The sequence below is a fragment of the Dipodomys merriami genome, unplaced genomic scaffold (assembly GCF_024711535.1).
Source record: "Dipodomys merriami isolate MVZ:Mamm:240054 unplaced genomic scaffold, mDipMer1.0.p SCAF_30, whole genome shotgun sequence".
NCBI classification, from domain to species: domain Eukaryota; kingdom Metazoa; phylum Chordata; class Mammalia; order Rodentia; family Heteromyidae; genus Dipodomys; species Dipodomys merriami.
Window position 1 is genome coordinate 14,944,853 of NW_027204493.1, and position 144,179 is coordinate 15,089,031.

General features: G+C 40.4%; 1 protein-coding gene and 1 long non-coding RNA gene across 3 annotated transcripts; one reads left to right on the forward strand and one right to left on the reverse strand.

Moving 5' to 3' along the window:
- Positions 1 to 18,435: 18,435 nt before the first annotated feature.
- Positions 18,436 to 103,926, reverse strand: Ankrd55 (ankyrin repeat domain 55). 2 transcript variants are annotated; one of them, XM_070040942.1, is made up of 11 exons: positions 103,777 to 103,926; positions 76,214 to 76,336; positions 71,578 to 71,708; positions 67,200 to 67,309; positions 59,850 to 59,910; positions 49,686 to 49,814; positions 38,465 to 38,649; positions 33,706 to 33,873; positions 30,730 to 31,385; positions 21,469 to 21,561; positions 18,436 to 18,927 (listed from the first exon to the last, which is right to left on the reverse strand). In XM_070040942.1, exons 1-11 carry the CDS (start codon positions 103,832 to 103,834, stop codon positions 18,806 to 18,808), a joined length of 1,836 nt encoding a protein of 611 aa, XP_069897043.1. In that variant the 5' UTR covers positions 103,835 to 103,926; the 3' UTR covers positions 18,436 to 18,805. The 2 variants fall into 2 exon arrangements, with proteins under 2 accessions (XP_069897043.1, XP_069897044.1); XM_070040943.1 differs by having other exon boundaries at positions 18,839 to 18,927; positions 31,151 to 31,385.
- Positions 24,043 to 35,190, forward strand: LOC138840677 (uncharacterized). Its single transcript, XR_011376201.1, has 5 exons — positions 24,043 to 24,217; positions 25,211 to 25,258; positions 27,533 to 27,604; positions 27,735 to 27,825; positions 35,022 to 35,190. It is a non-coding gene; the product is annotated as an uncharacterized lncRNA (long non-coding RNA).
- Positions 103,927 to 144,179: the final 40,253 nt, after the last annotated feature.

Consider the following 144,179-nt stretch of genomic DNA (forward strand, 5'->3'; position numbering starts at 1 on the left):
AAACTCTGGTATAACTGAACACAAATGAGCCTTCAGAAATTTTAATTCCTTTAAGCCTCTAAGCATAGTAGTTGATAAATTTGGTCAAGAACAAAAAGTAAGTGTCAAATGTGCCCTTGCCCCATCCTAAACTTGAAGAGGAAGATGATAAAGGAAGAGTGAAGAAGCCAGTGACACGTATTCTTCCACTTGGAGATGATCAAGTCCCTGGCAGAATGTGCTATGGGCTATGAACTGATTTTGACAGAATCAGCCCATTATCTCTTCTAGATGTCATGTGGACTGCTTGTGAGGCTGGTAAGTTGAGAAGAATTGCTGATGGAGAACATTGGACTTCTCGAGTCTTCTCCCTTATTTTCCATAAAATCATTGGAAAAGGTGCTTTCTCCAACTTCAAGCCACACAAAAAGAATTTCAAAGAAGGACCTGCATCTGAGTAAAACAGGTGTCTTAGGAGCAAGCTACAATAAGAACTGGCATCATATTTGAAATGGATTTTGGCTTACAAGAATTTCCTGAGCTAGAGAAAGGGCCCTAACAGAAGGGCGAAGAGTCAGTAAATAATAAGGTCTGGGCTGGTAGGACACTCAAGCTGCCAGCCAGATCAGAGAAATTTTCCCCATGAAGGGAGATTGAATGAGATGATCTTTAAGAAGGCTTATTGCAAAAAGAGGCATTCTTTTTCCCTTAACCTCTCTTTCTGAGTGACCCTGACAAATCTAACATGTTTATGAGAGATTTGAAGAGGAAGAGGATTAAAAGAGGAGAGAAGAACTCAATGATGCTTCATTCCTCCATTTGGAGATTGCCAAGCCTGAAACTGATCTAAGCTAGAAGTTTAGATGTAAATAAGATTGGAATCTTGATATTAAACTGTAATTGTTCTGATGTTTTTCATGGTGCTGGATATTGAACCTAGGACTTTGCATATGCTAGGCGGCACTATTCCATTGAGCTATATCCTCTGAGATCCAAACTGTTCGGCTTTTATTTTTACAGTGATAGAATATTCTAGAACCTAGACAGGCTATGAGACCTGCTTGAGATTTTGTATGCAGTCTGGAGAAATGGTCCAGAGTGAGTTTATTATAGAGAAAGAACAACATTAAAATTGTTTTCATTTGCACATTCTGCTGAGATTAATTTCCTAAAAAAAATTGTCATGTATACATTTTGGAATATTTATTTAAAAACATGTAAATCAATACTTTCAGCCTCTTTGTATATGTATGGTACTGTGCAAACACATTTTATATTATTTATTATATATCATATATATAACACAGCTAAGACATTTAGAGATAGTCTAACACAATACATTCATTTTATAAATGAGAAATATAAAGTTTTGTAGGATCTCTTTGAGTTCTGAAATTTTATGATTTTATGAGTTGACAGCTACTAATAGAAGATATTGAAATATATTGCATTTTCCTTTGGTATATACATTAGATTATCTTAAAATTGGGTCAAGAAAACTGTGATGCTGGATTGGCACTCAGAACACTAGTTGGCTCATTACTTCTTCAATGTAGCCAAGGATGAATTCTCTTCCCCCTCTTTGTCCTCCTCCTCTTTTTCCTCCTGTTAATTAGAGTAGGGACACACCAACCTAAATAAATACAGTACTTGACCAAGAGCCAAGCCCAAATTGCTCAGTGCAGAGTTTAAAAATTGCCCTTGTTTTAGACAAGATTGTTTCTATTCACCTTCAGGGAACATTTAGGCTTTCAGGCTAAGTTTTAGGAAATGACCATCTTTCTGTAGAGCTGTGACTTTGCATCCCTGGGTTTTACTTCTTGCCCATGGTAGGTGAATCCACAATAGTCTTTTGAGGACGTTATGGTAGTAAAAGTGAAGTAGACAATGGCCACAACTGCTTCTCTCTCTCTCTCTCTCTCTCTCTCTCTCTCTCTCTCTCTCTCTCTCTCTCTCTCTCTCTCTCTCTCTCTCTCTCTCTCTCTCTCTGTGTCTTCTTTATTTGTTGGTCATGGGGCTTGAACTCTGGGCCTGGGCACTGTCTCTGAACTCTTCAGCTCAAGGCAAGCACTCTATTACTTAATCCACAGCACTACTTCTGCTTTTCTGGTGGTTAATTGGAGATAAGAGTCTCACACACTTTCTTGTCCTGGCTGGCTTTGAACCACGATCCTCAGATCTCAGCCTCCTGAGTAGCTAGGATTACAGGCGTGAGCCACCAGTGCCCAGCCATTTATCTCTTTACTGACTCCTCAGTTCTCTATTTAGCACACCAAATTGCTTTTTCTTACCACTTGGAAGCCAATTACTGTGTGTATTATGGTAATAGTTAGAAGGAAAGAGGAAAATCTATCACTGGAGTCTGGCAAGCATTCCATGATTGGTGAGCACTAAAGACCACAGAAGACTTAATCCTACACCTCTTCTGTTCTTACATTCCAGTGGTCCTGGGCTCTAGTAGCAGGAGTGTTTGAGTGGTTCAAAATTCAGAGACAAGGGCTGGGAAGGTAGCTCAGTGGTAGAGTGCTTGCCTTGCATGCATGAAGCCCTGGGTTCAATTCCTCATCACCATTTAAGCAGAAAAAGCCGGAAGTGGCACTGTGGCTCAAGTGGTAGAGCTCTAGCCTTGAGCTGTAGAGCTCAGAGACAGAGCCCAGGCCCAGAGTTCAGGCCCTACAACTGACCCCCCCCCCAAAAAAAAAAAATTAGAGGCAAGTGTCTGGAGCTCTGTGTGTGTGTTGGGGGGGGGGTCGGCTATTTAGACAACTTCGTTTGGAGAAATCTCTTAATGAAATGTGTTACTAGAGCTCAGTGCACACTGACTTCTCTGCCTTGTCTGTAACTAGGAGACAGAAGACTACCAAAGCCCAAACACAAGGATTCAATCTTGGGGATCCCCAGCACAGTTTCAGGCTGATGAAACAGTGTGCAGCTTCCTTATTAGCCCAAGTTTCTTGTCTCCAAGTTTTGAAGAAGTGTGCTTAGAGATAATAGGAGTTTTAAGTTTTTTATTTAAAGATTTTTTGATTAGTTGATATTTGTTGTACAAGGGGGTGTGCATCATGACATTTCCATGCATATGTACAATGTACTCCTAATCCAACTCACCCTCAGAGTCTTCACACTTATTTTCAACATTTTGCTTTTGAAAGAACACTAATTTTTTAAGTCACCTTTTAATAGAATCATTATTACTTCAGCTATTGTATTAATCAGGGAATCAGGATAAGCAAGCAATAAGTATTGTCACAACTCCTAAACCTAAATGGTTTGATGCCAGACATATTATTTCTTAAAAACATTACAGTCTAACTGGATATTTGGCAAATAGGCCAAGCAGCTTCTCTGTAATATTTCTGACATCTTCTAGGTCCTTGGAGCCATTCACTGAACCCTGTGGATATTTGGGAAAGGGCAATGTTGGAGCTTGAAGTCAGGGTCTTACATTTGGTAGGGGGGCTCTTTACTATCTGAGCCATGTCTCACTGAACCCTCTAGCTCTGACTCCTGTTGAAGAACTAGAGAGCAAGTAAACACTGGCCTTAGAAGATCTAAGGGAGATAGTTGCACTACAGCGATTCACATACAGATTTAGCCCATCTTCATTGCCCCACAAACCACTAGGAGAGATACTTTGCTCACATGGCTGGGAAGAAAAGGAGCCCATGGCTGGCCTTCTGGGCAGCCAACTGCTCTGCAGGGACAGGGTATAAAGGAGTTACTAGGCCAGAGTCAGAGCCAGGCCTGTTTGGGCTGGAATTCTGCCCCTATATTTCCCAACTGCATAAACTTCTTCTTTGTAAACTGGATACAATAATGATTGCCTTGGAGAGTTGTGGTGAGGGTTAAACATGAAGATGGGTAGAGGTACTAAATCTAGAATAGTAACTGTACGTTTGAAATACTTGAGAAATAGTAGCTATGTGTAATTCACATGACCTAGGCTACCTCTGACAAAAGAGATCATTAGCTGTGACAAAATCAAATCACTTCAAACTTACCTTCAGGGTCTTAATATGGGGTCTACAATATAGAATGAGTATTTTGATTAGATAAGCAAAAAAAATTGGTTTTTATAGACAGAAAAAGATCCAGGAAAGCAGAAAGAGACAACAAAGAGTTAACTGGTTGCTTCAAAGTTACTTTCCTTGTAAAGATTAGCACAGTCTTATCTTGCCAGTCAAGTCTGGCTTGATATTTGGCCATTAGATTTTTCTCTCCTGATTTCTCAGAAGTCAAATAAACAGCTTCATCTTGGGCTTAGTAGAGTGGAACTAGAGGGTAAGCCACTCCAGTTTGATTCAGTCTGTTGAGCTCAGTCCAAACCAATGGTCTCTTACAAGGTTTATATAACCATTAATGTTGTTAATCTCTTCCCTTATTTATGACTTTCACTAAAACACTGTTTTCTAGTGTTCAGGGCCATCCACTGATCTCCATCTGCCTCTCCTTTGCTTTCCTGCCCTCCTTTTCTTTGCTGCAAATTTGTTTCTGTTCCTAATTTTTATTTCTCTTTCCTCCATCACACACCATAAGAATCTCTTCCATTTACTCCCCTCCCTGTGGCTTCCAGTTCCTTCTCTATGAAATGTCTCCTGAATACTTCCTCTTAATAAAATCTGGTCTTCATTTCACATTTAAAGATTCTCTCTAAATTAAGTGGGTGATCCCTTTTAATTTCAGATTTCTTTCCTAACATTGTATAATTCTCACAGGAAATACAACCCAGGGGAGTCAGGGCCATTAACAGTAACCAGAAATCAGGTTTTACAGTCTCTGGGATTCTGATGGGACAAAATCAGGAAATAGAACCTAAGATAATTTTTTATAATTGCCTCATCTGTATAAATGACATCTGGAGAATTTTAGTTGGTATCCTTGTGGCAAGGAACTTCAGGACAGTGAGCATCTTGTTTAATTTACATCTGTCCCTACCTCACCTGGAGCAGTGCACAGAGCAGGGTACAGATTGTTTTGTTTACTTGATCTTTACTTTGGAGGAAAGAAATAAATAATTGGTAAATAAAGCAAAGAAACAGATTTATTTATTTTTTTTTGGGGGGGGTCCGGTCATGGGGCCTGAACTCTGGGCCTGAGCGCTATCCCTCAGCTCTTCAGCTCAAGGCTAGTGCTCTACCACTTGAGCCATAGCACCACTTCCGGCTTTTTTCTTTTTGCTTATGTGGTGCTGAGGAATCGAACCCAGGGCCTCAGGCGTGCAAGGCAAGCGCTCTACCCCTGAGCCACCTTCACGGCCCTAGGAACAAATTTATTAAAGACTAAACAGTTTCTTCTGATGTTTTCCATCTTTCTTTTTATGATAGTTTAAAATTAAGGGATTAAAGTCATTAACAAGAATTTTTCTTGGTAACGAAAGAACACTAGCAACATTGGAAGGGCATACACACACACACACACACACACACACACACACACATGACTTTCAGGATCTAAATGACCATTGTCCTCTCATTATATTACTTATTATTTATTTATTTTCTTATTGTCAAGACGACACATTCTTCAGATGAAGCTTGACTGAAAATAAGCAGTTACTCATTTGTTCATGTGTGTGAAATTTTGAAGAACCACAAAGAGCCAAATGTTACAATAATAAATGTTATAATAATAAATTCTGATTTTAAAGTAAAGTCAATTTTCAAATGTTGAAGATAAACACACTTGAGAAGCTTTTTTAAAATATGTTTTTCTTTCTAAGCACCATCTTTGCACTGAAATTACAGTAGCAGACCAGGTACTTCCCCCTCTGCTCCCCGTCTTTGGATGTAAACATATTTGGGTGGGTGCTTCACATAGCCCGTTCTCCATCCATTACCAGGGGACTGTGTTGACAGCTGATAGGTCTTCCAGATCTCTTTCCTTCTCCTTACCCCAGAGCTCATGAGGCACCCACAGGATGGATAAGTGGTCAGGAAAAATGGGAACATAAAAAGCCATCTGTTTAGCTTCTTGAAAGCAGTTCTTAAAAGGTTTGAATGAAGAGAGAGAAAGTAATGGGCAATCCATTAAAATGCTGAGCCTTGGGTAACCTTAAGTGCTTTTCTCTGCTTTGCTGGAGTAATTAACCACATAGAACACTTGCTGGATCCTGCCATTCCTACTTTTCCACCCTGAAAGAGCAATCTATGTTGGTTGAGAATGAAGCAAAGGCCCTGGCCAGGTGTGGGACTAGTGGGTGAGAAGACTGGCGCTTGGGCCTCTTTTCTCCTTCCCAATCCTACAATCTTCCCTATGGGTTCTCCTTTCCCATAGTCCTTCTGATGTAGAAACAAGTTCAAGCTAGCAGAAAGTGTCATTCTGAGAAAAGATGGGAATGCTGATACTAACTGGGAGAGCTCTGGAAGCCACTAAGGTTTCTCAAGAAACTTGTCAGAACAGTCCAGATTTTTCTCACATCCAATTATGCAGTCATAAATTGCCAGCTTCATTGCTGAGATTCAGGATCTTGAAGTGGTATAATGTTAACACTTGCAATTATTTCATTTCAACTTTTAGTCACGTGTATTTATATCTAGAGTTTGTTTTATTTATTTAGTTTTGGACTCTGACTGTGATGCTGGACTATAACAGCAGAGAAATTAATATTCAGCTTTATTAAAAGGTACCAAGGGAGATTTAGAAGTGTGTAGGCAGTTTGGGAAAAGATGGCTGCTGAGGATCCACCTACTGATGGTCGCTGGCTGGGGAGGGGCAGGGTTCTACATAGAGAATGAGTGGGGGAGGGTATCTTAGGAGAGACCAGTGAGGCCATCAACCATTAGCCAGCTCCTGGGACCCCTTCTTCTTAAAGAAGCTTTGTTCTTTTCGCTTCTATAATAAACTTTTCTTTGGTTTGTATACTTTTCCTTTTGGACTCTAAGTCTTTACTTTTTCATTTGATCAGACCTCATACCAGATAAGTGGCCCACTATCTCCAGTCAGGGGGTTATGCTGTCCCACCAATTGCTAAAGGGGGACTAGGTTTTCTGTCTGTCTGTCTGTCTGTCTGTCTGTCTCTCTCTGTGTCTCTCTCTCTCCTCTTACTTTCTTTTTCTCCTTCCTACTCAAACTTCCAACCTCTCAGTTCTTTGAGATGATCGAGAGGACAGATCTGAATCCTAGACAGTAACAGAACTTTATTGGTCTCAAACCATAAGAAAATAAAGATTAACAGAATATACAGTTTAGTGATGTTTTCCTCTAATTCATTTTGGAAAATCTGTAATCATTTAATCCCTTCTAGTTGGTGTGTTCTTTTTCCTAAAAACCCACCACACTGTGGTCAACACATATTGGTTGAAAGACTGGCTATCTGATAGTCTACTGCCATCATGAATGACTCAGTAACTATAAGGACAGGAAGTCAATGACTGATCGATGGTCGTTGATGTCCTTCACCAAGGAAAGGGCAATAGTACCTAAGACAGAAATTCAGGAAAATCTAGCTAAAATGTACCAGACTGCACCTGTTGTCTTTGTTGTATTTGAATTCAGAACCCATTTTCGTGGTGGCAAGACAACTGGCTTTGGCATAATTTATGATTCCTTGGATTATGCAAAGAAAAAATGAGCCCAAACACGGACTTATAAGACATGGCCTGTATGAGAAGAAAAGACCTCAAGAAAACAGTGAAAGGAACACAAAAGCAGAACCAAGAAAATCAAGCGAGACTGTGAAGGCCAGTGTTGGAGCTGGCAAAAAAACAAAGAAAGAAAGATCCTGCAATGACTTGATCTGTGGCGATGGTGAATTTTTCACAAAGAGACTTAAAAACTTTCAAAAAAGAAAAAAGACAGAATAAGCCTAAAATGCCTTATATTCGTATGTTGTTTGTCTACACAAGCTAAATCTAGTGACTAGAATAGATGGCAGAATCCTAGCACTTGGGAGGCTGATTCAGGAGGAACGTGAGTGTAAGGCCAGCCTGGACTTCCTAGCTAGGCTCTGTTTCAAAAATTAAAACAAAATTTCCAGATCTGATTTTTTTTTTGCCAGCTTGAACTCAGGGCCTGGGCACAGTCGCCCATCTTCTTTTGCTCAAGGCTAGCACTCTACCTCTTGAGCCACAGTGCTACTTCTGGCCTTTTCTGTTTATGTGGTACTGAGGAATCAAACCCAGGGTTTCATGCATGCTAGGCAAGCACTCTACCACTAAGCCACATTCCTAGCCCAAATTTCCAGATCTTGACATTAGCATCTAATCCCTATAAAGCCCTCCCGACCTACTGAATGAAGTCTGAGTCTGAGCCATGCAGCTTTAACTTTTCTACTTACTAACAAGAGTGGTTGGTTATGCACTTAATATTTCAAACTCATAAATATCCATTTCTGCACACACAAAAGACCTATACTTTGCCTGGTTTATCTAGAACCCTTGTTCATTTCTATATTAAACTATTTTCTGTTGCCTACAACACAACCACAGGCTGGGTAAGCTTTTGTTAAGAGAGGTTTATTTGGGGTCATAGGTCTAGAAGGCTGTGGTAGAGAAGCTATATCCAGTGACGATGATCTTCTCACTGCCAGGGACCTCAGACAGTGCAGGATATAATGTGATAGCAGTTAAGGACCATATGTGCATGTGCATACGTGTGTGTGTGTGTGTGTGTGTGTGTGTGTGCTTGCACGTGCATTCCTCTGCCTGTTCTTATCAAGCCACCATGATTCAACCACAGAAGCTCAACCTGATGACTTTATCTAATCCTAATTACCACCCAAAGGGTCCAGTTCTAAACAGATGGTCTGATTAAGTTTCCTCCTCATGCCTTATGCTGGGGATCAAATTTCCACACAGAGGCCCTTGGGGGACACACTCAACCCACATCCCAACCATAGTGATTTTCTTCATCCTGGAAGAACTGGCTTCAGGCAACTCACTGGCATATCCAATTTCTGTCTGATTTGGAGTCTTTGCCAGGTATGCTGTGTATTTCTTAGCTAGGAGGGAGAAACTAAGGGGGAGGAGAATCACATTCATTTCCTGAGTTTGAATTAGGTATTGGATATTAGGGGTGGTAACAAGATCAGACATGAAGCCACAGAAGTGTTGTCTATATTAAGGCCAAGCTAATTATCTTGAGCAGAAAAAATCTGACTAAACTGCAGCTGTTGCTAGGTTCATGGGGTTCAGGAGTGGCTGGGAGAAGCTGGGCTCATCTGTGAATACTCATTAACGTGCCCTTGGCTCGTGATGAGCTCTTGGGAAATCTCCTTCTGGGTATAGCTCTGAGTCATGCACATAGTATATAGGTTTTCAAACCTCTGAATTAAGTTATGTCCCATAAAAGATCACAATTTAATAAGTAAAACCTAGACATGTCATGATTATCCTCAAAAACAGATTCTTCAGTACAAGTGTTATCAAAGCAATATAATTAACAATATTATTTAAAGTGCCTATAATGGAAAGATTAACAAAAGAGAGAAGTAAGATTCAGAATATGCTGGATCTAAACAAACAGCCAAACAGAAAAGGAGAGAAAGCAGGAATCCTGATTTGCTTTGTTTGCTCATTTCCATGGTATAAATATCTCCATTATGGATGACTTAAAGTTCATAAAATTCCTAAATATTGGAATTAGCAATGAATACTTGCAAGCTGGTCAGAGCTGTCTCCCACATAATAGAGCTGTATACCCTTCTCAAATCTTTATTTCAGAAATACAAATATCTTTATGTAAATTCAAATCAGAGCTGATGGACTGTGGTATGGATGGGGAGATAGGCTTGTAGATACTCATGCACTAAAGCCCTTACTATGTCTCTCTGGGACTCGAAATGCTATGGAGGAGAGATTCCTTATATCTAAGTTTTGCTCTTGTATTTTTCTTTTATTTTCTTCAAAAATCACTTGTTCAGAGATCACTGAGATAGATATCCTCAAGTGAGCCTTTCAGAAATCACGAAAACACCACATTGGCATTTAGTTTTGTTTGAATTCATTTATCATGAGTGTCTGAGGAAATTCTTCTCAGGCCTTCCCTCTAACTATAAAAGAGGCTTCCCCAAGGATTTATTGCTATTTTCTTATGTACTTTCCATCTTTTGAGATAAACTCCAATCAATGTTTTCATATGCAGTTAGTGTTTGGCCCAGTAGTAACATCTCAGGTCCATTTTTAAGGTTTTGATTTCCTTTTTAATCTAATGAAGTTTGTCATTCTTCTTTCCCCATCAGTGAGATCCAATGACAGGTGCCTCTTGGGCCCTCATGAAGCATGGAAGGAAGGTATATTTGGTATTGCTCTGTGAGAGGCGGGATAGTCACTGTGGGAATATGAACGAGCTCTGTCTAAGGCCCTCTTGCTCCTTTTGCTTCCTTGAGAACTCCTGCCTGCGTGATCAGGGCATGTACTAAGCATGCCTAATCTATGACAGAGTGATGAGACTACAAGATCTTGTAGAAAACTCCCTCAGGGCCAGACTGATTTAAGCCAGTTTGACTGCCACCTAGACTGGTATTTGCCTTTAATATCATTTCCATCTCATTGTCATGCATTTCCATAGTAAATTTTCTACCCACTCATGTCACAACAGGTATTAGACAACTCCCAGAACTGATGGAATATGGGTTAATGTATATGTGTGTGTGTGTATGTGTGTGTGTGTGTGTGTGTGTGTGTGTGTGTGTGTGTGTGTGTGTGTGTGTGTAAACAGACTACTTGGAGACAGAGTGGTGACTTTTTGGAAGAATCATGAATATTCCACTTCCTTTATCTGCCTACTGGTTCCTCCCCACCCAGTAGGCAGGAAAAGAAGTTTATTTACCAAACTGCTGCCCACAACATGCACGGTGGAGAGACAAGGCTGTAAAAGGGTGCCAGACTTATCTAGGCCAGGGACGGGAAAAGGTGTGGCCACACTGGATCTGGATGTGACCTCAGGACCTGGGACCTGCCTATGGCCAGCTGGGAGGCATGACCAAGGGCAGCCCAGGATGTGACCTAGTAGGAGGGGAAAGTGACTGCCTCCAGGTGTCCAGTTATCTAGGTAACACAGATACTGCCACCCAGTAGATTTATACAATCTTCTCTTGCTTGCTGAAGCACAGGCAGTGGGTGGCAATGATCTGAGAGCCGAGCCTACCAGTTCTTCCACTCACTGGCCACTAGTCACTCTGAATGGTCTCTGGTGTCATTATGGGCTCTGCTTCAGGGAAAAAGAACCTAAGATTTGGGGAAAGTTCTCAGTAATATGAGGTGTCAGTCATTTGAGGTCCTCCTTCTGAGGTTGAGGGCAGGCTTGGCTTTTCTTTGCCAAGGGCAGTTCTCAGCTCTGACATGTGGCTTTACTTCCCATAGCTTGTCCTTTTATTACAAGGGTCTAATTAGTCAGAATGTGTTACTTGCTTCTCTTTAAAGCCTTTTATATCACATGTATAGAAGCAAAGGAAATAATTTCATCTGTGTGTGTGTGTGTGTGTGTGTGTGTGTGTGTGTGTGTGTGTGTGTGTGTGTGTGTGTGTGTGTGTGTGTGTGTGTGTGTGTGTGTGTGTGTGTGTGTGTGTGTGTGTGTGTGTGTGTGTGTGTGTGTGTGTGTGTGTGTGTGTGTGTGTGTGTGTGTGGTGGGTCCCAGCACTGGGGCTTTAACTCAGGGCCTGAAAATGGATCCTTGGTTTTTTCACTCAAGGCTTAGCTCCACTGTGCTATCCATTTGGGTGGTTAATTGGAGATAGAAGTCTCACAGACTGGGTTGGGAAGGTGGCTCAGTGGTAGAGTGCTTGCCTTGCATGCATGAGGACCTGGGTTCGATTCCCCAGCACCACATAGCAGAAAAAAAAGTCGGAAGTGGCACTGTGGCTCAAGTGGTAGAGTGCTAGCCTTGAGCTGAAGTGACAGCGCCCAGGCCCAGAGTGCAGGCCCCACGACCGGACCAAAAAAAAAAAAAAAAAGAAGAAGAAGAAGTCTCACAGACTTTCTTGCTCAGGCTTGCTTTGAACTTCAATTATCAGAGTTTAGCCTCCTTCTAACTAGCTAGGATTACAGGCATGAGCTATTGGTGCCCAGCTTCTTCATTCTTTTATACTATTCACTATTTTGTCTCTGGTCCAGGTTTCCTTTGAGTGCACAGAGATGTCATGTGTTTGAATCTGGGTCCAATTTGTTCAATTATTGAATTTACTGGTCACGTGGGGCCAGCCAGCCCTGTCCTGCAAACCTCCATTTCCAAACACTTGGGCTTCCTTGCTTTCATGTCAACCAGTTGGTTTCTACCTCCTCTTTCTAGCTGGTTTTTGTTCTTTGTGTTCCTGGTTTGTGGGCTACTAGCAACTGCAAGGTGCTTTCCATTTACCACTAATAAATTTTTACTAGGGATTTAATGATCAACAAGTCATTTCCTGTTTTTCATCTGTCAATGTGAAAACTACTGACAAATGTTCTATTATAACCTGATGACTGGAAACTTTTTTCGGCCAGGGTCTCATGTTCTCAATTGGCTTTTTTTGCTTGATGTTGGTTCTCTACTACTTGAGCCACACTTCTGGTTTTTTAGTCGTTAATTGGAGATTAGAGTCTTTCAGATTTGCCTACCCAGCTGGCTTTGAACCTCAATCCTCAGATCTCAGCCTCCTGAGTAACTAGGATTATAGGTGTGAGGCACCAGCTTCTGGCTTAAATTTTTGGATTTGTTACTACTCACTAACTCCCCAAATTTGGCAAATGGGGATATTTTGAAACACACTTAGCTATTCCAAAACTAGGGCTGGACTAGAATAAAGGACACGATGGAAAGCATTTACTTTTAATGATTACAGGTTTTGTTGGGAGGGGGTGTCTTGGAAACTAAACCCAGGGTTTTGTGCATGATAGGCAAATGCCCTACCACAAATCCGTACATCCTAGTTCAAGGCTGTAGTCTTGATTAAAACATCTAGTCACTGATAGTCTTCTACCAGTATTAACATTTCTTTGTCAAGATGTAGGGAATTTGGGATTCTGATTGAATTTCTTGCTTTGAAATAGTTTTCCCTTTCATAATAAGAGAATCTAGCTTTTATATGTGAGACCTGTTACCATGTTTCTTTAAGTTTGGGGTTGGATATAAAATACTCAGGTATATATATTAAGGGTCAACATACTTACAAGTTATCTCATTTAAACAGTATTTGGGTTCCAAAAGGTGTTTTTGTTTTTTGTTTTTAACTTCCTTAAAGGGCCAGGAGGCATTTTGGGTAGAGGCAAAAGTAGAATTCATGCTTATGCCTGTCTTTCTGGAAGGTATTATCTCTCTAATCAGTTGCTTGGTTTCTGAGGGTTTCTAAAGATCATATTGAATGCCAAGTTACTCTTTAGTAGAGTTGGAAAGGATGATAAACTGGAGTGACAGAAATTTATTCTGGCTTAAGTCCAAGAGGCTGAGAACTTTGGAGTTAATTGTTTACTGGGAGAAATAGCAACTGGCCAAAACCAGGTGCTCACCAAAAGTAAGAAGAAAGAGGAAAAATAAGCAATGCTAACTTTGAAAAACTACAAATGGTGCTGCACAAAATATTAGGTTGGTGGGTACTTTCCAGAAATGGTAAAAGCAGCTCTTTTGATTAAACAGATGTACAAGTTGAACAAACAAAATCAGAAAGGAGGCTTTGCTGAAGGGATGGCTATATATAAAATCAAATGAATTTCCTGGAATAAAACTGATGATTTGGGCATTTTGTATTCAGGCTATGGGACCAGAGAAACTTTGCTTCTAAGCCCTGCTCTGCCATTTGTGAGCAAGATGGTTTGGGGAAAACCATACAGTTAAGTGGGATATAAATGAGAAGAGGAAAATGATACACCTATCTCATAAGTAGATATAATGTTTCAAATGAAATAATCTATACAAAGTTATGATGTTTTACATATGTGAACAAATGATATATGCTTAGTAACGATAGGAAAGCAAGAAAAGAAGGCGATAAACAGTGATAACAATAGATAAAAGTAATTTTAGACAAAAATGTTGTTAGAAAAAAATTTTTTTGGTGAGATTTGAACTCTGGGACTTGCACTGAGATTTGAACTCTGGGACTTGGAGCTCTCCATCACTTGAGCCATGCCTCCGACCCTTTTTGGTTTAGTTTCCAATAGACTCATGCTTTTTGCCAGAGTATGGCCTCAGAACAGGAATCACAGGTATAGACCACCATGTAAAGCTTGCTCGCTGGTATGAAGGTCTCATTAACTTATTGTCTGTGCTCTCTTCAAAGTGTGATCCTTCTGATCTCCACCTCTCAAGTAGTTGAAATCACAACTGTAAGCTGTCATGCCAGGCCCTTTTGTGGGGATAGGGATTAAACCCAGGGCTTCTCATGTACTAGACAAACACTCTACCAGTAAGCTACATCCCAACCCCAGTGTATCAGCCCTTAATGTATTAGCTTCTCATTATTGTCAGGATGTAGCTGAGATATTTACATTGTATAGAGAAAAGGCTTTTTGCCTCATTGTTTTGGAGGTTCCAGTTCAGGCTCAGCTGGCCCCTTATTTGGGGGGTCTGTGGCGAGGTAGCACATCATGATGAGAATAGTGTGGTGAAAATATTTCACCTTTGTGTTTGAGATCAGAAAAATGAGAGGAAGAGGCCAGGGTCCAACAACTTCTAGGCTTTCCACTAAGCTCGATCTCTTAAAACTAGGGGAAAGCCAGGTGCTAGTTACATGCCTGTAATCCTAACTATTTAGGAGGTTGAGATCTGAGGATCTCAGTTCAAAGCCAGCCTGTGTAGGAAAGTCTGTGAGATTCTTATCTTCAATGAATTACAGAAAAAGCCAGAAGTGGAGTGTGGCTTCAGTGATAGAGCACTACTAGCATTGAGCATAAGGAGCTCAGGGACTGCACCGGGGCTTAGAGTTCAAGCACCAGGAGAAAAAAAAAGCAGCTGGGGGAAAATCCTTAATACACAGGCGTTTGGGAGCTATTTAAGACTCAAGTTATAGTATTTAATGTTTCCAGAACTGTGGATTTCAGGGAGGTGGGTCTTCAAAAGAGAAGAGGCCTCTACTAGGCCTTTGGTACTTTTTACCTTACTTTGGCCTTTGGTTTGTACTGTTACACAAACAAATTTTCAGAACACATCAAGGTAGAGATGAATTATGTTTATTAGTGAAGGAAAGATAGCATGTGGCTAAGACACTAGTGTGGGCACATCTGATAACAGGTGCATTGAGCGTTTTAATACCACAGGCATTTATGGTGAAAAAGTGGGTAGCGGCCAAGCGCCGGGACTCACAACTGTAATCCTAGCTACTCAGGAGGCTGAGATCTGAGGATCATGGTTCAAAGCCAGCCCAGGCAAGAAAGTCCATGAGACTCTTATCTCCAATAAACCATTAGAAAAACCAGAAGTGGCACTGTGGCTCAAGTCGTAGAGCAATAGCTTTGTGCTGAAGAGCTGAGGGACAGTGCCCAGGCCATAGTTCAAGCCCCATGACCAAACAAACAAACAAAAAAAAATGGGTAGGGGTTTTGGCTTAAATTTGCCTATAGAGTTTACCTTTGTTCTAGATACCTGGTATATTTAATCACTTTTGCTGTTATATTGTCTTATCAAATGAGTCTAGAAATACTAAGATCCATCTGTTTGTTATCATGATAGAGATAACTGGGTATCTGGGTCATTCTGACAAAGATGCCGGATGCTCTCTTTAAGATGAGTTCATGTTGTGTCCAATGTGGGGGTGAGAGAATGGGGGGGAGGGAAAGTAGGAGAAAAATGAGAGAAAGGGTAACAAGTTTGACAAGAAATGTACTTATTAACCTACTTATGTAACTGTAACCCCACAGTACCTCACCTTGACAATAAAGAAAAGATGGTCCATGCCTCCAGTCCCAGCTTGTTAGGAGGCAGAGATCATGAGGATCACAGTTTGAGGAAAGCATGGGGGAAAAGTTAGCAAGACCCTATCTCAATCAAGACTATGATCCCGGCTATGCAGGAGGCCATGAGTAAGAGGATTGTGATGTGAGGCTCTGGGTGAAAACATGAGGCCTTGCCTGAAAAAATAACTTTAAAAAAAGGCAAAAAAAGATTGGGGACATGTTTTATGTGACAGAGCACCTGTGTAGCAACTGTGAGACCCTGATTTTAAGACTTAATGACACTACAAACAAAACCCCCAAAAAGACGTGACTTACTTAGATAACTTCTTTTCTCCTTTGCAACCACTTCTCTGCTGGCTTTCTTTAAGATATTTTTGCTCATTTCCCAGAGTGTGGTAATCATTTGGGCAAGAGGGCAGGGTTAGAGGTAAAAGTGCCCCACCCCCGCTTTTCTTTCTCTGAGAGCTTAATGAGAGTGTATAGATAGTAGTTATTGTGTGTTTTTATTGAAGCTACTCATTAATACAGTGCTCATTTCTGATTTCCAGCTGCTGTTGCCCATGCATTACTTTCCCTGATCTCTCCTGCTTCACTTAATACCTGATTAGCTACTGCCAAGGGTGAATCTGCCCAATAAGCAACTTTGCCAGATGGCAAAAGACAGCTGCTCTATTTAAAGAAGTGATAGTGAGCAGCTAACAAAAACATTTCCAAAGCTGATTGGGTGGAAAAGTCCAACCCTGGGAGATGGTGTATATGTGTGTATAAATAAATCTAGGTGTTCAGGAACCCTGGCTTTTTTCCATGGATGGCTACATTTACAAATTGCTTTGACCTCTTATCAGCTTAGTGGAAGGGCATGTCATTATCCTTAAATGGCCACTCAGCTTTGGTGAGTGTTTTAATCTTTTTGATATTTCAATAATATTCCAGTTTTCCTCTCTCTAGATACATAGGTGATGTTTTCTCCTTCTTCCACTCCTTGAAGTTAGTCATGTGCGCATGCTTTGATTTGCCAAATGAAACACGAGGGAAATTCTTTCCAAGAAGGCACGTATCAAGATGGAACCCACATCAGCCAACTCTGCCAGCTGGAGTGGGACATGAAGTGTAGATGAGAAACAAACTCTTTTTCGCCAATGAAAGTTTGAGGTTGTTTATTATTGGAGCTGAATCTAGCCTACCCTGACTAACTAGACAATGTAGAACTTGACATATGCACGGGCATGGATTCAGATGTAGCCTGGGGACGTAACAAATAGCTTTAACAGTCTAATGCTTACACACACAAAAATGGCCACCAACAAAACAACAACAAAAAAGAAAACCCTTCAGAAGTCTTTGTCTTCTAATTTGCCCTCACTTTAACCACTGCTCAGCGGGAGGTTGATAGACAGGCTTTTCTCTTTTACAACCTCTGGTTCACAGAACTGTTATTGACAAAATGGGACTGTGACCTCTTCATGATCACTTCCTACATTTCACACCCTTGCCAGCCCCCTTCCTATCTCTCTACTTCCTTCCTTTCTGAAAAAAAAAATCATTTACTTTTTGCAAAGGCACTGTACAAGTTTTTAGATGTACAAAGTCCAAGAATAATAATTTAGCCCCTAAGGAGCTTCTACTTAGTAAAGGAATACTTTTCATATAAAGTAGTAATGTTGCTGGGCACTGGTGTTCATGCCTGTAATTACTCAGGAGGCTGAAATCTGAGGCCTGAGGTTTGAAGCCAACCTGAGCAGGAAAGTTCCTAAGACTCCTGTCTACAATTAAGTACAAAAAAAAAAAAAAAAAAGCCAGAAGTGGAGCTGTGGCTCATGTGGTAGAATGCTAGCCTTGAGTGAAGAAGTGCAGCGATAGTGCTCAGGCTCTGAGTTCAAGCCCTAGGACCAATACACACACACACACACACACACACACACACACACACACACACACACACACACACACACGTGCACACACACACATGCACACACGCACACGCACTCAAAAGTAATAATGATATCATAGAGATATTTACATAACATTCAGCCTCAGAAATAATGTGGAGTGACCATTATCTTATTGGGCAGTAAGTGAGCAGAAAACACTATTTCAAAGTTTTTTTAAAACAATTTTTTTTGGTAGTATTGAGGTTTTAATTAAGGGCCTGTACTTCCTAGATGCACTCCATTTAAGCCTCTGCTTTAGTTATTTTTGAAATAAAGTTTTATATTTTGTTTTCTCAAGATGGTATGGACTGTAAGTCTCCTATTTACACTTCCTGCATAACTAAAATGAGTCTCGTCAACCACTGCACCCAGCTGAAGAATTATTAACTATGTAGGTATTTGAGGAATGTGGGAAATGTCTATTCAATTCTTTTAGGCCAGGATATACACCCTGCCAACTAACATGATCTTCTTATTATTGGAATAATCAGTTATACCTGAAAATAACAGTAGGTGGAAATAATCAAGTCACAGAGAAAGGACATAAATATTGTCAAATGATTTGAGTTATAGTGGGAACTAACAATATTAGAAAATATTTTACAGAAGATAGTGCATTTTTAAAAAGCCATAGATTGTGACTAGTAGTAGGAATTTATTTTACTGAAGCTTTAGCAATCTGAGGTAGAATTACAGAAAATGTGAAGAACAAGTCTGGGATATACTTTTCTTGTTGTTTTTATTCAGCAAAGCATACATCAAAAAAATATAACATCACAAAATCATTCAGCAGACAGACAGATCAGCAAACATGCCACAAAGCAAACCAAACACAGCTAAGATTCCCAGCTAAAAACACAGTTTCCTATGACATGTAGCAGTTACAGAAACTCACAGACTTAATAATATATGCATACTCCAAGATTCTATCCAAATACTTCTTCTGGAATCAAAAATCTTGAATTATAAAACCAAATGGCATGTAGAATGCAGCTTGCTAAATCAGTCTTTGTTCATACAAACTGGAGTAATCTTGCACTTTGACAGCTGAAAATATATGTCATCTGAATTTCCACAGGCAGTGGCCCACAGTTTTTAATTTGTGTCATGGGTGGGATTAGCAGTGTGGTCATCCTCTTCAGCTGCTGGGCCTTGTCCCCGTTGACTTGGAATCGCAGGAAGCACTCGGTTTGTTCTTAGGGGTTCTCCAGATAGAACTGGGGCAGAGGAGGGCGAGGCATTGAACAAGACACTTAAGACATAGAACTGTATTATTTCTTGAGGGGTGGAGATATTTCTAAGAAGTCTTGTTGGCAGGAGTTTGACTCAAGAGGAATAGCTTGAGTCCAACAAGTGCATATCTAGTTAATAGCACATTTCTATTCAGTCTTACCCTATATGGTCAAAGATTTCAAATATTCACAAGTATAAGATTGTACCAAATTGGATTTCATCACCATTGGCTCCTGGCACAGTACTTTCCTTTGGGAAGAATTATGGTGGACAGTCCAGTAAGCCCAAGGTTCTAAAAAGGATCTGAGACATTTGTATTCTAAAGGTCCACAGGTTTCTTTTAGGCAGTACCTAGGATGCCCTTCTGTTTTGATTTCTTTCACCAGGGATCTTGGTCTCATCTCCCAAAATTTAATTCTGCAAAGCATAGCTTCTGCCTTACCAAACAAAAATGCTAGATTCTCCACATTCCACCAGGATTCAAGACACTAGGACTCTTACCTTAACTAGATGTCTTTGTGACTACAGTCCTGATTAAATGTGGATTTAGAGGTCAGATACAATGGATTCTGCCTGTAATCTCAGGTACTAGGGAGGCAGAGAATAGGAAGATCACAGTTTGAGGCCAGCCCAGGCAAAAAGTTAGTGAGAGCTCATCTCAATAAACAAGATGGGGCATGGTGGAGCACATGTATAATCCTAGTGATACAGGAGATGTGGGTAGGAGATCACAGCCTTAGGCTGGCCCTAGGCAAACGTGTGAGACTGTGAGACCTAGCCTAGCCTGAAAGGACTGGGAGGCATGGTTCAAGTGATAGAGTATTTGCTTAACAAGCACAAGGACCTAAGTTCAATGTTCAATACTACACACACACACACACACACACACACACACACACACACACAGATTCAAGCTTGAATATCATGCAGTAATAAAAGTTGCACACCCAGAACTCACTTTCCATATATATATTAAGGGCAAAAGAACTATCTGTCAAGGAAGAAGCCTAGGTTTCTCCTTCTAACTCTGCAAACTTAGACAAATTTTTCTAACTTTATTTACTCGTCTATGAAAAGATGGGATTGTGGTAAGACCCCACGGTTACTGCTTCCACTGAAAGGTTCTAAAAGCTCTTTGTTGGTCCGCTTGGAACTGTAGCTTGGGGAAGAAAAGCATAGTGAAATGTTCTTTGCAAACAATGCACTAAGTGTTTTCCAAATGTAAATATGTCATCCCATTTAATCTTCCCAACAGTCTCCTCAGACAGACACTATAGTTCCAGCCCCAGTGAGAACACTGTTCAGAAGAGTTAAGGAACTTGTCTGAAATAATTAAGACATCACCTAAATAATCTAACTCAGAAGTCAGGTGTGGATGTAGTGGAGATAACTTTCTCTCCCTCCCTCTCTCTCTCCCTTCATCCCTCCCCCCTCTCTCTCAGCATATGTGTAATAAATGTCTGGGCTTAAGTAGGAAAATAGGGAGAAAATTAGAGTTCATTAAATGTTGCTTTTTAGTGATGCAGCTGTCTCAATATCCTGCAGGATGTTTTATTTGTTTTGTTTTGTTTTGGATAATATATCCATATATAATTCTGGCTTGGCCTCCAACTCCCAACCCTCCTGCCTCAGCCTCTTGAGTGTTGAGACTACAGGTATACATGTGTTGCCATACTGGCTTAATATCCTGTAATTTTGAGCTTGGCTCTGCTATTTACTACATAAATAATTTTAGGATAGTCATGTAACCTTTTTGAACTCAGTTTTCCCATCTGCACAATGGGTATATTAATAATAAAGCTTAACTCACAATGCAGGTACCAGGATATATAAATTTAGACTCTCTAGGAGTTTGGCTCCGGAATCTACTTTCAATAGGAAATACCAGTAACACACTTAGGCACACTTAAGTATTAAGATCCTTGGTTTAAGAGAGTATGTTTATCTTTTGTATTTTAATATTTTTAATATGAGATATTATAAAGTAAATGAATAACAACAAATAAATGAATCAGGCAAAGTCATGTATGGTGGTGTATACCTGTAAATTCAGCACTTGGAGAAGCTGAGGGGGGATGATTGTGAATTCAAGGACTGCTAGGCTATAGAATGTGATCCTGTCTCAGAAACAAACAGCCCTCTCTCTGCTTAGGAATCATGGGTCATAAGTACAGAGAGGGCATGCATTTCTATGCATTCAACACAAGATGACTAGTAAGAATTTTTAAACTATCTTCTTCAAGACATCTCAAATAAGATACAGAAAACAATCCTGTTATTTTTTTTATAGCTCAACACAACATTTTCTGAATGGAGCAAATATTCATTTTTCAAGAAATATTTTTTGGAAAAGATTTAGTGTTACCAAACTTTAATGAGCTTCATAGATTGCCTCCATTTTCTTGCATTTATAGGTATTAGCACCTGATGCTATTTTAGAAATGAACATGAGGTGAAATAATGTTGAGCTAGACAATGTGTGCACACTTGCAAAGGAAGCTCAGGCAGCAGCTCCAGATACTTACATTTTTGGTCTGTTAGGGGAGCTAGGTTGTTCCGAATGAAAGGAAGATCCCTGAATTTGGGTCTGTTTGGGGATAGATGCTGAAAATTTTGTCCTGGGAACAAACATATTTATATTAGTCATTTGAGACTCAGTCAAACACAAATTATAACATGCAGCGGATTAGAGAGTCATGAAAGTTGTTACAGATCACTAAATTGAATGTACACAAACAATGAAATAAAGACTAGCCACACTCAACTGCATTACTACTAGTAGATTCCATTGGTTATTTAAGCGTGAAGGAACCAGGAACCATTCTTGGAATGGAGTAGTGTAAATAAAATTTTATAAGCATGCAGTCAGTTACTTTATAATATTTAAAGTTTTGTTTGTTTGTTTGTTTTTGTTAGTCATGGGGCTTGAACTTTGGGCCTGGGCACTCTCCCTCAGCTCTTCAGCTAAGGCCAAAGCTCTACCACTCGAGCCACAGCACCACTTCTGGTTTTCTGGTGGTTCATTGGAGATGAGTCTCATGGACTTTCCTGCTTGGGCTGGCTTTGAACCGAAGTCTTCAGATCTCAGCTTCCTGAGTAGCTAGGATTACAGGTGTGAGCCACCAGTGCCTAGCTAAAATTTAAAGTTTAAAAAATAATCTGAGTCTGGCATATCTTCATTTTTTAAATTTAATTACATTATTTTTGTTGTTGTTGGTTGTGGGGCTTGAACTCAGAGTCTGGATGTTGTCCCTGAGCTCTTTCACTCAAGGCTAGTGTTCTACTCCTTTGAACCACAGTGCCATTTCTGGTTCTGAGTAGTTAGGATTACAGGTATGAGCCACCAGTCACTTGCCTGGCATATCTTTACACATATCTATTCCCCATCTTTGGTGAGTGAGTGATGACTAGGCTTTTCCTAGAGCAAAGTTTCTCAATCCTGGCTGCACATGGAAGCATGTGATTTTAAAGAAACAACTACTACCTTTTCTACCTCCAAGGTCAATTAGACCAGGATTTCTAGAGGTGGAATGGCAGATTTTCTTCAGCTTCCAAGTAATGCAAATGTGCACAGGATTGTAAAACACTGAACCAGAAGACAGCTAGGTGAGGTTCTAAAGAAATAGCCCTTTTTATGACCATAAAATCTGAGCTGGAGGGCTGATGGGTACATTCTTTTGGGAATTGATTGATATCAACCTGGTGTTTGAAATTGGCCATCAAGTGGAGCCTGTTATTTAAAAAATTCAACACACTACTGATTACAAAAGATGGGTGTTCTAGATATCTGAAAATAGAAAGGCATACATGAAAGTTATTTAAGTACATTTTGAAAGCTGGCCAAGTAATATAATAGCTGAGAGCTTCAATCTCCAAGGTTAGCCAGGATTGGGCTGAATTTTCTGCTTCCCTATATTTTAGCTGTGTGATCTTCTATGCCCCAACTTCCAAATCTATACAGTGGGGAAAATAATTGTATCTGAATTTTCTAGCAATTAATAAATTGGAGAGTAAGTATGAAGTGTTTAGCTTAAAAAAAGTAAAGCACTTAGTCAACATTATATATAAAAAAGATTTGATACTTAGTAGTCTAGTAAGAAAGGACTTGAATCATTTTAGCAATACTCATGAAGTTAAAGTTTTCTATTTGGGTAAAGTAGTCCTTGGCAGAAGACAAAAGAAAAAATAACTAGTCAAGATTCCACCTACTTAAATGAACCACTTAAGCAGTATGATTCAATGGAGACTGAACAAAATTTCTTGTTTTATGCTTTTCTTCCCCCTGCTCCTCTTGCTCCTCCTCCTGCTCCTCCTTCTTCTTCTATGTTAGTGGGCATTGAACTCAAGGTCCCCAGCATGCTAGGCAAGGGATCTACCACTTCAACTATGCCTCTAGACTTGATGTTTATATTTTGTTTTTGAGACTGGGTCTCACTAACTCTTCCATGACTGGCCTCAGACTTGCAGACCACTTGAGCCTGCCTCTTGATTAGCTAGGATTACAGGCATGAGCCCACCGCACTTTATTTATATTTTAATCCTTTAACATTGAAGATCAAACAACTTCAGGAGCCATTATTTACTGAAAAAAAAATTCTTGGGTAGAATTATATTAAAACTCAAATTGGCTCGTCTCGAAGGCAAGAGCACATGTTTACAAGACTAAGCAATGACTTTGGTAACTATAAATAGTGTTTTTTTGTTTTTTTTTTTTTTGTTTTTATTTTTGGTCGGTCATGGGGATTGAACTCTGGGCCTGGGCACAGTCCCTCAGCTCTTCATTTCAAGGTGAGCGCTCTACCGTTTGAGCTACAGCACCACTTCCTATAAATAGTGTTTATTGAATACCTTCTATGGTCTGAAGCCGGGATAACTACTGCAGGCATCATCTTGTTTAACCTTAGCTGACACTTTTTCTCCAGAGATAGGTACCATTGTCTTCCTCATTTTACCCTACTCTTGGAGATCACATTCTGGGCTAATTTGGCAGACCAAGTTTGCCTGACCCTAACTCCACCCTATCCTCCATTCCTTGTTGTCAAGTCAACCATCTACTGAGAAGCCACTGCTGCACTGTATTCCAACTGAAGGTACAGAGAAGGGGGCACTTCCCAGTGCTCAGAGGGGCTGTAATTTAAGTGGGAGTGAATACTGGCAAACTCAGTAATTCTGAAGCCACAAAGTAACGCTGGGATACATGTGAAAACATTGCTGTGGAAGGGGAGGTCTGCCATTCACCTAACCACTTCTTCGGTAATCTGTAACCTTGGGCAGGTGAGCGGAGCTCTGTGAGTCTCATTCTCCTCACTTATGTGATGGGGGTAAAAACTTCTCCTCTGCCTTGAAAACTGAAGCCCTCCACAAGGCAGGGATAATTACATTAGGAACAGGAAGGGTCACCCCTCCTACAGGGCTCAGCTGCTCTTCACAGGAAAGGTGACTTTTCAGCTGACTTTGCTCCCCCTGGTTTTGTTTGAGACAGGGTCTTACTAGGTAGCCTGGGTTGCCTTATACTTGAGATCCTTCTGCCTCTGCCTCCCCAGTGCTGGGATGATAGGCGTGTGCCGCCATGCGCGGCTTGAGCTGGGTCTTAGAATATTGGCGGAATTGGTCACGTTTAACAGTGGAGAGAGGCTAAAATGGAAATGTAGGCAAAAGAGTCACAAAGTGCAAAGGTGACTTTCCAGGAATTGAGAAATATTCAAGGAACTGGTGAGGCCCAGGAAGCGGGGACTGGAGAGGAGAGAAATCCAAAGTGGCACACAGGTCAGACAGCAACACTGAGGGCTGTGTTTGTCCAGTTAAGGAATTTAGCTTTTGTCCTGGAAATCGAGAAAGCTGCTGATGTTTTTAAATGGAAAGGTCACAGGATCTGACCTGCTCAGCCAGAAGAGTGCATTGTTGCTGGGATAATCTAGAAACTTCTGGAGAAGGAAGTTCTCCCTAGAGGGAGAAAGGAAGTGAGCACTTTGTTCTTGTGATGCCTTGTAAATAACCAGGCTAGCAGAAAACACCGCAGAGCTTTCTGTTCCATTTTCTCTGAAAGCTGCTCACAATAAATTAAACAGAGGTGCTCCACATTCCAACTCATTAGAATAAGTGCCTCGTCCCCATCTGTCATCTAGCCTGCTGACAGGTCTCAATAAATGTTAAGTAATCATCATTACAGCTAACTGTTCAGAGTTGCTGATGTAAGCACGGGATAGCAGCTGCCCAGAATTCAAATAGTGGCATTTCTAACCTGCATTATTCTTCCACTGAACCTAGGCAGGAAAGGAGAAAAAGGCCAAAGCAAAAGGGACTACCCAAGTTCAAGTAAGTGGCCCAATAGTCTGACTTACGGTATTATATTGCTTTAACACATTAAGGTGAAAATATGGAAGTTCATTGTAGAAATCTGCTCAGTTTCAATGTTCCTGGACTTAGGAACTTAAACCCTTCCAGGGAACCCTTCCATTTTAATGCAGAAGGCTCAGTATTTCTAAAACTAATGGGTCATGTGGGGATAAAAATGATCACACGAATACAGTCCATCAGGCAGAAAAATCTTTTCATTTAGTGGAGAACAATGTAATTGACAAGAAAAATTACATGAGAGATAATTGGTAGGAAAACCAATAAAGATTTAAAGAGAGGAACATATTACTATTCCTAAATAGGACTTCATTTTCCTATTAAGGAAATCTGTGTTCAAGTTCTGAACATATCATTAATTGGCTACAAGATAGAACAAATCATTGAACGTTTGTAGCATGTGCAAATTGTGACCAGAAAGGGTCCCACGAGACAAAAACAGTCCCAGCTCCTATGTCTAGAGGGTCAGAACTCTTGGTCCAGAAATATGACATTTCTTGACATCAATCTGACTTCACCTAGGGAAACAGACACCTATAGTTCTTTCAAGCAGAGGGAAATTCATATAGAAAATCAGTTATATGCATGAGAGAAAAGCTGGGAAGCCAAACAGTGGGACAGTGAAGAATAAGTGAAAGGCTGGCCACAGCTGGAGGGATACAGGAAAGGATGGTGACACTAAGGTCCAAGAAACTAAGCTGGAGCCAGCACCACAAGGACGGGCACACACATAGAGGGAGCTGGATGAGATGAAGCCTGGCGGAGATTCCATGGGAAGCAGGGACACCATGGATAGCTGATGGTTTTCTCCTTTCATTCTTCTGTTCATCATATTGGACTGCCTTCCTTCCTTCCTCCTTCCTTCCTTCCCTCCTTCTCTCCTTCCTTCCTTGCTTCCTTCCTTGCTTCCTTGCTTCCTCCTTTCCTTCCTTCCTTCCTTCCTTCCTTCCTTCCTTCCTTCCTTCCTTCCTTCCTTCCTTCCTTCCTTCCTTCCTCCTTCCTTCTCTCCCTCCCTCCCTTCCTCCTTCTTAAGGAGTGCTCAGCTTAAATTGCATTATCTTTAAAATAAAAGTTATGTAGCTTTGTCACAGTAGATGAGGAAGTCTCCAGGGGTGAGAGAAACTTAGCAGGAGGAACCTTATTGACGGGAGTAGGTCCTTCAAAATGTCTCCTCTAGAATTATATATTACCCTGAACCCTTGTCATCTCTGCCTCTGTGTCCATGAGGTAAGCCACTTTGCTCCACACATCTCCTGTCATGATGTTCAATCTCTACACATGTCCAGAGCCCGGTGGATTGGCTAAAGTCTCTGAAATCATGAGCCAAAATTAATCTTCCCTCCTTTAAACGGAAAGGCTTAAAGAGATGAAATAACAACAAGGAAGTAACAGAGGCAGAGTCTAGACCTAGATGGTAGGGCTTTAAGATCCTTCTTCTTTACCTCTGAGGAAATTGGATGACCAAGGTTCTTTCCACTTAAAAACTTTGTGTCCAAACATGAAAAAAAAACTCACTTTAAAGTCAGTGTGGGCCAGGGCTATAGCTCAGTGGTAAGAGTGGTAAGAGTACATGCTGAGCATATGCAATGGCTTGCATTTGATCCTCAACGACAAAAAAATCAGTTGCATAATCATTTTAGCAAATTCATTTCCTTTAAAGCTTCTTTATAAACTGAAGTCTCAGAAGATTTGGCTTATCATGACTCAGTTTCCTTCAGTATCTATCTCCTAGTTATAATTAGCACTGACTGTTGAAAAAATAAATGCTTTGCTGTAAACACAGCTAATTTCTTAAGAATCCCTTGGAGCCGGGTGCTACCCAGGAGGCTGAGATCTGAGGATCACAATTCAAAGCCAGCCTGGGCAGGAAAGTCTTTGAGACTCTTATCTCCAATAAACCACTCAGAAACCCGGAAGTGGTGCTGTAGCTCAAGTGGTAGAGCAGTGCCTTGAGCTGAAGAGCTAAGGGACAGCGCCCAGGCCCAGAGTTCAAGCCCTACAACCAACCAACCAAAAAAAAAAAAATCCCTTGGAGAGTTTTGCATCTCATTTTTGCTGTTCAGCTGCTCTAGGACTTTCCTGGTTGCTTCAGTGGGGACTAAGCAATGCCCTTAACATATGTATTAAATGTCTAAATTATTTTACTTCAAGTAATACAGAAAATGTTGTATTATACATGAGACAGATTGTACTAGTTTTATATCTAATATCTACTTTGTTCTCCTTTTGAAACAGAAGTCCCATTTTGAAGACAGAGACATATGCCCAGCTATAAGACTACAATTCCCAGTCTACCTTGCAGATAAGGTATGAGCATGTGACAAAAGTCCTGGCCAATGAGATGCAGGCAGAAGTGTGGAACTTGTAGATTTTTAATGGGGTTAATTCAGGTGGGGACATCCACCTCCTCTTTCCCTTCCTTCCTCCTTTCCATCAGCTATTGAATGTGACATGACCTGGAGAAGAAGCCATATGTTAGGCTTTGGATCATACAGAAGGAAGGAGCCTGAGTTACTGGGGATCACAGAGTAAGTACTATTGTTTGATTGCCTGAAACATTTTACTGGGAATTTACTAAAAGAGTTTAGAATTGTAAATATTGTATGTCTTTCACCGTTAGAAGCTCAGAAGCATCTCTCAGGGAACTAGCAAAATATCTATGACCACACTCACTGAGACTGAATGGGAGTACAGAATCCTAACATAATTATCAGCCAGCAAAGACAGCTAGCCTAGTCTCATTTTCCTAACTAGCCTTTTGTACTTATTCCCTGCCTGAGCACCTGTAGCCCCCCTCAGTTATCTGGCTAACATGTTGTAAGTCTCACATTAGCTTTGTTGCAGATAACACCTCTAACACATGGATTGTGGATTGTGGTAATGCTTACTTTGGTTACTCTTCGGGGCTTGATGAATTAGTTTGTTGACCACTGATTCTTCACCCAAGTGTCTGATGGGTGGTCTTTCATTTCAAAAGGTAAATACTCGGGGCTGGGAAGGTGGCTCAGTGGTAGAGTGCTTGCCTTGCATGCATGAGGCCCTGGGTTCAATTACTCAGCACCACATAAGCAAAAAGAAAAAAAAGCTGGAAGTGGTACTGTGGCTCAAGTGCTAGAGCAATAGCCTTGAGCTGAAGAGCTGAGGGACAGCGCCCAGGCCCAGAGTTCAGGCCCCATGACCAGACCCAGAAAAAAAAGGTAAATACTCTATTCTCTGATCATGCTTACATACCACAGGACATGTGTCCCATGAAGTGTGACTTTGTGTGGCATACCACTGACCATTTGACCTCCTATCACCTTTCCCCTATACCTATATCCCCAAAATTCTTTATCCCATAAATGCCCCCAAAAAGCTATACTCAAGGAGATGATTTGAGATTTGAGGATATCTATGCTTGGCCATGTAGGAACTCACTTTTTTTTTTTTTTTTTTGCAAAAATCATTGTATCAGTGATTGGTATACTGAGAAGAAAGCACAACATGCTTGGTTTAGTAACAATTGCTGTAGATTTTCTTTTTGAGCTAGGATTGTGCTATGGGGCCCAGGTTGGCCTTGAACGCTTTGTCTAGGGCTGAGAATACAGTGGTTCATACCACCATCTATGTTCTTTAACTGTGACTTTGGGTTTCTGTTACAGGCAGCTGAACTCCTAACTGATATGAAAAGATATCCCAAGATTGTCTAGGAAACAAAAAAGACTTTCAAAATGCATTTGGAAAGAGAAAGGATTAGCTTGATCAGGAAAGGAATAATTCCCAAAAGCAAGCTAACTAGAGGCCTTGGAGGCCACTAAGGTCTCAAAAGATGGCAGAATCACGTGTTCCCTTCATCTTTCTGCAGCAAAACTATAAAACTCTTGCTCATGGCTTTACGGGGCAGTTTAAACCTTCAGTGTTTACCTCAGATACCAGGACTTCTGTATATTTATCCTAGTTTAAGTATGTGTAAATGTGTGAAAAGGGAGTCATATTCAGATTCAAGGGATTCATGTATCAGGCATATGCCAGTAAAGTAAGAGAGCCCAACTCATTGTGTATTAACATGAAGGAATGTTCTTCCTTCTAAAAGAAACATGGCCCTCAGCTACTTTTCAAGACATGTATTGTCCTCTTCATTTTCAATTTTTCTTCTCTTAGTAGGAATATGGGTTCAAGAAATAGTTTTATCTCTTAATCCTACTACTAGAAAAAATGAGAGCAGAATAGTTGATTAAAAAAAAATAAGTGAGATGGGCCTGGAACTAGTGTTTCACGCCTGTATTCCCAGCTACTCCAGGACACTGAGATCCAGAGGCTCATAGATTGGGGGGCTGCTTTTTCTGAAAAGTCTTTGAGAATCCATCTCCAAAATAACCAGGAAAAAGCCTGGTTGGAGGAACAGCTCAATTGAGAGAGAACCAGCCAATCGAGCAAGCCAGGGAGGTATAAGGCTGATTTCAAATAAGTAGTACCAACTAGGTTGAACCTGGGACAGTGGCAACTGAGATGACAGAGATTTCTCAGCTCTAGCCAGTTACTGCCACAAGGGAATTTGGGAATTCAATGTTGCCAGATTTTTCAATTTCTCAAGGGAAACTACCAGTTTTGTATTTGTTATATAACTTGTCATAAGTCTTAGAAATTGGCAATTAATCCATTCAGACAAGTGAACATGCTCTGTGTGGGAAGTGATTTTAGCTACTTTGTAGCCCCACAGACCTCAGAAGCAGAATCACTTGCCAATGTTTTTAAATTAATAAATTGTTTCATGTGACACATGTATGTATAAGGAGAGGGAATATATACATATACATCCATATGTTATAAAAATATAAATACTGCAGTTATTGAAAAGAGAGATACAGGTATATTTCATATGTATAAATGTAGATACCTGTGTAAGTGAAATATCTTTGGAAGGATAATAAAAAAATTAATAGCATGCATTAGTAACTTTGGGTGAGGAGCCCTGAGTACTTAAAGGAAGAGACAGGAAGGAATATTGCCAGATAATCCTTACATATAGTGAGACTTAAGTAATAAATATGTAAATGTGTGGTCTAACACTGCTATTTCCCTTCCTTTCTCAACAATGTTCAGTCTACCACACAAACAAATCAACTGCTTGTGAGTGATTTTGCCACACACCTCTGGTTAAGAATCCTTTCTAGTGAAAATAACAATTATTCCTGCTCTAGGCTGGGAGACATGACACACATTTGCTGGGAAGATGAGAAGGCACCCAGTTACCTGATCATTTTCAGGGCAGAAAAGCAGAACTGCATAGCCTGGAAAGCCCCAATCCCATGGCAGCCACAATTAAACAACAACAAAGGTCCTACTTGCTCATCTAATGCTTTCCCTGCCATGGAGGCTACTGACCTTTGGAGCCTGAAACTGTGTTTCTGGTAAGAGGCTGCCAGGAATGGGAAAGCAAGCAAGGGCATTACCTGGTGAGGTAAGATGAGGAAGATGTGGTGGCCCAGGTTGCTCTTGGTGACTAGGTCGGGCAGCGAGCAGCCTGTCTAACAGCTTATCAGAAGAAGACACAGTCCAAGCTTTGTAGGAGAAAACCTGATTAGAATCACCTTTCCAGGAGTTATCTAACATCTGGCAGCCAGTCCTGTTATTTAGTAAGTCCTGCTCACTTCGACTTTTCTGCGATCGCTGGGTAGTATGCTGAGCACCTGAGCTCAGGCCGGCCTGGGAAGTGGTCCCCTGGGAGGCTGTCAGGAAGTTATTGCCCAGGGTGATAGGTGGGAGACTCTGTGTTCTGATTGGTGGAAGCCCCTTCCGGGCTAATGATTTCTTGTCTGACAAGTGATACTTTGAATTCTCGGAGGTCCTCTTCTTAAAGTCAACCATAGCTACCTGGTCACTAGGGTGGTCTTGGCAGTTGGTATCCACGATGCTGTCAAAGGTGGTAATGATGTCATCGACTTCCGAGGTGTCCTGCCCCCTGTGTCGGTCCCTGCTGTGATCCTTCTGATGGGCCTTCTGCTCATCTTTCTTATTTTTGCAGAAGATTTGGTTGAGCATGCTGAAACGTCCTTCCTTCTTGGGAGGTCTATTACTCTGAGAAGGAAGGGATCGAGCAGGCTCTGCTCTATGGAAATACAAAGGACCAAGGGTGGTATGTGAGGATAGAAATACTGGCCCTCATTCTACCTGCTTACTGAGCTTGTATGGGATCATTTACGGGGATCCCCTGGTGGAGGTGGCTCTCTCTGATCACTTAGTACAGTACAGTCAGATCCTTCTTGCTCCTTAAGGGCTTTGCTTTGGCAATTTACCTCTAGTTGACCTGTTTTCACCAAGATTAATTCAGGTCAAATAGCCTACAAGTATTGCTGTTCTCTCTTCTCAAGCACACAGGAGTACAAGCTTTATGTAAAGAGGTAAAGAAGAGTGAGTTTAGGCTTTGCTTCATGGGAGGATGGAAGCTGCAGGCTAGGAGAATGTGGCTTTAGGTTTTCTCTAAATGAGATCCCAGAGAACGGATCTTCTCTGAAGCACAGCTGGAATTATCCACCAGGCTACTTGTCTGTTTCTCTCCTTTTATGTTTTCTGACAAATTTGCCAATTAAAAATATTTTTTTAAGTGAGAGAACATTGTTAGGTGCTGGTGGCTCACACCTGTAATCCTAGCTACTCAGGAGGCTGAGATTTGAAGATTGCTATTTGAAGCCAACTTGGATAGGAAAGTATGTGAGACTCTTTTTCTCCAATTAACCACACACACACACACACACACACACACAAGCTGGAAGTGAAGCTGTGTGTGGCTCAAGTGGTAGAAAGCTAGCCTTGTACAGAAAGAGGCCAGGCTCAGAGTTCAAGGCCCAAAACCAGCATCCCCCCCCCCACCCCCAACCACACACACAAAGAGTATACTAAAGGATCCAGGGAGAGAAGCCTTGGACAGATTTCCAGCTGATGTGTGTCTGCCATGTTTGGGTATGGCAGCAGAGGAAAGCAAGCAGCTGGATACCCTGGGGAAAGGCCAGCAGTAAGTGGCTGGCTCTGTTTATGACGAGGTTTTTCCCCTCTTCCCCCACCCCTGGCAGTACTCTATTATTCCTTGGAAACTCTGCGCCATTCTCTTTTGAAGCCACAATGGAGTTAATGCTTCCTGTGGTATGAATTAATGATGAAACCTGACTTACACACGGCCCAGGACTCAGACTGCAGCATCCCTCTTTGGAGTGAAGTATTATAATCTGTAACTTTAAAAACACCACTGCTTTGAATGCAGGGAATATTTTCTTTACAGGTTACACAGTGTGTGATGGTCCTTATTCCCATGATCTGTTTTGATCTTCATTCTTTCACCTTGCATAACATTGTTTTTGAAGTATTGAAAGCAGCCTCTCTATGCTCAGGGCCCCTAGAGAGAACCTCAGGGGACTTCCAACATTCTTTCAAGTTTTCCCATGCAGAATATGGTCCCAGCACTAATGAAAACTATTTCAGTGTTTTCTACAACAGTGCTTTCTTCTGTTTTAGGCTGTGATTTCACCCAATAGATTTCTCCATGCATCACTAAAACTTAGGGGAGGTATTCCCAAGACTCTTTCAGGAGTTTCATGACATGAAAACTATGTTTATAAGTTGTTTGTTGATGCAGTGTAGGTATAGCACCCCCTTAGCACAAATTAGGACAACAGTAGCATCAATACACATGCTGTATAAATAGGCATTTAACTAATTATTGTCCTGTCAAGACACTAAAAGTTATTAATATGGTTAACTATTGCCTCCAGTATACATTGTGTGTGTGTGTGTGTGTGTGTGTGTGTGTGTGTGTGTGTGTGTGTGTGTGTGTGTGTGTGTGTGTGTGTGTGTGTGTGTGTGTGTGTGTGTTGGTCTGGGACTTGAACTCATTTCCTGGGCTCTGTCCCATAGCTTTTTAGCTCAAGACTGATGTTCTACCACTCAAGCCACAGCTGTACTTCCAGATTTTTGGTAGTTAATTTGAGATAAGATTCTCATAGACTTTTCTGCATGGGCTGGCTTCAAATTTTTCAGCCTCAGCCTCCTGAATAGCTAGGATTATAGGCATAAGCTACTGGCACCTGGCATCACAGTGATTTTTGAGAGTGTAAAAGGGTCCTGAGAAGTTTGAGATCTGAAGATTTAAGCAAAAGGGGATTAATAAGACATGGTACCACAGGAAAAAGAAAAGGAGGAAAAGGAAAGCAGAGATTCAAGTCCTGTGAATGAAGGATGGATTCAGTCTTATTACTGTGAAATTTTCCCACAAAAATGAAGAACATTTTACTGTTAGACAATAGCAAGCACATATAATTCGTTGCATAAGTATTATTATTATTTATACGATTGTAAGATGACTCAGTTCTCGCTAGTTTTACACGTTGGTGATTTTGAAACTCTTTCACAATTTCACAAACCTTTGATGCACTCACCTGCTGTCTTGGGAGAGAAGCTTGACACACGCAGTGTGACCACAGTACAGGGCATAAGCTAGAGGCGTGCTCTCATTGATATCCCTCAGATTGCTGTCCATGCCCAGCTCCAGCAGTGACCGGACACATTCTGCCTTCCCTGCAGCTGCAGCCCAGTGCAGGGGGGTCCTGCAGCAAGCACACAGGAAGAACACCAGTCTGAGCGCATGAACTCCTCCTAGACTGCGTATTCTACTCCAAGTGGGGATGAAGCTGGAAAATCACTTTGTATTTACAATATGGAAATACTTTGTGTGAAATGGAGCGTAAAGATGATGGTGTGTGGGCACCTCTAGCTCTAAGTATTCTCTGGCCTGCCTTGGCTTTTCTGAGAAGTTCCTACAAGAGAAAGTATAAAAAAGCTCTTGATACAGAGTGCCAGAAAGACCCACTCAATTTATCCACCTACAACAGCGTCCTTACTCCTTTTCTAATGTCTGGTATGCTGCCAACTTGACAGGCAAAAGTCATACTTTGCTATTGTTTTCTTTTGATTTTCTTTATTTAAGATTAAGCCCAACTCTTGAAATCAATGTTTGACATTGCATTTATTTATTGAAAATTTCTTCATTTATTGGTAATGTCTTCTGTCTGTCTGTCTGTCATGTCTTTCATAACAGACCTTTGTATAAAGGTCTCACTATGTAGCCCAAACTGTTCTTGAACTCACAACCATGCTGCTTTAGTTTATGTGTGTGTGACAATACCCAGCTTTGTCTAATTTTCTAATAAAGTTGTTTTTCACTACTCCGTATGGGCTCTGTATGTATTGAAAGTATTGATCTTTCCTGTTATATGTATGTAAACATTTTCTCTAATTGCTTTAAAATATTTGTATCATTATTAAGGTGTTGTATAGAGGTGTTAACCATTTCACAGCTCAGGTGATGCACGCATTTCTCTTTTGGACAATGCCACCACTTCTTTCTTGCCCACAGTTTCCCCCTCCCATCCCTGCCCACAAGTTGTATAGTTACATATCTAATTACTTTTATCTATAATAGAAGTTTGAGAAGGGTGGTTTAAATAATGCATATAGAATTAACCCACTGGGGGGTAAGAGGGAGGAGTTGGGGAGGTGAGGAGGTAAGAGATGGTAGGGGAAAAACAAAGGAAGAGGTAACAACGCTCCATAGGAAATGTACTCATTACCTTACTCATGTAACTGTAAACCCTCTGTACACTATTTTTACAACAACAAAAAAACATTAAAAAATCAACCAACTGAGATAGAATTGCCTTTCTTCAGATTGTATTATTTTTTTTCTTATGTGTAGATTCATGCTGCTCTGTGCCTATATGTTACGATGTTTGGAAACAGTGGACTTGTAAATTGCTCAGACATTGCTGCCAGCTCAGTGAAGATGATTGAGAATGGATGGCATTGGTCATCAGATCATTATGGAAAGTACTGAACAGTGGATGCCATGTAATTCATTTTTAATTCAAGACTGAATAAATAAACCGCATTTTTGAATGGTGTAGTGATGTAACCATATTGTATATGGACTTTTTCCCTTAGGGGATGGGGTAAGGAAGTCAAATAGCAAGATAGATATTCCTATGAATGAAGAGAAAGGCTACTCTCCTGTCAGTCATTCTGGAAATGGGCCAATCTTAGGGCAGGAAAGGAGGGTATATCAGGTCATTTGTGGAGGCCTGGGCAGAAGGGTGCTCTTAAGAGAAGGGTGCTCTCAGGCATGGAGGCAGCCTGGGTCTGTGCAGAGAAGACTCAGTTGCAGCTACTTGGACATAAGGATATGTTTGTAGAATGTAAATATCATATTCATCTACAGTGTGTATGTTTGCAATGTAGTCTCATAGTCCTCCCACATAAATTATGTTCTCTGTCAATTAAACACCCTCCTCCTCAGTTTATGCTAGACAAGCATTTTCATGATACCTAATAGTGTGATATATTCATTTCAATACAGTGAACCATCACTGAATAGTTGAACATGACAGATATGATTTGCTCCATTCCCTGTGAGAGAGGTCGTCAGGCAATATTTATTCTGAAACAAAATGAGCCATCAGCAGATTATACCCTCCAATTTGAAGAATATATGGCCAATAAATTCTGTAGATGGACAGTTGGACATTAATCTATCTAGTCAGGCTTACCAACATCCAACAATTCACTTTAAATACTCTGTTGCCATTGGTTTTAATTCCTTATCACTGTGGAAGAGATCTAAAAATAGGAAAGAAAACTGAGAAATGAGGGCATCATACAGATAACCTCTGATTAATATCCTGGGGTATTTGTGGCATCGAATTGCATGTTGTCGCTGAGTACTGGTGGCTCATGCCTGTAATCTTAGCTACTCAGGAGGCTGAGATCTGAGGGTCCTGGTTCAAAGCCAGCCCTGGCAAGAAAGTCCATGAGACTGCTTCTATCTCCACTTAACCACCAGAAAACTTGAAGTGGCACTATGGCTCAAGTGGTAGAGCACTAGCTTTAAGCTGAAGAGCTGAGGGAGAGTGCCCAGGCCCAGAGTTCAAGCCCCATGACCAACAAAAAATAAAAATAAATGAAAATAAATAAATAAAAATAAATTTCATGTTGTTTAAACTATAGCTCCTTTTGATATCTAAGCTTCAGGACAGTCCTTCAATAGCAAACAAGTTTCTGTGATCACAGTGGGAAGCTTGGAAATCAGGACCCATGATTCAGAAAGAATTTGGCAGACCCAAGCAGTGGATAGATGTGGATATGGCAGTCTCCAGATGGAGAGATGATGGGTGTAAGGATTGGTCAAACTCTCAGTAGCTATGGAATGGTTTGTGAAACAAGTAAACATTCCCCTGAGAATTTCCAGAAATATGTAGGGAGGAGAACTTGGTAAAAGACAGTTCCTCCCTGAAGATAAATGAGTTGCTTATTAATGTGAATTGTGACCTCATTGACTGATGAAATTTAAAAAGCATACACTACGTTAATTATATATTTTGTATGTTTTTTCTTTATAATTGGGAGGACTAGTTGTCCAAGCTCTTCTTCTAGCTCTCTTTTATCAAAGTACTATTTAATTTTTTCTTCACTTGCCACAAAAATTTTCTTTGGGAAAACCTTTCATCAGAAAAGAGAAGGAAAGAAATTTACAATGATTATAAATGCTTAGTACACGAACGTCTATGAAAAAATTGAACAATTCAATTACTAACAGAAGGTTATAGTTTCATCTTAATGAAGGCAGAATTGCACATTAGGCATCAGAAAAGCCATGAAAAAAGATGGGAGCAGCAAAGTGATTAACTCAGTATGTGAGACGCGGCAAGGACTGGGCGTTGGAGCTGGGAGTGAGCTCTCTTGGAGAGGGGACTTCCATCCTTTGTACTTTCTCCCCTAGCATCCGGGGGACTAGCTTTTCTTTGCTCAGTTCATGGTACTAAGCAAATGGGTAATATTGTGTTCAGGGATGCTTCTAGGCGTATTTTGAAGAAGGTAGTGTTCCTGTCCTCTTTTCTGAAGTTTGTTCTTCCTTTTTTCAACGATTCAACTTTTCCAGGTTACTAATGTAACATGAAATCTGCTCAGGGTCAACACCTGCTCTTAGGAAAAAGTTTAGTTTCAATAACTTATATATAGTTTAAATGAAAATCATCATGTTAATCACTTCCAGCTTCTGAGACCTATGTGGAACCCAAGAATTGTCTCTCCTGTCTTAAAAAAACAGAACAAAACAAACAAATATAACATATAAAATATAAAACAACAGCAACAAAAATCATGAGGTATCATAAAGAGTGTTTGTGAATCATTTCAAATCATAGTCTGAAGGTGGCTAGCTTCACTTTAATAGGAAAGGGTACAGACATACCCAAATGATATATAAGCTTTATATATTTCCAGTAGCCATGCTCATATTTTTCTTCCACTTCTTTGTTTTTCTTTTTTGTCAGTTATGAGCTTGAACTAAGGGCCTGAGAGCTGTCCTTGAGCTTTTTTGCTCAAGGCGAGTGCTCTACCACTTTGACCCATGTTCCACTTCTGGGTTTTTGGTAATTAGGTGGAGATGAGTCTCATGAACTTTCCTGCTCAGGCTGGCTTTGAACTGTGATCCTCAGATCTCAGCCTCCTGAGTAGTTAGGATTATAGGTGTGACCCTGTTGGTTCATTGCCTAGCCAAAATAAAAGTCAAGTGAACAGGTCCTTGTAGATGAAAACCTCTCCATTTGAAAGGCAGAAGTGCAAACCTTCACTGAGTGGCTAACTATCCTGAGATAAGTCTTTTTACCTTTTTGGACTCAGTTTCCTCTGCCAGCCAATACACTTTCAATGATTAAAAGAAACTAAAAGAAATGTCTAGCAGCCCATTTGTATCCAATACAAAATCTCTCTATGTTCTCTTCTGGGTAAAACCTTGTTGACATTAGAACATAATTTGGGAATAAAGAAGAAAATAAAGTCTCCTATTATGAACAAAAAGGATACACAGCAGGAAGTTGCTCTATAGAAAGCCTTCTGAGAAACCTGAACACATTTAGCAAAAAGTGGAAAATCTGACAACACTGTAGTCACAACATTTCTCTCCATAACAATGAATTTTCCTCCTCTTACTAAAATAGAGCAATTTTTATTGCCTCAAACCCATGGGCATTACCAGTAATAAGGACAGAATACGGTAGGATAACTCCTTAGATAGCCTTAGTTTAAGATTAACACTATGGGAAGATGACTGCTGGTTCCCAGCACTTCCTGAATTGCCATGGATACCTGTCATCCACATCTAGAGCCTGCAGGTTACACTCAGGGACTTTTGCCAGGTCATTAATAATGTCACCGAAACCTGCAGCTGCTGCAATGTGTACACACGTCTTCCCACTCTCATCGTCATAGTTGATTATGGACGGGCCCCGGTGATGGCTCAGAATGATGGAACATAGAATTCGATTTCCACTCTGAAAAAGGGTCAGAGAAAGCCTATTATGAACAATACAGTGATTTTTATTTTTATTTTTTGTCAGACACAGGGCTTGAACTCAGGGTCTGAGTGCTGTCCCTGAGCTCTTTTATTCAAGGTTAGTGCTCTACCAGTTTGAGCCACTTTCAGTTTTCTGGGTGGTTAATTGGAGATAAGATTCTCACAGGAACTTTCCTGCTCAGGCTGGCTTTGAACCATGATCCTCAAATCTCAGCCTTCTGAGTAGCTAGGAAAACAGGCATGAGTCACCAGTGCTTGGCTTAACCCAGTGTTTATTTAAGTTAAAATTTCAGAGTAAATCCTAGCTACTCAGGAGGATGAGATCTGAGTATCATGGTTCAAAGCCAACCTAGGCAGGAAAGTCCACGAGACCCTCATCTCCAATAAACCACTAGAAAACCAGAAATGGAGCTGTGACTCAAGCGGTAGAGCGCTCACCTTGAGCTGAAGAGCACAGGGACAACGCCCAAGCCCAGAGTTCAAGGCCCACAACTGACAAAAAAAAAAAAAAAAATTCAAAGTGAAAGACAGAAGAGAGAGAAGAGAGAGAAGAAAAGGAACAGGTACACACACACACACACACACACACACACACACACACACACACACACACACACACAAACACACATGGTACTCAGATACTAGAGTCTTGCTCCATTCCTTTTCAGATAGAATCTTATGTTTTTTCCTAGGCCAATTTTATACTTTGGTTCCCATTCCTCCATTTCCTGAGTAGCTGAAACCACAAATGTGTGATATCATGTTCAGTTTGCTTTTTGAGATAGTAGCTCATTAACTTTGTCCAGGCTGTCCTTAAACAGCACTCCTCCTGTGTCTGCCTCCTGGGTAGTTGCAACTATAGAAGACTGCCACCATGCCTGACCTAGATAATATATTCTTTATAAATAATCTGTCAAAGGACAAAAATTACAATAATTGAAAGATTACTCCTTTTTTTCTTCCAATACTGAGGACCAAATCCAGGGGTTCATGCATGGTAGGCAAGCACTCATGGTAAGCTACTTACCCAGCTCAGTTTAAAGTTTTAATTGGCTTTATTTTTCATGCTAAGATCAGCCAACCCTTAATTTCATGTCAATGGACTGAGCAAAGGACACCGTTTTCATAGACAAAAAATAGCAATAAAAGCAGAAACAAAGACTAAATGACCACTGCAAAATTATTTTCCTTATTAGGCTAAACAAAGAGCAGCATCAGAGCATGTTGGTGCTGTTTGTAACGGTAAAAGGATGTAGGATTAAAAGAGAAAGAATTTGCTGTCCTAAGTATCAGCCTGTTGAGAAATTTGGCGATCATCATCTTTCTTTGGTTTCTTAGAAGGTCAGACAACCATTTAGTCTGGGACTTGTGACATGGAACTTCAGTGTGGTGATTCCATTGAGTTTTTAGTCTGTTCTGTTAGGACTTGGTGCAGAAATCTAGTTCAAAACAATAATTTTTGCCATAATTTTTACTTTATACCTTCAACAAATTTCAATTTGTCACAACTCTCTGTAAGGAGTCTACCTCTCATTAGAGACAAATTGTCTTCTATAATTAATGAATTAAGGATGGACTTGATTGCAGGTATTAAACTGCCATCAGAGTTAGCCCCATGGACCACTGGATAACAACTTGCTCATTAGCCCTGTTCATTCAGCATCCTTGCTTCACTAAGGGGATGACCATGAAGAACATGGTACTGCTAATTCTAATGCTAACCAAATGCCTATGAGGAACACCAACTAGTGACACAATAATAGAAGAACAAAGCTTGGTCCTTTCATTCATTGGTATCTCTCTCTACCTGCCATGGTGATCTTTTTAAACAATTTTTAGAGATTGAGTGATTGCATAAATTTCACAACTTTCACAGTAATGTGGGATAGTGATACTTAATTAATGTCACAAACACAAACACATTTTAACCTTCACAAGGCAAATTGTCATTATCGTGGCCTATAAAGTTTGTGAGTTCTATGAGGTTTATTTCTTCCACATTGGGTGATATGTACATTTCTTTCCTTTTGCTTATTGTAAACTGTTCCCTCTTTCCCTCTCATTCTGTCCCTCCCATCACTGCCCTGGAGTTGTTTACTTCATTTTCATCAATGTCCAGTGCAGCTGATGGGCCGCTCTCTTGTATATTTTCGCATTTCCTCTGATTCTGTGCCCTTCTCCTATCTTCCCTCAGATGTGCATATATAGATAGATATATAGATATATGTATACCATATATGAGTTCGAGAACATGGAGTCATTTAGAAATTAGATGACAAATTAAATGTCCTTTGTTTCTTGAGTCCTGTTTATTTTGTCGTATCTCCTTGCATTTTTAATTTAACATCCACATGTCAGGGAGACCATGTGCCATTTGTCTCTGTGCCCTTGGCTTACCTCACTCAAAATGATTTGTTCTAGCTCCATCCATTTCCCTGTGAATGCCATTATTTAGTCCTTTCCAATGGCTGCATAATATTCCATTGTATATAGGAAAGTTTGGATCCATTCATCTGTAGTGGGGCATCTGGCTTGTTTCCATATCTTGGCTACTGTGACCAGTGCAGCAATGAGCATGGAGGTAGGTGCGTGTGTTCTTGTATCCTGCTTGCCATGGCGGTTTTTATGTGCTGTTTAGTGTGCTGCTCCCTTGTGCAGTTGATTTCTACCATTGATGTGAATTCCGGTACTCTCACAGATGCCTAGGACCATTCTGTAATAGGGTGAATGCTTGATCTTGGCCTTCTCAGAATCTGTGCCAGGGCCTCCACTGGGAAAGGCCAAAGAATAGGCAGCCAAGAATCTGGCTCAAGGAGTCCCAAATGTGTGATTGGAGGGCCTACAGTTTTATCAGATTGCATTTGTTTACAAAACAAATTGAGAACTTCCTGATGATAAATGCAAGCGCTGTCCCTTCCTCCCCCATCTCTACCTGCAAGCATAGGGCCTCCTTCTAGCACTGGTCTCTCAATGGCTACCTGGTCATATAGCAGGACACTCCCCTCATATACTCTCTTATGTGCCCTTCCTCTCTTCTTCCCTCCCTTGTCTAACAAGAACTCGTAAGCCACTTTGATTGACTGCTCGGCTTTATGGCATGCCTGTCTTTAGAAGTTTGCTTCACTCAAGAGGTCATTTATCAAGCCTTCTTCAGGTTCTTACACCTGATGTTTCTACATATGTTTTGAAGGGATTCGAAATACATTTCAAACAGTCAAGATACTTTGCTTGGAAAGCATTAGCCACTGGAGAAGGGAAACAGAAAAGAATGCCAGCTCAGTGAATTATTTTGTTCACAGCTTCTTGGAAGAGTAAAGGAATTCAGGTTGCCAAGGTGATCTGAAGGGCAAAACACCCTGTTACAATTTCCCCTCTTTGTGGCAGAGGGAGTATTGGGACAGATGGAGAAACCAAATCACACCCCTCCCCCCATCCTCCTCCTCCTCTCCTGACCCTTGGGAGTCACTTGGAAGTGGTAAACTGGAAGTGGCAGTCACTTGGAATAGGGGCTTCTGCCTACATCCTCTGCATCCATCTGTTTTGGAAGTCTGAGCAGCCAGTAACGGCTTCTTGGGAGCTAACACATCACACATTGCCCCTCTGAATAGATTGAAACAACTTACCCCCCACTTCCTTCCCACTTTTTCTCCAAAATGCCTTCTGTCTTGAATTTCCCAGACAATTTCTTTGCCTATATCTTCATCTTAACTTGCACCATTATCATTTGAATTTTCTTTTTTTCTTGTAGTTGTAGAGCTTGAACTCTGGGTCTGGGTGCTGTCCCTGAGCTCTTCAGCCCAAGGCGAGTGCTCTACCACTTGAGCCACAGCGCCACTTCTGGTTTTCTGGTGATTAACTGGAGATAAGAGTCTCAAGGACTTTTCTGCCTGGGCTGGCTTTGAACTGAGATCCTCAGATCTCAGTCTTCTGAGTATCTAGGATTACAAGAGTGAGTCACCAGCTCTAGGCATCTGGTTCTTTTTTTCAGTGCTGGGATAGAAGCTTAAGAGCTTCACCCATGCTAGATAAATCCTCTACCACTAAGCTTCATTCCAGACTCCTTTTCCTTTTAACAAGATCTTTGAAGGACTTACAGTGGTTGATGCATCTACTGAGAAATGTAAATGCACCTGTGCATCCATGTATGGCACCTATCTAAACCATTCCATGCAGTAATTATTTAATCCTGATAAGGCATGTAAAAGTCATCATTACTCTCATATTGTAGAGGCTAGAGAATAAGGTCCCAGAGGGATTAAGTAAGTAACTTTCCCAAGGTCCCAACTAAGGAATGGCCAAGCCAGAATGGATTCAGCAGGATCCCTGGGCTTCACCCTGTTCTTCTGTGTCTGATGACAGGAGTAGTCTTGCATGCTGACAGTTGAGAAACAGAAGGAAAAACTGTTGCTGAGCTCCACACATCAGTAGCAGTGAAGTGTACCATACCAGCTGAGCCTTCTTTATAGAACTAAGCACTACACATTTCAATCCTTTCCCAGGAATGTTGCTATGGTGCTCCTCCCCAAAATTTGAGGACTGGTTTGAGCCAAAGCCCTGGGTGGCCATTGCTTAATGAGCACATTATCTTTTAAATACTCTGGCAGAGGAGGTCCAAACCTAGAGGTAAGGGAGTGTTGTAGAGGTCAGAAAGTGCCAGAAGAGAAGAAATGAGGATGCTGCAAAGATGGAAGAAAAGAAGAGGGAGCTTACATTTGGTGGCAATGTGAACTTGGAAAACTATAAGTCAGAATAAATCTCTCCTTCTGTTAGAATTGGGTATTTTAATACTCTTCTTCCAGATTCAGCAAATAGAAAAACAATAAGGACATATTTGAACTACAATACCATCAATCAACTGTGTATAATTGACATATTTTGACCATTTCACCCAATTAATACAAACTATATATATAAATGACAATATTTTTATGTTATATACAGTACCACCATAAAAGAAAAACCCTAAAAGTCTCTTGATCATAAAATATCACAGAACCCTGAATATACGATTATCACTCAATCTGCCACCAAGAGAGGCCGAGTTTGTAGGTATTGCATTACCATAACATAACCATATCCTCAAAGACACATTCTTAACAAGCTCATACAGAACATTCTAGTCCATAAGATAGGAGAGTTTACATTCAGTAAGACAGTAATAATAGTTATTGTACATATCATGTTGTCCTAAATCCTGGGTTGGGCAGCCAGAGCAGGATTATACATTTGTTTATTTGCTTTTGCTTCTCCCGCCCTCTGTGTTTTGTTCACAGGAAGTCCACAAAGTTGCCTTTATGTACTCTGAAAAGTTTGAGAACTGAGTCATATTTGTTTGACCTGTTATGAAGCAGGAGAGTTTATGAAGCCTGATTCAGAAAAAGCCTTCCCAAGGACAAAAGTGAATTAATATGCAATGATTTCGCTACCGGTGGATTAGTTAAAAAAAAAAAAAAAAGCAAGAACCTAATATTGGGACTGTGAATACTACTTATTCTATTCAATTTTTGAAGGGTGTCTAGCATGAGGCCTATTTCTGTTGTTGTTACAAAATATTTGAGACAAACAATTTGAAAGTAGGAAAGATTTTTTTCAGCTTATACCTTTTCAAGTTTCAGGCCATGATTGGCTGGCTTCTTTGACTTGGAGCCTATGGTAAGGCAGGATGCCAGGGCAGGGAGCACATAGTAGAGCAAAACTGTTCTGTTTCATGGAGGCCGGGAGGCAAAGAGAAACAGGAAGGGCCTGAGATTTCAGTATCTTCTTCAAGGGCATGCACTTAAGAATCTAACTTCCTTCCCCTAGTTCCTGCCTTCCCAGAGATTCCAACCTCCCCCCTCCCCCATAATGCCACAGGCTGATGACCAAGCCTTTATTTAACATATATTTAACATATAGAGGGAACATATCAGGTCCAAACCTTAACTTCCATTCAGGAGGCAGAAGCCTTAAAAGGCAAGCTAAGCTAAAGCAGATTTCATGGAGCTATCGGCTCCTGGCATACAGTTGTAGAGAAGCTGATGATGAGCAAGTATGAAGGAAAACAGAGACAGTCCAAGAGTAGGTACAAGAGAAGAAAGGGGTAGCAATAGTGAAGAACAGAAGGGGAACCAAAAAGTGATGGGTACAATTCAGTTGTTTGGCTTTGCGCATAGTTCATGAGGCTCATTACTCAAGTGTTTATTTATCATGCAGAAAATATTTATTCAGAGTTTACTCTTGCTTTACTTCAGCAGAACATTTCCCGTCATGGGTTTAGCAAGGAATACACAACTGGACTACATGGAGATCCTATCTTGTCAGACAGTAAGCACCAAACTCCAGACTTCTTCACACTAACACAGCCAGGGAGGAGTTTGTTTTTCCCACAGGAAGCATTAGCAACCTTGAGAGATGAAGTAGCTCAGTTGTGGGCCTCACCTTCTCACCATTTCTGTCTTCTGACTCCAGGACAGTCAGACCCAAGCTTTTGTGTTCTGCCACTGCTGGAATCCAGGCTAGGCCAAAAAACCTTGACCCAAAGAGGATAACTGTGAGGGTGGTTGAGACTCCAAACCCTCTAAAGGATATTATTCCTTTCCCCCCCTGCCTAGCCTCAAACCTTCGCTTCTCACATGTTCACACTTCACAGATTTGCACATCTTCATTCTACTATGTCTACTATGCCTGGCTCTTGGTAAATTTGGGGGCCCGTGGTTTAGACATATGACTAAATCACATAGGCTAACACACTGGTACCTCTAAGCATACTCACCATCATGAAACAAGCAATAACAGCATATTCTGTATTGGAACTTCCTCCAAAAGAAGCGACCTCCAAAAGAAGCATGAGAAATTCTATGGTCTAAATGGTATTTGTATGCCCTTGGAGCAAGATATGAGTGCTCTGTGCACTTGTGTCTTACTTGGGACCTGAAATACTAGAATAAATGACCTATGTGGCCCCTTCCAGCTCAAAAATTCTTTGTTGTTCTATTTCTTTTCTTTCCTTAAAATTTTTTGACAGCATGCTGCTATGTAGTCCAGACTAGCTTAGCATTCATTATGTAGCCCAGGCTGGTCTAGAACTCACAATCCTATTTCAGCCTTCTGAGTACTGAGATTATAGGTATGTACTTTCTGGTTCAAAGGTTGTTTTCTTTCTTTCTCTCTTATGAGCTGTAGCCACTGGCAACTGTCATTTATACTTACCTTTTTGCATTTTGATTTTATTTGGAATTAAAATATAATTACAGAATTTTGATCCAGGTCAAATGGTTGATATAATTAACTCTCTCTGTATGTTTAATTTCTTTAATGATACACTAAATGAACAAATGCAAAATAATTATCTCATTTTAGTGCAGTATTTTCTTTCTAGCTCCCATTGAAGGTGTATGGAAATAAAAGTGATTCTGAGGAATAGCCCAAGTGAAGTCATTTTCTACTGAGTTAAGACAGGGCCCTAGTGGTGAATTATGAGTGAATCTATACCCCACTTACTGCCCTGCCATGATGCCCAGAATTCTTATGATCAAAGAAACTAATTCTAACGAAAGCACTGGTACTCTTAGGAGCCTGGTGTGAAGTGAAGTTATAGGATAAAGGACTGACGCCAACATTTTAGAGAAAGGGGGATTTAGAGAATCCATGGCATCACAGAATAGAAACCTTGGTAGGAAGCAGCTCTGGAATCATAAAGCAATCTGCAGCTGATATATTGATGAAAGCTTTTTGTGGATAAGTCAGGATTTATAAACTTTAGAGGGACCTATCTAAAGAGTGAGGGACCCATACTTTTGTGAGTTTTACCTCTCCAGTCATGACCAGGTTCTCATAATTAATATCAATCACCTTCCTCAGATCTCAGCCTCCTAAGTAGTGAGGATTACAGGCTTGAGTCACTGGCTTCTGGTGACAATGGAATAACATTCAGCAATAAAGAGAAATGAGCTATCAAGCCATGAAAACACATAGAGGAAACCAAATGACATAGAGGAAATCTAAACAACTGTCACAGGGAGAATGTAACATTACTCAACATAGAGTCAAACTCCTTGTTCTGACAGGAGTGCATGAATAATGACAATGATCTGTTATAGGAGATGACCAGTTACTAAGGGACTTGGATCATGGAAACAGAACTAGAACTTCGTTTATTTTGGGGCCCAGTGTTTAGAATCCTCATTGCTTTGGTCATCTGGGTCAAATACAAATCACTGTAGCTTTAAATGGGATCTTACTGTATGGTTCAAGAGAAATGAAGGAAGTTGAGCAAAAGGAAGAAACAACAATGGGAAACAGACGCATGTGGAAAAACTTTAAAAGGAGCACAATGTGGGTCCCATGTTATAAAAGAATAAGAAGGGGAAAGAAGCCAAGTAAAACTAGAACTTCAACTGTCATTCAGAGTTACCCGTAGTCTTTACCATGTAAAGGACAAAATATCCACCTTCTGATTTTTAACTGCAAGCCACACGGGAGGAAAAGGGAGTGCCAGTCATTCAGAGTAGTCACTGAAGTAGCCAACCATGTTCACTAATTAAAGAAGGCAGTGGAGTCCTTCCTTAGCAGAATGAATACAAACATACTCATTCACCCATGCATACAATACTGAATTGTGGGGAGGATTAATAGAACTTTAGTATGAATACCTCTTGTATGAAACACACAGTAGATCCTGAAGGAATACTTATGAAGTAATAGAATAAATAAATGAGGATGGCGTTACACTTTTACAATCACAATCAAAATGTAAGCACCATAGACATGAATAGGCAAGGTATTGGCTTGTGTTTGGACAAATTCATTTCTCCTAGTGTCCCCAATCCTAGTGGTATATTATACCTCCTGGAAGAAGAAATCTTGAAAAGTTATTGATGCCTGGGGCCCTCTCCAGGGAACTGGAATGAGAGTTGGAACCTGACCATTAGTGTTGTTTAAGAGTTCTTCAGGTGGGGCTGGGAAGGTGGCTCAGTGGTAGAGTGCTTGCCTTGCATGCATGAGGCCCTCGGCACCACATAAGCAGAAAAAGCTGGAAGTGGTGCTGTGGTTCAAGTGGTAGAGCACTAGCTTTGTGCTGAAGAGCTGAGGGACAGTGCCCAGGCCCAGAATTCAGACCCCACCACCAGCAAAAAAAAAAAAAAAAAAAAAAAAAAAAGAGTTCTTCAGGTGATTCTAAAAAAGTGTGGTAAGTTGAAAGCGGTATTAGAGAGATGGAAAGATGGAATATCAAGCTATGGGTATGATAAACCAAGTCTTCAAAGAGGCAGTAAGAATAAAACGATCATCTGGTCCAATTCCATAGCACTTTATGTATCACCGCCAGAGGCATGTCACATGCATGCATTCCAAAGATCCTTAGAGAGTTAAGGCACATAGGTGTTAGTGAGATGCCTCTGGACAAACTCAAGTGTGTTACACACACTAGGTCTTCTAAGTTGAACGTGTTGTTCTTCTGGTTATGCCAAACTGCCGCTTAGAGGATAAAGAACAGAAGGTCTGGAGTCAAACTAGGAATGATATTTTACAAGCTCTGCTGCTGGTTCCATTGCAAAGGTAAGTCTATGGCAGCCATTCTAAATCTGTATTGAGGTGGGGATTGGGGAAGCCAAGGCAGCATGCCAGGTGGAATTATGTGGGGGAATCATCTGAGATTTTCCCAAATGCACATACCTACCACAACTAGGGAACTGAGGGCAGGGTACAGAGAGTGAATATACAGCAAGTGCCTGACTCTGTCTCATTTTCCCTTAGCTGAGAACCATTGTGCATGGGGCATTCCTTGGGGGAGCAGAGACATACAGTTCCGCTATGTGAACCCTTGACTAGCCAGAGGCCAGCTCTGGGACTCCTGGGAAGAGACTGGCATGGAAGGGTAGGACAGTTGATTAGATATTGAAAATATGTAGGAAGGGACCAAGGGCAGGTGGAGATGACAAAAACAAGTTTTGCTCACTTTTCTGGCGCTCAGCAACTGAAGCCAATTTAGAAGGACAAAAACCAGAGCAGTTTCCGAATCACTTCTGTTTTCCCCTTACCTCAAGCACATGTGGCAGTTCTGAAAGTGCCAGGTGTCTACCTCTGCTGTGCTTGGCACAAGAAAACACTGAGTGAAACCACATTTGGGTGGCAGAAACTACTCTCATGAGAATGCTGGCAATGGTTCCAAGAAGGTACCTGACTGGATTGATAAAAACAGACAGTGGGTGTAGGTAAGATCAAAGACTAGAGTGGGCTAGGAAGTATGCTGAAGGAAATTCAGTTCTACTCTCCTTGAAGGAGGTAGTACAAGATTGCATTGTAAATGTGGGACTAGTGAATCATTCCCTGTGAAAACAGAAAGCACAGCAGGACCTGGTAGCATCATCTTTCTTCTACCTCATTCTCAGTTTACCCTGTTGGACTCGAGATTTTTGCAGGCCTATTGAGATGTATGTGGCCTTATGGACTGACAGAGACTCCCTCCTGGTATGATAATGCAGGGTATGGACCACTGTTATCATTGTTTAGTACAAAATACAGAATCACCTGCAATGATGCCCAGTGGAGGGTTGGGACAGAAGAAAGAGTGCTTCATTGATTTTGAAAGGGTTTTCCCAGTAATCCTTTGAAGATTGCCATGAGCTAGTAGAAAACATTGGGATGGAGAGTAAGAATGAAGTGTGTATGTGAGAGAGGGGAAAGGGAGAAGGGAGAAGGAGGGAGGGAGGGAGAGGGAAAGAGATTGAAGTGGAGGGGAAGAGAGATCAAAGTGTAGGGGGAGAGAAACAAGGTAATGCCTCCATTGTAATAGATTTGTTGTTGCGCCTTACCCCCCCCCCCCCCAGTATGGAAAGAGGTGAGTAACTTTCTTGCTCTATCATATATATATATATATATATATATATGATATATATATATATCATATATATATATTACTAATACTAAGGTTATTACCTCTTTGAATATTCCATCTTTCATATTTGACTTAAGAAAATTGCCGACCCCACTTTACACCAGTTAATCCTGAGACAAGCCCATTGGCCAGCTTCTCACCTGGACTGCCCAGTGCAGAGCCGTTTTAAAGTCCTTATCCACAAGGGTAGGGTCTGCCCCTTTCTTCAACAGCATTTGGGTGTGTTGAGGCCGGTTGTGGAAAGCTGCCCAGTGGAGAGGTGTCATTCCCTGTGAAACAACCATCAGAGGGGCAGAGATGAGCACAGGCTCCCAGGAAGGAGCCAGGAGTTTACACTTTCTCTCCAGACTCAAGACAAGGACGTCACCAAATTGGTTTGGTTGCTGCGTATAAGTTTACTCATTCATGAAGGCAATCTAGGCACCATGGATGTTGGTTGAGCTTCTGCTTTTTGTGAGGCAATGAGCTGTTGAGGATACAAAAGTGAATACAAGAAACAAGACCCTTGCCCTCCTCAGAGGTTCATTGTAGTAAAGGGATAGAAAACAAATTTATACAAATTTATATAGTAATAAAAATTACATAATAAAATTATACAATGATTACCCAGACTGCTAAATGCCAGGAAGTGTGCACACAGGGACCTGGGTTGGAATGTAACCAGGAGGATGGACCTGATATGAGTAGGACACTATGAAAAGATTTGGGAGACTAGAGCATCCAGCACCAAGTCACAGAGGTAGAGAACATGCTTAAGAATATGTTGCTAGCATGTAAAGTCTTCCCACAGGGTAAGGGCATTGTCTGACTATTGTGGTGTGTGTGTGTGTGTGTGTGTGTGTGTGTGTGTGTGTGTGTGTGTGTGTGTGTGTGTGTGTGTGTGTGTGTGCCTAGAACAGAGACCATGTGAGTAGCTATTGAATGAATGAATGAATGAATGAAGTAGCAGAGGGGGAAAGGAACACCAGATAAGGTTGGAGAGGCAAGCACAGGCTGATCCTGGGTGGGAGTATGGGTTTAAGATGCCTTACAGTAAGATGTAAAAGGTGCAAAGGGAATTTGCAAATGACATGGAGATAAAGTAACACTGCGTTGGTCTTGTCTGTCTCACAGGATGAGCTGAGTTGGAGAAGATGGCCTCTGCCTAGTCATAAATGCAGTAATTAACAACCAAGAGCTAATATTTATTGATTCAGAGAATTACATGTATAATATATATTATATAATATCTTAATACTCTAAACCATCTGCTAGAGTGAGTAGACAGGACTACTCTTTACCAAACTGTATTTCCTCTTCCTCTGCTGTATATAGTCAGACTCCATTTCAAGCCGACAATGACATGTGACTGAGTCCTGATCATTGGATACAATGGGTTGAGAATTCCTTCAAGGGTTGGCCTATAAAACAAAGCCCATTTGATCCTCCCCACTTTTTCTCCTTACTTATCCAACAACAGAGGGTGACAAGATTCTAGAAGATCAGGGTTCCATTAGATTGTAATGTCTGGGGCCTTGATTGATTAGGGAGGACAAATCAATCCTTTCAACCATCATTGGACCATGATGTAAGCCAGGAAGATATTGTCTGGTCACTAAGGTCACTAAGATTTTGAGTTGCTACAGCAGTTAGCTGACTCTGACAGGTGTACTTGTTTTTCTCATTTCATAGAAGAGGAAACAGACCTCTAGAGAAGTTCTCAGATCTGAGTAAATGCAGAACTAAATCTGTGGATTGAGATCTGTGGGACACTAGGATTAAGCATGAAATCCCCTCAACCAGTTTCATATTTTAACTCTGTCAATTATGATGTGCTTTCAAGTTTCAGGTGTCATTTCACACTGAGCATCCAGAGGTATTCTTGAGGCTATTTCAAAGAAATTGGTTCCATGTGGAAAAGAAGACTGTTTTGAAAATGGAGAACTTTGTGCTCCTGTTCTGATAGATAAGCTTTTACTTGGAAGGCAGATGAGCTCACTGTATCCAATGGAGTCACTTCATTTGAGGTAATGAGGCCCCTTGGGGTTAGAAAATTGAACTCAAAGGAATCCGGTTCTTTTTTTAATTTTTTCACTCCATTCCTCATCCTAACTCCCATTTGTTTCGGTCACTAACTTCATCATGAAGTGCCAACAGCTCTGCCTATCTAAATCTCTAGAGCTAAGGGCCAAGTGCATTGCAGCTGCTAGGGAAATGCTAGTTATTAAATGAACAAATGGCTTATCACTGGGTTTTGTTTTTATTGGGGTGAACCCAGAGCTTCTAAATGCAGGGCAAACTCTCTATCATTGGACCCATGTTCCCAGTCCTTTTATTTAATACTTTATTTTTGAGATAGAGTCTTTCTAACTTTGCCCTTGAACCCTCCATCCTCTTTCCTTTGCCTACTGAGTAGCTGAGATTATATGCATGCACCACTGCATCTGGATGACCCTCTTCTTACTAGCCCCAAATCAAGACTTGACTTACTCCATATTTTCTCTAAAAACGATTACAATAGAAACAAATGGTGAACATTTGGTCAAGTCAAGGGAAATTTCCTGTTGCTTTTACTTATTTTTTTTTTTCAGTCAATGGAAATAAAAGTAACTAGTCTCAGAAGTAATAATATTAACTCCCCCCAAAAGTGTTCCACATCAGTCTCAAAGGTAGCAGTTGGTATTGCCTAAACCCTGTTGAGGAGCATTTTCCCATAGTCCCCTTCTCCCTCCAGGTTCTATGAGGCAGCAGCATTGTAGATTCTGGTGACCAATTACCCAGCATGCTTCCAGCCTCGTCAGCAGTGTCTGCATTGAGTAATGAGAGAAATTACAGTTGAGCTTTGACACATGAAAAGGCGGGTCTTATGGCTTAGCCATTATGGTATGCACACGGCAACCAAGCAATAGGTGTTCAAGAAATGTTTAATACAGGGAGTGAATCGCAGGTTATTGAAGATAATCCCCTGGACACAACAGGAGTATAAAGTCTGTTAGCTGGGTGCTGGTGGCTTGCACCTTTAATCATAACTACTCAGGAGGCTGAGATCTAAGGATCATGGTTTAAAGCCAGCCCTGAGAAGGAAAGTCCATGAGAATCTTATCTCCAATTAACCACACACAAAAAGCTGAAAGTGGACCTATGAGAAAAAGAGCTCAGAGACAGTACCCAGACCCCGAGTTCAAGCCTCAGGGTTAGCACACACACACACACACACACACACACACACACACACACACATAGTGCATGTGTGTATAAACCGTCCCCCCCCACCAATCTGTTGAATATGGGACAGCTACATGAATCCAAATATGGAGAGCTTTCTTACCAGTGACTCCCTGTATTCTCACTGAGGACTCGGTTGGGCCTGGGGGGGTATCTAGTGGTTAAAAACCCAGAAATTCCCTGAATAGATATCATGACAAATGCACAGATGGTCTTAGTGACAGTACAGTGCCATTCTTTTAAGGGGAAAAAAAACAACTCCAAGAACACTGGTTCCAAGAGTAAGGAGTAACTTACATTCAGTTAGTAAAATAAACTTTCCAGAATATTTTGGAGGAAAATGCCAAGTTTTAGTTGGTTGATGTCATATGGTGGGCACATAGTAAAGCTGCTTTGGAACAGTGCTCTGGTGCAGATGAATGATTCTGTGCTCTGAGCCTGTGTACTGCAATTCTAGTTGTACTTACAGGTTCTAGGCTTCTCAGAACTCCACATCCCATCCATAACAAAACAAAATAAAATTGTAGTTTCTGTGTTTTCTGAACTAGAAATCTGACTTAGTGTTTGGCAGTTTTCGTGTTTCAGAACAGCTCTGGGTGACACTGAGAAGCACAGAGAGGAATGCTGATGTGGCTGGATGGGTGCTTGATGCACAGATTTTCTTGAAGCACCAGGGACAGAATTATAGCAGGTGCCTGAAAGATCAGCAAAACAGCTCTACAAGCCAGGCCTGGTAGAGCATGCCTCAACAATAATTGAGTCTTTGTTTTGGAGTTTTCACATGTAGATCAATAAAACATTTAATAATAGCAAAAGATTTTAATTAAAGACCACAATAGATTTTAGGACACTAGGATGTCTACTAATAAAGCTATGCTCCAGAATTTTCATTTCTACCTATTGTGATTACAAATAATAATTGCCTTCATGAGACATGGTGGTCCTTCACATTTCCTTTTCTTTTTCTACAGTGCTGGGGTTCAAACCCAGGGCCTTATACAGTTGGCAAGTGCTGGGCCATGTAGCTACATCAAGCTATTCATTCAAATTTATTGAATGAATAAAATAACTATTTTTCTATCCCAAATGAATCACCTGGAGAAGGTATTCAATTATTCCACTCATTGCTTAAAATGTTTCTGGAATGGTTTTTTGTTTGTTTTTTAAGTCTTGTTAGAGAAAAGATTCTACTCGTTGATAGAAATAAGGATTGAGTGAGCTTCAATTAGAGAAACACACTACATCTTTATTTTCACTAATTTCTAATTGAGATTGAGCATCTTCTCAATTACAAGTATAGTTAACAACCCACATGAGTGTTAACAGTATCTGTAACTTGCCTCCTGTGAAAGTTACAGATACTTTTCTATCCCAGTGATCACTGCGGATACCTCAACACATTACTTACAAAAATCACTTACTCAAGTCACAGGAGTTTTTGGCACCAGTATCAAATTTTAATGTATTAATAAAAAGTTTGTATGTTATTATTAAAATTTTGTTCTTTAAAATATTGTAATAGCTATAGTTTTGGATTATTTCTATTACCCTCTATTCATTGTACAAAGGGGTCTCGTGATAGTTCCATATGTGCATGTATTGTACTTTGGTCAAATTCATCCCCTCTGTTAACCTCCCTTTATCCTTCCTCTCACCTCTCTTATTCTTAGAGTTCTTATTATAGAGTAACTATTAGAGTAATTCTTATTATTAGGATAATGATATCAGTTTCTATATATAGGATTTCAATCATGTTAGGGGTACAAAGATAAAGAGATGAGGTCTGCCTCTAGAAACGTATGGAGTTAGGTGGATCGGAGAGAGTGGTGACTCCACTCCATTTTTCAAAAGGGGCCAGTTTTAGTGGCTCACTGAAACAACTTTGCTTTATTATTTTACCTTTTGCTCATTATAAAGCGAAATGACTTCTAGAGCCAGGGACAGTTTCCTTGGAAGTGCCCAACATCTGGTGATGTTTGTGTCTTAGGAATGTGGTTAAGTAGATTTGATGTAAAGAATCTTGTCCAAAACTTTACATCTGGTTTTGCAATTTCAATTTATTTTCTCAGAGTGCCATTAAAACTGAAGTTAGATTGTCTGACTGCTCATAAAAATCAACTACCATAAGAATGTGCATAGGAACAACAATATCTCCTAAATACCACGTGTACTAGCAATCCCTGAGTAAGTGCACTCGAAGCTCTGACCTGGAGGCCAGCAGCTCATAAGCCCTCTTCATGGCCACTTTCTTGTCAAAGCAAAAATGAGAGCAGCAGAAGTTAGATTCCAGATGTTTAGTTCCTTTCTAACTCCCTGTGGATAGAGATGAATTTCTTTCCTTTGGCAAGAATTTCTCTAAGGTCCTGATTCTTTTTTTTTTTAACTGCATTTTTTTTGGTCTTTTTTGGTACTGGGGATCGAACCCAGGAAGTTGAACTTGCTAGGCAAGCATTTTGACACTGAGCTACATCCCGGCCCTCCTGATTCTTTATATATATATATATATATATATATATATATATATATATAGTAAAGATACTGTACAGAGGGGTTACAGCTGCATTTCCTATTGAGCATTGTTACCTCCTCCTTCGTTTTTCCCCTACCAACCCTTCCCTCCCCACCTCCCCAACTCCTCCCTACCTCCATCCCAAAGTTGTAAAGTTTGTTTTCAACAGTGTTTTGTACAACGCATTGTTACAATGAGTCAACTTGTATTCTTGTTTCAGCATTCTGTTATTTCCTTTCCCCTCTCTGAATTAGATAAATGTATATACAAGATGCAGCGCACAGGAATCAAATACAGTGAAAACAAGGATTATACCATGGGGGAAGAACATGCAAAAGAAACAAAAAAATCACACAGCACATTATAAGTACATTAAAAACAACAGCAACAAAGATAAAAACCTCTTGTGTCCCTATCTTGGGGTTCATTTCACTTAGCATCATCTTATATGGTCATATGTGCATAGATTTTTGTAAGGTCCTGATTTTTGAAGAATAAAAATGCAGAGGACATCTGCCCCACCTCACTTTCCCATAGCTTTAAACTCTGCTGAGTGGATGGCCTCTGTAGGGATGTGCAGAATAAAGCAGTGTGGTTAATGAGCAGGAAAATAAACAGATCACTGGAACTGGACAAAAGAGTTCACAAATGAAATCACAACTAAAAAAATCTTATAACAAACTAAGTTTAGCACCGTATGTATAAGTCCTTGAGGGTAGAGAAGACGATCTTTAAAAAAAAGACACCAAGAGGGCACTGGTGGCTCATACCTGTAATCATAGCTACTTGGAGGCTGAGATCTGAAGATCATGGTTCAAACCCAGCCCAGGTAGGAAAGGCTGTGAGACTCTTATCTCCAATAAACCACCAGAAAACTGGAAGTGGCATTATAGCTCAAGTGATAGAGTGCTTGCCTTGAGCTGAAGAGCTGAGAGACAGCTGCTAGGCCAGAGTTCAAACCCCACAACCAACAAAAATAAATAAATAAATAAATAAAATTTAAATTAAAAAAGACACCAAAAGCAAAAGTAGTAGCAAAAAAGGATGACCACTTTGGTTAAGTCATATTTAAATATTTCTGTATAAGAAAAAAAACTATATGAACAGGTCTAAAATAAGTAAAAGACTGTAAAAAAAGATTTAAAACTCAACAGCAGATAATAGATTAATGTTCAGAATACAAAATAAACTCCCATGAAGCAATAAGAGGCTAGCAAGTAACACTTAGATCAATGGCAAAGGATATAAATAGATAAGTTACAAAAAAGACAAAAATACCATGGCACTGGTGCAGATATACAACCTCATGCCTGGAGGATGCACATGAGAAAATCTGGCAAGAACAAGAAAAAGTATGATGGTTAGACTTCTAACAGTATAAATTGGGGAGCTGTAAATGGACATTTTAGGGAACAACTAGGCAGTGTGTATTAAAATTAAAACACACTGTCTATTATCTAGTTATTCTTTTATATGTGTTGACTCAAGGTGTGTGACCAAGGTGGCTTGTACAAAAGTACTCTGTAGATCATTGTCACCTACATTTTTGGCTAAGATCACATTTAGGGAAGAAAATTTGGACACTTTCTGAATATCCATCCATGACTAAAGGAATGGACATATCTTCATAGTATGGAATACTATGGGGTAACTAAAAGGAATTAGCTATATCTGTGTCTATCAACATGGATATAGTGGAATGATTTTGTTTTTTGATGATACTGAGTTTGAACTCGAGGTCTCATACTTGCATGACAGGCACTCTACCACTTGAGGCACATCTCTAGCACATGTGTAGCTTTTTTTTGTACAGGTTACTTTTTAGATAAGGGTCTCACCTTCTCCTTTCCCCCTCCCTCCCTTCCTCCCTCCCTCCCCTTTTACTTCTCCTTCCCCTTTCCCTTTCCCTTTCCCTTTCCTTTCCCCTTTCCCTTCCCTTCCCTTCCCTTCCCTTCCCTTCCCTTCCCTAGACCAGCCTGAGCTCTGATTCTCCTGTTTACACTTCCTGCTGTATCTAGGATGATAGGAGTATACCACTATGCCAAGTTTTTTCTGTTGATATTGAGTCCCACAAACTTTTTGCCTTAGCTGGACTGAGTCATGGTCCTCCCAATCTTTGCCTCTTGAGTAGTTATGGTTGCACTGGTGCCTAGAACCATACTCTTCCCCCCCCCTTTTTTTTATTGTCAAGGTGATGTATAGAGGGGTTACAGTTACATATGTAAGGTAAAAGTGCATTTCTTGTTAACCTTGTTATTCCTTCCCTCATTTTCTCCTATTTTCCCTCCCTCAACCCTCCCAAGTTGTACAGATCATTTCCAACATAATGTCTCTTGTATGTCACTTTTGCATCAGTTCCCCCTTTGTCCTTTGTCTCACCATTCTGTTGTTCCCCTTTTCTTCCCTAATTCAGTAATGTATATACAATACCAGGGTAACAAAATCAAATACAGTCACAACTGAGGATATACCACAGGGGGAAAAACATACAAAAGAAACAAAAAATCATATAGTACATTAAAAACAAAAACAACAAAGTAAGATCTCTTGTGTCCATGTCTTGGAGTTCATTTCGCTTAGCATCATCTTATATGGTCATATGTACATAGCTATTGAGCTATTCTGCTCATCTGATAAGATTATCCTAGATGTATAATAATTATTGCAAATAAGGGAAACCACGGTAACTATGTTTCTTTGGGTCTGGCTTACTTCACTTAATATGATTTTTTTTCCAAGTCTTTCCATTTCCTAACAAATGGGGGGGGAGGGTCATTTTTTCCGATGGAAGCATAGAATTTACACACACACACACACACACACACACACACACACACACACACACACATGTATATCACATTTTCTTGATCCATTCATTTACTGAGGGGCATCTGGGTTGGTTCCATGTCTTAGCTATGTGAATAATGCTGCAATAAACATAGTTATGCCTAACACTGTATTCTTGAGTTAAAAAAATAATCTATCATGTATGCCTACTTTCATTGTTTTCACTATTCAGAGACCTTTCAGGTTGGGGAAAAATTGGGTGTATGACTTTATTGGGAAGACATTAGTTCAACTGAGAGGCAGCTAGAGTTACAGAGATGTAAGTAGAATATTTAGTGTTAGGGTGTGAATGACAGAATTACCCACTTCCTAAATGAAACCTACTTGAGGGGAAGATGGTAAAGCAAGGGTTAGACATGGAGGAAGTAGCTGCTCACTTACTGAAGTGCTAGAGTGCCCAGTGTACCGACATACATTTCGACAGCTCAAGCTCCCTGCTTTCATACAAGGGAAGAATGAGCAGGTGCCAATCTCAACCCTGGTTCTCACTTTTAAGGACGTTTAACACAGTAGATTCCTTTGTCCTCTCAGGTTTGGCTTGAAATAACCACAGATTTGGGCAGTTTGTACTCCCAGCTTCAGACTTGGGCTACAAGCGGGCCTTTTTGGTGTGGTCCTAATGCAGATCAAGAGCAGCCCTTGAGCCCAAAGGCTCAGGAAAAATGGGAGGGGGCTGGCTCAGATGGAAGCTATCAGAGGAGTGGCTTCCCCTCAACTTTGTGTCCAGCCAGAGTCCTTGAAACAGTGTGGTACCTTGTGTGTATGCATTTTTAGTGTTATTAAACTTTTCTCAATAGTATCGGTTCTTAGTGAAGTTCAGCCAAACCAAGCATATATTTATAAAGAAATTTTATTAAAAAACCAGGTAGTTAAATTGGTTTTAAGAGACTTGTTAAAGAAACCAGCTGGCTAGTGAAAATTAATCCTGCTTTTAAAAACAGCCACAGAGAAATGAGACCCTAAACTACTCCAGGACAGATCTGTAGTGTCTGGCCTATTCTCATTGAAGAACTTTGAGCAATAATCCCAGCTCTTTGAGAGGAGGAGGACCACAGAGATAGGACAACCACAGTTTGAGGCCAGCACGGATCAAATGTTAGTAAGATCTTCTCAAAGTACAAACCCAACAGTTATAGTTCATAGCTGTAATCTCAGCTATGCAGGAGGCAAGGTTAGGGAGATCACAGACTCAGGTAAGCAAAAAACAGAAGGCTCTATGTGAAACCTAATGAAAGCAAAGGCACTGGGAGTATAGCTCGAATGGCAGTGTTATAAAGAACCCAGAAGAATCAAAACAGAAGCCTTGCACAATTGCCTTTGTCACATGAAGGAGCACCCCCTGTGATTACTGGGAATAATACTGTGGCCTCTAGATCAGGGCGCCTGGAAAGATTCTTTCTGCCTTCTTAGCTCAGAGAGAACACATCCAGAGCCATCACTTTCCATCTAAGTTTCAGGGGCTCGGGAAGACAAGAGAAAGCAGTATTTCTTTCTCCGTGCCCAGTGAGAAGTTACAAAATTTCAGTCATATGATTAATGCGTATTTAATGCAATAAAGCCCTTTCCTGTTAGAAGCTACCCACACCCAACACAGGATGCATTTCTGCCTATGGATTACTAATGGAGACACGGGTTTCCTTTCTAGGGTCACGGCCCCAAAATGTGCTCCTTTTTCTTCTTGAGGAGGAAGCAGAGGGGTACAGAAACGCCCCCACTTCTACCCTCACCAGCAGGCCCGACTCACCTCACTGTCCTGGTGATTGACCTCGCTGAGGTTTGACTGCTGCAGTAGGACGGTGAGGAGCCTGCGAAGAAGAACAGAGCAGCTCAAAAGAGAAAATGGGCACCAGGAAAACCACATTAGAAACACTGCCAGTTGAAGGCCTTTGAATGAATAGGAAAGCCCTGTCCATTTAGCTGAGAGAAAGATCTGCAGAGAAGCCAAGGTGCTAAGTGTGAAGATGTCAGTGGGAACACAGTGACCTTGAAGCTTATCCATGCCATCTGTTGTGCACTTCAAAAACAAAAATCATCTCATTTTACTCATTAAACCTATGTCGCTTCGCTCCTAATTCCCATGCCAAGGCCTTTACATGTATCAGGAGATGGTCAATGTTTACTTACATCAGGAGATAGTCGGCATTTCTAACTCTGCTCAACCTCTGTAAAATATATGACTATCTGAGCATGAGATGACAGTAGTCAGAGTGAAACCGTGATCAATGATTCTCAAGTTCACCCCAAGGGGCCCCTCACTGGGGTGACTGAGGTTAACACTTCCTCTGATAGCAGGAGAGAGTTGGTACAGTGTTAGGGCAGACCCTGGGGCCATAGTGCCTGGGTTTGCTTTCCAGACTTTCCACTGACAAGTTACTTACTCACCTGGGGCCTAAGTTTCCTTATCTGTGATGGGAACACTATAAGCAATCATCTTGAGGGTCTTTTGTTATTGTTGTTGTTTGTCTGTTGTTTTGGTTTGGTTGGTGCTGGGATTTGAACTCACAGACTTGTTCCTCCTTCTTTTGTGATTCTGGAGACTGAACCTAGGGCTTTGCACTTGCTAGGTACATTCTGTCCCTTTGAGTTATGTCTCCAGCCTCACTGCTAGGACGCTTAATCCTGGAAGTTTGTGAGCTCTGGCCTCACTCGAGGTGGGGGACATTTTTTTAAGCTGCAAATACGTGGACTCTATTTAGGGTTTCTAACTCTGCAGGTTTGGAAAAAGCCCATCTCCTATGGTTTTATAACGTTGTCAAGAAATTCTGGTGCACTTGGGGTTAAAAAGCATGGAGAAAGGCACTGAAGGAGGTAATATGCTCACACACATCAAGAGATGACGAATAGTGTATGGACAGACAGAGGAAAGAAGTTCAGCTTTACATTTGGAAGTATTTCTTTGAAATTAGATTGTGAAATTGCTTTGTCTCTTCATTTGTTTTTAGGTTTAAAACTTAAAGTTTGCTAGGAGTTTTGTAGGATGTTTTCTTTTTTTAGGATTAGTATTAAATTGCTACTAATCATAGAAGAAAAGAAGGATGGACTAATCATACTGCCTTAGTATTATGTGATACCAGAGAGCTTGAATAAGAAGGGAATTCCAGTTATTTGCTGAGAGTATGAAATAGCCAGGAAGCCTGGTTTATGTTGCTGGTGTGTGTGTGTGTGTGTGTGTGTGTGTGTGTGTGTGTGTGTGTGTGTGTATGTGTGTGTGTGTGTGTTGCTGCTGGGGCTTGAACTCAGGGCTTTGAACTCTCACTCATCTCTTTGGTTCAAGGCTGATGCTCACCACTTGAGTGCTTTCCCCTGTCTTTTGGGGAGCCAGCCTGCCACTGAGGTTTAATCCTTGTCTCCTGCTTTGTGACCTCAGAGCTACATTGTCTCTTGTGTATAAGGGAGATGACAGCAGCCCTGTGTAAGGTGTTGGGGCTGAGTTTCTGGTATTCAGACGTTCAAGGAACAGGGTTATGACTAAGAGCAGTATGCAGTACTCAATCTCTCTCTCTCCCTCTCTCTCACCTTGTATATCTCTTACCCTCTCTGTCCCTATCCTCCCCATTTTGTGAGAACTGAGAATGTGAGGCCCATACAGCTTGCTCTCATAATCAATATCTGGGTGATCCAGCCAGAATTATATACTAGGTGTCTGGGTTGAACTGTGCTTTCTTGCTATTGGGCAGAATGGAGGCGATCTGCAACAGACAACTCCCAGCTCTCTTTGTCTTGTTCTCCCAGAACTCCAGTGTGTGCTATGGTAGCCGGGAGCATATCCTTTTTAACCCACAGTAAAATCAGTTCAAACTCCTTCCTGCCCTCACATTCCCGAGACAGCAACAAATGCCACAGGCAGCAGGACGTTAGTCCTGGATCCTCCAGAAGATTCATTGTGGGGTGGGGGTGGTAAGAACCCAGACACTGGCTTGTTAGAATCTCCACTTCCCAGGTAGCTCGGAGATAGTGAGCGTCAGTGCCCATTTAGCATGTACCAGGCTCAGGGTCCAATCCCCAGCCCCACCAGAAAGAAACAATTAAAACCCAAAACAGAATCTCCACTCCCAATCAATCAGCCAGAGACTTTGGGCAGGTTCTGACTTCTCAAGGCCTCCCTTTTCTTATCTGCAAAGTGGAGAGAATAATAATGCCTAATTCCCAAAGATATGCTGTGATTTTAAAGTAAGTCATTGAGCATAAGCACTTAGAACAACTGTATGTGCACTCTTCCTCAAGTCATCAGTTTCTTAAAGGCTCCTATTTTCTGTTTTCTGGGTCTTCCTCCTTGGTCACAATTAGGCTGTTTAGGAAAGAGAGAGAGAGACAGAGACAGAGACACAGAGACACACAGAGACAGAGAGACAGAGACAGAGACAGAGAGACAGGGGGAGACAGAGACAGAGAAACAGAGACAGAGACAGGGACAGAGACCAAGACAAAGATAGAGACAGAGACACAGAGACACACAGAGACAGAGAGACAGAGACAGAGACAGAGAGACAGAGGGAGACAGAGACAGAGAAACAGAGACAGAGAGACAGAGACAGGGACAGGGACCAAGACAGAGACAGAGACAGAGACAGAGACAGAGACAGAGACAGACAGGAAGAACTCATTACCTGCTAAAACCTTCCTGAGAGTCACTTACATCTCTAAGCTTTTCTACTTTACTAGTACCTCAGGCTCCCAGCCTGTGAACTCAGTGACTTGTGGGAAAAGGAGTACCCCTCAAGCCGCCATCTCACCATTCTGTCCGTGAGCTGTGTAGACTGAGAGTTTGCTATAATGAAATATTAGCCTTAGGAGAGAGCATTTTACCTGGTAACTGGAGAATAACACCCCAAGGAAATGAGCCAGGAAACCCTCCCACCGTAGCTCAGAGAGATGAAAAGAATGAGAGCCTCTGGTGCTGTGGAAGGGGGAAAAAGTGTAGGTAACCATGGAGACCATGAGAAAGGCTTTTGGAGAGTCCTGTGGTTGCCTTCAGAGGAAATTGCTGCTTGCCTTCCAACACTCACATGCACAACATTATAGAAACACAACTCTGTTCTCATTGGAGCTGTCTTAATGATTTGTCCCCCTCTTTCACATGGGGACCCTCTGAATGTCCCAGCTATGGAAACAAATAAAAAACACTGGGGTACTGAAAGGTAGAAAGCTTGGACCTGATGAGAAGCTGAGGGCTCAGAGCAGAAATGGACTTGAAATGTCAACCCAGCATGCCTTCATGTTTATATTCATAAACCCCATGCCTGCATCTGCCTCCGTCTCTATTACACTAGGCTTTAGTAGAGAATGTACATTGGAAGTGACAGGTTTGCTAGGGAGTTGTTTCTTTCCATCAAAAAGCCAAAATCCCTCCACAGGTAAAGCACAGCAGAGCTATTACCTTGGCTTGTTTATAAGCAGCTTCAGTTTGAGGCTTCTCTCTGAATAACCTCTAATGAATACCAAGTAGAAGGAGCTTACTGTTTAGAAACCTGAAGGTCAGCAGATATTAAAACCAGTATAAACATCTTTGCACAAGGCCACCATCTGGCCTGTGCCTTCTGCTTATTAGTAGGAGAAAAATACAGATGTATATGCACTAAGGAAGGTAGCAAAAGCTGTTTGGGTGGGGCTGAATGGTAGAATCTAATGTTCAGTGGGTTTTGAAGCTTGCAAACAGTTCATGTTTCTTAGCGAATGCAAGCAGGAGTGCTGTTCATAATTGCAGTAAATGTCCATGTACGCTGTTGGGCTTGGCACTGCATGTGCATAGACCTGCAGATGTATATAGATGTTTGTGGACCTGTGTGTGTCAAGGTGAAGGCAGGGTGGAAGCTAGGGGATGTCATCAACAGGGTGACATCTTATAATACTAATCCAGTATTCATTTCTATCTATCATTCAGAATCATCATCATCATCATCATCATCATCGTCATCAGTGTCATCATCACTAACATTCACTGATAATGGACAAAGTACTAACTACATTTTTTCATATCTATACTTCCTCATTTACTTGTGTCTACTTTCCTGTAAAGTGAGTAACTGCCTTCTTATTATTATCTAAAAATGAAAACTAGCCAAATTTTTGCATATTAACTTGCCCCAGATACAACAGTTGATAAGAAACAGAGATTCAGATTCAGTGTGGCTCCTAGCCACCCTTGACCTCAACTCAACAAACATTTTCGATGATTCGGTTACACAGGGTAAAACAGGATAACTGAAGAAACTCGACAAAGAGAAAACAAGAGCAGAATAAAGAAGATGTGATCTAGAGTCCCACATGTGTGGCAGAGGTAAGACACACACACACACACTGTTCCAAACAAATACCTTCTAAGCAAATAAAAGGATGAACATGATCATCAAAGTCAAGGTGTATGATATCTCAAGAAAAGGACAACAATTCTTTCTTTGGTAGAAATTTTTCCTGTGGTTTCTTAGATAGGAATTTTGAGATGTTGTAATGACTAGCACACATTGTGATAATGAGATAATAAGCTTTGGAAAGCTGTTTCTTACAAGACCTCTCTATGTAGGTCAAGGGCTTATTGACAAAATATAACTATTAAAATAAAGACCCTAAAGTCCACAACAGCAAATCTTAGGTGCCCAGCAGAACCTTCTGGGCTGGTTGTCCTCAGATAGGCAGAAGACAACTGATTAGTTTCCTTGTGCCTAAGTTTTCTCATCTGTGAAGTGAGTTTAGGATTATTACCTGCTGCACAGAGCAGCAATAAAGACTAAATAAAGCTGCATATAGAAAGCACTTAGAGTTGTGTTTAGGACATGGTGATAGCCACTGCCATCGCCATTGTCATCATGGCTGTACGTTAAGCACAGTCCTCTATGCTTTAGTGGACAGCCAGTTACCTAGGTTGTACCAATTAGGGGAAATCAAATGATCAGATAGACTCATGACAGAAACCTTCTGCATCCCAAGTTATGATGGTGGGATTGAGAAGGTTTCTAAGTTAGAGCAGTTCTTTTTTTTTTTTTCCTCAGAAAAACAGTTCTTGAGCTGGGAAGGTGGCTCAGTGGTAGAGTGTTTGCCTCCTCATACATGAGGCCCTGGGTTCGATTCCTCAACACCACATCAACAGAAAAGGCTGGAGGTGGCGCTGTGGCTAAGTGGTAGAACACTAGCCTTGAGCTGAAGAGCTGAGGGGACAGCGCCCAGGAGCCATGACCGACAAAAATAAATAAATCTCAAGTTTATGCAGCCCAACTCTGTGACAGAACATGGCTTGGCTGGTTTCTGCTTTAAACATTTAATGCAGATGTTATTAAAGTCTCCAATGACCACAACTTTTCTCAGCAAAATGACTACAAGATATCTAACTTTTAGCAGTTGTGAAGTCCACAGGGAATACCATCTGGTAAGGGAATAAACAAAAACTCTGTAAGTAATTAATCTAATTGGCTTGCTATATGGGTTAACAGTGAACCCAATTACTATTTGGAGAACATTTACTAGAAACACTACTTTTGGTTTTAGATTAGTTTTATTAGTTAAAGAAGTGTCTATAGCTATAGGAGGACTTTATCTTTCAGAATCAAGTCTCATTTCAGACAATAAAACTGTGCCATTAGTATACAGAAGGAAGTTTTTCAATTTATCCAAGAGTAGTGGATGGGTCATTAGGAAGAATTTTAATAGAAGAGGAAGCCACAATTCTCTTATCTCTCAGTTGTAGTAATATAAGGTAGAGCTTTGAGTGTTCCGGGAGCACTTTGGGTAAACTAAGAAATAGCAACCCAAGTCCACAAGAGCAGAAGTATACTTGGATTGCTTTCAATCTATTATTGCTCTGATTTCAGATGATAAACCTACTTGACCGAACTAGTTGACCTTGTAGGTAATTTTGATGGACAAAGTTTAATTTAATCTCTCACTAAGAGGTGCAATAGGTTAAGGGCAGAGACAGCTAAGTTTTCATCAAAATCTATGCCCCTTCCTCTTCACAGATCAGACTCACTGGTAGTATGTAGATTTCTGTTTAGTTCTGGGTCTGGGTTACCTGGAGCTCATTCTACTCAGATGTGTTCAAATGACTAGGCCTAATGAAGAGAGCTGCTAATTTCCTTGTTGTGTAGGCTTTTTCAGAAGTGAATGAGGCTTCTCCATACTCCTCCTTGCCTATCTGCAGGCCGAATGAAGGGTGTCTTGTGACCTGAGAGATGATGGAGCAGCAAGATGGAAGAAGCTAGGACTCCCAAATCACCAACGAGAGAGGAACCATCCACCAGCCAGGGACACCTACACCAGACCCTGGCATGTCTGAGAAGTTTTATTGGGCAAAACACTGAATCTTTGGGTTTTGTTACAGTAACTATAATTACCATAACTTTAAGTAGGCTCTTACTTTCCAGAATCAGTTAGTAGATTTTAAAAACAAGTACTCTGCTTGAGACAAGTTAAGGAAGTACAGTACAGTACATCAAGGTAGAATCATCTTGAAAGGAAATGCTTTAACTTTATTTTCTAAAGATCACTCTTGGAGACACTCTATATTTTTGTACATAAACCCTTATGTGGTTTGTTTGAAAAATAATTTTTGTACTATTCTCCTTTTCTAATTCATAAAATGGGAATCTATCTCTTCACAAATAATGTTTATTGATCATTAACTGTCTGGGCTTGCTGTCTCGTCTTGAAATTTCCTTGCTTTGTTGGGTTTTGGGTAAGGCGTAGTTTTCTGTTATTTCTGGATATAGTCCAAGACAGTAAGAGACAAGCTTTGGGAATAGTTCTGGAATTTCCCAAGCCCTTTTATTTTTTGTAAAAGTAACCAAAATGAAGAAATCTTGTTATTTCTCAGCCTAGAGGATTATGCCAAATTGATTGGATGGATATATTAATTCCAATGATGTCTAATAGCATTTCTTCTTAAACCCAAGACAAGGAAGAAAAATATTTTATTGAAGTACAAGGAGAATGAGATTAGAATTTAAAATTATTCCAGGTTTTTCTGGTATGGCCCTGTCTAATGAACTTCAGAAACTAAATATAATGAGAGAATTTAAAAAATATATCAGCCATGGAGTTAGCTGCCCTTCTAGTGTGAGTGGGACTCTCCAGACTTGTATGATGTAAGAACTGGTCTGCTTACCTCACATCAGGCTCTGCGGTGGCAGCATGTAGTGGCAGACGGCCATTTTTGTCTGGGATGTTGTGCTTGGCACCATTTCTGAGAAGACTCACACAGCCCTCAAGCCAACCCTGAAATGCAGGAGCGACCGCATAGTTATATTACACAAACTCATATAACATAGGTCAACACGTTTTTTTTTTTCTTTCTCCCCCCACTCCTTTCTTTGGTTTGGCTAAAGGTGTGTTTGATTTGATTTGAAGTTGTTAAGGACCATAGCTCCAACTCAGGGACTTTAACCAAGAGCTGAAGGGCGCTTACGGTGCAATTTTCCACTTTTTTCTTTACACTGTAAAATGTAGATTGATCATATATTCTCCCTTGCCTCCCTTTCCCATTTCACTCACTAGTACTCTACTCACATGGTTAGACTGCCAAAGGCAGTATGTTGGTGGGGTGAGTGAGCAGTCCTGGCTTGTGGTCTATGGTCATACTTCAAATCATGCTACTTAATCATCTGACTTGGATGGGCTAATTCTAAAAACTGGACTTCTATGCCATTTCAGAATTCTTGCCTTTATTCTTAGCCTCAGTATTCTCAGTGTCTCTGTCTAATAAATAGACTGGTTCTCTAGTCCAAGTCATTTTCTAGTAACCACAAGGATGGCAATTTCCTTACGCTACTCAGTTCTAGATATATAACAGTGCCTAGATATATAACCCAATCCCTGCTCCCATGGCTGGGTCTTCTACACTAATAGCTCAGATCTGTAACTATGTGGGCATCACCAGCATCCTTCAAGGTCTCCCACTACTACATTTGACTCACTGATGAATTCCCCAGGAAACAGTGTGAACTCCTTGGTACTCACTGATTGTGCCGATGGAGACCAGATATTACTACATCCCATGTTAATCCCTCTCTTTGGCCAACATTTACAACTGAGTCATTTCCCCAGTCGCTCTCCAATTTCAAAGAGTAGGAGTAGTGAGTCTCTCCCTCTGCATTCCACACTGTTTAAAGTGGCTCAACCATACCGGTAAGCAAGTTGGTCCCCATGTTGAGAGTGAGGCCTCCTCCATTCATTTAGAAGCCTTGGATTATTCACTCAATTATAAGGAGACAATAAATAGGTGAATCTGGGCCGGGTGCCAGTGGCTCCAGCCTATAGGAGTTGAAAATCTGAGGATCCTGGTTCAAAGTCAGCCCAGACAGACAAATCCCACAGACATTCATCTCCAAGTAACCAGCAAAAAGCCAGAAGTGGAGGTGTGCTCAAGTGGTAGAGAATCAGTCCTGAGCAGAACAGTCAAGTGAGAACATGAAGCCCTGAGTTAAAGTCCTAGTACTAGCACAAAAAAAAAAAGAAAAAGAAAAAGGTGAAACTATTATAAAGAATATCTTCTCTTTTGTTTGGAAGTAGGCTTCCTGCCTTCCTCCATTCAAGTACAATTATGCCTCAAATTTCCCCAATAATAGAAGAAAGATGACTGAATATGTCCCCCAAATATGACAATGGAAGCATTAAAGCTGCTAAAAATGCTTAAAGAAGGGACTAGATAGATGGCTCAGTGGTAGAGTGCTTGCCTTGCATGCATGAGGCCCTGGGTTTGATTCCTCAACACCACATAAGCCCAAAAAGCCAGAAGGGGTGCTGTGGCTCAAGTGGTAGAGCACTAGCCTTGAGCTAAAGAGCTGAGGGACAGAACCCAGGCCCTGAGTTCAGGCCCCACAACCAACAAAAAAAATGCTTAAAGGAGGAAGAGAATACTAAAAAAAGAATCTTTTAGTTTTGAAGTCTGGAAAATAAATAATCTGTAAATCAAAGCACAACAAAATTCATGGACTAAAATGTTGAATATGGTTCTAGATACTTGATCAAGTAGAAGCAAACATTTTTCAGACATTATCAGTGTTGACTCATATTTTGCTAATGTATAAATCTGGTTTTAGTTACTAATGTGAAAGTCATCAAGTTCTCTAGCTAAGAGGAGAAAATATGACCAAAAGACCCAAAGGAAAGTCAGTGTGGACAAATTTTAGCGTTGCTCAAGATTTATAGTTTTTGAAAAGCAGATCTTTTGGCAAGAGAAGGTTTCAAACATTCTACAAATAATTTTGCAACATTTCCTGGAACTCTATGTGAGCATGTGGTTTTCTTTCTTCAGAAAAAAAATTTTCAATCATTGAAGATAGATAAAACCATATTACCATTCAGATTCAACAAATGAGTTTGGTATCTATTACATGCTGACTGACTCCATATACATTTCTCTTTCTGTTATAATACACGTAGGTTATGATTTTACTGTACTTTAAAGAGGAAGAAAAAGTTGTTGGGTATGGTGATGCATGCCTGTAATCCAAGCTACTGGGGAGATAACAGCAGGAGGACTACCTTTCAAGTTGTCCCAGATGAATGTGTGAGACAGTTTCTCTAAAGCAAACTAATAGCCAAGGCCTGACTGAGGGCACAGCTCAAGTGTTGGAGTGCTTGACCTACAAGTGTGGGGCCCTGAATCCAATCTCCTATACAAAAAAAGAAAAAAGAAAAAAGGTACAGTTAACTGATTTTCCCCAGGTCACATCATCTGCGCTGTTTATCTGTATATTGATTGAGACTTAATTTTTAGCTGCCAACATTCTCTTTAATACCAGAACCCAAGCACTGTAAACAAAAGGCTTCACAGTTCAACCTGTGAGATATATATCTTCCCAGGAACCTTGGTAGAGCCAGGGAGTTGTTCTGCCTTGGGGAATCATACCAGGCCTGGCATAGTTAAGAAGATGCTCTTTCTTCCCCTGCCTTGGTGTCCTGAAACACATGTTCCTAGAAAGAGTTGGCTGCAAAGTTGCATCTTTATAAGCTCCAAGGTCCCCTCATATTCACTAAAGACCAAAGAAGTTTCTCTTCCTAGTCCCTTGCATAGGGTCCAGCCAAAGAAATGTTGAATTTTAGAATTTTGGAAGAGGCGCGGTTTTCTGTTAACATATTCTGAAAGTGGCCATTAACTTTAGATTCACTTCTATTCTTTCCCTCTATCCTTGATCCAATTGTTTTCTACATGTCTATAGCAAGAGCAGTTGTTAGACCTTGTGTTATCATGGAAGAGATGGAGAGGACCATCATAGTCTCTCTGAGATAGGAATTTCTCAGCTAGAGCAACGGTCTCCAAACTGAGTAGACACAGAAGTTGCCAAAGAAGTTGGTTTACCTGACAGACTCCATCCCAGAGCATCTATCCCACTAGAGAGGTCTAACATGGCCTCCCAGGAGCCTGCATTGAAAACAAGCCTCCAACTGATATCAGCACCAGAGATCTGTGGGACACATTGAAAGGCTCTGCCCAGATTTGTTTGTAAGTCTTAGAGGAACTATGCACACTAATGAAAAGTGAAAACCTAGGTTCTGAGGAAAATCTCTGTGAGAATTGGACAATGCATCATTGCAATCCAGATGGAGGCAGGAAGGGGTAGTGTGGTTGGGGGTGGTGTGGGGAAATGTGTTACTCTTCCTCTGAAGATGGAACCAATAGATCATCACAACAGAAGGAGAACTCTGCAAAGTCAGTCAGGCCTGATTCCACTGAAGGGGCTGGGCCCTTCAGCAGGGCTGGTCTGGGGGCGAATCCAACATCATCAATGGATAGTCTTAGCAATGCAAAGACAGCAAGTTCAAAAAGATGGTGGTCAAGGGAAAGACCCCTGGGGTAACTTGATACAGAGGAAGAATGAAGCCTAAGTGAGGTGGTTAGAAATTGTTGAACACAAGCTCGAAGCAGCCCTTTTAGGAAGATCACTGGGAAGATTTGAAATGCGTAGGATTGGGGATTTTTGTTGAGTCTTCACCAAGACCACTTTATGGTGGGACAAGGCTGAACTGAAATCTGGACCAGGACTGGCATTATAACTTCCGACTGGAGACTAAGAACTGAGTTCTGCTACCTCCAAGAATCTGGTATTTCCTTTCCTCCATACTCCCTTCACCCATCCTTCTCACTTCCCAGCACTTCTTATGTTCCTCAGCCTGGAGCTTCCACTCAACCAATCTAATGCCACAGCTGTTAATCGGAACTTCAAAGAGTTACATTTTCTCAAGGTTATTTTATAGAATAAATTTTTACAAACATCAAGTGTCGAGAGTTTCAAGGGAAATTCTGGTGTTAAGATAGAAAAAAAAATTCTGTAATGGTGCTATCACATCTAACTTCACCTGTGGAGGATACAAGGATGACTGAACTCCACAAAGCCAAGTGTAAGTGGTAATATAAATTGTGCAGATGATTGGAGTAAAGTTTGAAGTTTGAGTCTCCTAGCTAGCTACATTTGTCCAAGGATGCCCAAAGGACACCTTTAGCACCACACTCCGTAGCCCCCTTCACAGACACACGCTGGTACCAGGTAGGTTGCCAGGCATAAACTTGTGCGACCATATGCATCCTGTGTGTTAATATTGGCTCCCATCTTCAACAGCAGCTTCACTGTGTCCACTTGACGTCCAGAAACTGCATGCATTAAGGGTGTACATCCTGGAACGAGACATGTCAACAGCCTTTAAACATGTTTGACTTAGGAAATTCACGAGCAGACTTCATTTGCCTGTTGATTTATTTTGCTTTCTGCAGCATAAACACAACTGTTGAATTGTGAACTGTGTAGTACTCAAGAGAGGTGAAGACAATTGTTACTTCATTTACACAAATGATGTGTTCTTTTTCTGGCATTTCTTTAATCCCCTATAATTTTGCAATAGTTGGTTGGTGGAAATATTTGGGGCCAAGGATTGTTTTTTTAAAAAATTATTGCTTTGGGGATCTGTATAATTTGGGACCTAATGGGCAGGTTTATGGTGATTTGGTTTCAACAAGCTGAAACTGGAAGGGCCTTTGGAAAGCAACTCTAGCCAGGCAGACGGGCTTAGCATGCTTTTATTGGAGGTGGTAAGTGATAAAGCTAGGTGATAGCCTAGACAAAGGAGCACAGAGTTTTACTAAATGAGCCATCTGTCCTAAGCACTCGTTTTCAGGATCAGTATAGACCAAGCCATCTGTTTTTGTTCAATTTAGTTTTTGTGGCACTGGAATTTGAACTTGGTCTTTGCACTTGATAGGCAGGTACTCTCACCACTGAGCCATACCTCCAGGTCACCATTTATTTTTGCCTTGTTATTTTATTTTTATGTTTAGTATTCGTGCAAAGGAGTTGCCATTTAACAAAGTAGAAACTGAATATAATTAACCTTTTTTTAGACAATGAATACAACCCTAATTTAAAAAACTATTTTAAGTAGTTGTATAAAGGAGTTGCCATTCAACAAAGCAGTTTACAAGTATAATGTGTCTTGGTCAATGTTACTCCTTTGAACATTCTCACCCCTTCTTCCCAACCCAGCATTTAAATTTCTTATTGTTATTGCAAAGGTGATGTACAGAAGAATTGCAGCTATATAAGTCAGAAAAAGAGTACATTTCTTTCTGGACAATGTATCACCCCTTCCCTCACCAAGCATTTGGTTTTTAAATGTATTTTTTCCTGAATAAATATAGAGTTACACATTTTGATTAACTTTGCAGAGCTTTTGGAACAGGCCAGTTCAGGGTTTTAGAATCCAAGTTGTTCACCTTTCTTCAGGCAAAGAAACAAAACCTCAAGCACAACCTTTTGCCCAGCTCTGACTTATTTAGATGTCTTTTGCCTGGAGATTTATGTTGACATTGAAATTCTTGGATGAACTGCAAACGATGATACGCAGAGATCTCTAAAAATGCATAGATCTCAATGTCTCTCCAAATCTCTCCCTTTTAAGACATTTTCAGGTGTCTCTGCTTGGTAAAAGCAGCAATGAAATGTTATGTCTTTGAACAGCAACGAAGTTTCCTCTCTTTTCCCTCTCTTTCTTCTCCTTCCTATTTTTCTTCCTTTCAAAAGTGATACTTATTACCATTGGGGTAGGGGTGGAGGAAGGCATGCTGAATAAGACAATTCTGAAAGCAATTTGCAAATCTAAAATATTCAGTCCATAAACAAATGAAATTTTAGGTATTATTTTCAAGGAATTACATGCTCTAACTAATTTGCATCTGTCTTGAGATCCTAGGTTATCTTTAAATTTTTCTGAGAACAACCCTCTGACTCTCCACTGTAAACTAACTCTCTGAGTTATGATCTCTCATCATCCTCAAATTTTCTTTATTAACTCTTTTTTTTTAATTGTAAAGATACTATACAGAGGGTTACAGTTACATGAGTGAGGTAATGAGTACACTTCCACTTCCTCTTGAACATTGTTACCCCCTCCATTGTTTTCCCCCTACCGTCCCCTCCCTCCCTCCCTTCCCCAAGGTTCTTTTTTTTTTTTTTTTTTTGATTGTGATTAAGTGATTACTTAATTTCCGGAAATTCACAGTATTGTGGAATAATGATGCTCATTTAAAGTCACAAGTTCATTCTAACTTTCCTGGAGCAAATTGTCTATCACAGTCTGTAATATATAACGGTGCTCATATGTTATATACCATATATGTGATCAGCAGCATGGGGATATTTAGTAGTGGTTCAACCAGATGAGTGGGAGTTCTTTGTTTCTTAAGTCCTGTTAGTTTTGTCATATCACCTAACATTTTGGATTCATCATCCACTTATCAGGGAGACCATGTACTGTTTGTCTCTTCGTTCTTGGCTTACCTCGCTCAACATGATTCCTTCTAGCTCCATCCATTTCCCTGCAAATGCCATTATTTTGTCATTTCTAATGGCTGCATAATATTCCATTGTGTATAGATACCACAATTTTTGGATCCATTCATCTGTGGTGGGGCATCTGGGTTGTTTCCATATCCTAGCTATTGCGAACAGTGCTGCAATAAACATGGAGGTGCATGTGTCTTTGTATATTGGTTCCTGTTGTTCAGGGTAGATGCCTAGAAGTGGTATGACTGGGTCATAAGGGAGGTCAATCTTTAGCTTTCTAAGGACCCTCCAGACTGCTTTCCAAAGTGGTTGTATGAGTGTACATTCCCACCAGCAGTGTAATAGGGTTCCTCTTTCTCCACATCCCCTCCAGCATTTGTCGTTGGCTGATTTGTGGATGTGGGACATTCTGACTGGGGTAAGGTGGTATCTCAGGGTTGTCTTTATTTGCATTTCCTTCACCACCAGGGATGATGAACATTTCCTCATGTGTTTCTTTGCCATTTTTATTTCTTCATTTGAGAAGTCCCTCTTTAGTTCCCTTGCCCATTTAGTAATTGGTTTGTTGGGTTTGGGAGGGATTAGTTTCTTGAGTTCCCTGTATATACAGGATGTTAACCCCTTGTCTGATATATTGCTGGTAAATATTTTTTCCCAATTAGTTGGTTGTCTTTCTAGCTTGGTTGCGATAGCTTTATCTGTGCAGAAGCTTTTTATTTTAAGGTAGTCCCATTTGTCGAGTCTCTCTCCAATTTGTTGTGACCCTGGGACTCTGTTCAGGAAGTTCCTTCCTGTGCCTATTAGTTCAAGTGTCTCTCCTACTCTGTCCTGCAGTAGTTTCAGAGATTCAGGTTTAATGTTAAGGTCTTTAATCCATTTTGAGTTGATGTTGGTGCATGGTGATAGGCTGGGGTCCACTTTTAGTTTTCTGCATGTGGCTGCCCAGTTTTCCCAGCACCAGCGGTTGAAGAGGCTGTGTTTCTTCCATTGTATGTCTTTGGCTCCTTTGTCGAATATCAGCTGGCTGTAGGCCTGTGGGTTTATTTCTGGATCTTCTATTCTGTTCCATTGGTCTTCGGGTCTGTTTTTGTGCCAGTACCATGCTGTCTTTGTTATTATAGCTCTGTAGTAGAGTTTGAAGTTCGGCATGGATAGCCCTCCCATATTGTCTTTATCCCCTAGAATTGTTTTGGCTATTCTAGGTCTTTTGTTGTTCTTTATTAACTCTTTTAACAAAGATCATGGTTTGAAGCCAGCCTGGTCAGGAAAGTCTGTGAGATTCTTATCTTCAATTAACCAACAAAAGTCCAGAATAAATGGAACTGTGGCTCAACTGGTAGAGTGCTAGCCTTGAGTGAAAAAGCTCAGGGACAAGGCCCAGGCCATGAGTTCAAACCTCAGTACTGCCACATACAAAAAAAATGTGTTTCTACAAAAATGATCAAAATTAAGAGGTGATACTGTTCAAAAAGAAATGTACTAATTACCTGACTTATGTAACCCCTCTGTACATCACCTTTATAATAACAATAAAAAGCAATCAAACTTTTTGGGTGACATAAAAGAACTAACCAGAAGAATCAGTGCATTTAATCTAAATTGTTAAATTTGTGTGTAAAGTTGTCTCTAGTATTTCTTTATTATCTGTTAGACATCTATAGAGTCTGTAGTGATATTTTTAATGTTCATTTTAATAATGGAAATGTGCTTTCTTCCACATTTTTCTTTGTCAGTATCACTAGAGGCTTGTCAACTTCATTGATCTTTTCATTGAATCAATTTCTTGTTTCATTGATTCTTTTTCTATTGCCTTTACATTTTCAATTTAATCTATCCTCTATTATTTTGTTTCCTTTGGGTTTCTTTCAGTTTATTTGGCTCTTTGTCTAAGCTCTTAAGGTAAAAACTTAGATTAGTGATTGAAGTTTTCCCTCCTTCCTAAAATGTAAATTTAGTGTTAAAATCTCTCTCCCCCCACCTAGCATTGCTTTAATATTGACTTTTATTGATTATCCTTTGTTATTTAACTTGAGATTTTCCTGTTTCTCAATATGATACATGACTTATTTAAACTTGGACAGGTCCTGGAGTACTAATATACTTTGGCCATTGCCACAGAGATATTAGACACAAATTCAAAGAAACTGACTTCATATAAGATGTGATGTAAAAGATTTTGAAGCTCGGTGTCTAACATCATTCTATGAAGAAATAGTGAGGTATCTGCACAGGCAAGATACCTCCAGTATTAAAATGACCAGTCAGAAATCATTTTAATAATATTGCTATCTCAAAAAAAATAAGAGCAAGGAGTGAATTTGAAATGCATAAATAAATAGCTCACCTTCACTGTCACAGCATTCCAGGATGGAGGGGTCTTCCCGAATCACTCCAGTCAGAGCATTGACATCTCCGTTAGATGCTGCCTGGTACACCATGGTCAGGTCAACATCTTCAGCTGAGTCACCTCCATGAATCAAACAGGTACACTGTTAGTGTGTGGAGTGAATTCACTCATTGAATAACATCCCAGGTGTCACCCACACAAATGATTCATTCAACCTTTCTGAAGAAAGCAAGCAGAGTTTTGAGTCATCCTTATCGAACCCTCGCTCACCACCTCAGCAGAGAGGTGGACCACTGTGGACCATTCGTAACAGCAGCCTATGCCAGAAAGGAGCCGAAGCAATTAGATATCCTTTTAGATTTTATGACTCCTACGCATTCTGGTTTCCAAACTTACTAAGACCACAGAAGGAAGTGGGGTCTTCATTTGGGTTCTGAGCTTCTCTTTTTGATCTGAAACATGTCACTTGTCTTCTTATGATTTAACTTAGCCTTCTTTGAAAGAGGCATTGTGATCCACACTCCAGAAACACTCAGCACTTTGCCTGTCCTGCTGGGTTCTCTGAGGGTTGACCCTTGCTGACTGTATCCTTAGATTCCCCTACCCACTTGCATGTCCATGGGAAGCAGACTGGGGACTGAGGGAAACAGATGGGGGCAATTTTCACATCCCCAGCATAGTACTGAGCGGTAGCTTCCTTCCTTCTTTTAGGAGTTCTTCCTTCGCAGAGCCAACTCTCTCTTCCCATTCTCCTTCAGCTGTCAGCTGGACAACAGCTTTCTCCTGGTGTTCATCTGTGGTGATAGTTCTTAGAACCTAGTTTGTCTTTGTATGTTGTTCTTTCTTGAAGGCCCCTTTGTTTTAAGAGTTCATGAAATGGCATTTCATTTGAATTTGGTAGCCATTTGTATGCTTGTGTACTTTTGTGCACAATTGATTTCACTAATAATATTGGCAAAGGTGATGAAGGTGTGGCAGGCAGGAGGAGCATAAGAAAGCTGAGAAGCAAGTTCCTCAAGAGAAATGCCCTGCTGAGAGGTGGTGTTGATCTCCTTTACTTACTCAAATTTCCTAGGTATCGTTTTCCCCTAAACATAACCACTATTCTGGGAAAACCTATGTAAGTTTTGTTTGAAGTTGTACTTTTCTACTAATATGTTTATGCTAAAGATGTTTTTCAGATTTTTTGGATCCTTAGTTGGCAAGAGTCCAAACCTTTGGGTTAGTCTTTCTGTCTCAATATTTTTTTAAGATATCACTAATGGTTTTAAACCTGTTAGCCTATAGCAGGAAGTAGTTGTTATTGAAATGAATTACTTTACAACAACATCATTTTGTAAAGTAAGTGGTTGATTCCTAATTTGTCCATAGTACTTTTTTCTTTAAAGAAGACTCAACTGCACACTTACATGGAGACTGGAAGTGGTATCCAGAGTAAATGTACTTGTGTGTTAAGTTTGGAGTCCCTGGAACCAGACAACTTAGGTACAGGTTCTGTCTGCTTGTACTGCCCAGTTGTGTCAGTGTGGGCCAGTTATACGTTCTAGGCCTTGATGATGGTGATGATGGTCACTCATATGGTTATTGTATGGAAAAATGAATTAAATATAAATTCTTTGTGCTCTTGGAACATAATCTGGTGCTTTGCAAACATTGTTTATACTTTGCTACTACTAATGCTATTTTTTAAAAAAAAACTAAGCTTTTTTTTAGATAGCATTAAATGTATGGGGCATTTAGGGAAAAAAAGGCCGCTTGATGATGATTAACAAAGAATCAGTAACTTTCCAGAATATTATCCATTTAAAACCTTCCCAGGCATCTACCCATCTTACTTGGGTATAAGCAGCAAAACCCAGACTTAAGGACAAAGAAAGGCCTGGTATCTCATTATAGGTGCATAACTGAAGATGCTGGTTTTATTACCTTGAGAACAAGATTCTAGGGGAGTGCCAAGGAACAGCCAAAGGTGACAACATTGGGTATATCATTGAAGTAAGGAGGCCAAGTCTGGCCAGCGCCATATTGGCCACATGGTAATGGGCGTGCCTGGACCCTGGAGGCAGGGGCAGGCACTTGGCTGATAGGTTACTGAATCTGTCAGTCCAGTGCCCGGGACTGGGAATTTTCTGAGGATCTGCCCCCTGTGCCAACCTATTTAGGCCCGGACCAGCCTAGCCACCAGGACTCCATGCCAAGTGTGTCCCCGTGATAGTGTCCTGTGTCCTGTCTCCTGGCTCATCTTCAATCATCATGGAGTCCCAATTCAGCTCTCCATTGAAGTTGAATTGGCGTGTTGGTATTGTTTTTGTTATTTCTTTCCTCTTTAGCATATTTCCTGGCTATGTGTATTTTGCATGCTGCAAGCCTTTGTAACAACTGGTGGTCTGCAGCCTATTAACAGTATAATAAAGACTCCAATATTCTATAATTTAAAATGTGGCTTCTGGGATGATTTACCTTACAACAATATAATGTGTATATATAACATATACAAATGTACTTAAACCTGTTCATGATGGAGTAAAATAAAATAAGTACACACATCGTCAAGAAAACCAACAACAAATGCTGACAAAGATGTGGGGGAAAATGAACCTTATACACTGTTGGTGGGAATATAAACTTCTAGCAACTATGGAAATCATTATAGAGGTTTCACAACAACAACAACAAAACCCTAAAGTAAAAATAGAACTACTATGGTATTTCTATAATATTTGAGGCATGTACCTGAAAGAATGTCATGTCAACATATAATATAGACATACTTGCATATCCATATTTAGTGCAGTACTACATATATATATCATAATTGACAATTATAGAATCAGATTAAGTGCTACCAACCAATGAATATATATATATATGTATCATATATATATACATGATGTAATTTTTTATTCAGCAATAAAGAAGAATGAAATTATGTCATTTTCAAGAAAATGGAAGGAATGGAAGAATATGTTAACAGAAATAAACCAGACTCAGAAAAACAAATACTGCCTGTTTTCTTTCAAATGTGCAGTCTAGATATTTAAAGAAAGATATGGAAAGAGAAAGAGGATTTCTTGGGAAGAGAAAAGGGACCAGAAGAAGGGGGAAGATAAATGTGGCTAATGGCAAGGTGAATACAATCCAAACATGAAAATGTTACAACAAAAGCCATTACTTTATACAATTAAAAAAATAAAACTAGAGTTGGGTGTGGTGACTTACCCTCATAACTTTAGAAGCAGAGATTAGGAGGATCATGGTTCAATGTATATCTAGGTAAATAAAAGTTGGTAAATCCCTCTTGTCTCAACCAATAAGCCAAGTATGGTGGTGTGGATTTATGATCCCAGATATAAGGGAGGTATATGGAGTGGGGGTGGTCTAAGGCCAGCTGCAGGCAGTAATATGACACTCTATCTGAAACATAACTAATGTTATAAGCAGAGTGCACGGATCAAGTGGTACTATGCCTCCTTAGCAAAGTGTGAAGCTCTAAGTTCAAACCCAAATATCATTTAAAAACTACCTAAACTTAAAAATGGTTTTTAAAAATAAAATCTAAAGACTTGAAAAAAAAAGTCAGCATGTTCATCTCACAGTGAAGCTGCATTATCTGAAAAACAATTAGAATTCACAAAACATTTTGCCAGAATGATTTCAATATTTAACAGGAAGCAAAATATCTTGGCTGATACAACACTCACTTTAACCTATTCTTTCTCTTGCCCCAGCTCCTCTTGCCCAGCTCCAACTCTATTATTCTCTGAGGACCACTTCTGTTCCACATTCAGCCCACAAACTGAGTCAGTGCATTGACTACATCCTAATCAGGGGGAGGAACGTGGCCTAGACCACTTGGCATTGACATTATCCTGGCCTCAGAGACCGATTCATGAATGTGACCCAATTAGAGTGTGAAAAACAAACACACTTTGGCTAGAATAGTTGGGAACAATGCTTTTACCTTATTCTGCCAACTGTGGACCTGAGAGGTTGGTGACACCTTATGGGTGGAGAACCTGTCTAAGAAGAATGAAGACAAAGCCAGGAGAAGGGTAGAGCTGGGTCAAGAGAAGGAAATAGTTGAGACCCGGTGATGTCATTTAAACCAAATCAAGACACACCTTAAGCCAGCATCATCTCTGGAATATTTACATGTGCCAGTAAGTTACTTTTTTGCTTAAGCCAGTTTGCATGGTATTGTGTGAATAACTTTGATCTTAGTTTCAGTCATTGGAAGCCACCCCGAGACTTGGGCCTGGGAACACAAACTAGAATATTTATGAGCCTGTCCATCCCACAAGTTGTAGGATCCCTGTAGCCAACAGCAGTTCTCCATACACAAAGTAGGGAGCCATTTTAGTGAAAGCAGCCCAGAAATATGCAACCAACCCTTCCATAAGAGACTTCATATCTCAGCAGTTCTGAGATCAATCCTAGTGCTTTGTGTACTGGGAAAATGCTTGGCTACCAAAGTATATTTTTATCCTCTATCCAGTGGTGAGAAGCAACAACTCAGTCTTGGTACTATGTTTTCTGTATGATTAATGAGACTATTTCAACAGAAAGAACAAGTGATTAAAACTTTCAGTCAATGATTTGGCTTAAGATGTATAATTTCCAATATATATAGGACAAGTAATATGTCTCCTCCAAAAGTCAATTAAGTCCACAATACAAAACTTGCAGGGTAGGATTAAATTTCAGACAATGAACTCAAAAAAACAATGATAATATGAGGCCCTTGTCTGATGCATAGCTAGTAAAAATCTTCTCCAATTCTGTGGGTTTTTTTTTCTTGCTACCTATGTCCTCTGCATGCAGAAACTCCTCAGTTTGATGCAAACCTATTTATCCAGTCTTTCTTTGATTGGTTGTGATTCTGAATCTTTAATTAGGAAGTTTCAACACATGTCTGGGAGCCCTAGTGTTTCCCTTACCCCTTCTTGTAGTATTTTCATGATATCTGGCCTTATATTGAGGTCTTTGCTCCATTTGGAATTGATTCTGGTGCAGGGTGATATAAGGATCTAGCTTCAGTTTCCTGCATGTGTATAGCTAACTCTGCCAGCACCATTTATTGAAGAGGCTTTCTTCCATCTTGTGTTTTTGGCTCCCTTACCAAAGATTAGGTGGCTAAAAGTCTGTGGGTTCATTTCTGGGTCTTCTATTCTATTCTATTGGTTTTATGCTGCCATCTGAAAGAATGATATTTCACCATTAGTAAGGAATAGATGAGATATACAAATCGTTATGTCAAAAAACGAACTTTACAACTTTGTCGAGGGGGAGGGTAAGGGTGGGAGGGGAGATGGAAAGGGATGGGAAGGGGAAACAAAGGAGGAGGCAACAATATTTGATAAGAAATATATTCATTATCTTGCCCATGTAATTGTAACCCCTCTGTACGGTATTTTCACAATTAAAAAAAGGAATAGAAAAACTTTGAAAAAATTATATTAAGCTAAGTAAGCCAGATTCAAGAAACATAGGTTCATGGTTTCTCTCATTTATAATGATTAGAATGTGCTTATGAATCTACAAATAAGCACAATGGATGGTAAAATGCAAAAAAATTATACTTGGTCATGACAAATTAACAGGACTGTAAACATTCACGCGGTAAGACCAAAGGTAGATATTCTTAGGAGAGGATCACAAAGGCTCAATAGCCATGTGCATATGATCATATAAAATGATGGTTATCTAAATGTACTCCAAGAAAGGGAGACAAGGGGCTTTTTTGTTATTTTGCTTTTTTTCTCTTTGTCCTGCTTTTGACTTCTACATCCTTTTGTCTTATTTGTAAGTTTATCTGATTTGGGGAGGGTCAGGGAGATCACAAAAATGGTAGGATAAAGGGTGAATGAAGCAGCAGTGATACTCACTAGACACTATGTTGAAAATGAACTATATAACTTGTGTGGGAGGGAGTTGGGAGGAAAAAACTGGGAGAAAATGAGCAAAAAGGTGACACTGTTCAAAAAGAAATGATCTCATCACCTAACTTATAGAACTGTGATGCCTCTGTACATCACCTTTGCAATAAAAATAAAAATAAAAAGAGCAATGATAAAAATGAGCCACAAAAAATAGAGAAAAGATGTATAAGTGCCTGAATGAATCCAAAGAAGATACAAATAAACAGTTGAATGAACTCAAAGGGTCTTCAAATAAACAGCTGAATGAAATAAAGTGATGCAGTAACTAAGGAAGAATTCAATAAAGTTATATTAATATATGTATAAATCAAATTGACATCCTGAAAATTGAAAGCTCAATAACTCACATGAAAAAAACCCTCTGTCAATACTTAAGTCTAGAAGCCTGCTGCTGGTTTTGTCTTTAGTGAAAATTTTATCCTTAAGAAAAGCAGGATTGGAATTTTTACCAGATTGTATTTTTAGATATCTGAATATTCATGTAGCTCTGGGATTTTGAATTGGTGAATTCATAACATTTGGAAAAGCACGACATGTACCATATGATCTCAGTTAGTTAAAAAGGATTGGTGTGTGTACGAGAATCCAGTAATGTCTAACTGAACTGCTTGTGGCAATAATACTTTGTTCTTTGCTTATATAGGTTTTCTGTAATGTACATGTTAAATAAAGGTTATTTTTTAACTGAAAAGAACTTAACTGAAAACCTTATTAATATAGCAGAAGAAAAAAGTTACAGATCAATTTCCTTGGTGAACATGGACACAAAAATTCTCAATAAAATATTTGTCAACTGAATTCAACAGTATATTAAAACAATCAAGTTGTTTTCTTTCTAGGGATGTGAGAATGGTTCAACATAAGCAAATGGGTAAATGTACAGCATATAAACAGAATAAAAGCCAAAAAGTTGCATAGTTATAGCAATAAATGCTGGAAAAGGTTTTGATAAAATTCAATATCATTTCATGATAAAAAAATCTCTAAATAAGGTAGAAAGAGAAGAAATATACCTCAATAAATAATAAAGGCCAAATATGACAGATCTATAGACAACATTATATTAAGTGGGAGAAAAACTAAAATCATGTTCTCTAAAGTCAGGAATGGTATCAGGATGTTCATTCTTACTATTCCTATTCAATTATAATGGTGGAATTCCTGGCCATACCATGAAAACAGAAAAAAAATCAATGCATTAGAATAGATCCCAGAAATAAACTCATACAAGTACAAGCATGTGGAATCTAGACCTAAAACTGCAATGATAACAATTGGACCTGATAAACAAAGGAGGAGGCTGCAATGCTTGGTAAGAAATGTATGCATTATCCTGCCCATGTAATTGTAACCCCTCTGTACAGTATGTTCACAAATAAAATAAAATTTAAATTAAAAAAAATAAAAATAAAAAAAAACAATTGGACCTGAGTGTTAAAAGGGACATCATGTCTGTGTGTGGTGGGGGATGGTCAACAGAAGAAGGAAGGCTAGGGAAATAAGGGTACTGTGGGATAAAGGACTTTATAGTTTTATGTTTATGATTGGATTTTAGTTCCAGTTTTTGTTTATTTTATTTACTTATTTAATATTTTTATTGTAAAGAGACAGTACAAAGCAGTTACAGTTACATGAGTAAGGTAATGAGTACATTTTCTATGGAGCATTGTTACTCACTCCTTTGTTTTATCCCTACTATCCCTTCTGTCCCTACATTCCCAACTCCTCCCCCCTACACACCTCCAAGTTGTAAAGTTCGTTTTCAACATAGTGTCTCGTACGTCTCATTGTTACAATGGGTCAACCAATTTTGTTATTTCCCTTCCCCTTCCCAAATTAGAAAAATGTATATACACTGGAAATACAGTCTATATACATATATACAAATACAGTGACAACAGGGATTATATCATGGGGGAAGAACATACAAAAGAAACAAAATAACATAGTACATTAAAAACAACAGTGACAAAGAAAAAAAACCCTCTTATATCCATATCTTGGGGTTCATTTTGCTTAGCATCATCTTACATGGTCATACGTACATAGCTTTTGACCTTTTCTGCTTGTCTGGTAATATTATCCTAGAAACATACTAGTTATTGCAAATAAGGGAAACCATGGGACCTATGTTTCTTTGGGCCTGGCTTACTTCACTTAATATAATTTTTTCCAAGTCTTTCCATTTCCTAACAAATGCGGCACTGCCATTCTTTATGACAGAGGCATAGAATTCCATTGTGTATATATACCACATTTTCTTGATCCATTCATCTACTGAGGGGCATTTGGGTTGGTTCCATATCTTAGCTATGGTAAATAATGCTGCAATAAACATAGTCGTGCTGGTAGCCTTAGTATGGTCTTGTTTGTGATCATTTGGGTAAATGCCCAAAAGTGGGATTACTGGGTCATCGAGGAGCTCTATGTGGAGTCTTTTGAGGAACCTCCATACTGCTTTCCAAAGTGGTTGAACAAGTTTTCACTCCCACCAACAATGCAGTAGGGTTCCCTTCTGTGCACATCCCCTCCAGCATCTGTTGTTATTAGATTTCTTGATTATAGCCATTCTAACTGGGGTGAGATTCATTTCTTTTATGGCTAGAGAAGTTGAGCATTTCTTCATGTGTCTGTTGGCCATCCTTATTTCCTCTTTGGAAAAGTCTCTCAAAGTCTTTGGCCCACTTATTAATGGGGCAGTTGTTTCTTTAAGGATTTGTTGTTGGGGGTTTAATTTTTTGAGTTCTAAGTATATTTTAGATTTGAGACCCTGTCCATTGTATGGCTAGTGAAGATCTTCTCCCAATCTGTGGGCTTTCTATTGATCTTGCTAGCTATGTCCTTTGCCATGCAGAAGTTCTGCAGTTTCATGCAATCTCATTTGTCCAACCTTTCTTTGATTTGTTGTGTTTCTGTGTCTTTATTAAGAAAACTTTGGCCTGTGCCAAGGAGCCCTACAGTTTCTCCTATTCCTTCCTGTAATGTTTTCAGGATGTCTGGTTTTACTTTGAGGTCTTTGATCCATTTGGAGTTGATTCTGGCGCACTGTGATATAGATAAAGATCTGGCTTTAGCTTTCTACAGATGTTTAACCAATTTTGTCAGCACCATTTATTGAAGAGCCTGTCTTTCTTCCATTCTAATTTTTTAGCTCCCATATCAAAGATTAGGTGGCTATATGTCTGCGGGTTAATTTCTGGGTGCTTGGTTCTATTGCATTGATCCTCAGGTCTGTTTTTGTGCCAATACCAAGCTGTTTTGATTACTATGGCTTTGTAGCAGAGTTTGAATTTTGGCATTGATATTCTTCCAGCACTGTTCTTTCTGCTAAGAATTGCTTTTGCTATTCGGGTCTCTTATTGTTCCACATGAATTTTTGGATTGCTTCTTCTATTTCACTGAAGAATGAGGTTGGGATATTGATAGGTATTGCATTGAATTTGTAGATAGCCTCTGCTATTGTCTTTTTTTTTTTTAATTCTGTATTTGGATAGTCTGGCTGCATCCATGAATCTGGCTTCTTTTTTTTTTTTTGCCAGTCATGGGGCCTGAACTCTGGGCCTGGGCACTGTCCCTCAGCAATTCATCTCAAGGCTAGTGCTCTACCACTTGAGCCACAGCACCACTTCCAGCTTTTTCTGCTTATGTGGTGCTGAGGAATTGAACCCAGGGCAAGGCAAGCACTCTACCACTGAGCCACCTTCCCAGCCCAAAGATCCAAATGCTTTTCTGCATCTATTGAGATAATCATGTGGTTCTTATTCTTGCTCTTGTTGATGTGATGAATTATATTAATTGATTTGCATATATTGAACCAGTTTGCATCCCCAAAATGAATCCTGTTTGATCATGGAATGTGATTTTTTTGATGAGCTGTTTAAGTTGATTGGCCAAAGTTTTGTTGAGAAGTTTTACATCAATGTTCGTCAAAGAAATGGGTCATTAATTTTAAATATGGTGTAAGTTAAGGATCTAGTAGAAAGCCGGAGGAATAGCTTAGGCGGTATAGCACCAGCTATGACCAAGAAAGCTGAAACACGCTAAGCTTAAATTCAGAACCCTGTAATGACATAAAAGAAAAGAAAATGTCTTCCTTTGGGCTGGATATAGTTCAAATGGTAGAGAACCTGCTTAGCAACTATGAGGCCTTGAGTTCAATCCCTGGTACTGCAAAAACTAAGAAAAATAAATAAAAATAAGACAAAAACACAGTTATGGTCCTTTCCATGTGGCGATTTTGTTGTTCAAGTACTAGTACTAAAGATATAGGATTATTTCTGGACTCATTTTATATGCCCATCATAATATTGTCCATTTTTATGTCAGTACCATGCTTTTTATTTGCTGTAGTTTTGTAGCAAGCTTTGAAATGAAAAATATGAGACTTACAACTTTGCCCCCTTTTAACATAAATTTGTCTTGGATATCTTGGGTAGGAGTCTCTTGAGATTTCATGTAAATTTAGGGTGGGCTTTCCCATTTCTGTAAAAACATCACTGGGATTGGTTGAAATTAAATCTGCAGTCTGCTTGGGTACTATTGGCATCATAGCAATATTAAGTCTTCTAATTCAGAATAGTTTTCATTCATTGGTATCTTCTTTAATTTCTTTCAACAATATTTTTAGTATTCAGTACACATGTATTTTGCCTCTTTGGTTAAGTTTAATTCTAAATAGTTGTTCTTTTTGTAAATAGAATAGATTTTGTAAGTAGAATTGTGTTTTCAAGAAATTTTTCTGCAAACAATATTGTGGTTAAATTATTCTTTGAAACTTCAGCAGTTAAAGGTGGTAATGGGTGACTTACAGGGAGAAAGGTATTTGAATTGTTAGAGCATTGTAAAAATAAAATGTTCCAGGTCACCCCAAGAGGTAATGAGTTTCCTGTTGTTAAAGATGGCCAGTTTGGCCAGAAGACCATCCAGGAAATGTTTTTAGAGGGAATTCAGCCACAGAATGAAGGACAGGGAAGTGAAGCTCTTCAGAGCTGGGCAGAATGGCATTTAGAGTTCCTTTTAGCCCTGGGATAAGTTACTAAACCACAGAAGGATTAGGAGATAGGAAATGAAGGAATTTCCCAAGAGGTTGTGCAGAAACAACCAATGTAAACTGTGGTTAATGCAAAACACTGGGCCTTAGCTTAGAGTTTGTGCAAAGAATTTCTATAGGAATGAGAAAAGATGTTGTAGAAATAACAGGTACAAAAAGAAGAATGACTAATGATCTTTGTAAAATCCAAAATGGGGACAGGAATAACTTTCTTCCACTGAAGGTCACAAACCCACCTAACATATCCAAAAGAGGCACATAAATCCAAAACATATATATCTTTTTCATCTTCTTTCCCTTCCTTCCTTCCTTCCTTCCTTCCATCCTTCCTTCCTTCCTTTTTTCCTTCCTTCCTTCCTTCCTTTTTTTCCTTCCTATTGAAATTACCTAGAGGTCAACTCAACACTTGTCCTGTATAAGATGTGACTTTTTTGTTGAAGGGTCAAGTAAATGTAATGGCAACTTGAGTACTGCAGTTTTGGGAGTTTAAATTGGATAGTTTAGGAGATTCGATTCATTCTATTTTGGGATCCTTGAGTGATTGAACCCATCTGAGTCACCATGAAGTCTGGGTTCATTTGGGGTGACTCTAAAGGCCTATGCAGATATTTGTAGGTTGTGCTTTGGAGTGGAACTATTTGCCTCCGAATGAAGTATTTACATTTTTATTGACTCATTTACTCAGCATCTCCCATAAACTAGCAAAACTTGACTACAAAGATGGGAAAATCTCTACTACTTAAGAAGAACATGACATGCCCTAATTGGAAGATAAATGTCTAATTCATACTGAGACATACTGGGGATAATCTGGCAGGGCAGGAAAGCTCACATAAATGAAAACAAATGGGTAGACATTCTCATAATTGTAGTCCCCTTTCTTTCTGAAGAATTGTCCTGGAAGTTTCAGGACAGTAAAGCATTTGTATTGTTAGGGCTACCCAGAATGACCTTTCTAATAAAGACAGGCTTTTCCTCTTTCAGGAAAGGAACCAGACTTTCATTGCACCCCCAATGGCTTCATATAACAACATCGCCACCCACTGGTGATGAAGAGTCTCTGTGGGACCTGGCCTGGGCCTTGAGTAAGGCTAGTGCCAGTTCCTCTGAGAATTAAGTCAGCTTGGAACTAACTCTCTGCCCAGGCAGGAACACAAAGTAACTGATATAGTTGGCTGACATTGAAACAAAGTCAGTCCCATGTGATTCTTATCATATATAGCATGTGAGTCACAGCATGGACTCTGGTAGGCAATATTCAGAAATGGTAGGACCTCTGACACTATGACCCAGCTTGAATCCTGGCACTGCCACTTACTTGCCAGCTATGTGACTGTAAGCACTTTGTTTAGCCTTCCTATGCCCTTGTCTTGCCAAATGGGACAAGAACAGCCTATGGGTTAACTGTTATTAAATGCTGAGAGCCTTGTCTGGCACAAATCCAGGTATGATAATAATGAACATTATTAGTGTGACAATAATTAGTACTATTATCCACATTTCTGCTTTGATGTACATAGGCACCCCTGTTTTCTATCTCCTGAGTGAGATGCTCTGACTTGCAGAAGGATGAAGTGATTCTGGGAGCTGAAATGTATTTCTGTTTCTTAGGAAGGTTTTGTAAATTTACCGTCATATGGGAAGAATTAAAAAAAAATAACCTCCAAGCTTTTCTGCACTGTACTGGTTGAGAGCATATGTAGTTAAAGCAAACATTATGCAGGGAGGGTGGAAAATAGACTTCTTATGAGAAGGAAATCCTGCAGCAATATTAGTTTAGGGCTAACAACTATCTAGACACACTCCCACTTTCCCTCATAGCCAGACTTGTCATGTAACCTACGCTGTGTTTCTTTGTGCCTCAACATCTATGTTCCTGGGAGGGTTTTTCCTCCAAGCTGTGAATGAATTCTATGTTTGGTATATCTTCTGGTCAGAATGGTCATTGGAAATGGCATTTGTTTTAGGAAGAATGTCTTTGCAGGTCTTTGGTAAGGAGGCCTTTCTACAATGTACTTTCAAGGAATACACTTCCATTTTAATAATACCAATTCCTGAATAAAGTAAGATCTTTAAAATCTGGTAACTTATAAACGCGTTAGAAACAAATGCATGAAAGAAAAAAAACATTTGAATACATATCTTAGGGTTCATTTTCCTAACATCACCTTATCTGACCTTTTCTGCTTGACTCAGACATATACTAGATATTGCAAATAAGGGAAACCATGGGAACTATGTTTCTTTGGGCTTGGCTTACTTCACTTAATAAAATTTTTTTCCAAGTTTTTCCATTTCCTAACAAATGGGGCAATGTCATTCTTTCTGATGGAAGCATAGATTGTTGCTTTGTATGTCCCTCCCCCACAGAATAACACCTGTTTTCACTGTATTTGATGTTGGTATAATTTGTGGAGGAGAAGGGGAAAAACAAGTCGTTTAAATAAGGATACAGGTGGACCCGTTGCAACAATGAGAAGTACAAGTTGTCATGTCGAAAACGAACTTTACAACTTTGATTGTGGGGAGGTGGATGGGGTGGGGGGGCAGGGGAGAGGCTGGGAAGGGGAAACAAAGGAGGAGGCTACAATGCTTGATAAGAAATGAACTCATTATCTTGCCCATCTAATTGTAACCCCTCTGTACAGTATTTTCACAATAAAAAATAAATAATAAAATAAAATAAAATCGGGTAACTTTTAAAATCAATTTAGTGTGCACTTTGTACTCAAATGAGTTTTCTCATCCACTGAAGTCTTGTAGAAATCTTTTTGACACTAAAGTATTGTGTCATAAACTTCTTTGGTCATCAGGCAGGTGTCAATCTTACATGAATTTTATTATAGATTTTATGAAGAGTTATGCTACCTGAGCTGCCTTTGGGAATTGAAAAGAAGTCCAGTATTATGATTTCAATCACCCTTTCTCTAATTTCCCTGTCTTTTATTTTTTTTGGGTCCGGTCGTGGGGCCTGAACTCTGGGCCTGGGTGCTGTTCCTCAGATTCTTCAACTCAAGGCTAGCGCTCTACCACTTGAGCCATAGCGCCACTTCCAGCTTTTTTTCATTTTTGCTTATGTGGTGCTGAGGAATCGAACCCAGGGCCTCATGCATGCAAGGCAAGCACTCTACCACTGAGCCACCTTCCCAGCCCCTTCCCTGTCTTTTGAATTAACTATATGATTCTACTTATGGGAATGGCAGGTGTTGGAGCCAGGTATTTGCTATTTTATCTGGGGATTTTTCAGGGGTGAGGGATGGAAATGGTTAAATGTTTAATCTAAAAGAGCAAACTCAATTGAATATGAGAGCTGCATGCAAATACTGAAAAGCTTGGAAAGAGAATATGGAGTGTTTTTGTGGATCCAGAACTTGTTCTTATGGGTATAAAAGGTAATACATAAGATCGAATAACCAGAGAAGTTCAGAAACCAAAGAACTGCCTTGTGAATTAGTGCTCTTTACCCCTATGTATACTTTAGCAAGTCCTAACTAACATCTGTGGAGAGGTGGAGTCTGTCTGTCTGTCTCTGTCTCTCTCTGTCTCTTAGAGATTAAACAACTCAGGTCCTCATACTTTCTAGGAAAGTACATTGATTTCCTAGAAGTGAACCTGGGAGTTCAGTGAGTTTGACTCTTGGTCAAATTCCCTCCCAGAAGGGTAGACCAAGGCATCCTTTTCAAGCAGAGCTTGAGGCTATTCACTGCACCCCATCCTCAACAAAACTGCCCTATTGTTTCTTAATAAATTAATAGTGATATGAAAGACAGAATATAAGCCTTCAGTGGCCATTTAGTTTATAGTTCATATTTATTCCCATGCAGTTTAACGAGTTATTTACTGGTGTTTCGGTATTATTATTTCTATGTACTGTCTACTTGATTTGGAAGAGCTTCACATAAAGTCAAGACAGTAACTCCTCATCTGTTATTAGGTGCTGCCGTTACCTTTACTTGTGGATCTCTTAAGTTCTCACTTTGGTTTCATTGGCTTTTACTTTGTTTTATGGTTACATGATCAGGATCTATATAAACAAACATCAATGAATACTGCATTGTAAAATTTAATTCATTGCTCTAATGATTATAGAAGTCATCTTTGGTGAACTTCATACTTATTTTTTGGTATTTACCATAGTTAATAGGGAATATTCAAACTTTATTTTTATATGTTGCAATTCACTCTACTGAAGTAGTCAACTAATGATTCGTCTTTTCACAACAAATTTGTGATGCCAACTTTATCATTTGCTAAATCCTTATTAGTAACAGCTCCCCACTTAGCCCTTTCAGTGGAACTGTGACCTGGGGAATAGAATTCCCCAGAACCACACTTCTGCTATGGTTTGTGTATGAATTTGGGATCCACAACCAAACTCTACTTAGTCATATTCTGTGGAACCTTGTGGTCAGTCCACTGTCAAAGTTCTTAGCTTTTTTATATTTCTTGCATAGTTTTCAATTCTGAACTTTCAGTAGCACATCAGAAGGAATTGAAAGCAAGCCTAAATGTTAGACAAAATTGCCACATAATCAGATCCACAGAATATCTCTTCATCACTATAAAAGGCTTGACACTCATTGAATGGCTCACAGGACCTTTTCAGGACCATGTCACTGCCTGAACAATTGTCAGAATGATGGTCACCACTTATGTAATACTCGCTGTACACCAAACACTGAGCTGAGTGCCCTCTAAAGATCATACCACTGAATTATTAATAGCTTTAGGAAGTAGGGAGGATTACAGTGATTATCAAGTCATCCATAATTTCATAAATAGTGGTGAAACTGATAAGGCAACAGGATGTCTGGCCTTAGATTCCATGCTCTGATCCATAGGAACTGTGGTCTGTAGCCACCTGTTAGCTAGGAAGCAAAGGCCCCATATGACCTAGTAACTCATGACCTTTCTTTGGTGCTAGATGGACATTTCACTTCCCCCATTCCATTTTGTCTTTCAGCATTCTGTCCTCTAAGTGCCACCCTGTTGCATAGTTTGTGAGGCTCGGTGTACTGCCTCCAACATCTTTGTGATAGAGTTGATGCTCACTGAGATAAAAATAAATGTCACACACTAACCCAAAGTTGGAAGCACACTTCCAACTTCCTGGTGGTTAGACACCAGGGATGGAGTCAAAGCTAGTAGCAACAGCATAAAGGTTCTAGAGTGTTGGTGAGAGGATTCTTGTAAAATGTTAAGGTAGATGTTAAGTGACCAAGAAGAAATGACTCTCATCCTGAAACACCAGAAAAGACTTCTGTCTTTTTAATTCATTATCTATGGTTAAGCTTAAACACACATGCATATGGGAGCATATATGTGCATGCACAGAGGTATCTATGGGCCAACTCCATGAAGAAAACAAAATTCAAGGTTGTCAATTAAATTATATGGAAACAAATTCAGATGGGGATTAAAAGAATAATATTTTATGACCAAATGGAGTTTATTCCAGAATAGAAAGATACTTTGATTAGAGTCTATGCCTCAATAAAATGTATCATAACATCAGAACAAACATTTGGTTAGGTTTGGTCTCTATTTCTTTTTTTCTCTCTTTCTTTCTTTCTTCCTTTCATCCTTTCGTTCTTTTCTGATCTCTCTCTCTCTCTCTCTCTCTCTCTCTCTCTCTCTCTCTCTCTCTCTCTCTCTCTCTCTCTCTCTCTCTCTCTCTCTCTCTTTTATGTCAGTCCTGGGCTTAAATTCTCAGCCTAGGCCATGTCCTCAGATCTCAGCCTCCTGAATAGCTAGGATTACAGGTCTGAGCCATGGGCACCATACATGGTCTCTATTTCTAACAAAGTATTTTTAAACATAGATGATTATATTCTTAAAATAACTTGGTATGTCTGTTTCAAACCAATTATAACTATCATATCTAATGGTAAAAGAATAGGAAAACAAAAAAAGATAAACTCATCTAATACAGAAAGATAAAAAGCAAAAATAACAACATCTAATAATCACAAAGAAGAGAAATAATCATAATTTAGTTGTAGCTAACTTTTATAGTGACTTGAGTTCTAAGTACTGCTCTAACAATTTCATCTTAGTTGGGTCCTATGAAGTAGGTGGTATACAGAAATGGAAGTTTTAATGACTTTTAATACAGCACTTAACAGCAATAAGTGACAGAACAGGATTTGAAACCCAAGGATTTCTTAATTGCTAGGAGCAAGGATTCTTAATTGCTATGTGGCCCTTCCCCTCCTTATTTGAATGCTTTAGAGTAGTCTTCCCTACCTCTTAATAGATCTTTTCTCACCTATGGTCAATGTAATCTGAAAATACTAAATGGAAGTTTCCTGATGTAAATATCTAAGTTTTAAATTCATTTGATTCTGAGTCATTATGAAAGTTTTTGCAGTCCTGTCCCCCAAGGGATCTGAATCATCCTTTTGTCCAATGTATCTGTACTGCATATGGCATTAGTCACTTTGCAGTCATCCTGGATGTCACATTGGCTGTTGATGTGTCACAGTACCCGGGCAGAAAAGTCCGTCAGACTCTTAGCTCCAATAAACCACTAGAAAACCAGAAGCAGCACTGTAGCTCAAGTGGTAGAGCACTAGCCTGGAGCTGAAGAGCTCAGGGACCGTGCCCAGGCCCAGAGTTCAAGTCCCACAACCAATAAATAAATAAATAAATAAAATTCAGTATTGAAGGAGATTTCTTCTATTCAAAATAGTCCAGCAATGTAAAACATAATTATTATTATTGTTATTATTATTTCTTGGTGGTGGTGGGTCTGAGCACTGTCCTTGAACTCTTCAGCTCAAGGTTAGTGCTCAACCACTTGAGTCACAGTGCCACTTCTGGTTAATTGGAGATAAGAATCTTATGGACTTTCTTGCCTGGGCTGGCTTTGAACTGTAATCCTCAGATCTCAGCCTCCAGAATAGCTAGGATTATAGGCATGACCCACCAGCGCCCAGCTAAAACATATATTTTTTAAATAATGAGGTTCTACTTCAAAACTGGAGATTACCAGAGCAATTTAAAGCCCAGAAACTTGAGTGGCACCCACCTACAGGATGAACTCTATCAGCTAGGTTGGCTTTTGAGCAAAGGGAAGAATTTTATCTAGAAGATGTCTTAGTTTCATAGGAGGAAGACCAGGCACAGAGGAAAAAGAAAATAACAACCCTCAAAAGTCTAGGAGCTTTCTTGGAGAATTCATTTCCTTCTAGTACAGAGTTTTATTCTTCCAAATGGAAAAGAATGCTGTGCTGAGAACTCATTGGAGAGGAGATACCTAGAAGACATTGACCATATGACTCTAGTTAAGTCACTTACTAAGTCACTGGTACAGGGCAAGGCACAGTTCCCAGGGCTTCATATGTATTACTTCCTTAAATCTTTATAACAATCCTATAAGGACTGTTATAACCATCTTTATAACCACTCTGTTGCTCACACCAACACTTAGCAATTATTGTGGGACAGGCATAGTTCCAGGTGTTTTGTATATATTAATTAATTCAGTATTTATAACAATACTTTGTAGTGTCCTCATTTTAACTTGCAAGGTGAAGAAGGTAAGGAACAGAACTGTTAAAGAACTGGCCCACAAAGTATGCAGCAGGGTTGGAATCTGGGCATTCAGTTTGATTCCAGTGGCCACACAGCTCTACACTACTATGACTGACCCCTCTAGCTCTCAGTCTCTACATATAAAGAAGGAGGGCTGGGGGCTAGGAATGTGGCTTAGTGGTAGAGTGCTTGCCTAGCATGCATGAAGCCCTGGGTTCGATTCCTCAGTACCACATCAACAGAAAAATCCGGAAGTGGCACTTTGGCTCTAGTGGTCCAGTGCTAGCCTTGAGCAAATGAAGATCAGGGATAGTGCCCAGACCCTGAGTTCAAGCCTCAGGACTGGCCAAAAAAAAAAAAAAAAAAAGAGGGAGGGAATTGAACTATTTATTTACCAAGGTCCATTGTAATTCTAAAAGTATAATTTAAAGTAAAGCAATTCCAGGATCCTTTGTTAAACTGGTTTTTCCTGTTGTTATCTGCCAGTAGACACCTATGAACCCACCAAAATTCCTTTCTGTCTGTATTCAGTAATCCTTTCCAGTCATCTTCTTTGTAGGTAAAACTTTAGGACATCCTTTAAAAATAATGGTAAGTAATCAGAAGGATCAGGGTGTCAACTAGGTGGATTTGGGGTGCCCCCTCACAGTTTTTGAAAAAAAATTTTTGTAAAAAGCATGGATTGTATTATGAATCATTCTAGTGAATCAAAGATCACAGATGTGGTCTTGAGATCACAGCCAAAATGTAGAATGCCAAGTTTGCAGAAGTTCTTTCACTTTTTTCTTTTTTAAAAAAATTAACTGCTGTTTTCATGTTGTTTACAACATCAGAACTCTCTGAACTGTCTCTTGGAGAAATGTCAACTTGTTGCTGCATAGAACAAAAAGACTGAGTAGGAGGATGCTAAAGAGTCACCTTAGATGCTGCTGTGATGGAAGCCAAGTCCGGACCTGGTTCCCTGGTTCCCATCCTATCAGTTCCTTAGGCCACACTCCAGCACCACCTCACCCTCTGAATTCTTCCTCTGCTCCTTGTCCTCCTCCTTCGCTGTTGAAGCCATTCTTTGCTTCCCAGGCAGGCTGCCATGGAAACTCAATCCACTCCCACCCTGGGAAAGGTCAAGCTGTCACAGTTTGCTGAGACCTCTTGGCCAAACTCCCCACAAAGGAAAGCTCAGCTTAAGGGCACCATAGCTATCCCAGCTCTACCAGCGGAGGAAGGAAATTAGCACCCTGCCAAGGACTTTAGCTGCCTCACCTTTCACTTCCTCCTAGTAAATGATATCAAGTAGAGGTGGGTGGAGTGAGGTGTCAGAATCCAGAAGGCATATGTTAAGTGTGAAGGAAAGTATTAGAAGGGATTGGGGATCAGAAGCCTGAATTCAGACAGCTAGGATGCCCTCTGCCCTGTGTGACTTAGACAGGTTAGACCAGCTCAGATGAACCACAATGGCATCTGCTTCAGATGTTGTGTCAAGGACTACATGAGATAATGGGAACAAAGAGTTTGGCACAGTGTCTAGGACTTGGGAGCTCAGAGTGGTAGTTTCTTCTAACTATGAATCCTGGTTAATGTTCTCGGCCTGATCTGTTTCTTATTTAGAAGCCACAACTAGCCCTAGCATAGGGTCTGAGTTATTTTGGATGCATTTGGTGCTGAGATTCTGGCAACAGGCTAGGGCTAAGACTCTGGAGAACAAATCCCTAGTTGAAGGCATACAATATTTTCCGTATACAGTACTCCTTCTTATATTGCTTGAATTTTCTTTTGAAAAAGGTAATATCAACTTCACAATTGGGAAAAAATGAACTCTGTTAGAACCAACTGACATCCAACACTTCCACACCTCTACTGCAAAATAAGAATTAGAAAGGCTTTAAATAGCCTGTGGTAACTTGGGATAGATACAGCATCACCTATACAGTGCTTTGGCTGAGAGTATATAGCACCAATCCAGTCATGGACGACTCAAACTCCAAAAGTGGAACGAAGTATTTAAGAAGAGAGAAAGCTTATAATGTTAAAAGATGTCAGTGTCATAAAAGACAAAGTCTATAGGAACACTTCAGATTAAAGGCATCTAAAGCAACATGACAATTAAATATGACAACTAATCCTAGACTGGATTCTATACTGAGGGAAGGGGATGGATGTCAGAAAAGACATTATTGGACCAGTAGGAATACTTGTAATACAGACAGAAGAGTCAATAAAGATACAAAGAAAGAGAAACACACATACCAAGACAGAGGCAGAAAGAACAAATAATAAAGGAAATGTGATAAAATGTTCATAATAGATAAATCTGGGTAGATGTATACAAATATTTTCTGTATCATTCCTACAATTGCATTTCCTTAAGTGAAATTGTTTTCAAAGGACAAGTTAAATTAATTGGAACACTATTATTACATGCATACATTTATTTGGGGGGGATACTGTCGTGGGGTCTGAACTCTGGGCTTGGGCGCTGTCCCTCAGCTCTTCAGCTCAAGGCTAGCGCTCTACCACTTGAGCCACAGCACCACTTCTAGCTTTTTTTTCTTTTTGCTTATGTAGTGCTGAGGAATCGAACCCAGGGCCTCATGCATGCAAGGCAAGCGCTCTACCACTGAGCCACCTTCCCAGCCCACATGCATACATTTTTATGTTCTGAGGGCACACCTAGAAGGCAGAATACTTCCCATGTAGAGTATAGAATCTCTTATTTTTTTCCTCTCCTCTACACCCAGGAAAATAAGAGTAGCTTGATCAGTGAGCAAGTGCCATTTTCAATTTTCACAAAGAAAAAATGATCAAAGTAACCTTATTAAGCAGGCAAACTTATTTATTATTGAGAGGTAGCTATTATGACTTTAAAAGATGAACCAGATGAGATGCAGATCACTCCTGTGAGAAAATGCGCACAACCAGCAGACACTGCACCGAATGTGCCTCAGACCTTCTGGGCATCAACAGTATGTGCAGCATGTAACTCCCATCAGACATATTCTTCCATTGCATTGCTGTCTAGCCCTTGCACATCCTATCTCCTATGATCCCAGCTCTCCACGCATCTAGTGCTTTGTCTTCTCACCTTCTCCCATATTTTGTTTTCCTTCTTACTTATTTCTTAATTGAAACAGCTACAAGTTTTTCCAAGTTCTAGCTTGGACTGTTTTTATTGTTGGTTTTATCTATTTTTTATTATTATCTTTAAGTAGTTATTCAGAAACAGCTACAAGTTTGGGTTGTATTAGCATGGCCTGTAAACAAAGTGGCAGTCTTCACAGAAAAGGGAAAATCTCCAGATGTGAGGTGTCCAGCAGAGTTTCTTAGTCCTGCAGTGTTGTGAGATCAAGGAACAGAGATAACAGGGAAAGCTCTTTACAGGGCCAGGGGCTGAGTTGAGGCTTGGTCTTCTGAAGTGGATGTGATGACAATGTGGGAAATGCCAGAGTTGATACAGAAGATGTGGCTACCCAGGCAGAGGATCCTTTCTCCCTGAATACCATGCCCAGGAAAAAAGGTGCAGGGGATATCTAGGGTGAACATGTACCCATCCTCTTGGGGTACCATACTCCAGCAAGAGTTCCCCACTGCCACCCTGGGGGCCAGTATGCCCATTGTGGAGAATGACACCACTCCACTAGTCTCTAATATAAATTACTTGCATTTTCTAGGTTGTTTAGATGAGGTGAGTCAATGGTTTCCTTCTTATATATGCTGATAAGACAATCTGAAAAGGGGAAGTAGAGAGGGTATTCAGGTTTTAGAGGCATTGTTGTACCAGGTGGTAACAGATGGGAGCCTCCATCTGTTACAGCAGAGACTCCAGAATGGACTGATATATCACAGCATTTCCTTGGAGTTGGGTGATGAGAAGAAGTGAGCAGCGTCAAAGAGGCAGAGAAATGTGTGGGGGTGGGTGGGTGGGAGCACTGGAGGAAGTCTAGTAAACACACTTGCCTAGGCTGGGTATTGAGTGGCTAAGCATATTTTTTTAAAAAGACATTCTTCTACCATCTTTCTTTTCCCTTCATCTCTTTCTTATCCAAGAGAGGAGAAGGTAGAACATCTCCTTACAGGAAATAGAGACTCTGATGCTATCTAGTAGGTGAGTGATTTGTCATTTTGTCACCCTTTATGGAAGCTGTCAATGTGAAAATCAACCTCAGGATGATCCTCGGTGCTCTGGGCCTCATTCCAGGCTCCAGGCTTTTAGTCCAGGTTCACTTGATGATCATCATCTCCTTCCTGTCTCTCACACCTGCCTCCCCACTGCTCTCTCTTTTTTTTTTTTTTCTTTTGGTTGTGGGGCTTGAACTCTGGGCCTGAGCGCTGTCCCTCAGCTCTTCAGCTCAAGGCGAGCGCTCTACCACTTGAGCTACAGCACCACTTCCGACTCCCCACTGCTCTCTTCCCCAAACTCCTTTGCAGTTCACTTTTTCTTCATTTAGAGTCATCTGGTTTGTTAGATTCCAGTTTTAACTTTTGCACTTTCAGCAAAATTCAAATATTGTTGAAACTGGCATCAAACCCAGCACATCTGTGTGTAGGAGCTTTAAAAACTCAAAAGCATGATCACTTAATGATAAAAGTAGATACTCTGTTAATTTGATTCTTTTCATTGATTCCTTAATTTTCCATTAAACTTTTTAGATACTGAGAAAGAAACGTACTCTGGCAGAAAGAACATGAAGTTTGAAGTAAGAAAAAGCTTAGGTTGGAATTCTAGCTTTTCCATTATACTTTGTGATAATGTTCACTAAGTCATAACCTTTTGTCATTTCTTCAGAAAAAGGAACAAAAATAATGGGACTGAAGGCCAGATGTGGAGGTGGATGCCTGTAATTTTAGCACTTGAGAAGCTGAGGCAGGAGGATTGCAAGTTTGAGAGCAATCTGGGCTACATAGCAAGTTCAAGGCCAGCTACATTGTGAGACCCTATCTCAAAACAAAAACAAATAAAAATAGTGGGGTTGATAGGAGAGTTCTATGAGCTTGACTAACTTCAGTCTTTCACACAAGAGTCTCCATCTTTTACTTTCTATAAGCAACTTTGTGGTTATATTATGCATGCAAAGGGCCTGTTCAGTCAGCACCAAATACAGTCCCCTCTCTTCCACATACCCTTTAGGTGCCAACTTTTCTTCTAGCTTCACGAGAATGGATTCTACCAAAAAAAAAAACCCCATATCATCAGGTTGCATACTTTTTGGTAGTTGACTTCTTACTTCATATACAAGGATAAATGATGGCCCTAAAGATAAATTCATGGCCTAATTCCAGAACTTGTGACTATTATATAACATGATAAAGAAATACCTGAGCTGTGAAATGATGTGGTTAAGTCAAAGCTCTTGCAGAGTTTATTCGGGGTTTTCCAGGACCAAAGGAATTTGAGACACACACACGGAGGAAAGACACACATGGAGTAGGCCATAGGAAGAGAGGCAGAGAGCAGTCATGAGGCCAGTATTGCCTGATGATGGAAAAGATAGGAAAGATTCTTCACTGAAATTTTAGAAGAGGTATGCTCTCTGTTGACATCTTGATTTCAAGTGCCTGGTCTCAGAACTATGAGAGCAAATTTTCTGTTGTTTTAAGCACCACACGAGGTGATAATTTGTTACCACAGCCCTAAGATGCTAATGCAACACATTACACTATCCTGGATAGGACGAGTCTTTTCTCTCATTCTCTTAGCCACTTTACAAGAGAAACAAGCAGTAAGGGGCCCACAGCCTGCAGGTGTTTGTAAATGAACACACAGGGGCAGGAGCAGACTCTCCTCACTCTCAGCCTTTTAGCAGCCTCAGTAAGCACCCCCAGACCACCTTACTACTCCTTCTCTCCCTGAGGCTTGAGATTCCTTTAGCCACAGCAAAGTTTTTCTTTTCACAAGTGGAGATAAAGCTGAAAATGAAAATATGTTCAGTTACATAACATGTAGACTTTAACAGGAAGCTTTGTGTTCTGTAGTAAATGATGTTACTACAGTCCTTTCCTGCATTGAGGGCTTTGAGAGGGAAGACAGCCAGGAAGAGCACGTGGGACCAAAGAGCTGTTGCTATGGTGAAAGTAAAAAGCACAAGAGAGGAGTAGGGAGATCTGAAGACTCAGGCTTCGTCTTCCTAAGTTTTCAGTGCAAAGAGAGACTCTGACCTAAGCCCAGTGGCCAGTCACAGAATCTGATCTGGAAGCCTCCGGAATTTTATGGAGGTAAAAATCTGTATCATATTACCTGGATTTTATAGGAGAGGAGACTGAAGTCAGAGATCATCCAGCTTGTTCAAGCTCCTGGAACTGAAAAAGGGCTGCCACAGGACTGGAGCAAATGTCTATCTGTCAACAAAACCCTGACATGCACTTGGAGGGATTCAAGCCTTCCAGATCCAACTGGTCAGAGTCCCAAAAGCCATTTTGGAACATTGTACTTCTCCATTCTCTAGTTAAACATGAGCTAAGTTCTATGTTTACCATGATTAACATTATTGACATTGCTCTATTTTCTGGATAGAGAACATCCAGGTCTCAGTCCCCTTTTCTAGTAACATATTACAACATATGTCAGGCCATACCCCTCACCAATCAAATTGGAGGCTCCACGGATTAGATCTAGGTAGCCATATTTTCATTGGCGCTCCTCCCCCCCCCCCCCCCTTCCATCCTTCTGTAGCAGATCTCTATGGGCAGCCAAGTTACAGAACCAAAGAACTGCATGACTTCTAAGGTTCTTCCAAATATAATGGTCTCTGCCAATATCTGTATCTTCTCCAGATACTAAGAATTCTTAGAACATCTTCCAAATCTCCATATTCATTTTTTCTAGAGAAAAGCCACTTCAATGTGGCTTACCTAACAAATATTTATAAACTACTCAGCAAACTAAATCTGCTGTGATCCTCATGCTTTTTTAAAAACGGAAGGACTAATGGGACGAAAGAACTATTTACACCTCATTTTGTTAATTTATTGCTTTAGAGCTTGCTTTAAATGGTACCCTAGAGTTCTGAGAAAAGTAATTGTTCCAATCTGGTCACCCATTACCAACTAAACCCCCACTTAATCTGAGGACTATTAAATCCGAGCTTGGAGACTGAGAGGTGAATTTTTTTTATGCTTGAGGAACTACCAGCACATAGTGGAAATAATAATCCAACAGTAGTGGCCATGATATGGAAACTTCTATTGCACTTCATGCAATGTAGTGAGTGATCCTCATCTGTTAGTTTAGATCTTCACAATAGCCCTGTTATGTAAACATCATTTCCTCTATTTTACAGCTGAGGAAACAAAGGCCCAGAGAAGTTAGGTTAAATTGCCAAGTTTACACAGCTTCAAAATAATTAATCTGATTTTCTGACTGAGCTATGTTTGTAAGATTTAGAAGCCTTGATATTTCCATCATCTTAGCATGACAGAGAGAAAGTAGTGGGGACTGCAGAGATGACAAGGACATAGTTTATGTTCATGGGGAGAGGCAGATCTAGGGTTGGAGGAATTGTTATAGATTACTCATATGAAAGGTGTGTTGAGAAAATCAATATTATCAATTAACGTTTTAGCTGTTTTGGACTCATGTCTGTAGGAAGGTACCACAGGGAACAGATGAATTCATGATGACAGTTCCTCTGCAGTCAGTCCCAGCTCCCTCCAATTAGTCCTCAGAAATAAACCCATTGTATTTCTCTACAGATTGCATGGCTCAGCAGCATCATTTTTTTTTAGCCACAGCAATGCTTTGCTTCTGGGCAGATTTTCACTATTGCTGATTGCCATCAGTGGAACAAAATATACAAAGAGGATGGGGTGGTGGTGGCAGTGGTGACAATCCCCTTTTCTGTGGCATTTGTAATAAAAAGGGAACCAGCACATATTGAAGGCGTGCGTGTGCATGCACACACACACACACACACACACACACACACACACAGATACACTTCAAAATGAGTTAAGATCTGGAGAAGACATTTATACAAGTAAACATCAATTAGCCATCTAAATTATAGTTTGTGACATTCACTGTGCTAAAATAATCCACCCATGAAGCCAAAGGTAGATTGAGAGGTAGTAACTATGGGCTCAGGCAGCCAAGGGGAGAAGGAAAGAAGGAGCTTTGAAAGAGCATGCACCAGCCACCATTTCACAATGTAGCCAAAACAACACAAATCACCCAAGTATTTAGGGATATGCAGCGTATTCAGAGGTTGTTGACCGTGGTTTAGATACCAGATGTTTAAAAATATTTATTACATTTAAAACATGGAAATGGCCTGTACATACAGACTACATATAAAATTACACGTATCACATGGATATGTATATATGCACAATGCATATGTAAAATGCACATATATAGACTATATGAATATATATACATATATATGTATACATATACTTGCTTATTATAAGAATAAGTTGATTTCACAGTAAACTTTGCAGGCATAAAATTACCTACACTCTGGAAATGACAAATAAAGAAGCTATATTTTGATGTTGACAATAATCACAAAGTGATAAATCCTTATACCATCTTGGCTGAGATATCTAGCAACCCACCACCTCTACGATCAACATCTCTACTTGAAGAGAATCAATGACAAGACGCAGTGACAACACTGACTTTGCAGAGTGAAAAGAGATGCATGACATGTTCTTCTGATGTGATTTTCTCTAATATATTCTAAAGATTGTTTAAAAAACAATGAAAATGGCATTATACACACGAGCAGTTTACTTTTAAATCAATTTTAAAAACTCTTAATAAATACTTCAGTAAGATAGAAAGCCCATAAGCTTGTTTCAGTCATACAAATGCCTATTAGAAGTGAACATTCAGAACAGGGCTTGTTTTCTAGGTGAAATCTTCCTTCTATATCCTACACACACACACACACACACACACACACACACACACACACACACACACACACACACACACACACACACACACACACACACACACACACACTTCTTTATAAATGAAAATCCCAGTCATTGTACTAAGGATGACAAAAGCCAAAGAACATATTAAAGCAGCGTTTTACCTTTTTGTTGATCAAACACTGAATTGGTGCTGAAATCCATGGTAGCCTGTCTCATCATTTACCATCAGAATGGCAAAAAAAACATCCAGGTCTCTAGAGAAGAAAACAGCATCTCACGTTGCGCTGCCCACACTAATCAATACAGCATCGCTTGCCAAGACTCTCATGAAAGAACTAGGCATGCATCAGCCCTGCAGGCTGATGTCAAGGTAAATGGTAAAAAAAAAAAATAGGTGAATATTCTTGTAATACCTGCCAGGAAGAGTTACTCTCATAGCTTCATTCATCAGCTGTACTTGTGTCTAAGTATTACACACCCCACCCCCAAGCCAAGAGACAAAACAGCACAAACCCTTAAAAAAAAAAAACCCAAATCAATATTCATGGAAGCTACCTGCCTTGGACCTGGGCCAGGAAAACAGTGCAGGTCTCAGAGCTTTAGTAGCTAAAACATTCGCAGCTAAAACGTTGTTTTTAAAACCAACAGAAATCTCAATGGGTGAGAGAGGATTTACAGGGCCAGACAGAGCATGTGCAAAGCTGCCAATGCAGATTGCGTTTCGGCTGTGTTCTTGGTGGAGTGAGAACTGCATTTGGGTCACGTGATCAGAGAGTGCCATCTCAATGGAATAGGACGTAAATATTGTAGCAGGAGGCTGCTGGCCATGTGCTGTGTGGAGGAGGAATTAGCTACTTTTGCAGCTCATCTTGGGTCTCCCTCTCTGTGCTCTGACAGGGTCGCTGGGGGAAGGAAGTAGCATTTGAAAGGTTTCTGTTTCAAGTATTTGTTATGATAAAATGACAATGGTGAAGTCACAAAGGTATTTATTGCAGCTGAGGTATCTAGCAACCGGGATTATTATTATTGCAGCCGGGATGCAACCTGAAAAAGCCCCCATATGTATGTCTTTTTGAGGAGCAACTTAATAAATGGTAGTAACTTGATGATACTATAGATTTTTTAAATGAAGGGGGCCGGGAAGGTGGCTCAGTGGTAGAGTGCTTGCCTTGCATGCCTGAGGCCCTGGGTTCGATTCCTCAGCACCACCTAAGCAGAAAAAGAAAAAAGCCAGAAGTGGAGCTGTGGCTCAAGTGGTAGAGCGCTAGCCTTGAGCTGAAGAGCTGAGGAACAGCACCCAGGCCCAGAGTTCAGGCTCCCCTACCGGACCCTCCCCCTGCCCCCCCAAAACTGGAGTGACATCCTCTGACAAGGATGTCACTAATCTGTTGATAAACCAAATCATTTGTACTCTATTTGTTTGCATTTTTATGAAACCAGCAACCACTCATTACATGTATAAATATGCTAACAAATATCCCTATGAAAACCACAAATACTAATAATGCTTAATGATAAATAATAATACCTCAGAGATTGCGATTAGAGCAGGAAATTTTTAACTTGTTCTTTATCAGTCTCTGCATTTTGGGATGCTATAACAAGTATCTATTATTTTATATTTGTAAATAAGAATCTGATATAATCAACCCAAACAAGTCAAAGTCTACATTCCAGTTACAGCCAGATTTTTGATATATCATATAGCCATATAGTAGGTCAGTGCTACTGAGACTGGTAAATAGCTGTTTTCTTTTTAACCAATTATTAGAAATAAAAATAGAAAGCATTGTTCTCTCTCTCTCTCTCTCTCTCTCTCTCTCTCTGTGTGTGTGTGTGTGTGTGTGTGTGTGTGTATTTTGCTGAGGGCCTCATACATGCTAGCTAAGCATTCTCAACCCTCTCTCAACCCTCACAAAAAGCCAAAAGGTTTTGGGGATTTTGTTTTTATTACCTTTAAGTAGTTGTACAAAGGAGTTGCCGTTCACCAACACAGTTTATGAATATAGTACATCTTGATCACTGTCACCCCTTTCAACATTCTCACCCACCTCTTGTTTTTTGTTTGTTAAGACATAGTTTCTCTATGAAGCTCAAGCTGACTTCAAAACTCATGATCCTCTTGTCTCAGATTTCTTAGTTCTGGGATTCCAGGTGAGCATCACACTTAGCTTCCTCAGATTTGTTTTAACATGGACTAGTATTATTTAAAACTTGGGTCTTTTGATAAGTATGTTACATTCTTATATTTTAGCTTGTATTTTCAGTGCTCCTCATTTATTTTTCAATAACAAATCCAAGGGTTTTACTTCCCTGTGACAAGACCACAATGCACTGAATAATAATATCACTGAAGTTACCATCTATCACTCACTCAACAGTACCATTGCTCACCTGGCAAAGTTACAACTCACCCTGCTTTCCCCTATTGGCTTCAAACTTCATGAAGACCTGTGTTCTTTTTACTAAGAAATACAGGCAGATATATATACCTTATAAATCACCACTTGAGATATGCTGCATAGATCAATCTCTTAAAATTTCCAGCATTGGTTTTATGTATTAACCACAACAGCCTGACCAAGGAGGCTGAGAGTAGATTGGGGGGAAATTGTTGATTACAGAAGCAGATCCCCAGCTAAAGAGAGATAAGCTCAAATGCAAGCTCATCCAACTATGAGAGGTAAAAGAAATTTTGAATTGTACTCTGGTGGCTCACATCTATAATCCTAGCTCTTTAGGAGGCTGAGATCTGAATACTGCAGTTTCAAGCCAGCCCAGGCAAGAAAGTTAATCAGTACAAAACCAGAAGTGGAGCTGTGGCTCAAGTAATAGAGCACTAGCCTTGAGTCAAAAAAGCTCAGGGACAGTACCTAAGCCCTGAGTTCAAGTCCCAGGACCAGCACACACACACACATACACATACACACACAGAGCAAGCTACAGAGACAATACTGTAAAATATATATCAAAAGACTTGGATCTAGACTACCTAAAGAATACTAAAAAATAGTAATAGGAAATTAGTTTAAAACAAATATATTATCAAAAATTAAAACAGATGTGTCCTAAAAGAAGAGACTAATCAAACTTTTGCCAAAATAGAGAAGTAGGTGATGGAAGTCGTTATACCACTTATTCCTCTCACCCTTGACTGAGCAGTCTAACTCCTAATCAGGGCAGACTCTCCCCTTTCTGACTGTTTCAGATGATCTCCTTGAAACTATTTTGTTATGCAGCCCAAGCTGGCCTGAAACTCATGCTCCTCTTGCTTCAGCCTTCTAAGTAAGTGCTGGGGTTATAGGCATGTGCCACAATGACTGGTCTCAGAAGATGTTTTGTTTTGTTTTCAGACCTGGGGCTTGAACTCTGGGCCTGGGCACTGTCCTTTTGCTCTAGTCTAGTACCCTACCGCTTGAATCAGAGCACCACTTCCAGCTTTTTCTATGTTTAAATGGAGACTTGAGTCTCACAGACTTTCTTTCAAACCTCGGTCCTCAGAGCTCAGCTTCCTGAGTAGATAGGATTACAGGTGTGAGGCACTGGCTCCTCGCTCTCTCAGAAGGTTGTTGAGCAAAGTAAATTGATTTAAATTTGTTGAGTTCTCAGAGCAATGCCTTATGTAGTATATGTTGATGAGTATTGTTTTGACCAATTGTCCATCCCATCTCTTTTCCAGCTTTTTCCTTTTCCTCACAAAGAAACTCTCCCCTAGACTACATATCTGCACACATCTTTCAGCTTAAAAACAAATGAAAACAAAACTGGGCCGCTTGTTTAAACAGATACACTTTTCTTTTCCTGACATGCTTATGAAAGAACAAATAACCCTTCTCATGGACCCAATTTCTGGGTATAAACACTTAGGTGTTTATTGGTTTGAGAAGTTGATTGGCAGCATTCACTATGAAAAACATACAGGCTAACAGAGAATTTTCTACAAATCTCAGTGCATTTTTTTCCATGTACACATCAGTGCTGTTTGAGGGGTAGATGTGCAATCTTAGCCTTTAGGTAGACATGGAATAAAGGGTAAACTTTAGGTCACAAATCAGAGCTCAAGTAGCTATTTGCTTTGATATGTTCAATCAAGAGGAGTTTATTTGCTCAGAAAAACAGTCAGTCTGTTTCCTTCTTATTGTTATGGAAGTAGACAAGCTATCAAGGTTGAATCCTGTGCTAAAAGAACCTAATCAGATGTTGAGTGTGTGACTGTTTAACTCAGGAGATAATAACCCAAAGGACCTGGATATGTTTTCCTACGTGAAGGAAGATGGGTGTCAAGGAAGAGTTGGAGCTTCTACTGGACCCAGTTGTGACCCTTCAGATTGAGAATTAGGCTCTGTAGAAATCCTCTCAAATTTGAAGCTAATCTGGTTTTCCATGGTATCATCTGTCTCTCCTTTTTTTCTCAAGTTCTGCCATGGGCTCTTTTTTCTTACAGGAGAAACTTAACCTCTCAATTCCCCTTGTCACTGCTTGAAAATTTCTCAAATCTTCAAAGAATCCTAAACTATAGCAAGCAAAAAGTTGTCATAGCCATCCTCATTTTACAAACAGACTCAGATAGTTGATTAATTAAAATAATAATCATCAGAGAAAATAATACTTTAGTTGTAGTTATAGTTGAGTTACAGTTGCATGAATCAGGTGCAATCAGTACCTGATTATTTTTGAATCATGTCTCCCCTTCCATCGCTCTCTCCCAGACTTTCCCTCCCATCCCCACCCATAAGCTATCCAGTTCATTTCCCACATAGTGTCTGGTGAGTATCACTGTTGTATTTGTTCATCCTTGGTCTACCCTTTATGTTCCCTTCCTTGCCTTTCCAAATATAATTGAAGTAACAAGTAATAAAGACATACATTTAGAAATTTCTCTTTCTTTCCCTTTGGACATGGAGCAAACAAATTTATATTAACCTTACAAAGTAGAAAACCAAAATTTTAGTCAAATCATGATGTATATTATTTGGTATACATTATACTGAACAATCGATTTCACTGACTTCTGGTCCCTAAAGTGACCATCTTTTTTTGTATCACAGCAACAAAGACTTGGTGTTTTTGGTGAAATGGTGACTGGAATCTTTTTTGCCATAGTATGTCATATTTGTTTGTGAGAGGTTTGATGTCTGAGTTCAACATGCAGTCATATATCAGCCTTTAGGCAAGCGTAGCTTGATGGAATGTCACCTATTTGCAGCACTTGTGCTTCCAAAAATTCATATTCTGACATTTCCCTCTACTTTTCCTCCAGGAAAGAGTTTCTACTGAAATTCAATTTGAGTTATGGAAAAAATGAGGTCACAATTTGTAGCTTGAAATTTTTGGTATGACTAGATTTGGGGAGACAAATAATTTTTAAGGGATCAATTGGAATTAATCTTTGAATCTTACAACAGCAGGCAGACCTGAGCTTTCTTTCACTCAGTTAAGCAAGCAAACAAGCAAGCATATAAACAAAGCTGATGTTCTAAGGGCATGTGTACATAATTGCCATTTTAGTCTGATAGTCTCCTGTAGGGCAACATATAAGTTATAATCATATACTTTGTGATAGAAAAATTATAGTGTCTACTTGATAAGCTGAAATATAAGAAAACTGATTTTTCAATATCAAACTAGCTATAATATTTGACGGAAACAGACAAGTCTGCCTTTGACAGTGACAGAGGGAAAGTGGTTTGCTGAAATCCTTGAACAAATGTTCATATGATTCTCTTTGCATGGGATAAATTCTATGGAAATAATTCTATGGGTGCCAAACACAAATCAGGATTCAAATCAGAAATTTTGTTAAACTTCAAATTAAAAACCCAGTGATGACTTAGAATGCCATATTAGGGATAATCACCTATTGTCTATCAGTGAAGAAGTCCATATTGGATGCTCATTGAGTGCCTGGCCCAATGTTGAGTTTCTCATGCTTCACAAATGAATTACTTCATAAATGAGGTTCCATGTCCCTCAAACTCCCCAGATCTGTGCTACAACCTTTCATCTGACACAGAGTATGGAATACATTGAGTTCCTTTTTTTTTTCCTTGACAGAAGCAGCTGAGTATGGTACCTTTCTCATTTTGCAAAATCTAAATCTTCAACTGAATTGTGAGGTTACTTGCCCAAGGTCCAAGAGCTAAATCTGGCATTCCAGGCCTTAACACTGAGTTATACTGTTAGCAAATCAACAAAAAAGTTTGAACAGCCATTGCATGCAAAATATCTGGCCAGTGTCTATGGAGGTTGGCCTTCCTGCTTGCCTGGATGAGATATATGAATATTTATGTGACATATGTTAAGCACACTATATGAAGAGCATTATACGATGAACATGGTAGCTAGGGAAGTTGATAATGGGCTATAAGAGCTTAAGGTGAGAGTTTTAATATGTGTGTGCCCATATGAGAATGCCAGTGACCCCTGGCAACCTGGTGTAGCTTGTATACGTCTTATTAGAATAAGTAAGTGCATTAAAAATAAAGCATAGAGCCAAGTTCTGGTGGCTCATATCTGTAATCCTAGGTACTCAGGAGGTTGAGATAGGAGAATCAAATTTTAGAGCCAACTCAAACAGACAAATCTGAGAGTTTTATCTCCAATTAACTAACAAGAAGCTGAAAGAGGTGTGGCTCAAGCAGTAGAGAGCTAGCCATGAGTGAAAAAGCCAAGAGACAGCAAGAGGCCTTGAGTTCAAGCCCCAGCACTGGCAAATCAATAAAATAAAATAAAAATAAAATAGAAGCATAGGTTTACAAATGAAACAAGTAACATAATAATATAGCTTAATAATGCATACTCACATCTTGAAAAACTGTGTAGCCTTGCTTTTTTTCTCAGTATTTCTTTATTAAGAAAAAGTAATTATAAAACCATAGCTTTAGATATAAGGAAGTAAATATGATATATTTCAATAATTGGAAACTGCTATATTCAACTCCAAGAGAGAGATTTCTTTTACATTTTTCACTCTTATATAAATATTATATAGAAATATTAATAAAAATGACAGGCAATTGCTGTAAAAGTAAAATTCACTTCACTGGAAGAAGAAAAACCTTAAAAGAAGTTTTGCTTTTGGAATTAAACAAAGTTGTTTATAATTGTTCATACCTGTTCTAATTTACTTCCTTGTGTTCTGAGCTATGGTTTTGGAGTTGCTTTTTTTCAAGGAGAGACACTGGCACTTCTTGACATCTGAGCAGCCCATAATATCGATATGTATGTTTATATATTTTTTTCTCTTCAAAGTTAGTAATTTGACTTTTCTTATTTGTCAATATATTTTTGCCTGCAGTGTTTTGTTTTGTTTTATCAAATGCCAGAAATAATTGCTGAAAAATGAGAGGGACTTTAGATAATGTTATTTTCTTCTAATGGTTAAGTTGTCTTCTGGTGAACAGTATCTTGTGAAAACATAGGTTTATACTATTTTGGGCTAATCTATTTCTGTTTTTCCCTAGTACTTCGACATTACTTAATTATGAATTCCTTCTATGTACTATAACTGAAAGTTGTAACCCAATCTTTAAGTATCCAGTGGATCACTGCCCCACCTTTCCTTTGAAGTTTTACCCCATGCATGGCCAGTCTATGAATCTACCACCACACACACACACACACACACACACACACACACACACACACACACACACACACACACACACACACACACACACACACACACACACACACACACACACACACACACACACACACACACACACACACACACCCTTTAGGCTTCTTCTCTATTATTTCCTCTACTTCAGGACTCTTCTCCTGGCTCCTGCCTTCATGGCTCAGTAAGATTGTTGTTTTATATCTTTCCGTTTTACAGTTTGTAAATGTTGTTGAAAACAATCTGGAATGACTGTGGAATGGATGATCTGGTCTTCCTTCCTTCCAGTCTTGTTTGTGCTTATTAACTCCAGTGCCATCAGATCACTGCTGTTGTATTTTATCCAACACTTCTACATGTTTTTGAAGGAAATATTAGTCCAGTGCCAGCTATCAATCATGGCTCTACTCCTAAACCTTGTGACTATTAGATCTTATACTATGTTTCCTGTTGAGCTATCTGCTGCTGCCTTTAAGTCTTTGGTAAATCTTTTAAATTTAGCAGTCTTATTTTCACAGTTTCTCTGGGGAGTTGAAGGTAACAGGACCACTTCGTGTTTGTATTAGCACATACAGGATGGGAAAGACTAGTCATGGGAGATGAGTAAGAGAGGAGATAAAAGAACAGCAAAACAGGAAATACTGAGGAGAGATGCACTGATGACCGGGAGCTTTGATAGCACCAGAGCACTGGAATGAGAGCTATGCGGTGGGAATTCCTCTCTACCTATACTATTTCCTTCCCTTGAAGGCAGCCCATTCATCATACCCTGAGCCCTCTCTTGGCTCCTTTACTCCCTTGGGCTCTAAGTAGGCAGAATGACTTGTCTAATTATGGAATTTGGAAAGAATTGAGATGTATATTTAGTTAACTCTGTCCTTATATTGCCCACAAATTTTCCCTCCTACTTGTTGAGAAATTTCATCTGGACAAATTTCTGCTATATGGACAAGCCTCCCTTATCTAATGCTGGGATCAGGTGTACCAGCCTTGGATTCATTAGGCAGGCACACATGGTTCTTAACCAAATTATTTGTTAGAACCTTGCTGTTTCTTGTTTAAAAAAAAAAAAGAACAAAGATCTCCATAGGGCCAGGCTTAGCCTTGATCTTGACCTAGGAAAAAGCATAGCCTATGAGGAAGATTTGAGTGTGACCTTGGGTTTTGGAGATGCAGGCTAGGCTGGTGAGGATGAGGAAAAAAAATAAAAGCAAATTCAGGAAGGACGTGAAGCTATGTGGTGTGGTGTACTGTGCCGACTGTAATAGCTGTTCTGGAGGGGTTCCAGAAAAAAATCTCATTATGGAGGGAAGGAAGGAGGGGTACCCCTTTCTGACTACCTGCATGTATCAGAGACTCCTGATTGCACAGCTACTGTAAAGGAAGTGAGGGCTTGTTTGAGTGGGTAGAGTGAGCTTCAGTGTAACAAATATTAAAGAACAGTTTCTTAGAAAATGTGTTTTCTTCCATTTTTTTCCCAGAAAACTTACCCCTTTCTGGTAAGTATATTTGGATGCTATTTACTTCTTGAAGGAGCAGCTCATGTTTCTGATTTCATTCTTCTTCCATTGAGACTTTCCTTTATAGAAATAAGGTGGGCCATTGGAATCTATGGGTCTTTTCTGTAGCTTCAATCAATTTCAAATAAAGATGGTCAGAAATGCATCTGTAGTGACTATTGCATACCTTTTTGTCATTATTTCTACATGATATAGTATAATAAATACTTATGTAACATTGATGTTGTGTTAGATATTATAAGTAATCTAAAGGGTATTTGAAGTATATCATTATGTACAAATATTGTACTGCTTTTATAAGAAATTTGAGCATCTGTGGATTTTGGAGACTAGATGGAGTCCTAGCATTGGTCCTCTGTGGATATCAAGGGGTGACTATATAGTCATATGGTTCAAAAGCCAAATAATGCAAGAGAATAAACATTGAAAATTCATCTCCTCATCCCTGTCTCTATATCTCCTTAAGTTTCCTTTTTAGGAAACAATTCTGGCTGTCCTTATAGAGAGGTAAGTCTTTCTTTCTTTCTTTTTTTCTTTCTTTCTTTCTTTCTTTCTTTCTTTCTTTCTTTCTTTCTTTCTTTCTTTCTTTCTTTCTTTCTTTCTTTCTTTCTTTCTTTCTTTCTTTCTTTCTTTCTTTCTTTCTTTCTTTCTTTCTTTCTTTCTTTCTTTCTTTCATAGTGGGGATTGAACCCTCACTATTCGTATAGTAGATGAGCACTCTCCCACTGAGCTATCTTCAGCCCTGTTCTATTTCATTGTGAAGCAGTTTCACTAAGTCTCCAGTCTGTCCTTGAAGTCACTACACAGCCCAGGCAGGCTTTAAACTTGCAGTCCTTGTGCCTCAGGTTCCTAAATACTTCCAAATATACTTCTTTCTCTTAAAAAAATTCAAATGAACCCCTTTATTGACAAGATAATGACTTATCTCTGTCTGGGCTCAGAGAATGCCACTCTCCCCTTTTATTTTGAACAACGGTTGTGATTAGGTAGGATGTATATTGCCATTTCCAATCTGAGATAGTGATTTTCTTCTCTTGACACAGCAATCCTGAAAACCATGTGTCCAGCTGTCAGTGGCATAAGTTGTTGGAGACTCTCCAACAGCCTTGAATGTTTAGTGATAGCAAGACCTTCTGCCAACCTGCACTGGACATCAAGCACAAGCTAGAAATAACCTTTTTGCTTTGTTAAGCCACTAATATTTTCTTGTCCATTTGATACCTCAGCCTAACCTGACCTAAATTAACCAACATACATACTATATCCCCAGTTCTGCATTTGAACTTCATTTTCCTTGTTAAGATATCTTCATGGTGTTAAAATCCAAAACTTGCTCTGAATACTTTTTTTAGATAACATCAATGCAACCAAGATCTAAAGTTGGGGAAACTTCAGAATAAAAGTGGGAAATAATAGGTCACTTAGTCATTCAAGATAACTATGTTGACAGATAGAATCCAACAGTGACTCTCCAACCTTGGAATCATGGAGAAAATTAAATTAAAAAATTTAATCTTGATAACTTGGTGAATAGAACCCAGACTGCTTTACACTCAAGTTCACAAGGATAAAAATGAATTCACATGTGCCTGCAGCACTTCCCAATGGAAAATCTTTTTTTTTTTTTTTTTTTTGGTTAGTCGTGGGGCTTGAACTCTGGGCCTGGGAGCTGTCCCTGTGCTCTTCAGCTCAAGGCGAGTGCTCTACCACTTGAGTCACAGCGCCACTTCTGGTTTTTGAGTGGTTAATTGGAGATAAGAGTCTCATGGACTTTCCTGCCTGGCCTGGCTTTGAACTATGATCCTCAGATCTCAGCCTCCTGAGTAGCTAGGATTACAGGCGTGAGCCACCTATGCCTGGCTACTGGAAAATCTTTTTAAAAAATAATTTTATAGTTTTTAGTGGGGCAGACCCACTCTGTCCAATACTATTCTAAAGAAAAGGCACGGGGGAATTCCAGGAAGATGGTGGAGGAGAAGCTGGAGGCTAAATAAGCTCTTGCATAGAAAGCAGTTTTAGTGTTCCAGTGAACAGTCCTAGGCCAGAGAATTACACCAAGTGTGCCATCACAGGACAGAGAGTTAGGCCAGAGAGGGAAAATCCAGGCAAGGAGACAGATCTGAGCACTTGCCAGCAGCTGCGGCTGTGGCTACAGCGGCTGGGCAGTGCCGTAGCATACCTACAACACAGAGAGACAAAGGTGCCAGACACATCAGGAGAGCAGATTCTACTTAACACCAGCAGGAACTGACAAGGAGCAGATATCTTCATCTTGCAGATGGCATACCAGAGACAACCCAGGAACCAACACTCCGGTGTGAGTAGAACCCTGACATCCTCACTCCTATTCAGGAGTAGAGGAGGGAAGGTCACCCCTCCCCCCCTCCCCCACTACCAGAGATCTCCATCTTTGATACTGACAGAGGCCTGGCTGAGCAGCTAGCTCCAACTCAGGCCTTGGGAGAAAACAAGAGTCATTTAGCAAGTCACAGGAACCTAACCTGACCTGCCAGGCTCAGCTTCACCCTGGGGAAAGTCACCCACCCCAGGCAGAGTAAGCTCCACCCCCAGAGGAGTGTCTTTCTTCACTGGATAAACAGAGCCAGAGGCTGCCCCTCCCTACAGCAGCCTTGACAATCAATTGAAATTCAGTAAACATAAACCCTGAGAATGACTCCAGCCTGGGCTCTGTGACTGTCTCAGAAGCTAGCCCCTCATGGAAAAGCTACTGTTTGCTGAAAGGCCTCAACTCTACCCAGAACCTAGCCTTATCACATCTCCAAACTAGAGGAAACAGCCATCTCCCACTTTTGTGATACTCAAAGCAGATCTCCCTCCCACTGAACTAGCCTGGGAGGAGGATCACCAAATCCTGGGTAAAGCAGAGCATTTTTTCTGCCTGCCCAAACAAATTGACTTAAGAAACCAATCAAGCCACAGGAAAACCAAACACTACAAGCAGACCAGAGACTCCATCAAGAGATTAGTTATGGACACAAGGGAGATACAGGATCTTCCCATCTACCACCCCCTCTAAAAAAAAAATTAAAGAACTCTTTTTTTTTGCATCTTTTTTTTTGTAAAGATACTATACAGAGGGTTACAGTTACATGAGTGAGGTAATGAGTACACTTCCTCTTGAACATTGTTACCCCCTCCATTGTTTTCCCCCTACCATCCCCTCCCTCCCTCCCTTCCCCGAGGTTCTTTTTTTTTTTTTTGATTATGATTAAGTGATTACATAATTTCCGGAAATTCACAGTATTGTGGAATAATGATGCTCATTTAAAGTCACAAGTTCATTCTAACTTTCCTGGAGCAAATTGTCTATCACAGTCTGTAATATATAATGGTGCTCACATGTTATATACCATATATGTGATCAGCAGCATGGGGATAGTTAGTAGTGGTTCAACCAGATGAGTGGGAGTTCTTTGTTTCTTAAGTCCTGTTAGTTTTGTCATATCACCTAACATTTTGGATTTAGCATCCACTTATCAGGGAGATCATGTACCGTTTGTCTCTTCATTCTTGGCTTACCTCGCTCAACATGATTCCTTCTAGCTCTATCCATTTCCCTGCTAATGCCATTATTTTGTCATTTCTAATGGCTGCATAATATTCCATTGTGTATAGATACCACAATTTTTGGATCCATTCATCTGTAGTGGGGCATCTAGGTTGTTTCCATATCCTAGCTATTGCGAACAGTGCTACAATAAACATGGAGGTGCACGTGTCCTTGTATATTGGTTCCTGTTGTTCAGGGTAGATGCCTAGAAGTGGTATGACTGGGTCGTAAGGGAGGTCAATCTTTAGCTTTCTAAGTGTAAGGTCCGCTCCTGGATGGCGAGCAGACTCCACCCTCCTCGCAGTGAAGTCTCCACCCAGTACCTGCGTTACCTAGGCAACTGGGACACCTGGAAGAGGTCACATCTGCATCTGCTGATGTCACATCTGAATTTGATGTGGCCACACCTTTCCCCACCCATACCCTACATAAGGGCTAGCCCAGGCCCAGACCCTCCCTTTTTAGCTCTTGCTGCTCTTCTCTTGCTCTCTTGCTCCCTCCCTTTTTTCTCTCTCTGTTCGTTTCTAGCTCTTGCTGCTCTTTTCTTGCTCTCTTGCTCTCTCTCTTTCCCAGCCACGTGGAGTGCCAACCTTGCCTGGTCCCAGCAGGTCTACCCCTTACCTGAATACCACGTGAGTGCTACTGTTCTTACCCCTCTCTCTGCTCTTTTCTCTCTCTTTCCTCTCTTCCCAGCTCTCTCTCATTCCCAGGCCTTTCCCAGCCACGTGGAGTGCCAACCTTGCCTGGTCCCAGCAGGTCTACTGAATAAACCTACCCCTTATCTGAATACCACGTGAGTGCTGGTGCTGTTCTAACTCGGTTACCTCTTTTTAGGAACCTAACATAAATGGTGCCGTGACTCGGATAAAGGCTTAAAGTCAGGATAGCTGGGATTTCTCTGTTTTTTTTTTTTTCCCTCGTTTTTCTTTTTTCTTTTTTTTTGTTCTTCCCTTTTTGCTCTGAGGAATACCCGCAGTTCTGACGGCCTTTTGCGAACCAGTCTGTCTGCGGCGGAATCAACGCATCGATACCATTGCTGCCTTCACATCCACGTCCACACTTCTCTACTCTGGTGAGTGAAACTACTCTACGGCTCTCTGTCACTCAGTCTCTGTCCAGACGTGGCGCCACGCCAGAGAGCTCCTACGGCCTTTAGCTGAAAGGCGGTCACCTCTGAAGCCGAGGACGCTTGGCTTTGGGGGCTTGGCCATTTCTCTCTAGAGGGCTCTGGGGGAAGTCGGGACGCCGCTTCTGCCTGGTCAGCTCTCCTTCACTCACCAGACTGACTCTCCTACTCATTTAATGGGGTGCTACGAATCACGCCTGAGCTGTGAAACCCCTTTGAAATGTCTCCCGCGCTCCCTGGAAAGCCAGAGAGCCTCATTTTTATGCCATTCTCAGAAGCACAGTTTTTGCTAATGCAATGGTAAATGGTCAGAAGTTTAATTTCAGGCTCTTTGCTCTCTCTCTGCCATTCATGGGCAACTTTCTACCCTTTTTTCTACAACTTTTTGGCTTGTGCCTTGAAGAGTGCGACGCAGGCTGGGTCCCAGGGACCCCCCTCTAGGTTCCCTCTCAAAGGCTAGCCAATGTTGGCTTAAATCTATTCAGGCTTTCTTTGCATTCTTTCAGAAATTCTCCATCTTGAATCCGCCATCTTGGCCACGTGGTGGGTTAAGGGTTTGGCCCCATCTGACCCTTAACCTTCTTCTCATCACATCTAATGAGTTTTGTCATTTCAAAATATTTGTTGGCAATTCTTGATAAGAACCAGGTAAGCTCTACTTATTCTACTTGATCTCCTTGTTGCTTTAATTGGAAATAATAAAGGGCTTTTGTGGCAAAGATTTCAGTTCAAAGCCAGCTCGGGCTAAAAAATCCCTAAGACTCCATCTCCCAGCTAAATTCTGCAAGTGGTTCTATAACTCAGTGTGGCAGAGTGCTAGCCTTGAGCAGAAGTGCTCAGGGACAGTGCCCAGACCTTGAGTTCAAACCTCCTTGAATACTAGTGGTACTATAACTCAAAGTGGTTCAGTGCTAGCCTTGAGCGGAAGCGCTCAGGGACAGTGCCCAGGCCTTGAGTTCAAATCTTGAATACCAACTGGGACAAGCCATCCCAGCAACGAGCACCTAGACTCAGCCAGTCTAGGGAACAAGGGAACGTTGAAAGGAGTAAGAGGAGATGATGTCACATCAGCTACTTTGTGCCTGCCCTTTCAAAATTAACCTGAGCCAGGAGGTCAGTAGATGTAAGAAGCCTGCCCATCCAATGTCTATACCTGTCTACCTATTAACTGAACAGGAATTTATATTCTTGCCTTTGTCACCTGACTTCTCTACCTAGTCGCCAGATGTCAGAAGTAACTAGGGACATTTCTACCAACATTTTCAGCCCCAAGTCCTTCCTCTTGCCATTTATTTGCTCTCTAGTATTTTTTTTCCAGCCCCTCAATGCTCATGAGACTTCTCCAGATTTCATCTAAGGACTCACACAACCAAGGGACAGCTGCTGTTCACTGCCTTCTCTGGGAGGAGACCAAATTCCAGCCTTTTACCCCTATTGTCGACGCCCCTTGTCAGCAGGAAGTAGCCAGAGAGAATCCTCGCCCTATTTCATGATTATTAAAAGGCTGGAATGTAAGGTCCGCTCCTGGATGGCGAGCAGACTCCACCCTCCTCGCAGTGAAGTCTCCACCCAGTACCTGCGTTACCTAGGCAACTGGGACACCTGGAAGAGGTCACATCTGCATCTGCTGATGTCACATCTGAATTTGATGTGGCCACACCTTTCCCCACCCATACCCTACATAAGGGCTAGCCCAGGCCCAGACCCTCCCTTTTTAGCTCTTGCTGCTCTTCTCTTGCTCTCTTGCTCCCTCCCTTTTTTCTCTCTCTGTTCGTTTCTAGCTCTTGCTGCTCTTTTCTTGCTCTCTTGCTCTCTCTCTTTCCCAGCCACGTGGAGTGCCAACCTTGCCTGGTCCCAGCAGGTCTACCCCTTACCTGAATACCACGTGAGTGCTACTGTTCTTACCCCTCTCTCTGCTCTTTTCTCTCTCTTTCCTCTCTTCCCAGCTCTCTCTCATTCCCAGGCCTTTCCCAGCCACGTGGAGTGCCAACCTTGCCTGGTCCCAGCAGGTCTACTGAATAAACCTACCCCTTATCTGAATACCACGTGAGTGCTGGTGCTGTTCTAACTCGGTTACCTCTTTTTAAAAACCTAACATAAATGGTGCCGTGACTCGGATAAAGGCTTAAAGTCATAACACTAAGGACCCTCCAGACTGCTTTCCAAAGTGGTTGTATAAGTATACATTCCCACCAGCAGTGTAATAGGGTTCCTCTTTCTCCACATCCCCTCCAGCATTTGTCGTTGGCTGATTTGTGGATGTGGGACATTCTGACTGGGGTAAGGTGGTATCTCAGGGTTGTCTTTATTTGCATTTCCTTCACCACCAGGGATGATGAACATTTCCTCATGTGTTTCTTTGCCATTTTTATTTCTTCATTTGAGAAGTCCCTCTTTAGTTCCCTTGCCCATTTAGTAATTGGTTTGTTAGGTTTGGGAGGGATTAGTTTCTTGAGTTCCCTGTATATACAGGATGTTAACCCCTTGTCTGATATATTGCTGGTAAATATTTTTTCCCAATTAGTTGGTTGTCTTTCTAGCTTGGTTGCGATAGCTTTATCTGTGCAGAAGCTTTTTTATTTTAAGGTAGTCCCATTTGTCGAGTCTCTCTCCAACTTGTTGTGACCCTGGGACTCTGTTCAGGAAGTTCCTTCCTGTGCCTACTAGTTCAAGTGTCTCTCCTACTCTGTCCTGCAGTATTTTCAGAGATTCAGGTTTAATGTTAAGGTCTTTAATCCATTTTGAGTTGATGTTGGTGCATGGTGATAGGCTGGGGTCCACTTTTAGTTTTCTGCATGTGGCTGCCCAGTTTTCCCAGCACCAGCGGTTGAAGAGGCTGTGTTTCTTCCATTGTATGTCTTTGGCTCTTTTGTCGAATATCAGCTGGCTGTAGGCCTGTGGATTTATTTCTGGATCTTCTATTCTGTTCCATTGGTCTTCGGGTCTGTTTTTGTGCCAGTACCATGCTGTCTTTGTTAGTATAGCTCTGTAGTAGAGTTTGAAGTTCGGCATGGATAGCCCTCCCATATTGTCTTTATCCCCTAGAATTGTTTTGGCTATTCTAGGTCTTTTGTTGTTCCATATGAATTTTTGGACTGTTTTCTGTATTTCAGTGATGTACGTCATTGGGATTTTAATAGGAATTGTGTTGAATTTGTATATTAGTTTTGGAAGTATTACCATCTTTACTATATTAAGTCGGCCTATCCAAGAGCATGGGAGATCTTTCCATTTCCTAGTGTCTTCTGCAATTTCTTTCTTTAACTTTTTATACTTCTCATTAAATAGTTCTTTTACATCTTTGATTAGATTAATTCCTAAATATTTTATTTTTTGGGAGGTTATTGTGAATGGGGTTGCTCCCTTTATTTCCCTCTCTTCCTGTACATTATCAGTGTATAGGAAGGCAACTGATTTTTGTGGGTTTATTTTGTATCCTGCTATTTTGCCGAAGTGATTTATGATTTCTAAGAGTTTGGGGATGGAGTTTTTGGGATCGTGGAGGTATAGTATCATGTCGTCTGCAAAAAGGGATAGTTTAACTTTTTCTTTCCCTATGCGGATCCCTTTAATGTCTTTTTCTTGCCTTATTGCCCTGGCTAAGGGTTCTAGGACTATATTGAAGAGGAGTGGAGACAGTGGGCATCCTTGCCTTGTTCCTGATTTTAGGAGAATTGGTTGTAGCTTTTCCCCATTAAGTATAATATTGGCTATTGGTCTGTCATAAATGGCTTTTATTGTTTTTAGAAATGTTCCTTCTATTCCTATTATCTCCAGAGCTTTTAGCATGAATGAATGTTGAATTTTATCAAAGGCCTTTTCTGCATCTGTGGTGATAATCATGTGATTCTTGACCTTGGCTCTGTTGATATGTTGGATTACATTTATTGACTTACGTATGTTAAACCATCCCTGTGTCTCTGGGATGAAGCCTACCTGGTCATAGTGTATTATTTTTTTTTATGTGTTTCTGGATTCTGTTAGCTAGAATCTTGTTAAGGATCTTTGCATCTGTGTTCATCAAGGAAATTGGCCTGTAATTCTCCTTTTTGGTTGGGTCTTTGCCTGGTTTGGGGATGAGTGTGATATTGGCTTCGTAGAATGAGTTTGGGATAGCTCCCTCCTTCTCTGTTTCTCTGAAGAGCTTGAGGAGTATGGGTATTAGTTCTTCTTTAAAGGTCTTATAGAATTCTGCTGTGAATCCATCTGGTCCTGGGCTTTTTGTTGTTGGAAGACTTTTGATAGCTTCCTGTATCTCATTATAGGATATTGGCTTATTTAATTGGTTAACTTCTTCTTTGCTCAGTTTGGGCAACTTGTATTTCTCTAAAAATGCATCCATTTCTGCCAGATTTTCTTCCTTTAGAGAGTATAGCTTTTGAAAGTAGTCTGTTAGAATTGTTTGGATATCTTGGGTACGTGTTGTGATGTTTCCCGTGGCATCCCTAATTCTATTAATATGGGTTTCCTCTCTTTTTTTTTTAATTAATCTAGCCAACGGGCCATCAATTTTGTTTATTTTTTCAAAGAACCAGCTTTTTGTTTGGTTTATTTTGGTTATGGTTTTCTGATTTTCTAATTGGTTAATCTCTGCTTTTAATTTGGTTATCTGGCTTCGTCTAGTAGCTTTAGGTCCCATTTTTTCTTGTTTTTCTAGCTGTTTTAATTGCAACATGAGATTATTTACTTGGTCTGTCTCCATTCTCTTGATGTGGGCACTGAGGGCAATAAATTTGTCTCTCAGGACTGCTTTTGCTGTGTCCCACAAGTTTCTTTGTGAGGTGTTTTCATTTTCATTGAGTTGTAGGAAATGCTTTATTTCTTCTCTGATCTCTTCTGTTACCCAGGCATTGTTAAGGAGTGTGCTGTTCAATTTCCATGTATTAGAGAAATTTCTGCGGTATGCTTTGTTATTGAGAGCTAGCTTGATTCCACTGTGGTCAGATAGGATACAGGGGATTATGTCGATCCCTTTGCATTTGCTTAAGTTCCTTGCATGAACTATGACATGGTCTATTTTGGAGAAAGTTCCGTGAGCTGCTGAGAAGAATGTGTACTGTGTTGTTTTAGGGTGAAATACTCGGTAGATGTCAGTTAATTCCGCTTGAAGTATGGCCTCTCTTAATTCGGTAGCTTCTTTGCCAATCCTCTGGTTGGTAGACCTGTCCTTTGGTGAGAGAGTTGTGTTAAAGTCTCCTAGTATTATCGTATTGGGATCTATTTTATTCTGTAAGTTTGAGAGCATTTGTTTGACATATCTGGGTGCACCAATATTTGGGGCATATAAGTTGATGATGGTTATATCCTCCTCTTGGATTGTTCCCTTTATTAATATGTAGTGTCCGTCCTTGTCTTTCTGTACTGATTTTAATGAAAAGTTTATTTTGTCAGATATCAGGATAGCTACACCTGCCTTCTTACTGGGGGCATTTGATTGGTAGATCCTTTTCCACCCCTTCACTCTGAGTTTGTATGTTTGGCTGAGAGGTGGGTCTCCTGAAGGCAACAGATGGATGGGTCTTGTTTTCTGATCCAGTCCTCAGTTCGTTTTCTTTTAATTGGTGAATTCAGCCCATTTATATTAAGAGAAAGTATAGAGAGATGCATTGTTGTCCCTGCCATTCCATTTTCCTAAGTTTTTCTTCTTTCCTTTCCTCCTGTGCTTGCTCAGTTAGACTTTGAGTAACGCCTGTTTGGGGCAGGTCCCAGTTCCTGGTTGCTTTCTTCAGGTTGTGTGCCCCCTCTTAGAATTCTTTGTAATGCTGGCTTAATGTTTATGTATTCATTTAGTTTTTCTTTGCTATTAAAAGTTTTCAGTTCTCCATCGAATGTGAATGCTAGCTTTGCCGGGTATATTAGTCTGGGTTGGCAGTTATTGGCTCTCAGGGCTCGTATGGTGCTTTCCCAGGCTTTTCTTGCATTCATTGTTTCTGTGGAGAGATCTGCAGTGATTCTAATTTTTTTTTCCGTTGTAGTATAGCTCCTTCTTCATTTTTGCTGCATGCAGGATTGTTTCCTTATTATTCAGATCTATCATTTTTACTATAATGTGTCTAGAAGTGTTTCTCCTGGGGTCTTGCTTGTTGGGTGTTCGATAAGCTTCTGTGGTATAGTTAAGATGGTCGTTTTTGAGGTGGGGAAAATTTTCATTGATTATCTTGTTAAATAGGTGTTGCATTCCCTTGCTCTGGAATTCCTCACCTTCGTCCACTCCGATTATGCGAAGGTTAAATTTCTTAGCATTATCTGCTTGCTCTTGAATTTCCCTTTGGTTTAATTTGAGTGATTTTTCCATATCTGTCACTTTTTGGTCCAGTTGGTGTATTCTGTCTTCTGTATCTGACACTCTACCTTCCATTTCATTCACTCTGTTGACCGTGGCTTCTATTGTGGTTTGCATGGAGGAAATGGATCCCTTTATGGATTCAATGTTGGTTCTCAGAGTACTGATCTCGCCTCTCAATGAGGTATGCATTACCTCTAATTTGGTGTTTATCTCACTTCTTACTGAGGTTTGTGAAGCTTCTATTTTTGCATCCAACTCCTGTTTGATATCCTGTATCTCTTTTTATAGTTCATCCTTATGCTCTTTCAATTTCTGATCAATTTCTCGCTTTATTTCTTGAGTCATTGCCTCCAACAACCCTTGGATGTAGCTTTTGTCTTCCATTCCTGCTTTGCTCCCACTGGGGCTCTCCCCTGCGTGGCTGCTGGCTTTTGAGGTGAGCTTGCTGTCCTGGGTGGTGCTAAACCTTGTGATTTTTCTCAGTGATTTTTGCATGGAGGTTCAGGAGACTGCTCTTAAATTTTGTTTTGGTGTGTCTGTCTTTGCTTGGTTGCTGATTCTGTATTGGTAGAGAGAGTCTGTGCCTGATCTGGGTTCTGTTGGGAGCTTATTTCCAGCTGCTATTCTGACTTACTTAGGATTCTCAGCTCTCTGCTGTAGATTGCTGGCAATTCCTGCCTTTGGAAAGGTTGAGCAGCCTAGACTGCTTGTGTTTGCTCCTATGGGTACTCTTGTGAAGATCAGATGCTCTGGATGCACTCTCCCAAATACTGGAGTCTGCTATGGGCTCCTGATGTGTTTTTGTTTGTTTGTTTTGGGCTGGTTGTGGGCTTGAACTCTAGGTTTGGGTGCTGTCCCTCAGCTATTCAGCACAAGGCTGGCACCCTACCATTTGAGCCACAGCACCACTTCTGACCCTTTTTGCTTTTGTGATGCTGAGGAATCAGATCCAGGGCCTCATACATCCAAGACTATCACTCTATTGCTGAGCCGCCTTAACAGCCTGAGCTCCTGCTTACTATCAGGTGCTGGCAGCCTGTGTTGCCCAATTCCCAGCCTAGGGTATATGGGTGGAGTTTTGGTGGGGTTTGGGCTTCTCTTGTCCTGGGCCTCCAGGTCTTTTATTGTCACAGGCGTGCTTCCCGGGGAGTGCTGTTCCCTGTTTTTCTCCCCTCTGTTGAGGCGTATGCTCAGCTTTTTACTTCAGTTGGGAGGAGTTGGTTGTGTTGTTCAGGCGCCGGATCCCCGGGCCTGGTTCCGGCCCCAGCCTGGAGCGCGCTCGTTAGGCCTGTGCTGATGTGTATACCACCTAGGTTATGCAGCCTGGGGGACACAGTTCAAATTTCTTCTACTGTTGGTAGTCTTGACCCAGGGGAGCTGTTCCTGGCTTGGGCATTTAAGCTCCCTTCCAGGGGCATTCTTGCTCTGGCCTGGCCAGCAGAGTGTGCTCCACGGGCTGGTGGAGCTCTCGAACAGTTCCCAGTTTTAGTGGGTCCTGTGGTCTGGGTGTTGGGGTAGGGAGTCTAGGTCAGGGTCTGGGGATTCCCTCCAGCTCTGGTCTCCCTTGAGGGATACACTGTCCCCTGTGGGGTACTCACCCTGGAGCTGGTTGTTTCTGTGTGGTGTAGGTCGTCAGTTGTTGTTACAATCCGAGTTCAGTTGGGGTGGTTGTGGGCTGGGTTGGGCGGTGGTGGCTCTGTGTGATTCTTTTCTGTCTCTGCCTCTGTCGAAGCTGTCGGGTCAAAAGTGTCCACGCTCAGGCGGCATCTTTGCGGGTTGTAGAGATCCGGTGGGTCTGACGCCGGTGCCTCATGCGACTTCTGCGCCGGTGATCTGCAGGCAGCCCCCTGTGCCTCTGGGACCCGGGCGGCCCCCGCTGGGTCGTTGCAAACGTCATCGGGCGGGTGGTCTTCCGACAAGTCCCTTTGTCGCGCTGCTGGTGCCAAGCGGCTTTGGCGGGATGGAGCCTCTCTGCTCCGGTGGAGAGTGAGGGGTGGGGGTTGGATCCTCGTGGAGACTCTCGGCTGGTAGGTTTCTCTGTTCCTGGCAATCCGCTGTTCTGCAAACCCGTACCTGGTGATGTGCAAGCAGCCCCCTGTGTCTCCGGGGCTCCTGCAGCCCCCACCGGGCCGCCTGGCCGGCGGCTTGGCGCACTGCTGTGCGGCCAGTAAAGGTTGGGGGAGGGGTCTTTGCTCTTCTCTGTTCTGAAATTCTTCTTTTCCTCTCTTTCTTTTTTTGTTGTTTTCCGCCTCTGGTTTTTCTCTGAGTGTTCGTCTTTTTGTTGTTGTCGGTCTCTTGGGGAGATTAAGTGTTGGAACTCGAACTCTCTTTTTGATTGGAGAGAGCTGTGGTGTTTCCCTACTGCCCTGTCGCCATCTTGGTCCTTCTGCCTGCATCTTTTTTTTAAAAATTATTTTTTAAAATTGCTTTCTATTAATCTTTTTTTTCTTCCTCTTATTTTTATTTTAGGTGTATATATGTGTGTGTGTCCTTTTTTAAAAAAAATCTCTACTGACCTTTTGGTCCCTTTTTTTTCTTTCTTTCTCATTCTTTTTACTTTTTCTACTCTTTCGTTCTTATTTGTGTGACTTAATTGCTGTTCTGCTCATCCTCAGTTATACCCGTAGTCAATTATTAGACCTTATCCCCCATTGTGTACACACTTAATCCAGAAATTTATTACTCAATTCAAAACCTCTTAGGCTTAAATTACTTAATAGCAGTATTATTTCTTTATACCTATACAATATTTTAAGTATTTTTATTTTTTAGTTTTTCATGTCTCCTTTCTATCTCTCCCCTCCTCTCATCCTATCTTCGTTCTTCTCTCAATATTACTTCTTTGGTCTTGCATAATTTTTAAGTGTCTCACTTTTTAAATATAAAATTTTGTTTTTTCCATTTTTTCTTGTCTCTTTTTTTTTCTTTTTTTTCTTCTCTCTCCTATCATTCTGTCCAATCCATTTCCCTCTTTGAGATTAGGACTTGGTTACTTTCACTCTCCTTTACCTTTCCACACCCCTCTAACCCTATTTTCCCCCACATTTCTCCTGAAACCTAATATTTTCTGGTTTGCCAAATTCTTCTTTTCCATTCTTAGCCCATTAATACATAGTTGTTTGATGTTGAATAAACTGTATCTGTTGAACTAGATTGTATCTGCAGACTTTTGACTGTGTAATTACAGGACTTTGGTTGATGCTTGCCTTAAAATAGTGTTCTAGCACAAAGCTGGTGTTACTTTTATACCAAATGGGCAGAACAAGCCAGAAAAACACAAGAAAAATGGCAAGTCCGGGTATCTCAACTCCCACTCATGATAATCAGGTAACAGAACAGATAATGAATAATCCAGAGGAGAGTTCCCAAAAAGCTCTACAAACACTACTGGTAAACATGGTGAATGAAAAAATTGAAAACCTGCAAAGGACTCAGTGTGAGCATGATAGGAAGAGAGAGGAGGCAAACCAAAGATGAATACAGGAAGCTCATGAGTGTGAGGAAACTACTCAAAGATTGATACAGGAATTGCATGAGCAAGTTGAGAACACTCAAAGAGAAATAAAGGAATTGTATGAACAGGCTGAGAACAGTCAAAGAGATAGACAGGAATTGCATGAGTTGGCTGAGAACAGACAAAGAGAGAGTCAGAAATGGTGTGAGCAGGCTGAGAACAGTCAAAGAGAACTACAGGAGTTGTGTGAACATGAAGAAGCTAGTCAAAGAGTAATACAGGAATTGAGAGGGCGGGATGAGAATAGACAAAGATCAATAGAGGCATTCATGGAATCCATAAACAGACAGCTGAAAGGAGTCAGGGAGACCACAAAGGGATTGCTGAAAGGAACCCAACAGAAGGAATGGGAGTCCAAGGAAACCATAGCCAATCAACTAAGTGATTTGAGAATAAACAGTGAACACCAAATTAAGGAAGTAAAGAAGTTCATACAAGACAAAGCTCCAACAAAGAATTTGAAGCCATCAAAGCTGACCAATTAGAAGGAAAAGAAATAAAAAACAAAGTAGAAAGTCTTGACAGTAGGTTAGACCATGCAGAAGATCGAATCTCGGGGATTGAAGACAGACTAGATATTATAGAGATCTTTCTCCATACAACTATCCAAGACAAATCCAAGAAATATGATAGATCTATTCAACATTTGGAAGACACCATCAGAAGGCCTAATCTGAGGATAATGGGTGTAGAGGAGCTCCTAGAGACAGAAGTTAATGGTCTAGGGAATTTGTTTAACAGGATCCTATCAGAGAACTTCCCAAACATGCAAAAAGATAGGCCTATTCAGATACAAGAAGCTTTTAGAACTCCAAATAGACCAGACCAGAATAGGACATCCCACCATCACATTATAATCCGCACAGGTTCAATTCAGACCAAGGAAAAGATCCTTAAAGCTGTGAAGGAGAAAAGATCAATCACCTATAAAGGAAAACCAATTAGAATCGCCTCAGATTTCTTAGCAGAGACAATCAAAGCAAGAAGAGCCTGGAATGACGTATGCCATGCCCTAAAAACAAACAACTATCAACCCAGAATACTGTACCTAGCTAAACTCTCCTTCATAACTGAAGGTCAAATAAAAACCTTCCATAGCAAAGAAAAATTGAAACAATATATCTCCACCAAACCAGCCCTACAAAAGATACTTCAAGATGTCCTACACATAGAAAACCAACAAGACCACAATAAAGGCCAAGAAAACACACCCAAACTGAGAATCCAAGAACCACAGGAAGAACCCGGTTGCTGCAGCCCCCAAGAAGATGGATAACATGGCAGGAACTCCCAAATATCTCTCAGCGCTATCTCTCAACATTAACGGACTTAACTGTCCAATTAAGTGACATAGACTGTCTAGTGGGATAAAAAAGCAAGATCCTTCTATCTGCTGCCTTCAGGAGTCACATATTTCCCATAAAAACAAACACATTTTGAAAGTGAAAGGCTGGAACAAAATCTACCAAGCAAATGGCCAGGAGTTGCAATCCTAATATCAGATCAAATAGACTTCAATTAAAATTAGTGAGAAGAGATAAAGAAGGTCACTACATACTAATTAAGGGATCTCTCCTTCAGGAGGATATTACAATTCTAAATATCTATTCACCAAACAATAGAGCCCCCAAATGTATCCAAGAAACACTACTTTCTCTCAAATCTCATATAGATCCAAAGACATTAATTGTTGGGGACTTTAACACATCACTATCCCCACTAGATCGATCAGCTTGGCAAAAACTCAACAGAGAAACCGCAGATCTAAACTATTGCATAGAACAACTAGATTTAATAGACATCTACTGAATATTTCACCCAGCAGCATCAGAATACACTTTTTTTTAATTGTGAAAATACTGTACAGAGCGGTTACATTACATGGGCAAGAAAATGAGTACATTTCTTATCAAGCATTGTAGCCTTCTCCTTTGTTTCCCCTTCCCATACCCTCCCATCCCCCCAAGAATACACTTTTTTCTCAGCAGCACATAGAACATTTTCTAAAATAGACCACATTTTAGGTCACAAAGCCAACTTGTCCAAATTCAGAAACATTGAAGTTATACCTTGCATTCTCTCAGACCACAAGGGAATAAAATTAGAACTCAACACCAAAAGCCACCAAAGAAAGTCCTGTAACACATGGAGGCTGAACAACACACTGTTGAATCACCAGTGGGTCATGGAAGAGCTTAGAAAGGAAATTCAAATGTTCATGCCATTCAACAAAAATGAACACACAAATTACCAGCTCCTCTGGGACACACTAAGGCAGTACTCAGAGGCAAGTTTATAGCTCGGAGTTCCTACATCAACAAATTGGAGAGATCTGAAACCAGCAATTTGATGAGACATCTGAACTTCCTTAAAAAAGAGCAGCAAGATAAACCTCAATCCAGTAGATGGAAAGAAATGATTAAAATTAAATCAGAATTAAATGAATTAGAATCCAAAAAAAAAAACATAGAAAGAATCAACAAAACAAAGAGTTGGTTCTTCAAAAAAATTAACAAAATTGACAGACCCTTAACAAATCTTATCGGAAAAAGAAGAGAACACACCTAAATAAATAAACTCAGAGATGAGAATGGAAACATCACCACAGAAACAACTAAGATTCAGAACATTATAAGGGAATACTTCTCAAACCTTTATGCTAATAAGTTGGAAAACTTGGCAGAAATGGACCTTTTCCTAGCAAATATCAACATGCCAAAACTAAACCAAGATGAATTAAACCATCTTAACAGGCCCATATCAAGCATTGAAAAAGAAACAGCAAAAAGAGACCTCCCATCTAAGAAAAGCCTAGGACCAGATGGTTTTACAGAGGAATTCTACAAGGCCTTCAAAGCAGAACTCACACCAATACTCCTCCAACTCTTCAATGAAATTGAAAGAGAAAGTTCACTAATGAACTCTTTCTATGAAGCCATCCCAAAACCAGGCAGGGAATTATCAAAGAAAGAGAACTATAGACCCATTTCTTTGATGAACATTGATTCAAAACTTCTCAACAAAATTCTGGCCAATCGACTTCAACAATTCATCCAAAAAAATCATACACCACGATCAAACAGGATTCATTTCAGGGATGCAAAGCTGGTTCAATATATGCAAATCAATTAATATAATTCATCATATCAACAAGAGTAAGGATAAGAACCACATGGTTATCTCAATAGATGCAGAAAAAGCATTTGACAAGATCCAACACCCCTTTATGATGAAGGTTCTGAAAAAATTAGGACTTCATAGAACATTCCTCAATACAATAAAGGCTGTATATGACAAACCTACAACCAGCATTATACTTAATGGTGAAAAACTAAAGCCATTTCCTCTTAACTCAGGAATGAGACAAGGATGTCCACTCTCTCCACTTCTCTTCAATCTAGTATCAGAATGCCTAGCTACAGCAATAAGACAAGATGCAAACATAAAGGGGATACAAATAGGGAAAGAAGAAATAAAACTCTCCCTCTTTGCAGATGACATGATCTTGTATTTAAAGAATCCCATGGACTCCACTCCCAAATTTCTCAAGCTGATTCAAAACTTTGGCAAAGTAGCAGGGCATAAAATTAATCCTCAAAAATCAGTGGCTTTTCTGTATGCCAACAATGAGAAAAGTGTGGCTGAAATTAGGAAAGAAACTCCATTCGTAATAGCCCCACCAAAAAAAAAATACCTAGGAATTAACTTAACCAAAGAAGTGAAGGAACTCTATGATGAAAACTTCAAAAACCTGAAAAAGGAAATCAAAACAGAACCTAGAAAGTGGCAAAACCTCCCATGCTCCTGGATTGGAAGTATTCAACATCGTGAAAATGGCAATACTTTCCAAGCTATCTACAAATTCAATACCATACCTATCAATATTCCAACTTCATTCTTCAAGGAAATAGAAGAGGCAATCCAAAAATTCATATGGAACAATAAAAGACCCCAAAGAGCAAGAGCGATCCTTAACAGAAAGAACACTGCTGGAGGAATATCAATACCAAATTTCAAACTCTACTACAAAGACATAGTAATCAAAATAGCTTGGTACTGGCACAAGAACAGACCTCAGGACCAATGGAATAGAATTGAAAACCCAGAAATGAACCTATAGACCTATAGCCATCTAATTTTCAATAATGGAGCTAAAAAAAAAAAAGAATGGAAGAAAGACAGCCTCTTCAGTAAATGGTGCTGGCAAAACTGGTTAACTACATGTAGAAAACTAAAGCTAGATCCTTATATATCACCTGCACCAGAATCAACTCCAAATGGATCAAAGACCTCGAAGTCAAAGCAGACACTCTGAAAACATTACAGGATGGAATAGGAGAAACCCTAGGTCTCCTTGTCACAGGCTGAAATTTTCTTAATAGAAACCCAGAAACACAACAAATCAAAGAAAGGTCGGACAAACGGGATTGCATGAAATTGCAGAGCTTCTGCATGGCAAAGGACAAAGCTGGCAAGATCAATAGAAAGCCCACAGATTGGGAGACCTTCATTAGCCATACAACAGAAAAGGGTCTCATATCTAAAATATACCTGGAACTCAAAAATTAAATCCCCCAATAACAAATCCTCAAAGAAACAACTGCCCAATAAAGAAATGGGCTAAAGACTTAAAGAGAAACTTCTCTGAGGAGGAAAGAAGGATGGCCAATAGACACATGAAGAAATGCTCAACCTCCCTAGCCATAAAAGAAATGCAAATCAAAACAACATTGAGATACCACCTCACTCCAGTTAGAATGGCTAAAATCAAGAACTCTAATAACAACAGATGCTGGAGGGGATGTGGACAGAAGGGAACCTTACTGCATTGTTGGTGGGAGTGTAAACTTGTTCAACCACTTTGGAAAGCAATATGGAGGTTCCTCAAAAGACTCCACATAGAGCTCTCCTATGACCCAGCAATCCTACTTTTGGGCATTTACCCAAATGATCACAAACAAGACCATACTAAAGCTACCAGCATGACTATGTTTATTGCATCATTATTTACCATAGCTAAGATATGGAACCAACCCTGATGCCCCTCAGTAGATGAATGGATCAAGAAAATGTGGTATATATACACAATGGAATTCTATGCCTCTGTCATAAAGAATGGCGGTGTCACATTTGTTAGGAAATGGAAAGACTTGGAAAAAATTCTATTAAGTGAAGTAAGCCAGGTCCAAAGAAACATAGGTCCCATGGTTTCCCTTATTTGCAATAACTAGTATATGTCTGAGTCAAGCAGAAAAGGTCAGATAAGTTGATGTTAGGCGTAATGACCCCCAAGATAAGTATTCAAATGTTTTTTCTTTCATGTGATTGTTTATAACATACTTATAAGATGATTTCTTTGTTGCTTTGTATGTCCCTCCCTCACGATATAACCCCTGCTTCCACTGTATTTGATGTTGGTATAATTTGTGGAGGGGAAGGGAAAAAAACAAATCGTTTAAATAGGGATACAGGTGGACCCATTACAACAACCAGATGTACAAGTCGTTAAGTAGAAAAACGAACTTTACAACTTTGGCTGTTTGGGGGGGGAGGGAGGAGAAGGGGGGAGATAGGAAGGGATGGGAAGGGGAAACAAAGGAGGCAACAATGCTTGATAAGAAATGTACTTATTATCTTGCCCATGTAATTGTAACTCCTCTGTACAGTATTTTCACAATAAAAATAAAAAAATAAAAAAATAAATTTTAAAAAATTAAAAAAGAAAAAATAGAAAAGCCATTGGCAAACAGAACTGTCCTAGAACTTTAAGGTAAAAGCAAGGTTAAGCAATAAACTCTTGAGAACTCAGAGTAGTATGAGAATGGAAGTGAGGAGAAAGAGAGTAGGTAAGAAATTAAGGTGGTGTGGAAGGAAGATGGCAGAAAGAGAACAGGGAACAGCACAAGCTATCTCTGACTAAACAGAATTTTAGGGTGCCATTAGGCACTCCAGTCTATAGAGACACACCAAGTAAGCTATAATTATACAGAGTTATACACTAAAAAAGAAGGTTATAAACTGCTTGCATAAGAAGACAGAAAGCAGCGAAGAAACCCCCAGTGAGGCGGTGCCCTGTGGCAGCCAAGCCTGGGGCCTTGACTTATATCTTCAGCTGGGAATTCAAAGCCCGCGTGCAGTGACCAGAGCCCACAGCCAAGCAAGCCACAGTCAGACCCAGAGACAATTTTCCCACCGCGGGTCCATCAGGAGCAACAATGGGGACCGTGAGTACCCCAACAAGGATATCTCATCATGGGAGAACAGCGGCTGGCTAGGAACCCCTTCCACCATCTGAGAAGTGCACCATTTTTGAAAGTTTTGGAGAGGCTGCCAGAGCACCTTGCAGGAAACATTGCCGGAGAAGTGGCAGTGGCGCCTTTTTTGAAAAGGGCAAAGGAATCTGAAGCCCTTACACCACCTCTCTCTGGTGGCAAACAAAAGACCAGACCAGGAAGGAAACCCTTTCCCGCAGCAGTGAGCTAGGGGATTTGGCATTCCAGCCAAATTCCAGCACAGCCGCGGCCAGCCAAGCACCCTGGAATTATAAAACCAAAAGTCTCTGCAAAAAACAAGAAAGGTCTGAAAAACCGAATGTATTTCCAGGCTCTGTTGAGCGTAGAAACCCAGGTGCTAGCCACTGCCTCGCCCAATGTCGGGGAACTATACAGATTCCAGTTAGGCTGCAGGCCTGCCCTCACCCAAACGCTCTGCAGAATCTAGGCTGCAGATAAGAATGACCTCCTACCTGTGAACTAAGGAGCCCCACCACGCAGTGCTGCCTAATCAAATAGGACTCTAAACATTCACACCGTGCAAACAAAGGAGGGTATTCTTAGGAAAAGACCACAAAGCTATTAGCTATGTGCATATGATCATATAAAATGATGCTTATTGACATGGACTCCAAGAAGGAGAAAGAGGTTTTTCATTTTACTTTTTGAAGGTTTTTTTTTCTATTTTCCCCCCTTTTTCTTTGTTTTTGATCTGTACCTTTTGTCTTGTATGTAAGTTTATCTGATTTGGGGAGGGTAAAGAAAGAGAGGGCAGAAATGGACAAATGGACAAACAAACAAATGCAGCAATGATGGTCACTAGACACTACCTTGAAGATGAATTATACAACTTGTGGAGATGCGGGGTTGCAAGAAAAACTGGGAGAAAATGCAGCAAGAGTTGACACTGTCTAAAAAGAAATGTACTCATTGCCTGACTTATGTGACTGTAACCCCGCTGTATATCACCTTTACAATAGAAATAAATAAACTTAAAATAAGAAATCAATGCGGTGAGCTTTTTGTGATCTGAAGGACATTAATAATTGATGTAGGGAATAAGAGTAGCTACTAGGGTTATGCCAGGGTGGATCAATCTGGTTTTCTGTTTTTTCTTGCCTCCTATTCAGTGACCTTCCCGAGGCATCCAGTGTCCTGATGCTACGGAGGGCTCCTCTTCTGTGTTCCCAGGACCTTTCACTAGCCAGGGACCTGGGACCTGGGTATGGGTCAAAGAGCGGTGAGACTTTAGGAAGGTTAAGAGCTGAATCTGACATTACTTGGATGTATGACCTTTACCAGTGTGTTGGTGTGATTGGTAACTGATTGGATTGGGAGACACCTAGGAGATTAGTAAAGCACACCTCTGGATTTATCTGTGAGGATTATAGCCCAGCAGGAGAAAGTGGGTTCCTTGAGACATGCATTGGAAGAGTGTATCTGGGTCCTGACCTCTTCCTGCTTTTCTTAGCAGCTGTGTTCCATCATGCCCTTCTACCATGATAATTCTGCCTCATATCAAGTCCAGAAGCACAGAGCTAGCTGCCCATATCCTAAACCATCAGCCAGTATAAATCTTTCCTTTCTTAAGCTGATATTCTTAAGAATTTGTCTCAGTGACTGATGAATACATCCAAACTTTCTCTCCCTTCCTCCTTCCCTCCCTCCTTTCTTTCCTTGCTTCCTTGCTTCCTTTCTTCCTTCCTTCTTTCCTTCCTTCATTCTTCCTTCCTTCCTGTTTGAACTTAGAACTTCATACTAGCTAGGCAAGTACTACCATTTTAGAGTCCAGTCCATAAACAAATTTCTTAATCAATCCAATAAGAAGCCTTGGAATATAAATAGAAAGCAAAATAGAAAGCAAGACTTAAATAAAAAGAATATTTTATTTCTTTACTTATTATGAAACCTAAGACAAAACTATGAAAAAATTACTATTTTTAAGTAGTTGTACAAAGGAGTTGCCATTCAAGACAGCAGTTTACAAATGCACTGCATCGTGACCAGTGTTGCTTTTAACTGTCTACTAACTTCAATGTGTCATTATCAACATTAGCTTCCCAGACCCTGAGTCATTCAGACACAATGTCCAATGGGAGGAAAAGGACATTTTCTTCACATGTGACTTTTCATTACCCAACCATCCTTCCTCAGAAGCCCTCAGAGTAATGAAGCTGTGACTTAAAATGTAGAGTGCTAGCCTTGAGCTTTTAAAAGAACTCAGGGACAGTGCCCAGGCCCTGAATTCAAGTTCTAGTAGACACACACACACACACACACACACACACACACACACACACACACACACACACACACACATGTGCGCGCGTGCGTGCATCAGTGTCTGGTATGCTAGTTTGCTAAGTCTTATTTCTCCTTTTTGAAACACTGGGTAGTAATAATGTCAGTCCTACATGATGATTATAAAGATTAAATGCAATAATCTACAGAAGGCATCCAGCACATGTGATGCTAATTATTACTACACATGTCATTACTACTGGGCTCCTGGAGAGTATCAGGAGAAACTGCTGATCAAAGAAAACCCCTCTGAAGCTGTTTCTAAGTCTGATTATCTCATACATTATGTACAAATCAAACATAGGGAAGCAGATCACGTGATACTAAAAGCTTTCCTGAAAGCTTCCTCTATGTTTGATTTTGCCAGGCTTTGTCTGTTAGAAATGAGGACAGCAGGGAGTAGTTGAAATTATCACACAGGTTGTTAGATGGCCAGCTCTGATCACTGGCTTTCCTGGCACTTGGCTGTTAGCTCTGCTTGTGTCCAGCAGGTGGCAGGCTTGTATCGATCAGCACTTACATCAAACTTGGAGAGACTAGTGGGGCAACCTGGCAACACTGTTGAAATCAGCACTCATGGTTTTTTGGCCTCACCCAGTAGAGGAGCAGCTAGCCCTTTGCAGCCATCTGCACGTAAGAACTGAGATGAAATCTCTTCAAAAGCTCTGCATTTGGATTGGCTTTTTACTTTTAAAAAGCACTTTGTGGATGTTTTAGACATGCCATTCCAATGATAATATTGAAACATTTAGGAAACCTACAGTAGAGAGACATCCTTAGAATCCCATCCCCAGAGCTATTTGTCCCATCCTTGGATGTAAAGGCTAATGGGGAAAAGGAGGAGGAGGAGGTGGGGGGGGAGGGAGAGGAGGTTAACTCACTCGTGAGAACGAAGGCCTGTGAGCGTTCCTTGGATGGTATTTGTCAGAAGTAATTAGTATTTTCAGATGAAATGACTAAAGTTGCAAAAGGTAGTGTTCAGATACTTTCTATTACAGACTATAGGATGTCTGGAGCTGGAATTTAGCCAGACCCCAAGGGTATCAGCTCATCTTTGATCGATATTTCCTACCCACAGCTCAACTATAAGCCTTGTCATCTCATATGGAGAAGCTTTGAAGCAATCGACCAAGATCTCATATTGAGCTCCCGGCCGAGAGCCTCCTTGCTGCGGGGTGGCCTTACAGACCATGTAAGGGTAAGATTTTGTGTCAAGGTAAGATTTTGGTGTTCAATATCTAGGGTCAAATCTGGGCAGATTATTTAAACTTTGCAGAAGCTTTCTTACAATCATTGCAATTTCGCAAAGTTGTTTTGGGTATTTGATGAGATAATGTGTATGAAGTACTTAACACAGAGCCCAAGAAGACTAAGCATCCAATACTCAGCGACTCTCATCATGATCACTTAATAGAGTACTGGATCCTTTTTATGTTTGATTTGAATTATGCCTGATCTCCCTCCATAGATAGACAGCTTCTTCAATGCACAGACCGCAAGTCATGTTTTGTAGTTTTTGTATTGCCTTGTCTACTTCTTGAACATGGTAGATACAGCAAAGCTCTTTATTGCTTGGTTATTCTTACCTAGAGTTATGAAGTAACATAAATACTGATTGAGGATGGCATTGCCATGTGCTGAGAAACTACACAAAGTTTCCTTTTTCTTTTCCATGTTTTTTCTTTTGTTGATAATGTAGTTTGAATTCAGGGCCTTGCACTTGCTTTAGGTTCTTTTTCAGCTAGAGTTTTAAGAATTTGCCCATGACTGGCCTCAAACTATGATCTTTATTTGTTGAGATAGGGATCTTGCTAATGTTTTGCCTGAGCTGGTCTTGAACCACAATCCTCCTGATCTCTGCCATCAGAGTAGGTGGAATTAAAGGTTTGAGCCACTGCATCTAACTTACAATGTTTCCTAATCTTTAGAAAATGTTCGACTCAACATTCAGAGTAGTCTATAGGATACTCATATACAGCATTATGGGTGGGTGTGGTTGCAAAGCTCCTCTCACATTCAAATAGAGCTGATTGTACTTGTGGTCTCAGGAGACCTAGCTGTGTCTCCCAAGCCTTTTGTGTATATATGCTGGAGGCCCGGCTGAAATGTTATTGAGGAGAGAGAATGGGTGGGTGGGTGGGGGCACGGGAGAGAAAGCAAGCACCTTCATTACAACAACATAGCCAATCCATACTGTTAGAGCAGTGCCCTAGCCCTCTGCTGGCAGTGACAAACAAGAGCAGAGTTCCTGATTTTTATTTTAAAATAACAGATAAGTAAAAGGATTCCTGGTCAGTAAAGTCATGCTCAGGTCATGATACAAAACTATGGGAGATGCTGGGTATGGTGATTCATGTATGTGCAATCCCAGCACTTGAGATGCAGAGGGGAGAAGATGAGGGTTAGAAGCCAGCTTGGGATACATAGAGATACTTTATCTAAAAAAAAGAAAAAGGAAAGAAATGTAAAGTGATAAAAGAAGACCAAACTAACAATAGTGATCCAAATCTCTTTTAAAGTAGACTAACAGGCTGGATTTAGATTTCAATCTGATATCAAAATTCATTTAATATAAAGTTTTAAAAAATTTATTTGGGGAGTATCTGTAACATACAACTTTTTTTGTTGTTGGTGGTGATGGTGTTAATGAGCAAGGCAATAAAAATGAGCAGGATTGTTGAACAAGCCAGAGCAAACCTAATTGGAAGGAATGCTTTTCATTCCTAACTGGCTCCCTTAGCTTGCTTAAGTGTGTTAATTCATGACTCAGATTACTAAAGCACCATGGTACCATAGAAATACCAAGATAAATGGGTAGAACGGGATGCACAGCACACTTAATAGTCTGTCTGTGAGCTTCAGTGATAGACTGGGCTCTGTGGCTTCAAGTTTCATGAACTGCCCTGGTTCTATGAAGACTTAGGGCCTGGCTTGCGCCTGTTTTCTTGCTGTGGTGGGTGCTTTTGTTCTATCACAGGACACAAGAGAGCAAGTTCTTTATGCTCAGGTGATGATGTGAAACAGGTAGCAGGGGAACTTCCTATACATTATGAAGCAAGGTAACAACAGAGCCAAAGAAAGAGAAATGAAAGCCAGCTAAGCAAGTGACGATCTCAAACCACATCTTGACTCATTCTCAGACCAAACGGAAGCTAAAATAAATCCCACACATTACATAATCAAAGTGGAAATATCTTCTACCACAGAGGGGAAGAATAGAGTGATAATAAATGTAAAAGTAAATCATTTCTGCAGTAGTCTCTGGTCACAGTGGTTGCCAAAAGAGCTGGGTGGTAAGCAGGCTTGGCTCTCCTACAGACACAGTTCACAAGATTAGCCAGTAGGGGTCAGAGATGTTCCATGTTTCCAAGTCCAGGAAGTACCGCCTCGTTCTGCTCAGCACCTTTAACCTCCAAACCTGCAAATCCTGCACACGGAAAATCAGTTAGAACTCTTGGAACTCATGTTTCTATGCTTCATCACAAAGATTGGTTTTGACTTCAAACCCATGTGCTTACTTCCTGTACGTTGTCTTCGTTTTGTTTTCTTTTTTTTTAATTTTCTTTAATTTTATTTGTGAACATACTGTACAGAGGAGTTACAATTACATGGCGTTTTGTTTTATTTTCATGTTTTCTCTTCCCATCCTGATTTTCAGTAAGACTCCCTCACAGTACTGCAGCCAATTTCCTCATTCTTATCTTAATGTGACTTTGTTGTTGTCATAAGGAGTGTGAAGACAATGCTTAAGTGGGTAGGAAGGGAATGTCCAATCGGCTGATAGGTGTACAGAGATATTCATTGATAGTTCGTGCAGGTGGTTCATAAGCTATTGTGTTCATTTCCTCTTGCCATCAGTTGATAGTTTGATGGGAACCAGCATGGAAATATTAATGCTGCAAAATCAGAGCTTTCTCCCAGTGTTAATCAGCTTTCCATGACAAAGTATCTACAACAAACTGAAAAGAAGCAAAGTTTAGTTTGGATTTCAGCTGGTCATGCTGCTTTAGTCCTGTCATAGAAGTGCATGTTGAAACAGTTAACTTTATAGTCAGGGTACAAAAGAAGAGGAGGAAGAACTCAGGATTGCCCTCTCTATGGGACATCCCCCAAGATCGACAGTCCCCTTGCTGAGGATTCTGAGAGTTCCTACCCGCACCCCAGTAATGCCAATCTTGAGGGGAAACCTTTATCACATGGACCTTTGAGGGCCATTCAATATAATACTATAGCATTCCCCTGGAAAGCTGGTTATCAAACACCAACAGGCACAGCAATGGTTCTACGTGTTACTACCATTCATGTTAAGGCCAGGATTCACTTTGTAAAGAGAAAAAGAAGCAGGATCTGATAGCAAGGGGTCCTCTGATATGAGCCATTCTAAAATAGCGCACAAACATGTCTATTCCTACCAAGAAGAAATAAAACTTTTCCTACAAAGTATTTATTTATTTATCTGGTACTAGGACTTGAATTTACAGCCTGGTGCTTGTTCAGTTTGCTAACTTGGCTGGTGTTGTACCACTTGAGATATGCTTTTGAACTTGGTTTTTGGCTGCTTATTTTACAGAATGGGGTCTTCTTCCTGAGTTGGTTTTGAACCTTGATCTTCTGGATCTCAGTCTCTTGAGTGAGCTAGATTATAGGCATGAACCACTAGTGCTTGACTCAGACATATTTTTTAATATATATTTTTTATTGTAAAGATACCGTACAGAGGGATTACAGTTACGTGAGTAAGGTCATGAGTACATTTCCTATCAATCATTGTTACCCCCTCCTTTGTTTTTCCCCTACCATCCCTCCCTTCTCTTCCCACCTCCCCAACTCCTCCTTCCCCCACACCCTGAAGTTGTAAAGTTCATTTTCAACATAATGTCTTGTACAAGTCATTGTTACAATAGGTCGACTTGTATCTTTGTTTCAGCATTTTGTTATTTCCCTTCCCCTCTCCAAATTAGAAAAATGTATATACAAGATGCACGACACTGGGATCAAATACAGTGAAAACAGGGGTTATACCATAAGGGAAGAACCTACAAAAAAACACATAGTACATTATAAGTACATTAAAAACAACAGCAACAAAGATAAAACCTCTTGGAGTTCATTTTGCTTAATATCATCTTATATGGTCATTTGTACATAGCTTTTGACCTTTTCTGCCTGTCCTAGACATATACTAGTTATTACAGATAAAGGAAACCATGGGATCTATGTTTCTTTGGGTCTGGCTTACTTCACTTAATATAATTTTTTCCAAGTCTTTCCATTTCCTCACAAATGGGGCAATGTCATTCTTTCTGATGGAGGCATAGAATTCCATTGTATATCTATATCACATTTTCTTGTATACTGAGGGACATCTGGGTTGGTTCCATATCTTAGCCATGGTGAATAATGCTGCAATAAACATAGTTGGGCTGGTAGCTTTAACATGGCTTGTTTGTGATCATTTGGGTAAATGCCCAAAAGTGGATTTCTGGGTCATAGGGGAGCTCTATATGTAGTCTTTTGAGGAACCTCCATACTGCTTTCCAAAGTGGTTGAACAAGTTTACACTCCCACCAACAATTCCCTCCAGCATTGTTATTAGATTTCTTGATTATAGCCATTATAACTGGGGTGAGTTGGAATCTCAATGTTGTTTTGATTTGCATTTCTTTCATGGCTAGAGAAGTTGAGCATTTCTTCATGTGTCTATTGGCCATTCTTATTTCCTCTTTGGAGAAGTCTCTCTTTAAGTCTTTGGCTCACTTATTAATGGGACAGTTGTTCTTTGAGGATTTGTTGTTGGGGGATTTAATTTTTTGAATTCTAAGTATATTTTAGATATGAGACCTTTGTCTGTTATATGGCTAGTGAAGATCTTCTCCCAATCCATGGGCTTTCTATTGATCTTGCTAGCTATGTCCTTTGCCATGAAGAAGCTCTGCATGTCCAGCCTCTCTTTGATTTTTTGTGTTTCTGGGTCTCTATTAAGAAAGTTTTGGGGCTGGAAAGGTGGCTCAGTGGTAGAGCACTTGCCTTGCATACATGAGGCCCTGGGTTCAATTCCTCAGCACCACATAAGCAGAAAAAAAAAAGCTGGAAGTGGCGCTGTGGCTCAAGAGGTATATAGTGCTAGTCTTGAGCTGAAGAGCTGAGGGACAGCGCCCAGGCCCAGAGTTCAGGCCTGGGTGCATGCACACACGCGGTATCTTCAGGCATGTCATATATGTCTACCTATATACACCTAGCCAAATGGGTACATTTCTTATGCACTAAATTAGATGATGTGCATGGTCGTATGACACTATGGATCTACTCACCGCTAGTAAATGGGACGCTTCAAAATGGTTCATTTTATGTTGTGTGAAGTTATTATTTGAGAAAGAAATGAATTTAGCAAACTGAAAAAACAAAAAACAAAAAATAAAGACCAGCTGTAAAACTGGAAACAAGTTCAGGGGTGATGTGAGCCGAACAAAATGGCTGGAGGACAAACTTGCTCCTGAGGATCGGGCCACGCCCTCAGTGGATGGGCGTCACCTTGCTGCCCGAGACCTCTCTGGTTCCTTGGAGAGGGATGAGAGGCTGTTGAATTGCTGAGCGCTGGAATCAACTACCCCACCCACCAGTCACTCTCAAGGATGCCAGACAAGCCGGCGTGGCTCAGCACACCCTATGGAAGGCGATACAGAGGTGGGATTGAAGCTGAGAGACAGTGGATAGACACCCAACCCACAAGGGAGAACACGGATGATTCGCAGCCCACCCTTGGGGAGCTCAGACTGTTCATCTGTGCTTTTGTTCTTTCACAAGTCGTTTGAGGGAGGATCCCTGTGGCTTAGTGATAGAATGCTTGCCCAATATGCATAAGGCCCTCGGTGAGATTCCTTCTACCATATAAACAACAAAAAAATTGATTAAAAAGTCTGTTTGGTATATACTTAAGTAAATGTTTCATTTGGGGAGATTTATATGAATAATTTTACACGTCAAAAGCAAAAAATCTTACCTATTTACAAGAATACCACATTTGAAAAGTTCCATGATCTCTTACTCTGCTCCTTCCTACTCAGCCTTTGGTACAATGGAGGCCATTCTGAATGCTAGAATCCATAGCTTCCCTTTCTCCCCATGACCCTACTTAACCACATTCCAACTTGAGGCTGCTCTCTCCTCTTTTCTAGCTGAATTCTGTTATTCTGCCACCCATTCTTTTCTGCCATATCATCCCCAGTGATCTTTCCTTTCTTGATTCCAAAGCCCCAGAGGGAAAATGACCTAGGCCATGCTTGTGCACTTACTGCCTTGAGTAACTGGTGAATTTTTATGTCCACATGGTAACTGTGTGTTTCCTCACATGCCTGAGACAGGGCAAAGGCTCTACCATGCTACTCAATTTGGATGGGTCAGCTTTTTTTTTTTTTTTAACTTTCAGAGAGCAGGGGTGGTCTCCCACTGACAATCCTCCTGCCTCCAGCCTCCTGAGTCCTGGGATTATAGACATGAGCCACCATACCTGGCTAAACCTTTTCAAGTTCCACGTAGTAAACCATGAGGTGTTTGTCTTCCTGGTTCTGATCTCCAGTGCATCCACATTGTCATGAGTGGCAGGATTCCATTATGGTTATTAATAATAATACACTACATTTCATCTGTTCATCAGTTGAGGTTGTTTCTATTTTTGGTCCATTGTGAGTAGTGTTGTAGTGTCAATGGGAGGGCAGAACTCCTGCCCCAAATACAGATTTAATTTCATTAGGTCCTACACCAGGTTTGAGATTGTCAGGTCATTAGGTGGCCCCAGTTTTTTAATTTTTGGAGGGACTGCTATACTATTTTCCAAAACATCTACTAACTTACATTCCCACCCACAATGCACAGGGTTCCTTCTGCTTCACTGCCTGGTCTGCATTTTTCATCATTGTCTTTCTGCTAATAGTTATTGTTATGGGGTCTTCTTGTAGTTCTGATCTGCATTTCTCTGCTGACTAATGATACTAAACATTTGCTGCTATACTTCTTGGCCATTTGTATGTCTATTTTTGAGAAGTGTCTATTTAGGACAGCTATCATTGAACAAAATGAGCTATTGTTTTTTAGTTTCTTATATATTTTAGTTTCTTATATATTGGAACTATTAGATATTGTTTCTTATATATTGGAACGAGGGTACCACCCATTGTTAGAGGTATCACTTGCAAATATGACTTCCCTCCTCCTTCTTTGAAATCTCTTTCATCACTGTGGCACACTGACAAGGTGCTGTCAGCACCTGTCACGTTGCCTACCAGAGAGCATGTCCTTGCTGCATCTGCTGTCATTTCCAGGTCTTCATCTTTTGATTGGAGTGACTATTTTGTCT

Excerpts from the sequence above, each read along its gene's own strand:
- Ankrd55 (XM_070040942.1), bottom strand. The coding sequence starts at position 103,834 with ATGATGAGACAGGCTACCATGGATTTCAGCACCAATTCAGTGTTTGAT. Across the intron at positions 33,874-38,464 it reads GCTCTAGATGTGGATGACAG|GACCCCCCTGCACTGGGCTG; the intron begins GTATCCATGGCA and ends TGCTTGCTGCAG. Across the intron at positions 18,928-21,468 it reads TCCCCTAACAGACCAAAAAT|TTCTATCTGGAGAACCCCTA; the intron begins GTAAGTATCTGG and ends CCTCTGCCCCAG.